This window comes from Botryllus schlosseri, chromosome 13 (assembly GCF_051294905.1).
Source record: "Botryllus schlosseri isolate E-star chromosome 13, Bs_hap1, whole genome shotgun sequence".
Classification (NCBI taxonomy): domain Eukaryota; kingdom Metazoa; phylum Chordata; class Ascidiacea; order Stolidobranchia; family Styelidae; genus Botryllus; species Botryllus schlosseri.
The window spans coordinates 13674743-13818921 of record NC_137248.1 but is presented as its reverse complement, the minus strand read 5'-3'; the positions used below and the strand labels follow the sequence as shown (position 1 = coordinate 13818921).

The window sequence follows — 144179 nt, the reverse complement described above, 5'->3', positions numbered from 1 at the left end:
GTTATGTGGCCTTCTACAACATGGTTGATATGTATAAACATAGCGTTGTCTCGACTTTCTATTGAATTACTGAGTACTACTGAGAAAATTACCGAGGCATATTGATTCTTTGTATTCAATAGTTTCCCATTCAGTAGTATGGTGTCGAACTTTCAAAAGATTTGTCACACATTCAAACATTTGTTATATTTGTGACATATCATATGACCCATTGTGTCTCCTTGACGTAGTAAATCCCGACTGCGTTGTTAGTTTAATTAGATGTTAGAGCAAATAGCTCAATAATAAATCTCTATGGTTAATATTCTGTAAATATTATGAGTAACAATGTACATCGCGATAGAACAAAATGCCAGAACAGCTGTATATGTGTATCTTACACGCACCTTAGCAATAGACATCAGCAATTTATGGAGTAGGCAGAAAAAGTATACAAAGAATGCAAGTATAAATGTTAACGGAATAGATGTTGGTCACAAATTGCGTTACGCTGTCACATTTTTGTTTTGTAACCGCCTTTCATATGTTCCAAGTCTTGATATATTCTTCAATAAAATTAAATCGTACTGACTGCTGTGATTTTAGTGATTTTGTTGTAATGAATGGTCGGCAACTTTTTGTATGCAGCCTGCCAAAATGTCGAAAAATGTGAAATTATTACCAACTGGCGTGCCAGACGTTTTTAATGAGTCATATTTAGCGTTTTAAGCCAGGAATCCCACCAACCGCTAATCTGCAGCTGTCAACGGCATCGGTTACGCCAGTGATTCAAAAATTATTGGTCGCTACCGCACGATAGATGCATCGTTTACACGTACGTGATATTTGCACCACTTATTTTTAGTCGCGCAATCTTCTGTGGCTATTTGGTCGTTTCCAAGCCAACTGTCTTCGGTACCATATATGATCAGTGACAGGCCAATCAATCTTGTTACGATGATATGGGTTAATGATGAAAAATGTGCCGACCCCGGTATCAGTGTGTCCCATTATGGTTGGTCTGACAGTAGATTTGTCTGCTAAGCTCCAAATGTCGCGGTAAAGGTAGTCGTTGCTCCTGATATCGCTTACACGTATCAGATGAGACCAAAAGACTATCTCCTTTTCGTGTGACGAGCACGATTCCAAATCCGCATTTCGACGCAGGGGCTCACCATTTTCCTCTGTGGGTCTCCTTCGATACGTAAGCCTCATGCTGATCGCATGTTGCTCGAAACGTTATATATGGATACGCTTTCATCGACTGGGAGCTGAGGAGCATCGGCGCTTATGGATATACCAACATCAAACGGTCGTCATGAGCACTGTTGAACGTGTTCGTAGATATCATTTGCATATCGCCTCAATATTTGGGCAATCGTTTACCATACCAGCTCGCGTTCAACAGGGATGAAACAGTTCTATAAATCTCTCGTTCAGCTATGTCAGTGTTAGGTCGGTAACCTATGGCTCCTTTGGGCAAAATGTATGCCTCTTTGCCAAATTATTATTTTTGTAAACTGATTTATCAATATTGCAGCAACTTGTTCGTAAATTTCCATCAGGTCCAGAATAACTGTTCTCGTCGATGAATTGTATGGACATGACTATGAGAGGTCAAGACAGTGACGTGTTCGGGGCTCGGTGCCCATCTCAAAATCGTCAAATTTAAGTTGCTTTCGAACCAGCGACCAATACCACTCGCGAGCTCGATGTACCCAACATCGCGCGCCTCCAAATTTCGGATTGCACGATACGTTGATTAATGAAATGATCAAAGAGAATAGCAGACATAGCGACGCCTATATGACAATGCAGTCTTTAAATAACCATCGTATTCCTGATCTACGGCGAGAAATGAGCTGCCGTTGAAGTGACATTCAAAATTACAAATTCTAGTTGCGAACAACGCCATAGCTGTCAATGTCAGTGTTCATGTTCTTGATTAGTAAGTAGCTTTGTCGACTGGCGTTAAAATGTAGGCGTTTTACACAACGTAATATTACCGCCGAATAATGAGAGAATCAATATTTAGATTTTCGGAATCAGTGTGTGAGCCTCACATGTGCCTTACCTCTCCCTTCGCGCTTCATTTTCGAAGAATAAATATGCAAATTGCGCGGTTTTGGGAACAAAAACGTCGGTAGGAAATAGCAATGTGAATTAAAGGTTTCACAATTTTCGATCACTCATCCTGACGACAGGTGATGCACTACCTCACTTGCATACTCTGACGCCACGTCACTGACCTATCACACCTTACAGTGGGTATGTACTGCTGTGGTGACCATGTTTGGATCCACCTACGCATGTGATCAATGGTCACGGGTCCTCAAACTAAAAATGACCATGTCAAGACGAGTCTACGATCTCGTATAACTGTCAAAAGTGGATTCACACTTTTACTGTTACCTACACCTGTTGAAGTTGGTAATTATCTTAAGTTTCGAAAAATATCATATGGCTCTCACTGTAATACAATTGGAGAGATGTAACTTGTAATATGACTATGTAACTCAAGTTTCGCATGCTCAAATAAAGGCAACCAGCATGAGTAGTTTTTACAGAAAAAATGTGACGCGCACTACGAATCCCATGTAATGAGTACGAATTAGTGCTGTGATGACGTCACAAAATTTTCAGTCGTGCCAAAACAATGGATTTGCATGTATGGCTCTTTGATGGTTAAATGGAAAATATAGGGCTAATATGGCTCTAATAAGGTTCCCTAACCCTGAAGCTATGTGATAGTAGAAATTTTATACCGTCAGAGCCAGCTCGTCGTGATGCATCGCCACCACGTCTATGCCAGTCACGTCTGAGAAGCCCAATTCAAATACCATTCAGAGAATAGCTACCAACAGACATCGGACGAGTTAGATCGGGTCCCCGGTTAGATTATTACTAGTACTGCACATCTCATATACAGTGTTCGGTCTGTTGTTTACACGTTGAGTAACACACTATTTCATTTCCAGCCCAAGTCAAATCCGCAAACAAATCCGAAACTGTGTGTTATCTCAATGGCGTCCGATTACGAAGTCTTATAACAAATGTAATACTATGGTTAAATGTGCCACTCTAAAATATTCATCTCTGTCAATAGTACATGGAGGAGAAGATATATGCATATATTACCCCAAGGGTGGCCTCTCTATATAGATAGCAATGTGGAGATTATTCGATTGGCTTTTTTGAATGGCTTAACTCGGAAACTCCATATTGGAGAGAGCAAATGATTCAAGGTATAATTTTCTATTCACTTTTTGAGTCATTGAATCTCAGCCGCAGTGAGAAGGAACTACGTTTTCAATCCTAATCCTTTTTTACTGCGGCTGCCATTTCTATTTTCGATACGGTCAATTCCATCAACAATGACATCCCGGACGAAACAGCTGTACGACATGCTCTTATCTGCACAAGTCATGAGCCAACAAGCATCAATCAATTTTTGAGTAACGACACAGCCTACTGTGCACGCAGTGTCGAAAGTTGGTCGTTGTATTCAAAACCATGTTATATGTTTGGATGGATTTTGGATATAGTTGTACAATGTCGACTACATGGCTTCACACAGGAATTAAAATATATTCCACATTCAGTAGAATGGATGAATGGCATTAAGTTTATGTTTACAACCAACAAAGGTGGGTCCTTTATGAGCCAATTTGACAAAATTTATCAACAAATTTCTCCTTACACCTCTAAACATTATTACTCGTATGTACACATATGTTGTTGACGCTGACCAGTGCCCATATAGCATTAACTTCAAAGTGTTGAATAATGTTACTATTCACCATTTTAGTTATTGCGTCGTGCCTATACCATATATCATATGCTTATGCTCTATCTTTCAGAGTTCGGACCGACCGGAAGAGTCCTTTGAGTTCGAAGTCTTAGCTGACAGCTATCTTTCCATCTGAGTCCATAAAACGTGCAGTGTTACGGTGTAATTCGGTAACTCCTTGAGAGACCACGTCGTCTATGCAATCTTACGATATATAATGCCTGGTGAATTTAACTAACAAAGGTTTGAAACAGTCGTTTACAAGGATCAAGTACAGCCACTTTATGTATGATTAGATTGATTACTCTATTCTTACCAATCTTGTAGACTGTAGACAGTGTAGAGTGTCTCGTAGGGACTCGTAATGATGTCGGTATGGTACATTATATACCTAAACTATGAAAAATCCGTAGCAACGTTTCGTAAGCTAAAGATGCTAGTCAAGTTATATCGCTAAGTGGCCAATGGCTATGCAAGGTGTTCACTGTTCAGAGTTCAGTGTTCACGTTCATCCTGTATGCAATGTACGTTACGGGGGTTGTGCGGTAAAGCCTACTTTTAAACACCACATGAAAGTGACTTTATGCGTGCACTATCAAATGCTCAAACGAACCTGGACGTGATGAGCACATATCCAAGTCTCATATGGGATGCGCGTTATCGGCGACATAGTCGAGCTCATTGGCTTCGATACTGTACGTACATTTTATTGCAGATAACTACCGTGCTCATTTTAGTGCAGTGGTTCCCAACGTGGGCGATTTGTCGGTCTAGGGGGGCAACATACCGAAGGGGGCGAAAGGGGGGCGGAAACGGACGAAGGGGGCGATAGGGAGCGGAAACAACGAAGGGGGCGATAGGGGGCGATGGCGCGTTAAGACGGCTATATTGGAGTCGGGACCGTAACTACCGCACCCCAACCCCCCCTAGTTTATTACGTTTTGACGAGTTCCATACCTTCTGACATAGCAGATATAGAAGGTCACGAGATAGCAACATGTAACGAAGTCAATATAACAACAATTCCACCTAATTTCGTGGCCAAAGCGAACAACGTGATGGGGGTCGGTTTATCACCCAATGGGAGCCCAAGACCAACGTTTTTTTGGGGGGCCTGACGAAGTGTTGTTTCGTTCCTGCCAACGAGTATACGCCAGAAGATGTTTAATTAACATTTAGGGGTGTCCTACCTTTTCCAACACACCACACTCAGCTCTACCGGTAAATCTGATCACGTGAGCAGAAAGAGGATAAAAAAAATGATAGCAATATATATGCAATTCCCGACCATATTGACCGATTCAAACATGAATTATATAAATTTCTGGCACTTCGCGCGTTTAGGCGAAATACGGTGACTCACCAAACAGTAGCCTACCTGAAATAGGGTATAGCTCAGTGGTCGGGAACCTTTTTTGTCCGAAGAGCCATATTGGCCCTGTTTTTTCCATTTTAACTCCCAAAGAGCCATATATGTGGATTGACTGTTACGTCACAATTGAAAATCCGTGACGTCATGGTAGCACTAATTTCAACTAACTACATGGGATCCGTCGGTTGCGCCACATTTTCTCTGTTAAAACCCGTTCTAATCATACTGGTTACCTTATTTAAGCATGCAAAACATGAGTTACTAGAACGTAGATTCGTCGTGATTGTCCTTCTAAATGCGAGAACCCATGATCTCATGCGTAGGTGGAGCCAAACATGGCTACTACTGCAGTAATATGCCTACCAATCTAAAATTTGTGATACATCAGTGACGTCAGGTTAGGGGAGGCAAGTGAGGCAGTACCTCACCTGTCGTCAGGATGAGTGAACGAAAATTTTGAAACCTTCAATTACTTTTGGTATCTTCTATCGATGTTCATGACTGACACGATTTTTTACATTTTTCTCCCGAAATCATACAATTTACATATATATTGTTCGTAAATAAAGCGCGAAACGTGAGGTAGACACAGACGCAGACACAGACCATTGATAACACAATTCATCGTAAATAGCTTATATGATTTATTATAATTGATAATAATCTAGTCTAATTGTCCCCGTGATTCCGAAGATCTAAATACTGATCGAATTCTCAATCCTCAAAGTATTCGGCAGTTACACATAACTTTGCGCCGCACGCCTACGTCTTATTCCCGGTAGTACAGAGCTACTTAGGCCAACCAATCAAAAACATGGATAGCTACTACATTTTTTGTAATTTGAGTATTGTAATTGTAAACGTAACGTCCACGGCATTTCATTTCGCGCCGTAGATCAGTAAGATAATATGTATTTGAAAACTGCGTTGTCATATGGGCGTCGCCATGTCTGCTAATCTCTTTGATCAATCAACGTATTGTGCAATCCAAGATTTTGAGTCGGGTACATCGAATTCGCGAGTGATATTGGTCGCCGGCGCGACAATAACTTAAATTTGACGATTTTGTAAAGAGGGGGTTCCTGCCCCCAAACCTGAAGACGGCGTTGTATTTACCTCTCAAAGCCATGTGTATATTGCCACGAGAATACTTATTCTGGCCGTGATGAGAATTTTCTAGCAAGTTGCTGCAATATTGATCAGTTCAGTACAACAATATATATTTGGAAAAGAAGCATATTTATACTCAAAAGAGCTATATATGGCTCGCAGTGCCTCACCTGTCTACTAGATTTTGAACATTTTTACCACCAAAATCACGTAACTCATTGCCTATTTATTGTCAGAAAATAAAGTTCGAAATAGAGGACAAGGCATTGTGATAGGGCAATTCATCGTAAATATCATTGAATGCATAATGACTGATATTATTCGAATGTAATTGTCTCACTGATACCGATTCGGCTTCTTAATTCTCGCGTGTTCGGCGGTAACATTTGCGCAACACGCCTACATTTTAACAGCGTCCACATTCTACAAAGCTACGTTATCAATCAAAAACGGGGAAAGCTATGGCGTTGTTTGTAATTTGAATTTGTAATTGTGAATGTCACTTCCATCACAGTTTATTTCTCGCCGCCGATCAGAAAGACAATGTATATTTGAAAACTGCATTGTGATACAGGCGCCGCCATGTCTCCTGGTCTCTTTGATCAATGAATGCATCGTGCAATTCAAGATTTCGTACCGGGTACATCGAATTTATTGCGAGTGATATTGGTCGCCGACGCGACAGCAACTTCAATTTGAGGATTTTGAAAACGGGTTCCGAACTCTTAACCTTGAATACGTTACTGTAATAACCTCTCAAATACATTTTATACTGCCACAAGAATAATTATACTGCTCGTGCTGAAGATTTAATAACTCGTTGCTGCAATATTGAAAAATTGGGCACAAAAATAAAAAATTCGCAAAGAGCCATATCGCATGCCCAAAAGAGCCATATATGGCTCGCGAGCCATAGGTTCCCGACCACTGGTATAGCTGATATGTAGCGAAAAAATGCCCACTGGCTGACAGGGGGTCTGAGGTGGTTTATCACCCTATGGGGACAAAGACCAACGTTTTTGGGGGGTGACAAAGTGCTGTTTTCGGTTCCCAATATTTGGGGGGCGATGATCCGTGTGGAGCTTCAAAAGGGGGCGATGAGTCGAAAAAGGTAGGGAACCACTGTTTTATAGTGGTTTTCGATTTGACGATACGGGTTGGCGAGATTTTTTTACCCCATAGCACCCTCATATTGCGTGTGTCGCGATTACGGGTTGCAGGAAGGGATTTCTCCCACTTTGCAGCCCTACTGGTCGTTCAAAGTTGCTTGAAACGAAATTCTAAAACTAAACTGTAGCAGTTTATTGGCACGTTATAACATGGATCGCATCGTAGATACTTGGAGAGGTTCGGCTTTGCTCGGTTTAGACCACTTTTATTTGGTCAGTGTTTACATTTAATGCAAACAATAATACGAAATATTAAATTTTGTGTTCGGTTCAGCACACATACACAATATAGTTGAACATATGTTATTGATTTTGCGCGGCTATGTTCTTGCATTACATTTATATCCCTCTCCTTATATATAGGCCTGCAGCTTAATTGGCTAATACTTCATAGAATGGCACGAGCTGGAGTTACACGCGTTAACACACATCAAAATAGATTGCAGGAGGAGTGGGAATTGCCTCAACAGCTTATTCCACATGAATTGATGATGGCCATCACGCAAGGTGTTTTCTCGTCGTCGAAGGAAACCTTTACTCTAGAAGAGCAATCCCTCAAAGATGCTCTGTTAGATTCTGTGAACACATCAAGTTACGTGAGCAAGTTCAAAATGCTTCTGCATATGGAAGAACATAAAAATAGGCACGATATTGAGCGATACGACATTGAAAATGCAAATCTGCATCGAGGGGAAGATAACTTGCTCTACTTGAAGGTTCCAGGACTGGCTGAAAAGAGACCGTCTTTGTTAAATAGAGATAGAGTCCTCGTTGAACCATTAAACAGTCGCGGAGAGGCGGAAGATACAGCATACGAAGGATACGTGCATCGTGTCGAGCTAGACAGAGTTGGCTTGAGATTCTCAAGGTCCCTGCGCGACGAGCATTTCCCAGAGAAAAAGTATTATGTTCGATTCGTTTTTAACCATTGGCCGTTTCAGATGATGTATCGATCGTCGCAAGCAATAATGTCGCGAATGGATCATTCAGAAATCTTGTTCCCTTCTTCCATCCCAACACGAACGATAGATGACCAGAAGGAAGTGACTTTCCTCAACAGCCTTGTCAAGACTAATAAAGAGCAAAAAACAGCTGTCGAGATGATTGCTTCAGGTGAAACTTCGAAGGTTTTCATCATATTTGGACCGCCGGGAACAGGAAAAACCATAACGATGGTGGAGGCGGTACATCAGCTACTGAAATCAGATAGGAAAGCACATATGCTTGTCTGCGCGACTTCGAACAGTGCGTGCGATCTGCTTACGACCAAACTGTTGAAGTACCCCGACCCGAGTGCGATTTTCCGAATGCATGCCAGGTCTCGTAACTGGAAAGATGTCTCCGACGAAGTCAAAGGCGTCTCGAATTATGAAAACAAAATGGTCTACTATCCCTCTAAAGAAGAACTGAAAAAATACCGCGTCGTAGTCACAACGTTAGTCACGGCGGGGCGTATCGCTTCCGCAAGATTACCAACAGACCATTTCAAATACGTGTTCATCGACGAAGCCGGTCAAGCCTTGGAGCCCGAAACTATGATAGCCGTTGCTGGTGTGATGGCGGAAGATGGCAAACTCGTGATGGCTGGCGATCCAAAGCAATTAGGACCTGTCGTACGATCCTCGATAGCTAGTACAAACGGACTGCAGATGTCATTTTTAGAACGCCTGATGAACACCAGCTCTGTGCACGGTAAAGATGAAGGAAGCTACCATCCAGCTTCAGTTGTGAAATTGCTGAAAAATTATCGCTCTCACGAATCAATAATAAAGATCCCGAACGAGAATTTTTACGATGATGAGCTGCAGGTTTGTGCGGACAAACAGATGAGGAATTCGATGTCTCGCTGGAAGCACCTTCCGAAAGCCGACTTCCCGATGATTTTTCATGGCGTACAAGGAGAAGATCGGCGTGAATCTAACAGCCCTTCGTATTTCAATTCGGAAGAAGTCAAACTCGTGATGGAATATGTGGATAAGATTCTATCCGACAAAAAACGAATTGTTTCACCAGAGCAAATTGGAGTAATCTGCCCGTATCGTAAACAGGTGAAGAAGATTAAAGAGGAATTGAAGAAAATTCCAGAAAATTGGAAGTACAGCGAGATGAAGGTTGGCAGCGTAGAGGAATTTCAAGGTCAAGAGAGGCTCGTGGTTATCATCAGCACCGTGCGAAGTGACACTAAACATTCCCAAGTTGATAGCAAATCGAATTTGGGGTTCCTGATCAATCCGAAGCGATTGAACGTGGCGATAACACGAGCCAAAGCGTTGTTGATCGTAATCGGCAATCCGAGAATACTGTGTCTCGATGAACATTGGAGATCGCTTCTGAAATACTGTATCGACAACGGTGGATATACAGGGCTCAATTTCGACATAAACGATGAAAGGTATAAAGTCACCGATAGTGATAATTCTCTTGAAAAATCCATGCCGGTGGAGGAAAGCGACAGATCGTAAATCAAAAATAGTCATCCGCTGTATGTCATCAAGATTCATATAGAATACAAATATTAGTAATTGATAGTGATTGGACTGAAAAGAACTTCAATAAGAAAAGCATTCTTCACGTGAATCGTTCGCTATATTCTCGTGAAATGATGCGATTGTTACAGTGTTGTCACTCGTTTATCCGGGTCTGCATACGATGCATGTGATAGCTGTTTGTTTGTTTGTTCGTTTGGGGGTATTCATGGTGTTTGTCGACTACTATGGTCATTTACACCAGGCCGATATTCTTCTTATTTTCCGTAACTGCCGACTTATAGCACGGCCCGCCTCTAGGCTTTTGTAAGACACCGCTGACGCGGATGAGATGGCGAGGAGATGTAATAGCTGTATAAAACTGTATATACAATCAGCGGTGGTCAATAACATAGTACTTTGCTTTTTTCGGAATGATCAAGTATAGGTTTCGCTCAATTTCACTACTTGTTCAAATGAACGGGTGAAATAATCCACCTCCCCCTGTATCACTAGTCGTGAATATATTTTCGAAGATTCAACTTACTTATAATGCTATTATACATTCTGTAATAATCAGAGATACACCTTGCAATTCTGATGTATAGGCACATCTGATTAACTGCTGAAAGTATGCGATTCTTGAATAAATCTACCTTCTGATTCTATTTACTTTAGCACTTTTGAGAATTCTCGTTTTCACCCTTCACTGGTGGTGATTTTGACGTGTTTTCGGAATTATTACTTTACTTGTAATCGATAAGAAATTCAAAGCACTACTTCTACTTCTACTGCAGTAGAAATGCGGACTACTTCTACAACCTATGCGTGCGATACTCTTCATTTTGCAATAATAAAGATTCGCTTTACTCAGACTGTTTGCAGCAATGACAGTCAGCCGCAGGCGGGAAAGTGCAGTTAGTTGGACCAATTTTCGAACCTGACACATTCTCGGGTTTTTGAATGCGAGAAGGATCGCAACGATGCCTTTAATTTGACATAATGTTGTGATGAGGAAGAGTAGTACCGTACTAGGTAGATGCCATACACACACGTCATGACATACCAGGAATCGTACACAGTAGTTCACTTGTTAAATAAATTTTACTATTCAGGTACAGCTAATCATGCGGTCCCGCTGGTCTTGTGGCAGATATTAATCGTGGAATCAGGATTTATGAGCTCACTGTCGAACTTATTCGACGGAAATTTATTACATGGATCGTAAATCCCGCGTTTGGAGAGTATTTCGTGGCGTTGTTGTATAATAGGTTGCCCACGCACGTGGGCAGCATGATAACCTCGGATACTGAACTTAATTTTTTAGCCACACATTGTGATTCACGACGAAATTGAAAATTTACCAGTTCTTATTATTTTACTTCTACTAGTCTAGCACCCGCTTATTCGCTGAGCCGGTAAAGTACGTCCACAAATTGGTATCTAGGGTTACCATATTTTTGAGAAACAAATTCCGGACACTCTTTAGCGCCCACTAGCGGATTTTAAAATGAGGGGTAACACATTGACAGTCAATATGACGTCATACTAGCAAATCATTGCCCATCGACTGTATATACCAGGGGTGGCCAACCTTTTCGTCCAAAGGGCCACATGAGATTTACGAACCATTGCGCGGGCCACTTGATGTTAATATCCATTTGTTACTTATATGACTACTTATATGACTACGCGCCAAAATCGATTACAATTGTGTCATGAAAAGTCAGTGTGCAATGCACTCTGGTCCCAACCGCTGCGAAAATTTCTAAAAGTTTATGAACGTATTCGGTCAATAATAACGTCACTTGTATATATTGCAGGTCGAATATACCGCTAGGCTCATTTGGCAAGGACCTGATTAATCGGTTCTTGAGCATATTAATATCGAATATTCCGGGCTGCGGCAAATATGCGTCTAACATTTTGCGCAAAGGTTTTATCGCCAGACTAGAACATGTTGGACGACACGTTCTCTTATAATTTCGAATATAGTCATAACCCATTTTGTAAATTGGGCGTATTTTAAAATTGTAATCTTCAGGGGGGTATCAATACTAAAACAAAGAAATCGAGTGACAATAAATCGCGAGAAGTTCTAAGAAAAATATCAAGTCAAATAAATCAGCCACGAAATATTATATTGTTTGGTCATATACGAAGATCTACGGAAAATGTGGCTGGCCCCTAGCGACGTAAATGCGTCGGAACTGATATTTTAGTCATCAACATCATACATTCCGTGGTCAGACTAATCAAATTTTTAGTTTGCCTTGCCAGTCCACAATAAATTACCTGGCTAATTAATTTTTTGTGTTATAACTAATTTCGAGAATTACGTCGCGGGCCACTCAAAACCTTCTCGCGGGCCACATTTAGCCCGTGGGCCACGGGTTGACTGCCCCTGGTATACACTATACAGGAATGGAGTGGAACATAGGTCATGAATTGGGCCATCTGTAATGTGAGCTCTGGTGATTACTACTTGCTAGTGTCTGCAATAGATTCCTCCATGGGCCGGATGAAATCATCTGGCGGGCCGTGTCTGACCTGTCAGGATTGTGTTTGACAGCCCTGCTATACTGTTAGGTCGGTGCGGCTATCTGTTTATGTGTTTTATTCAGGTCCGAAACAACATTTTTTCTGCCCTCTTCCGTCCAACAAAGAACTGATCTTGGGCCCACCATAGGGCATAGGGTAGTCGATGTAACTTGTTGGGCACTTACTATATGCATTTGACTGTGAAATTTTATGTATTAATTCTGTAAATAATATTGATTCTTCCATACATTCGGCTACTATAAAATGCACCAGCAGGTTGCACAACCGATGATTTCCAACCTTTTATGGTCACTATTCACTTGATCACCAGCACAAAACCTGATAAGCTGATTACTAAAGATATTCAGCTTGCCCAAACTTACTCACGGCCTAGGAAGCTGCTTACGTCCAACATCATCGCGATCCCCAGATAAAGGCAAACGACCCCAAGATTCGGAACCACTTGTCTGTGACTGAACTGAAGCATCCAATTGGCCTTAACCTCCTCTAGGAATATACCGTTAGCTTATATTTGCGATTACAATCAGACTTATTTCAGTAAATGATGGTTATTTATATTTATTTTGATCGCATTTTTAACGAGGGTGGTGCATGGTGACCATACTATATCATTATACGTTGCATTGCCTCGCGCGCGGCGCAAAGAACAATTTTGAATAGCATAAATCTCCTTGAAATTAATATTGTTTATGTTGATTTGCGAAAAGAATTAGAGCCTGCTTCAAGCCTTCAAAATTCCGGACATTTAGGCATATTTTAAAAATTCCTCCGGACATGTCCGGGAAATTCCGGACGTATGGCAACCCTAATCTAGCCCAGCATGGGTCACATTATTAATGCATAAGCGTGGTGAAACCTTCTAGTCGGTATAACTTCTCTACTTTCTATCAAGAGAGTCTAATACAATCAAGTCAAGCCAAGAATAATTTATAGTTGGATTTCTATATGGGTCGCTAACAGCCGAACAGACGTTACGGAGTTGGTGGCGGAGTGATACAAAAATATCTAGTCAATCCTGCCCGTAACAATATCATTATTACAAGGTTTAACCGCACATGCGTAAGTATAAATACTTCGCGGACGATTACAAAATCATGGAAGTCGGTTCTAAGAGTGCGTTTCGTATAGAAAAATCGTGCAGATAATTTAGCGTTACGAAGGCGTGCGAAGATACGGATAATCAACTCATATGCAACAGAATGGAAAATAAATACGCTTTCGCCTATCGGCCACCGAAAATAAATCGGACACTGTTCCAATAATAAGAAGCAATAGCTAGGTAATTCTTTTGTCGCGATGCATTTAGCCTAGCCGAGTGGTTCTCAACCGGGTTTTCGCGGGCCTTGGGGGTCCGCGAAGCATTTTCAGGGGGTCTGCGAAGCCTCGAAAAAGTTGGTAAGCTCATTTTTATTTTATTTTTAATTCGGAAAATCACGAGGCAGTTACGTTTCGTTACTAGTAAAACCCCAGAGGTCATATCAACAGAATGACAGTATGAGATAAAATATCTTAGCCTACTGTGCTGCGTGCAGACTCGTTTTGATTTTTAAATTGCCAATAGCCTACGGATACAAACAGTATCCTGTTTAGAGATGTTTTGTTGGGGATTGTGGAAAAAAAGTTGGATGAGTAAGGTCAATGATGGTGACTTCGAAATGTTTACAAAAATCCATTTTCTCCTGTGGTATAACCATTTTTCCATAATAGCTTCAATATATGCTGCTAAATAAAAATGACCACAGGCTTGACGTTATATGTTCATTAAAAACAATGTTTGGCAATTTTGATGCCATATTAGTTGCGATCATACCCAAATATGTCCTCGGACGCGTTATGTGTTATTATTATATTCACCAACACCTATATTTGTGGAAATGGATTTTCAGCACTCGTTAATATCCTATCGAAGGCGCGGATTTCCAAGACACGACCACGTATTTCACGAAATACAATTTCAGAATTCGCTGTGAAGGTATAGAAGTCAACTCAAATTATATATATTGTCAAGAAAAGTCTTTTTGTTACTATTTATCAATAAGCCGACAGTTATCATTTGCACAAGACAGATGACGACTGCACGATAATTAAGCTAAATTTCAACTAAAACTTTGTGGGGGGTCCAAGGGGGTCCGTGACTGTCCGAAAGGGGTCCGCGAAGATAAAAAGGCTGATAGCCACTGGCCTAGCCTATATTTTAGTACTAGCATAGATTCGTTCCCTGAATCTCAAATTAGTTGCGACTATCAATAATAACTCATCGGGTATACACAGTAAAACTATAGATCTGTTAAGATTAAGTCGTTTAATTATGTGGGACTGTTTGCGTTTGCTGTATCTGTCATAATCGTTCAATGCGGCCTGTGTCGCTCACAGACTTCGACCAGCCTGTCATACGTAGATTGTGTGATGTGTAATCCTGACCACGAACCAGCATAAAGCAGTTCTCCTAAACCTTTTTTGCCGTCGTTCATATTTTTAACGTTTACTCAAACTCGTACACCCCTGACCACATAATACACCGATTCCGTAGTAAGCGGCATTCCGATTACATATATAACATACGGCCGCATTCAAGTGCGGAGTTGTCATGGCCCATCTCGACGATAAATACCCATGGCTACTGTGTTGCTACTGGAATTGGCTACTGTGCCATCACTGATTTCTTGAGATATTCCTCGCGAAAAAAGATTTCTAATTGTAAAAGCAGAACATCCCCGCAGGCTCACCATATATGCATCAAGATCGCGAGTCTAAATGTCAGGATATGGTACCGGGATTAGGTTAGTAGTCGAATTTCATCGATAATATTGGTAGTTTCACATTTTATTCTCAACTTTTTATTCATTCTGAGCCCACGTCATTACATTATGCAGTAGAGCTGATGAGCTGATGGAGGGGGAGGCTTCAAAACATTTCGGTACAAAATTAGTTACATCCTGCGTCAACTTGGGTCTCTTTATCTAAGTTATTATCACCAATTAAATGTGGCGAGTAAAGCTCTTTCTTCGGTGATTGGACATTTCTATTACTTTTCCAAGTTAAAATCATTATACTTGGTTTATTATTTCAGAATTACTACTATTTGTTGTTCACTTCAAGCACATTGATCGGTATAGGAAGCTCATTGTCACAAATTACAATATATCAGGAAAATCCGAAGAAAATGCGAATGAATGGAATATTTTTGTGTTCGATATGTGGAAAAGAATAGATTTGAGAAGCACAATTTCCTGCCGCCGCTCGATTTGTGTTTTACATTTCTCACATTCTTGTGGTTTCAGTACAGACGGGCCTGTTAAAACATAAAGGACAAAATGTCACCTACTTTAAATTAAATAAAAAATATTTAAAACATGTCAAAATTCGGTGATATCTTGAAAAATAGTGTCAATCTGCAGAACCCAATGTAATTTTCGAGCTCAGTGCCCCCATTTACTCTAAAATCATTCTCACCTACCATGATGAATTTTTTTGTTGTCCAGTGTTATTGGTAGAATATTTTAGAATTTAACAAATATTGATATGAGACCAGAGCATCGTAGCAGCACAGCCTAATCCAGTTTTCGGGTATACACCGATTGATCATGTCATCACCGAAGTCAAATTAAATCAGTGTTAGATTTACCTTCGAACATTGAAACAGATCAATAGCAACTTACATACGTTTAGGCTTTACTTTCAAACTGCTAAGCTTTAGGCCAGAGGTCTTAAACTCAAATGTTCTCGCGGGCCAATTTCCTAGTTTTTGAGGACACCGCGGGCCACAGCATCAATAATATAGGGAAATTCAATGTGTAATTTCCAAGTAGGCCTTACTTGACGGGAGCTTGTAGATAGGCATTCCACAAAGATCGTGAAAATGTAGATTACTATTGTACTATTCACGCTTGACACGGAAAAAATCACATTTTCAGATATATGAATAAAATTGTTTTGTGCTTGGCATAATTTGTTAAAGTAATGAGTTATAGACATCATGCGAGAGGATGCATCATGACATTGTCAAACTGTCGGGTTATAATACTGCAGCTATAGTGGACCTTTGACGTGCCACAATTTTATGTATAATATTTTTAAATCCACTCAAGATTGATCTGATGTCAGAGCATTTGAGCTGTGTAGCCTAATCAGGGTTTTGATATGGTCGTGATAAGTATAGGCTATTATTACTGTCGTTGCTAAAGTCAAATTAAATCAGCGTTAGGTTTTGCTTTCGGTTAACATCGGAACATATCAATAACAACTTAAATGTAATCATTATTGAGCCATTGTTCGCATATTGTTCCTCAACTTTAGCGACCGTACCCCTCGTGCTTCCAATAAGATCTCTCATGGACTAGAGCTACCATATTTTGGAAATCTGAAAAGAGGACACTTTTTCAGACTTGCAAAACCGGATGAGAATTCTCAAAGAATGGTAAATTTTTCCCACTTCGTGGTCGGTCGACTAAAAAAAGGTCAACTTTCTCTCTCGGTGCCCAAAATACTGTTTTTTCTTCACGTTGTCGGGTGGTTGACTAAAAAAAAATTAAAAAAAAGGTCAACTATCCGCTCAGTTCCCGAAATACCCGCTGGAGCGTCACTTCGGTGCTGATTTACGGCATCTCAGTCTAATTTTGCTATGAATTTGACCAAAATTCTCTAAAAAGAAGAAAAAATCTTAAAAAGGAGGACAAAAGGGCGTCCTCCGAGGACACTTTCAAAAAAGTCAAAAAAGAGGACAAATCCTCTTAAAAGAGGACGTATGGTAACCCTACCATGGACCCTGTTCATTTTCAACACAATTTCTGATGGTACCTATATTAAAATCAGAAAGCCCATACAAATAAAGTCGCGCGTAGCACGACGACCATTTTTCAGTTGAATAAATCGGCCAAGAAAATATTCCGCAGCACATAGGCCTAATTCTACAATACATCCCGTACTCCCTGACGTGGTGCTTCGTACCCCGGAAGCTACTACGGGCCCTGGTTAACAAAAGAAAACTGGAATAGAAATGTCCAATCGCCGATGAATTCATTGGTGTTACAGCTGTGGAACGTACTACTACTTACTCGCCACCGATAATAACATGGATAACGATAACCAACAACACCCAGCATGTAACCCACTATACGTCACGGGGGTCACATAAGGCCGATGGTTGCCATACTAACCTGATCAGATAGCTATATACCAGTGTTGAGATCAAGTCACTACCTTCGAGTCACGAGTCATCTCGAGTCATTGCACATTTTGACTCTAGTCAAGTCAAGTCAATCGATTTCCAAAGGTGACTCGAGTCAAGTCAAGTCACTCGTTTTTTGGAGGTGACTCGAGTCAAGTCGAGTCAAGTCAAGTCAAGTCACGAGTCAAGTCACGATTCGAGTCAAATTGAATTTTCGAAGCATATGTGATGACCCAACTGTGTGACTGTGTGCTAACTGTGTGAAGGATAGAATAATTGGGCATTTATCTTGAATCAAATGACGATTATAAAGTTAAATATTCATGCAAAAAGGTGTTGCATAGCTCACGCACACGTAGAACTGATAATAAAATACGTGAGTAACTGCATAGCTACATGCTACAGTCTGATTTTATCAGCCAATATAAAGGATCGAATACGAAGCCTCGAGAAGTTGAACAAATTGATATGGTACAATAGGCACTACCCACCTTCACCTCTGTGAGAATATAAAGGCATAAACTATATTCGTTCGATTTAAATCATACAAGAGTGTTGTTAAAGGTGCGCACTGCGCAATGTAAGCACTAAGCTGCCTAAGAAACAGAGATACGATGCGATTAGATAAATCTACTGCTACTACGACAAAGTAGGTGTGATGGTTTCGTAAGCGGTCAATTTATTTGTGATGTAACAATGGATGATCAGTGAAACTTATAATTATTGAAGACTGGTTGCTCTCGCAAGTGACACCGGCGTATCGCTAACAACCAAAACATACATAATATAGGGTGATTTATTCGACACCGTTTTCTTAATGACTTGGAATTGACTCGTGAATTTTGCTCCGAGTCACGAGTCAATCCGCATTTCTGAGGCGTCGAGTCAAGTCAAGTCAAGTCATTTTTGCAAAGTGACTCAAGTCAAGTCAAGTCATACGAAAAAGGTGACTCGAGTCATCCCAACACTGCTATATACTACACGCAACGCAAGCTACGACCTTTTGATACATTACTATTCCCCACGGCAGTTTCATAGATTGTTGCGTCTGTAGGATTACCAAGTCACCGTTCCGAGTCGCAAGTCCTTCTCTGATTTTAACGTTTGACCCGACTCAACTCAAGTCATTTTCATTTAGTCACCCAGTCAATCCGAAATCGAGTCATTTTACGAAAGGACGCTCCAAACCAAATAACAATTTTCAGTCACGAATCATCAACGGGTCTTGTTTTATCATCATGAACTAGAAATGTTACGTAATAGCTGATCTTCTACCGCACGGTAGCTTTTAGTAGGCTTACCATATTTTGGAAATCCCCAAAAAAAGTCACCTTTTCAGAAATTTCAGACTGGCAAAATCGGAGAAGAATTCTCGAAAACCGGTGAATTTTTCCCACTTTGTGATCGGTTGACTAAAAAAAGGTCATCTTTTCGCTCAGAGCTAAAATCACCGTTTTTCACACCGAAATACCCGCCGGAACGTCACTTCTGTGCTAATTTACGGCATATCACTCGCAATTTGCTCTAAATCTGACCTAAATTTTCAAAAAAGAGGACAAAATCTCAAAAAAGAGGACAAAAGATCGTCCTCCTAGGATTATTTCAAAAAAGTTAAAAAAGAGGACAAATCCTCTTAAAAGAAGACGTATGGTAACCCTAGCTTTTAGAAGTGATGTGATAGTGAAGTTTGTTGAGATTTCATTGATTTTTATACTAGTTTTAGGGTGAACATTAAGTTCTTGTATCTAAAAAGAATATGTGGCACTTCAATATATTGTCGAATCCTTGAAATTCCAAAATGCCGTCGCGGGCCGCGTGATGGTGACCTCTGCTTCAGGCTATACTCGTTCTTCCGTTGCCACTCGCGCGAACAGTAGTGCAGTAATCTTGCTTTCTTGCATTGTTCTTTCCACAGATGTAGCTCGGATTATTAGCTATAATCTATTAAATCTTCTGCCGGAACAGTTTGTCTATATTCTCTCGTCAGCATCAGAGTACGAGACTAAGGTACTACTAAAGTACAACAAATTTTATTTATTCCTACCATAATATGTGATGTAACTACTCACTACTGGAATTCTGCATAGGTCAAGATTCCGTTAAAATATAGTTTTTTCATGTAAAAATTTGTCAGTTTTGTCAAGTGAAAGAGTTTTTGGCCAAAATAGTTCGTAAGGACATGCAGGTCCAACCAGAAATGAAGATAAGTATTACAATGCTAGCATTATGCGTGAAAAAGCCTACCGTAATTTACCTAAGGGCACAATTTTGTGACAACTATGTTTTTTTAATGTCAAAAAATGTAAAATCTTCATTTTTAGGTCTAAATTTACCATATTTTAGATAAACAAATCTCCCTTGTAATAACTTTATCGCGTGATACGCAATGACTGCACTTGCTCTTCTTGGCCTCCAAACAGACTGATATAGTATTGCATTCTTTGCTATTTCGTTCTCCTATTACCTTCTAAAAACACAGGCATTCTTCGGTTACCATGTTGAGTAAAAAGGCCTTTTTCGTGAGCACAACATTCTTTAAAATTTCTTGTATCTCGATCCTACATCCAATTGGTAACAATGTGACACTCTGTGACTGACACCAGAGTTCTGCCAGATCAGTCAAGAATATGATATAAGCATGGAGTAATTTTAACAAACTTTATTTCCATTCAGGTCTTATATTATAAATGATATCGGATTAACAGATCTGTTTTCCGAAGACATATAAGGCAATTTTATACATTTTTTACACGGATATACTTTCGTTCATTTGACCAACCAAGAGCGGAGAACGAGCATGATCCGGAAATGGAAATACATTTTTCTATTTTTGCTTCTTAATTATCATGATTTCGTCGAATGTTCCCCTCTTTCTAACGCTACTGTCACGAGTTCAAAGCCAAGACCAACAGGCATGTTCATGCGTGTGCTTTTGTTTTGGAGCGAAATTATATTTTCCAAACATCATGTAGCCCCTTTGTTGCTATAATAATTTTGAATGCTATGGGGGTTATGCATCAGGGTGTCTTGGTGATATTGCCCTTTGCAGTACTACATGCTGTCGACAGCATATGGAGCGTAATCTTGAGCAATCTTAGTAGTGATTCGTCAAGTACTAGCTTTTCATCCGTGTTCTAATACCAGCTTACTATGCTTACTAATTATAACGCTAAATCAATAGCTTGCGCTCGCAACGTTAGTATCATCCTGCCGCTATGATTAGATTAACCTCAATACCTGTTTAGGTAAAATCGAGGTCTTGATGGGGCCTATCCTTTCAGAAAATGAGATTGCAGCATAGGCTATAGAGCTTTTTGTTAGTCATGTTTTATAACTTAAAAAAATTGCTTCATTGCTTGCGCCTAGTCTTCAGTCGTGTGTTCTGAATGTCTATCGCTAAATCCTAACTGCACATGAGCAACGTAACAACCGTAACATAACACAAAATCGTAGTGCGTATTATTGGTGTATGTATTAGCATTTAGTGATAGGGAATCATGTACTATGTGGCATGATTCTTTCAGTGACAGTGGGTTGATAATGTGCTTTAATGGTTTGTGATATTTGAGGCATTCGTGAGGAGTGACGTGATGTAATGTCATACTCTGAGTCTTTTTAGCAGTACTATTATTGCATTATTGACACGAAAGCCGAATGACCTTTTCCAAGTTTGATATGATCTCTATCTGAAATATATTAATTTCCAATACGATTCCCGTGAGAATAGTCAGTTCATTTTGAAATATAACCTCGCCAACAAATGACAAAATATATAGGCTCTTTGGTGAATTGACTTAACAAAATTGACATTTATTAATATACATAGATAGATTGCACTCCATTTATTTACCACCAAATTGTCAGCAGTTAATTATGATAGTAGGATTTTATAATTAGATCAAATATTTTCATTACAGAAAAGAAAGGCTCTTCTCAAATTTACCCAGTTGTTACGGATAGTAGGCTAAGTAGTTTATGAGTCTCCATATCCAACATGTCTAAAGTAGTGGTTCGCATTTTAGGTCAAACATCTTCCAAAGAATGTGAGTACCGCGAGAGCCCGTACAGTTTTGAGATTTGGTTATAATTTTGATGTGCCATTATCAGTCAAACCTCGATGGACCAGAGTGGAGCGTATGCAAAAAACACTTCACGTCGAACCAGCTGGTAATACAGTGATACTTCGGTGTCGTGCGGAAGGGAATCCCACCCCCAATGTTATATGGTACAAAAATAATAAGACTATGCGCCAGAATGATAGGATATCAGGGTTCAAGGTAAGTTGTCACGATAGAATTTGGATTGCCGATACGCTCACATATCCTTTAACTTCAGTTGAAGAACAATGATCAAACCATTATTTTTGAAACTGTGGTGCCCAGCGACGACGGCTTCTACATGTGCGTAGCGAGCAATAGATTGGGATCTATAAATCACACTTACGAATTGGACGTGCAAGGTGGGATTTTGAATTCTTTGCGTCGGAGGTGATACGCATAGCAGAATGCTGGCTTACTCGTTGTTATCTGTGATTCGATTGTTCTAATGTGGTATTATTTTCTATTTTAAACTCTATTTGCCATCCATAAAAGTGTTTGAAAGCTGTGATCGGGTATTTGGATTTCTACTAATACTTCAAGATTAATGTGTAGCCTGTATCTTGCGCAGCTTAATAGTGGGAGATTGATCCCCAGGTTTTTATCGCAAAAGACGGAATCAATGATAACATTGATTCTTGTTGTAGTAGGCATTCATTGCGTAGCACCTATCATTGAACCCACGCCCGGGTGCGTTTATGTCGGAACGAATCAGCGTAGCAACAGACACTATTGTTTTTAGGGATAGAAACGATTAAGGGTGGATTGCACAGATGCCGATTGAAAAGTAATCACCGATTGCCTTAATCGGCGATAATTTAATCAGCGAGCAAGGTCACCTGGTGACTCTGTGGTACAGATACGGATTCGCCTGTGAGTTATCTTATCGCGGATTACTGACGCAAATCGACGCAAATGACGTACGTTAGCAATCAGCTGTTTTCGGTCGGTGGCGATATGAACTGTGTCGTCATAAGGGAGAGATGCGCTCTTCATGGATATGTATGTTTAGTCGATGTCATGTGCGTATAGCAGCTGACTAAACTGTTGCTACTTCACAGTGTAAGGTTATGAACGCCAGAACGCGGCAGAACAAACATTTTGAGGTTATGAAAAGAGGTATTGTAGGGATAGCGTACCAAAATCATCGTCTTATACCGGTATTGCTATGCCAGAAACTCTACTACAAAGTTCGTATATTGCAGGACATTTATCTCATTACTCTGGGATATCTAGAACGAGATAGATACTTTTCAGATAGAACTTTATTTTTCGTTTATTGGTGCATTAGCCGCTTCACCAATGTGAAGATATACAAATTGAGTTCAGACACACACATTTGAATACGATTTTGATTTCTCCATACCAATGACAATTGGCTCTGCAGGAGTGTAGAAGTAAATTTCAGCCATTGCAAGGATCTAACTGTTGTGCAATGTGCTGTACAAACAGTAATTCATTTATGTTATAATTTTGCAATGCAAAGTTATCTGCTGTTACCCAGTTGAGTAATCTTGTTTGTTGACAGCCAAACCTCACTTCAGTTTATCAAGAATTTGGTCAACCATAAAATTCAATACAACCTGTTTTATAGAGAGCTATATTAATATAGTGCAATATCGACTGAGAATAACAATGGATCCATACCTCAATGTTCTTGCTACCCTCCAGATGTTAAAGAGCTAGGAAGATTGGTCAAAGACAGAGCAAATCCATTGGAATATACCCTGGAGGTTACGACACCGATAACGTGACGGCACAACCGAGCACGACTTCAGCGCAGACAGATTGTTCAAAATCACTTCTCTGGAATGTCTTGAGTATTTCATCTCGTGTTTGAACACCAATAACCACACATTCAATTCCTCGTCAATTATTTTTATTCCGAGATCCAGTAGCCTATGCTGTAGTCAGAATTGGACAACTAGAAAATCAGCTTTTCAAAATTAGACTATAATGATAATTATGGCTGCATATTTTTCAAAATTAGAATAGAGTTATAGACAGTAGTTATTTTTCAATTAAATTAGAATAGGGATTACTGAATATGTGAAAATTTGGAAATTGAATCTGCACAACTCGCTTAGTATTGTAGAATTCTACTGTAGAATTTTCAGCAAAACCAGAAATTAAGCTAGAATTATATTACTGGCATTTTGCACTTACTATTCCAATTAACTAGTAGTTGTCCAAGTCTGGTTTTTGTGCTATTTCGATTCGTTGCTGTATTTTCTCAATTTTTCAGTCCTTTTTCCATTTCCTGTTTCTGGTACTTGACATGCATCTGTAATTCAAAACATTTCATTCTGATATCATGCTGCTCCTTTGCCATTTCCAGGACGCTCATTTCTGAACACCACATTTTGATCACCAACATTATAGTTAAAATATAATTTTTTTTATCAACACACCTGGCTCTCTTTTTCGAGACAATTGGGGTTGAGCTTTTTGTGTTCTCTGTTTCATCTTGCATATCTGAATGTAGTAATGAATAAACTGTGGGTTGCATCACCATCATTGTATGCTAACACTTACCGGTCTGGTGTTCCATCCTGAAGTCTGTCGAGGGAACTGAAGGAAGCGTCACATCGCCATCAACAACAAAAAGGGCAGCAATTTCATTTGCTGCAAGAAAACTATGGTTAACAACAGTTGTATTGATTCAATAGAGTTCAAATTCAATAGAGCAATGTTAATGTCAATCAAAACAACCCGCAATGTTCTATTTGAAGTATTCGTGTGGCTACGTTACTACCAACACGATCATAGGTGTATGGGAGCAAAAACTTTTGAGTATGCAGAAAAAATAAATTCGCCCCTATAGACAATGAATCACAAAAGAAGTTATAATGCACTTATACACGTGCCGATGTCGCACTGCGAAAAACTTTTCATATATTCAGGATATACTGAAATACACTGAAAGCAAATATGCTAACATCACTGAAACCAAGTCCAAAATTAATCTAGGCTGTTGTTAGGTTTATTAGCAATTTTTATCAGTTCAATACACCACAAAAATTGCGATAAGATGAAAAGATAGGAACGTGTCGAAACTACTTGGGGTAGTCTTTGAAATCAGATACCCATCTTGGCCTATGCCAGTGGTTCTTAATATTTTTGCACACGCCCCAATTTATGATGCTGAAAGATTTCGCGCCCTCCCTCCCCCCAATGCAGCCAAAATGCTAGCAGTCTCAACGGATAGTTTGATGACATGGAAGGTCATAACTGTTAATGAGAGAATTCTCAAATATGAAATTCCGACTAAGAGCAAAACTAAAAAATTGGAGGTCAATCGCGCGTAGCGCGGAAAAAATCCAGTTGACCCCGCCTCCTCTGATGCTTTCACGCTCTCAGTTTGCGAACAACTGGCCCATGCGAAGTAAAGAGGAGGCATGCACACTGAATGAAAAGTAAAACAGTATAGAAAAAGCAAGCGACAAAAAATGGGCTGGCATGACATGGAAGGCCAAATCGATATTTGACATTACAAGGGTTTCAAAATTCAGAACAGATGACGAAGCATCATCACTGGACGCTATCAAAGGTGCTTCTGGCACTGAAGGACAAGACACTTGCAAAACATTCACTGCCACAGTAGGTATATCAGGTTCAGGAGAGCAAGAGTTTACATCTGCTGCACTGTCAATTTTAATTGGCACCAGCACCGACTGCTGTGAATGTTCAATTCCAATTGGCCGAGCAATCGGTTTAAATGTTAGCTTGCTTTGTTTAAGATGACCACGATATTTTACACCGCAATTCGCTGCGAATAAAGTCAGCATATTGAAAATTTATCACAGAGCTATGGCTCTAGCGGCGAGTGCACGCTTGGTTCACGACACCTTAAAAAACAAACACACAGTGTGCAATGAACCAAAGCCATGTTTAAGATATGGCTTTAAAATATGATTTCATTTTTATTCTATGCAGGAATTATTTCTTGTATACGTCTGTCTGTCTCTGTTTGTCCTATTGATATCCGGATACTCTGAATATGTTAACCTATGACCTCAATGTTTTGTTTCAACCCAGTGACCATGACAACAATTGACAGGGGTTCATCTTCTGCGTCTAGCTTGTCGTTTGGTTGTTGGCGATCGCCAATGATAGTTGATAAACACATAAGAAATTTAGCAAATTACAAATTTAGCTAATCAATGAGTTGAATTACTTTAGATTTTTAAACTTGTTGCTTAGCAGGAAAGTGTGGGTACCGTCATTGTTTCGCGGGAAAATGTAGACTAAGTACAGTAATAACTACCGGTATAGGAATGGACTGGGCAAAATCCGAGTGATTCGATTCCCGATGAGTTTTCGGTTTCAAGCCGAATATAAATCATTAGAATTTCATAACAGTTCAAATATGAATATTTTATGCCATAGAAAAAGAAGAGGCGGAAATTTTTTTCGTTATCCTATGTCAAACGGATGGCAACTTTAAAACGTGGAAGAAGCGGAAAATGTATAGACTTTACGGCCTTTAGAGATGATGGTGAATTTGGTGCAGATAACCCATCGATGACCTAGCGGACTTTGATCCGGTCAAAATATGCCGAAACCAGGATCTAAATAAGTGGAAAATATTTGTAGAGTGGAAAAGCCAACCATGCAAGTTCCAGGCTGATTTGGCGGAAGATTGCCAACGCCCATCGATGATATATCGTACAGCGATACAGTCATAATATGCGGAAACCAGGATCTAAATATGTGGAAACCTTTCTGAAGAGCAGAAAAGCCAACTATTCGTGTTCCAGACTAATCTGGAGGAAGATGCCCAATATCCATCCACGACACAACCGACAGTGATGCGGTCGTAATATGATGAAACCAGCATCTGAATATGTGGAAAGATTTCTAAAGAGCAGAAAAGCCAACCATGCGTGTTCCAGACTAGTCTGGAGGAAGATGCCTTATGTCCATCCATGACACAACCGACAGTGAAGCGGTCGTAATATGCCGAAACCGGCATCTGAATATGTGGAAAGATTTCTAAAGAGCAGAAAAGCAAACCATGCGTGTTCGAGGCTAATCTGGAGAAAGATTGCCTAATGACGATCGATGACATAGACATAGCGGACATACGTCGTACAGTCATAATATGCTTGAACCGGAATCTAAATAAGCCGATAATGGAGAAACTGTTCTGAGATTCTCTATTCGTAAACTTGTCATGGTGTCGCTAACTCCATAAGCATCTCATGTCATCGAGTTGATAACTTATACTGCAATGAATGTAGTCTTCAAAGAAATATACCCATTACTATAAATAACCGGTGCTCCGTGTATATTGTATGCACGCGCATACGCCGCATCATACTCCCATACGCTGGTGAACACGATTCATATGGATTTCAAATTAGTACCTCAACTTACCATCGCTGTTGTGACATGAAGAACCAGCCTCTGTGTTAAGACTGTTCACATCCTCGTCGATGATGAAGGTGCAAACTGAATCTTCGGAATATGCATCTGAATAAACGTTTAATTTGAAAATTTTAGTTAGAAATACCTTAGAAAAGTTACTTTCAAATTATTTTTTCACGGTTTATCTTAACCTCACGAAACATAGGAAGGATGGATGACTAAAATCATGACTTGACTCGAGTTGGAATAGGATGAATGGATTTGACTCGAGTCACTGCTTCAATATGACATACGGCATGAGAAATCCTGACCCGAAGTCAAATCTTCAAGTCAAGTTGCAAGCCTAACAATAATATGGCCAACGATACTGCTCAGGCACCTGCACAGTAGCAAAGCCAGACTGGTGCAAGTGGATGCAAGTTCCTCTGTCCTTGGTTGTAACATATTAAGAAAGTTTATGTCCTAAACGCAATCGTAGTCATACCGATGTTTCAAACATTCAATTTGAGATGGAATAAGGTCTGAAAAGTGATAATAAATATACCAGTGCTATAAAAATCAATTGCAGATTGATCAAGGGGAGGTTCAGATTAGGAATTTGCTGAGCAGTGTTCCCCATGTGTCGTTTTCGTATAGCTGATGACGTGCAGCAGTCTCTGGATATGGTTAGTTTGTTGGGAATTACAAAAAGACAATAAATCCATGTTTCTCATGATCATCAAAATTTGTCTATTCAGTTCAAAACGAGCGTTAAAACGTGAGTATGAAGCACGCTGAGAGTCACGATAAACACAGATGAAAACAATAATCTCCTACTGCGAATTTTAAAGAATTGTCAGTGAAATTACCTATCGAAAACCTTTTCCAAGGAGTTCGTCAACTGGAGGTGGGCCAGTTTTGGCCCGTTTGACGCGTCGTGATGCATATAACTTTCTTGCTTTTCGTTTCAAATTTTTCAATACATTCTGGATTTGGCCAGTTGTACGGCTGCACGCGCAGGACCAGTATTCATAGCTGCATATTTCTTACTGATTACATCTCAGGCCGCATCTTTTTGTCTTCTTTGGTTTCAATATATTCTTCCATCAATTCAATTATTCTAAACTTTTCCTGTCTGTTGCAATTTTTCGTCCTCGTATTTTATTTCCAAAGTATACTATCGAATTCTGTACAGAGTACAGTACAGTCTGTAAAAAAATGTCATACCGGTAATCATAGCATAAGGTACTATCGGCTGTGGTAGGTCCACGCCCATAATATGCGCCAACAGTTGTAGTAGTGTCTGAGTACAATATTTTCAGTTAATACCGCAACTGCACGTCAGAGCATCCAGTTAACACCATCTCAATACCAAATACTAGTGTACCTGTAGCCAGCCCAGACCGCAGTCAACGCGAAGCACACAGCCGATTAACTTTCTAGACACCTCGCTCGGCGGATAACATTTGGCCGATTAAAATTCACCGATTAGTTGCAGATCGGTATCTGTGCCACGGAAGCCAGCCGATTACTGACGTTTAATCGGCGATTAGGAATTAATCGACATCTGTGCAATCGACCCGAAGAGTGTTCCGTCCAATGCTTTTCGATACGATTCCTTTCGTTCATTCTTTATTGTGCGCGCTCAATCAGGAAGATGTATTCAAATTACTTGTATTTACGCATGAATTGAATGTTTGTTTGCGTTTCCTGTATCTGATCGTGCTAATATGTCATGCTTATGTTGAGCTATCCGGTGGTGACAAGCTTAGCTCTGGAATTATCGCGTGGTGTAGCGCCAGGCAGTCTCGGAACGCGGCCTTCAACCTTAGTCGCCAGCTGCGTCAATAGTATTCACGAAACGCGCGGAATGGAATTAGGAACAAATGAAGATTTCAACTCGTATCTCGTAGTTTATGATAAATGCCCGCGCTTGGTTATGACAGATTTCAGCGCCGTGTAATTCGGTGCCACCCATCTATCGAGACCGTAAAGGCAACACCGTATCGCAAAGACATCCCTTGCAGCTCCGTCAATCAGTGTTTCAACTTTCGAATTTACTGGTGATGGACAGTAATCGAATTAAATCTGATTTGTCATTCCGGCCAAGTTAGTTAATAATTTTTTCGAGCTACCACGAGCGCTATACTTTAACTTCTGCGTTTGCTCACTCGCCGAATTACCAGGAATAGCCTAAGGCAGTGGTTCCCAACCTTTTTCGACTCATCGCCCCCTTTTCAAACTTCACACCGATCATCGCCCCCCAAATATTGGGAACACAAAAATTGGTATACAGACTGAAATCACCGGCGAGTTGACTATAAAAAAAGGTCAACTTTTCTGCTCGACCACGAAATTACACCTTTCCAGCTAAATTTTGGTGAGTTGACTAACAAAAAAGGTGATTTATCCGACTTGATTCCAAAAGGACCGTAACAGCACTTCGTCAGCCCCCCCCCCCCAATACGTTGGTCTTGACCCCCTCCATAGGGTGATAAAGCAAACTTCTGCATCCCTCAGACCCAACTCCCCCGATACCTCTTTACCGCTACTTCGCAGCACAAATTGTTGGTGTCTTCAGTCAATCAGCTTAATTCGCGCCAAGCGCGAAAATATTCTATCAATCATGATTGAATCGGTCAATATGATCGGGAATTGCATATATATTGCTGTTAATTTTTTATCCTCTCTCTGCTCATGTATTCAGATTTACCGGTAAAGCTGAGTGAGGTGTCTTGGAAAATGTAGGGCCCGTAAATAATAATTGAACATATTCAGGCGGACCCGTGGGTATAATGACTTCCTTACGAAATGACATTTCGTGGCCTGTCTGCTATGTCAAAAGATATTCAAATCGCCCATACGTACCAAACTAAAAGACGCATACGATTTCAAATTGGTATTTTTGCACTGACAATTAATTTTTCTTTGCGAGATGGCATTTTTCATGGGGTTCTGATTGGACAGGAAAGGCAAATTTGGCGCCAGCCATTTAGGCGCCTATGGACAATTAGATATATATGTATATCGTATATATATTGAAGTCGGTCAGCATAAAGGCAGTCCTTTTCCGCCAGGGTTTTCTCGTTCTGGCACACTTCTCGGAGTCGCATGTTACATGGCCCGAAACTTCATATGTCTTCGTGCGTCATGCTGTGATAATGGCTGACGCCGAGAGTATCCAATAAGCAAGAAACATGCGACCACGAAATGGCGCGCAGCGCGAAATTTTTTCGAAAAAGTTGCCTAGATTTCCAAAATGATACTCTATAATTATTGTTAATTCAGGAAAAAAATGTGGGCCCCCTTCGAGCTCGAGCCCCCCATCTCAATTGGGGGCTTGGGTGTGGCAGTTACGGTCATGGGCGCCAATATAGCCATTTCAACGCACCATCGCCCCCCTATCGCCCCCTTCGTCTGTTTTCCCCCCTATCGCCCCCTTGGCTATTTTCGCCCCCCTGGACCGACAAATCGCCCCCTGGGGGGCGATATCGCCCACGTTGGGAACCACTGGCCTAAGGGAACTTCACGTCAACAGATTCACAACACGATATCCACGAAAACAAATACTGTACTGGATAAAAGCATGGCTATTTTAGGATTTGAACCCGCTCTCAACAGTCTCGTGTCGGGAGATAATAACTGTATACATAGGCGCCGACTTTTTATTTTTGCACGGGGTGGCGACTAGCGCATTGCGAGGGGGTGTCGAAACCCCCTCCTTTTGAAACGCAAAACCCCGACCTTTTGAAATGACCATTCTGGCGCTAATGTTCAGTTGCAATTCAACGAGTCGTGTTATCAGTGTCACGTAGGGCCGCGACCAATTAGCGAGATTCGTTTGTGCACGCATATCGCATCGCACAATGCAGCGCGACGCGATCTCCCGCTGAGACTATTGGGAAATTAGGTCATTGATTGCGGCGCACCCGGCATTCGTCGCTGGACTGAGAACTGAGCAGTAACACGGCACGACAATTCTGGAACACGAAGGACAGACAAGAATTATGATTACAAACACGCGCGGGCAATCAGTAATTATCCTTTACCGCCAACACAATGGGTTTTACTTAGTATTGAGTAGCTCGCATCGCGACAATTGATTGCTGATTATAACTTCGATCTTGACTGCATTGCTGCATTTTCCGATTTACGCCCGCAAAGCATAATTGGATTAATATTTGGGGCACTGGAATAAATTCAAACTAGCAGGCACACACAATAAAACATTGTTTAACTTTGCGTTCCGCGAATATTTATCACAAAATTGGTTCACAAAATATTTTAAACGCGGCTTGCGGCCCTCATCGATGCAATTAATGCACTTTAATTTGTAGGATATGAACGTATATTTGGTCGTCAAATCGCGATAGAAGATGGTGTTTCTCAGAGCACGCGATGGAATCTATAGGTTTCTAACGACGAGGTCGAATTTGTACTTTTAACAGGGATCGCTACGCATCAGTACGCTGTGCGAAATACATAGTATTGATCAATTTTATCGGACTGTACAATCGGCCGGCAAGGTTGCGCTGATAACGAAATTGCAGACATGCCGCAAACCTGCAATAATTACAATTACAGGGTGCGCTAATCATATCCAAAAACCCAGATTCGGCAATGGCAACGAGAACAATTTGTTCAGACGCGGGGCGCGGGCATAAGTCTTAATCAAAAAGATACACCAATACAAACAATATTACTCTCGGAAATAGTTACTGTTTGGCGAAAGTGTTTTTTTTTTGCGGACGACAGCAGGTCTGCATTTGCATGCGGACGTGCTAAATCAAAATACCGACGATAGTGCACATGAGATATCAATTACCCATTTCGCATACAAATGGTTCTAGCTAATTTGCAGTACGCAGCATCGATAATACGAATTAGTGAATTAGCATCTCGAAAGAACGGGATTTCTAGTTATAAATGAGAAACTCCTTGGCTAAGCATCTGGGGTTTATCAGCCCGGGGCCGATACGGCCTACGTAGGTCCCGATCAGCCAGTCGAATTTGATCGTAAAATGGTGCGCTTTGCAGTAAGAGCGATATGGGCGCATGGCGCGACCTTATCAATAGAAATACATATCCCAAAGGTTTGAAATTCAATCCGCGATATATGGTTGCGCTCGACAGAGTCCGTCCAGCAATGAAGTGTATTGGAACATAGAAGGTTCCCGTTCAAACTAATCGAATAAATTCAGAATTTGCGCTACCGAGAATCTCGTGTTGCATCAATATTTGACAACGTAATTCAAAGCTGACCTACAGATGATAGCGAACGAGAAAGCGCGCATCTAATCAGTAAATTATTCATTTTGCGTACAGCACAATGGGGTTCCGAGTCTGACATCGCGACAATTGTTTGCTCATTATAACGACGTTTGAGCTGCATTGTTGCATTTCCCGATAAAAGTTGGCAAAGTCATGTTAGAGAAATGAATATGCGCATTACGCATTTTGCGCAGGAATTACTTTCAATTCGCAGGCATAGGCTACACAAACACACTGTCCTATTTCGCGCTCCAAGCCTCCAATTAAAGAGACTATCACGGAACTAACTCAAGAATTATTTTGTAAACTAATATGGGCGCACAGCCGCACATACACATTAATTAATAGGAGAACGTGAATTCGCTCGTCTGGTCGAGAGAGAAGATGGTGTTTCTCAGCGCAAGCGTGTCCAAATCGACGTAAAAGAGGCTGCTGATTACTAATCACGGATTACAATTGATTGGGGCGTTTTAAGCACTAGTTCGCCGTCGCCGACGAAACTGCGTATTCAATTATTCGCGCGCGTATCCGTTAATGGTAAATAGTTGGCATTTGCGCGCTATCACGGACTCGCTAATTGACAGCGCTGATGATTTCAAATCGCAGACGGTGGGCGTTTAATCTTATTGTATGGGGTGGCTGCCACCCCATAAAGGTGTCATGGGGTGGCTGCTCCACCCCGCCACCCCGTAACTCGGCGCCTATGACTGTATATTAGGGTTGTCCAAAATTTGGAAAATCTTAAAAATACCCCGTGATTGTGTCTCATTCCATAGATTATTGATAAAAAATAACAATGAGCCCAAAAGAAGCTCACGGGAAAGCCGTTAAGATTTCGGCCAAAGCGTTTTAAAGTAGCTGCCCAAAAATGGGCGTGCCACCGACCATAGAACGGCGAGAAGACTAGTAATCAAATAACCACGGCTCCTGATTGGCTAATTGGCTATGCTTCAATGATCACCACAGCAACAACTTGCTGATTATGTGCTCAAGGAGTCTGCTACCGGTGGGGATTCTGAAATCGCGTTGTTGGTAGGTTGGCAGATGATGATTTAAGATTAATTCAGGACATGTTAAGGTACGAAATACATGATGAACAATCAACAGCTGCTTCACATAAACTTCTACAGCATGACTGCTTTGCTGTGAAGGAAACGGCTGTTTTCATCGAGGGAAAGCAAAGACGCTTATGCAAGTAGTGAACGAATTCCCCGTTTCAGAAGGGATCCATCATCAGTGAATACAAATATAAAGCTTGACCATGACACTATACTTTGTGTGAGCTTATTGGACTCAAGTGGTTGGTTGTGCTTGGCAGTTATACTTACAGCAAATTGAATTCACATGTAAGTGTTGTCAAAGTCCTTAATGATGCTGCAGAAAAGAGGTGTAAAGTAAGCACAATGCTGGATATCATGTCCAAACTATGCTGGATACTATGCAGTATAGTCTGTGATTATCTTTACACCTATTTTCTGCGGGATCAATAGGGACTTTGACATACCACATTGGGCATAGCCTGTGCAAGTGTGCGTTATCATTAGGGACTTTAGCAACACTTACAAGTGAATTCAATTTACTGTAAGCATCTGATGAGTGCCAAGCATAACCCGCTGATTCAGCCGATTCCAATATCATTCAAAACGTCACCTATATATTACAGCTTGTGCCAATAAGATCACACAAATTATGGTATCGTGTCATTGATAAGCTTTATATTTGTGTTCACTGATGATGGATCCTTTCCAAACGGGGAATTCGTTTACCGCTTGCATAAGCGCCTTTGCTTTCCCTCGGTGAAAACACGGCATGTAGGCTACAGCCGTTTCCTTCCAATAAAGCAGTCATGCTGTAGAAGTTTTTGTGAAGCAGCTGTTGATTGTTCATCATGTATTTCGTACCTTAACATGTCCTAAATTAATCTTAAATCATCATCTGCCAACCTACCAACAACGCGATTTCAGAATCCCCACCGGTAGCAGACTCCTTGAGCACATAATCAGCAAGTTGTTGCTGTGGTGATCATTGAAGCATAGCCAATTAGCCAATCAGGAGCCGTGGTTATTTGATTACTAGTCTTCTCGCCGTTCTATGGTCAGTGGCACGCCCATTCTTGGGCAGCTACTTTAAAACGCTTTGGCCGAAATCTTAACGGCGTTCCCGTGAGCTTCTTTTGGCTCATTGTTATTTTTTATCAATAATCTATGGAATGAGACACAATCACGGGGTATTTTTAAGATTTTCCAAATTTTGGACAACCCTACTGTATATATATGCGAAGAGATGACTCAAAGTCTGAGCAGGCGGTGAACACGCGTTAACCCCGCCACGGTAGAGTCGGCCACGATATTTTAACCTGAATTTTAACAGCATTACCGGTAAATGGAAGATATGCATTATTCTCAAATACCATCACATCGTCATGATATTCCAGAGACGACGATGATGATAAGGCAGACACGCACTCGTTAAGTAATTTCAAATGCGGCATTAAAGCAAAATGAGCTATCAATTTCGACATCCCGCTGTGGCTGTATATTAAGGATTTTTCAATGTGGTCACAATACCGGTACCATGTTCTGCTGTCCGGGACAGCTGAGCTGTAAGAATTACTTTCAACCTTTCTGTGATGATACATCTTACACTCTACAGAGTTGGCGGTGTGGGGGAATTTCAAGACCAAGAAACGCACATGGTCCTCATCAACACTCTATCGAAACGACACCAAACATCCGCAAGAAATTAAATCTGGGGTTCCTGGGCAATTCGAAGTGATTGAACGTGGCGATACCACGAGCCAAGGCTCTGAATACTAGTCACCGTTCAGGATTACCGGACTACGACCTAACATCGATCCTTCCTTCCGCCACCTCATTTTGTCGCTTGCCTTTTATCTTCTCTGCTTTACTTTTCATTCTGTGTACATGTCCCTCCTATACTTCGCCTTTATAGGTCAAGTGGGTTTCTGATCACAAAGACTAATCCAAGTGGCCGGCGATACCTTTCTATCTTTTCATTGTAGCGCAGTTTTGTGGTATTTGGAAATGATGAAAATATTAATATAACTGATTGATTGATTGATTGATCGTTATCGACAATCAGAAAATACTGTGCCTCGAAGAACATTTGAGATCAATTTTGAAATACTGTATCTAGAAGGGCGGATATATGTAGGGTTCCAGTTCAACATGAACGATGACAGGTATAAGGTCAACGGTAATCATTATTTAAAAAAACTACACTGGTGGGTGAAAGCGACAGATCGAAGATCAAATAAATCCGTTGTATGTCGTTAAGATTCGTATAGAAAGCAAATTTAGTAATTGATGTGACTTGGACTGAAGAGAGCTAAATAAGTAGAAAAGTAAAGTTTACATTACGTGCATCGTTAGCCTTAATCTCGTGAAATGATGCGATTGTTACAGTATTCTTATACATTCGTCCGGGTCGGTACTGCATCTGATAGCTGTTTAAAAGTGTATATACAATCAGAGGTGGTCAGTCAAAGTATAGTACTTAGCTTTTTCGGAGAAATCAAGTATAGGTTTTTCTCAATTACACAACTCGCTCAAGTGGCCGACTCTTCAGAATACTTTGGCTTACTTCATAAACGATTCGTCGATTGAACCACATGAATATTACGATTCAGATATTGAAAAGTAGACAGCATAGTTTCGTTACAGGTTTGCATCACATTTATGTTAGAAATTTCATAAGATCATCGTGAAGTAGCCCCCATATTTCGAAGATTAAGCTTATTTGTAGTGTTATTGTTCGTTTTGCATTAATTGCGCGGTGACGCCTTGCCATTTTGAAGTAGTCACAGTTGATTAACTGGCATAAGTATGTGAACCCTTGGATAAATTCATTTTCTGAGACTATACTTACTTTAGAACTTCAGAACTTTAGTTTTGACCTCTCTTCTGGATTACCAATTTTATTTGCAATTAATCCTTGGCAGTATACTTCTACATCTACTTTAGTAGTATTGCGGGCGACTACAGCCGCCTCTGTGTGCGATACGCTCCATTTTGCGATAATGACCGTCTTCAAATAAATATAATTTGTTTGAATGAGACTGTTTGCAGTTATGACCGACAGCCGGAATGGGGACGAGAAAGTCATTTAGTTAGGGGTCGCCAACACGAGGCCCGCATCTCGATTTGAGATTTCGGAAGAAAGCTAAGAAAACCATTTTGAAATGCTAAAATCAGCTACAGTTTCAACATATTGTTGTTGTTTTAAAGCTATTATTCCGCTTAGAAAACGTCTTAGCGTAGTGGTTGCCAAACTGGCAGGTGCACCTCCTTGTGAGGGCGTGAAAGCATCCGACGGCGTGCGGAGCTGAGCTCAACTTATTTTTGTCGCGCGATTTACCTAAATTTCATGGTTATTGATCGGTTTATAGTCCGGAATTCATGTTATAGAATTCTCTTATCAACAATCACAACCTTCCATGCCAACAATGTATCCGTTGCTAGCATTTTGTGATATGACGATAAGGGAAACGAAAAAGGAAAAAGCCGCGAAATTTTTCAGTATCATGAAGGGGAACTGTCCAAAAAAAGTTTGAGAACCACTGGCTCAGGGCTTCTCCACAAGATCAAGCGGAGGTGGTCTTTCAACTAGTAACGTATCTCCCTAGCACCAATATCGATTCCTTAGTCGCTGAAAGCGTTTCCTTTCCAGGTATCGTGCACACTTCACAGATCAGAGTTAAAAATAAAATGAAATTGATGATGATGATGATTTTTTGTTGTATTTGTATTGCTATAATAAAGGAATACTTCTTTTGTGACCACTATGCCCTTTGCCAATATTAGGTAGCACATCGTTGTACTGACGTAGAGTTTTAGGACGTGGTTGCCTATATCAAATCGACATAGTTTTCTTGCGGCCCGCGGCCGCTACGAAATTTGAAAAGTGGCCCGCGACCCGTTTTGAGTTGGCGACCCCTGAGTTAGACCGATTCCAAACCTGACGCAGTTTCGTGAGTCTGAATGGGAGAAGGAACGCAACGATGTCGTTGATTTGGCGTAATGTTAAGGTGAAGAAGATGGATACCGCACCGAGTAGATTCCAACAAACAATATGTTCTTGTTTGTAATGTCAAACTTATGCCCCTCGAAGGTTTTCGTATGACTCTGCTCAGGAGCCAACGTCAGTACATGCGGTTACTCAAGTTCGAAATGTAGAGAGAATTGTGTCGTTGCGGCGTAATAATGACAAGTACACAAAGTCGAAAACGGCAGATAACAACGCACATGTACGGTACGACAGACACAAATTATGTGATCAAATAGCCGAAAGACAACACAACACTAATGAAATATGACCAGGGCATATAGAAATGTTGTTTCTGGCGATAAATGGTAGGCTTTTGAATCTTCATGATGGTAGATTTGAGGACCTTTAAATGAAAAGGAGAACGACCACGAGCAACTATGGTAAAATCATTGCGATTAAAATGTTTGACGCAATCGGGCTGTTTCGCGAGGTGCTGTCCGATGGCAGAATTACATGCTGTTATTTGTAGGGTTGGGCAAAATCGAGTACCTGAGTGATTCGATTCTGAATCACGTATTACGCTTCGAGTCGAGTCGAGTATTCGAGTATCACTCATTATGACGTCATAACAGTATGTACTATGTCAAAGCTCAAACATGTACCTTTTATGTCACCACAAAGGACACAATGCCCGTTATCCGTCACATTAAAGATACTTTGGTTTCAGGGCTTCCTCAGTGGAAAATAGCATCAAAACTATAATTTTCATTATTAAATTTGCTTTCAATATCGAGGAGCGTATAATTTCAGTACTCGAAAAAATCGTTTTTACTACTCGACTCGAATCATTAAAATAAATGCTCGATTCAGATTCGAGTACTCGAATCATTGTGCCCAGCCCTAGTTATTTGATCGTAGTCGCGCATGGTATCAATATTAAGACTGTGATGATGGAGTGGATATGTCATCATCCTGCTATTCTATAATTTGACATGGTAGATTCCATACACACGTCTCGCAATTGCGAGAAAGATACACAGTAGTACATTTGTTAAATGGATCATTCAATTCAGGTACAGCTAATCATGCGGTCCCGTAGGTCTTGTGGCATACTTTATCGTGAGAGCACGATTTTTGGGCTCACTGTTGAGTTAGTTCGACTTGAATTTAGTACAATGATCTTAAATCGCGCGTTTTGAGAGTATCGTATGTATCATTGCGATATGTCAGGTTGCCCCAAGCCCTCGCACGCGGGCCTCATGCGACCCACTGGTCGCAGTATTCTTGCCATACATTGTGATTCACGACGAAATTGCAAATTTCCAGGATTCCACCAACACCACGGCATTTGATGCAGAAAAGTGCAAACATGCAAATAAATTTTAGGTGGGTCCATTATCACATTGTTGATCATTTATCACATGTGTGGCCTAGCAGCGGCTCGCGGGCGCGAGCATTTCCCATCTTTTTGAGAGGTTCAAACTGATTCCAAAACAATACATTCGATCACATATTACTAATAGTCCGGCGTAATGTTTATTTGAATTGTTTCTTGCGGAAAGGTTTGCATAACAATTGGAAAATTTACGCGAGTGCGGCTACGCAGTGTGACATTTGGGTACCTGAACCCGACACGAGTTCCCATGAACGGTTCATTCGTGACAATGGTAAATATTGGTCGACAAAGAATTTGATATAGTCAAGTAAAGATATAGTGCTGGTCACGATAAACTCCAGGTGGACGACGGTGCATAACAATCCTACACTTTCATTGGGTTTAGCTACGAAATTGTCGCTGAGAAATAATTATAAAGTGGAACGCAGAAACAGGAATATGGAAATTTTAAAACATGATGGGAGGAACAGCTTGCATTCACTGATAATAATGGTAAAACAGCATATGTTATCGATTGATCAGGTCACGAGTAATCATTAGTAACTTGAAACATCATCACGAAGCTAGATACCGATACCTTCCCACGAATTACCAATCCAAGTCAGAGACGTACTTCATATCACCCCAATTTCAATCACCTTTCTCGAGTGGCAACTCGTGACAATATAGGGTGGTGGGGCAATGGGTGTACGCGATTTTAATTGTCTAAATGACGCCACAATAGTGTATTCCGACGTGAAAATGTGACTTCGTGGTGGCCACACACAGCTTGTATGGGGTATAGACATTGGGCATGGTTAACAAGGCTTACATATTTCAAATTATTCGAAAGAAAATATGAAGCATAGTACTTCATACCAGAGTTGGATCAATTGTAATTTGTAATTGAGCTGAATGTAATTAATTACATTTTTTCATGTAATTGTAATTGAAGCATTTCTATTTTGTGTAATTGTAATTGTAATTGTAATTTGATCAAAATTTTGCTCAATTACAATCTCAATTACATTTTCATGGAAACCTGACAATCACAACATAAAATAATAATTTAATCAATCATTTATTCGTCGCACCAGTAAAAATCCGGTACGAACCAGGATGACGACGAGGGGCCTTAAGGCCTTAGCAAACAGTCACCATATGTAATAATTAGCCTATTTACATCGGTGTTCTATGCGTGCTGCGTTATAACTAGATAATTCAGTCACGCTAAACTGTTTCCCATACTTCAGTAGCAACAGAAAACTTCGTGAAGTACAATATAGGCTAAACCAGGGGTTCTCAAACTGGGGGCGTGCCCCCTTGGGCGGCGTAAAAGCATCTGAACGGGGCGCGACGCTCCAGTGAGCCCGATTCACCTCCGTTTTATGGTTATTGCTCGGTGTATAGTCTGAATTTCGTATTGGAGAATTTTCTCATCAACAGTCATAACCTTCCATACCATCAAACCATATGTAAGGATTGCTAATTTTATGGTTTCATTGTGTGCTACGACAATAAGGGGGGCCCGAAATATTCACTGTCATAAAGGGGGCGTGTCTAAAAAAAGTTAGAGAAGCAGTGGGCTAAACTAAATCTCAATATTTCAAAAATGGATGAACTGCAAATAAACTCTTCTGAAACCTGTGCTGAACCATTTCCTACACCACGGTCAAAGTTTTTTTTAAATCTCTGACCAGTACCGGAGGCTTTTGCATCAATAGCAAAAAAAAATCAAGTTTCCAACCAAGGCTTCATCAAACTTGATCACGCATTGGTAGAGATGTTATCCCAATCTTACCTCCAATCTTGGCTAAATTTACTTGGGCCAGAAACTTTTCGCACCCTATTGTTCATCAAATGCAATCTAACAGTTTCCGAGCAAGTGATAATGTAAATGCGAACCAAAATATTGTAATTCTTAGTTATCAGGAGGTTCTTTCCTTTTGCATTTATTTTAATTTTACTCACCTTATCGGCATCATCCTTATCGCTGACGCCTTACCAATTACATTTTATTATCCTGACTCAGCTCTAAGTAGCCTAATCGTTTGATTACATTTCGTTGACTGTCCTGTAGCCTATTCCCTGTTAGTCGCTCAAACCTTTGGTTCTTAACAGTCGCTTGAAACATTTTTCTGTGCTTGTAGTTTTCAGTACTCATGATTAGGAATAGTTCGAATACGTTCAATTTTTTTAATTAAAGGGTATTCTACATATCAGGAATGAAACATGAATAGCTTGAGATTGTTGCTAATTACGTCGCTACGGTTGTCAAAGAACACCTCTTTACTGAATCAATTACCTGTTTAAAAGTAATTGTATTTGTAATTTGATATTTTTAGCATTGAGTAATTGTAATTGTAATGTAATTGAAACGTGCAAGGAAGTAATTGTAATTGTAATTGTAATTGAATTAAAATATTGTAATTGATCCAACTCTGCTTCATACCTGCATATTTTAACGTTTGTATCACTAGGCCTATTGCGCGCGGCGTGATTTTATAGTTGTAAAATGTTCATTGTTCAATGACGAGCTCATTGAAATCCAAAATACCTAGAATGATAGCATTGAGAATCGTGAGTAAATCGAACGCATATAGAGCCTAATTACTGCAGCAAAGTTGATAGAAAGCGATTTTTTAACTATAGGAATTTTAAAAGTTCACTAGTGGTTACTACTTCGGAAAAAAGATGGATTGGAATATAAACAAGTCAACTCCAGCCGAGAAACGTCGACCATCGGGTAATACAGAGACACTGTTTGCAGTAGACCACATGCTTCAGATCACGAAACCCAATTTCGGTCTAACTAGAGACACCGCCTCTGCCACCAGCGGTGTAAAAGTGTATTACAAGGCGTCCTTATTCTCGCTTATACGCCAGCCTTTCATTTTTATCGAAATACGTTTTAAAAAGGTAAGAGTGCGCTTAGATCAATGGACAATTTCCAGGCTTATAAGGCCGAGTCTTAAGTAAAAACACCGAATTTTGCGTGAAAGATGTTGATGAATAGGCTGATCAAGTGATCAGTTGTTGGCCGTCATCGAAAACGAACTAGCTATCGCACTTGACAGGGGGTTGTAAGCAAATGGCTTGAAGGCCACAATTTCACGTTGAAATTGACATTGGAGAATATAAAATGAAGTACATATGCAAACCGAGAATCTTAGTAAACTGTTTCATGAGGTCATCATCTCATCTCCTATCTCAGTATGAAACACAGTTAACGTTAGCACAGACCAACACCGGCTTTTGCGTAGTCAAGCTTATGTGTCAGATCAGCGTACATCTCTACCGTACTCAACCTCGATAACGAGGCTACTGCCCTAATCATTAAGTGTCAGCCTCGGGACTTGGCAAGCCTTCGATCCTAAAATCAAAACATACCGTCCAAAAGCTCATGACCGATCTAGGTATGGAGCATCGTTAAAGTCAAGAGATACCAATACCGGTTTTGCGTAAAATCTGTTAGTGATAAAGGGCGAGTTAGCTCTCACTCGACTCGAACTCGAGGAAACAAAATTATCACCCACATAGTTCAGTGATAAATTTAAAACCTGGTACAGCGTTCGATACCAACATTAGGACTTACTATGCCAAATGTCATGACCAATCTCGGTATGGAACATCGTCAAAATCAATAAAGACCAATACCTGCTTTTGAGTAAAATCTGTTTGCGATACATGACGGATCAGCACACGCTCAACTTTGGAAACGAAATTACTACTTTAGGCTTTAAGTAGCAACCCTGAAACTTGGAGCAGTGTTAAATACCGCCGTCGCGGCATAACATACCATGTTTCAAGAATTATTATCATTTTGCGAATCATTGTCAAAATCGACTTTTACCAGCAAATGTCGACTCAACGCATAGGACGATAACAGAGTTCAGGTCTATACCATTGTAACATTATACTGACAGGGCGACTTGCCAGGCTGCCCGGTTGCTCGGTAATTTGATGAATAAGAGAGAGTAGTTCCCGTTTATTTATTGTGAGCGGCTTTGAGAGAACAGAGAGTGAAGGCTTGTTACGAGCGGTACCGGGGCGAGCCCCGGCTAGGCATTTACAAAGCGAAAACAAACAAGTTAATTCGATTTTCGTAGAGACTTCGCTATATATGGGCATTTACAAGCGAAAGCACAAAAAGAATGCGATTTTCGCCGTGATTTCGGTATATGTTGATTGTTGAGCGTCTACAAATAGTAAATCATTGTTATTGAACAGAGTTATAGGTGTGGTAATGCCCCAGTTGCCCTATAAGAGGAGCCGCCACTGCCTTCCTCCCAGATGTAGACTCCCAGCATCACCACACAACAACGATCATTTTTTGATATCATAAACCTAGTTATGAGTGAATAAAATCGATTTCTTTTTAATTGTAAACGTTGCGGATCTTTTAAAATAATGACTTGCGATATGGCTAAAACATGGAACAGGTCTGGCCACCCTATGGTTTATCATTTTTGTTATGTTCGTGCATTTACGTTCAGTGTTGTTTCACTCCTAATTTCTACAGGACTAGTAGGGGAGATGTGGTACCGATGGATCACTGGGACCGAAAATACTTGAAAAATTCTCCATGATAATTCCATGATTACACTCCGTGAATTTGTCTACAATTACATGCTGACAGAATCTTTCCTCGCATGCAAAAAATTCGACCTGCGTGAGTTATGGGGTCTGTGACGACTGATTTACGTTTTAGGGGGTGTAAAGTAAATTTTGATCGACATTTGCATTTTTCTATATCCTCTTGCAGACTAACAAACCCGCCATAATTTTTGATGTGAAGTATAGGGCTTGTATCAGCGTATATAATGGCACATATTTTTGGAATCAATGCTATCCTCAAGTGGACTATTTTCAAGTCAATTGCAATGTTTATGGGGTGGGGGACCTACGGTACCATAGTCGAATCAAGCAAAATGGATGGACCAACTAATCACTTAGCAACAGAAACTCGCCTACCTATATATAGGCTGTAAATCATAGTTACCTGTGGTGTTTTATCGCTATTACGAGGTATTTGAAAGTCAAAATGTCGATTGGCGGGTAATATGTATGTGACAATAATTTTGTAAGTTTAGGCGTAAATCAAAACATGATTTTATGCCAACATTTGTGTTGATATGATCTATTTTATTCTCGAAGGTCGCGACGAAACAGTTTTCGTTGGCTTCCTGTAGCTTAGCTTATAGTACACAACAATACAAGTTAACAAATTAGAGTTTTTGAACGTATGTCTCATAGGTCCCATGGTCGTGTGCCTTTGGACCCACCGGGTGGGGACCGATGACACGTTCGAGCAACAAATTTTAAACGTTTATAAATATTTTTTGAAAAGGTGGATATTCATGTAAATGTCCGCGATAGGTAGAGCTTGTATCGAAGTGTTGAGATAGCAAAAGATCTGCTATTCTCGGCTGAAGATTTGAGGGCCAGAGATCATTTTGCAATTTTTGATCCATCGGTAGCACATCTCCCCTAATTACCGCCAATCATTATTTCCTCGTGTGTCGTGCTTTGTATTTATACCCTGTGTTAACTGCACTCTGGATCGTGTCGCTGCCGTTATATTATACTGCTGATAACATACTGATTTCTTATTGCAACCTCGTCGCATTGAGTTATTGTTCAAACAAGATCAAGAACATAACAATTGGTGTCAGAAGTCGGATTCAAAGTTATTTCTGCGACGAATATATATCATGGAATCGGGTATTTTGAAAATTCTTGAGAAGCAGCAAGAGATGATGGTGCAACAACAGGCGAAGCAGCAAGAGATTATGGCGCAACAACAAGCAAAGCAGCAAGAGATGATGGTGCAACAACAAGCAAAGCATGACGAAGCAATGGCAAAAGTAATGACAGAGATGGTGCAATTGACGCAGAGGTTGAATCCCGGTGAATCAACATCTGAAGCTACTGCTCCCAAGTTTGATTCGTTCATCAAATCAAAAGAGAAATGGGACCAATATCTGCAACGATTCAACCATCACCTAGCAATTTACGGCATTTCCAGCATGGAGAAGAAAAGAGCGTGTCTACTCTCATGGGTCGGACCTGAAACGTACTCGCTCCTACATAATTTGTTTGGGGCTGCTGATGTCAGTGCGCAAACTTTCGACGCGTTGACTGTGAAGTTGTCTACAGACTTCAAGGACTCAATTCATGTGCAAGCAGCCAGTTACGAATTTTACAACTGTAAAATGCAACCGGGGCAATCGTACGCCGATTGGATCGCAACTCTTCGCGGAATCTTCAAGGATTGCAACTTCACATGCTCAAGAGAAGGCTGTGATCAGAGCTACATTGATGAGCTTATGCGCGATCTCATCATTAAAGAAACGCCGCACGCGGATTTGAGACGGCATTGTCTAACACAAACCAATCCATCCCTCGACGACGTTCTCAAAGTAGCTGCAACATACGTGAGAACGCTGAAAACTGATAGGGTTATCCAGGGCGAGAGTAGCAGTAAAGACACTTCTGTCGTCAACAAAATGACGGGAAGTTATCAGAAGGGGAGAAAACCTTCCAAATCCATCCAAGGCAACTTCCCGGAAAGACTGAAATCCTGCAGCCGCTGTTTCATCGATCAGCAGAGAAAAGACTGTCAATATCGACATGCAGTATGTCAGAAATGTGGCCGTAAAGGTCATATCAAACCTGTGTGCATTTCTACCAAACCTAGTATCACACAACAGGTCACATCCGTCAATTTCTGCTCAGTGCCGCTTCTATCCTTCGACATCGATCAACTATATCGACGCGTAGGAAACCAGCTCTGGATCAACTCCAGCATCAACGGCATTCCGTTGCCGACACAGTGGGACACTGGTGCACCCTCCGCCATGGTGGGATTGACCGGGTACAAAACTTTGGGCTCTCCGAAACTCTCTGCATACCATTGCTCTTTCGTAGCGTATGGCGACAAGCCACTGAAAGTGAAAGGTATTTGCACTGTAAGCGTGCAGGTGGGTTCTGAAGTTCGAGTTGGCTTAAAATTAGTTGTTCTCGACGAACACCGTGGGCAAAACATTTTTAATCTCGATTGGAGCGATGCTTTCTCCATGACCGCCAAGGGAACGTCTGCTTTGGATGCAATTTCCTCGCAGATGGTCAAATCGCAATCATGTAATACTATTGACATTTCTGATTCGAACGACAAATTGGTATCTTTTCAGTCCAAATTTCCCTCCGTTTTCTCTAATGTATTAGGACGATGCACCAAGACAAAGGTGAAAATTCACTTGAAGCCTAATGCCAAGCCCGTATTCAACAAGCCACGTCCTTTGCCTTTCGCTAGGCAAATCGCTGTTCAAACCGAATTGAATAGGTTAGTCAATCAAGGTATTCTCGAACCAATCAATTACAGTGATTGGGCAGCACCAATTGTTGCCGTCACTAAGTCTAATGGATCAGTACGCATTTGTGGTGACTTCAAAGCATTGAATCAACAAATTCAGATAGATCAACATCCCCTGCCCTCCTTGGATGAAATTCTTCACAAGTTACAGGGTGGTTGTATTTTCACGAAAATTGATCTTGCCGATGCTTATTTTCAGCTAGAATTAGATGATGATGCGAAGAATTTGTGTGTCATCAACACGCAATTCGGTCTATTCCGTTATCGACGCATGTGTTTCGGAGTCGCGTCTAGTCCCGCAAATTTTCAACGTTGTATTGATGCCATGATCGCCGGCTTACCCGGTGTTGCTAGTTTTATCGATGACATGATCGTTACTGGCATTGATGAACGCGATCATTTTCGCAACTTATCGCTACTCTTTGAGCGCCTCACCGAATACGGTTTCACCGTCAACTCCGCTAAATGTGAATTTTTCAAAAGTAGTATCGAGTACCTTGGTCATATAATCGACAAGGATGGCAAACGCCCGTCTAACAAATCCGTTGAAGCAATCAAACAGTTGCCTAAACCTCAGGATGTTCGCCAGCTACAGGCATTCTTTAGCAAAGTAAATTATTACCGCGCGTTTATTCCTAATTTCACGAATAAAGCCGCTGCCTTGTACTGTCTTCTTCAAAAAGACGCGGAATTCATTTGGAATGCGGACTGTGATGCAGCTTTTCGCATTCTCAAAAACGACTTAATCGACGCTACGCAGTTAGCTCATTATGATGTAAACAAGCAGCTCATTTTGTCTACTGATGCTTCTCAATTCGGAATCGGCGCTGTCCTCTCAATCGAGCACAATGGCGAAGAGAGACCAATCGCGCACGCATCGAAAACACTTTCCGATTCGCAAAAATCCTACTTTCAAATCGAGAAGGAAGCTCTGTCAATCATTTACGGAGTCACTAAATTTCGTCAATTCTTGTATGGTAGAAAATTTACGCTCGTAACGGACCACAAACCGCTTTTAGCTATTTTCTCGCCAGACAAGAAAATTCCCGTGATTACAGCGCAACGCTTACAGCGATGGGCACTAACGCTCATGACTTACCAATGCGATATTCGCTATGAACCGACCAATCAGCATGGAAACGCCGACGGTTTATTTCGCCTCCAAAGGGTCCAGACCTTGAGTTTGACGAACTGGAAATTTGTGAAAACGCGGAGATCGTTCACGCTATTAATGTGGCATTCGATGGCTTACCGTTAACTCGCAATGAAATTCGCGACGCGACGCTGAAGGACAAAACCATGAAACTAGTAGAATTATTTGTCACTCATGGTAATTGGAATCCAAAGGTGCACATTGATGATTTTTCTTGGTTTTCGACTCGCAAACATTCGCTTTCTCTGCACGAAGACATAGTCATGCTCAATATTGATGGTTTTCAGCGCGTAGTAATTCCGCAGTCACTTCGCTCGCGAGTCTTATCATTGTTGCACGAAGGACATTGGGGTATCGCGAAAATGAAGCAGATGGCTCGACGTTACATCGCATGGCTCTTCCATTAATCGCGACATTGAAAATCTCGTGAAGAGTTGCGACGCTTGCCGTAAGGTAATGAAAGCGCCTGATCGTCGGTATCGCGAATGGCCTAAAACTTCTGAAAGCTTTGAACGAATTCACTTGGATTTCGCAGGTCCAATAAACAATAAAATGTTTCTTGTCATCGTCGATGCGCATTCGAAATATCCTTTCGTTAAAGTAATGAATGTCGGTTCTACCACAACCTTGTGTGTGGTCAACGCTTTGAGGGAAGTCTTTTCTATCGAAGGCTTGCCCATAACAATTGTCGTGGATGGCGGGCCGCAATTCACATCGAATGAATTCGATACGTTTTGTTCTAATTTGGCAATCAGCCATATCGTATCACCGTCTTTTCACCCTGCCTCGAACGGGGAAACGGAGCGTTTCGTCCAGACTTTAAAAGCTGGATTAATGAAAAATTGCGAGGGGGGAAAAGATCTCAACTTCGCGCTCCAAACACTTCCCGCTACGTACCGATGTGCACCGCACCCGGGCATAGACTTGAAAACGCCTGCCGAGATTTTACATGGTCGACAGCCGCGCAATTTGTTAAGTTTGTGCTCGCCCTTCGATAAATCGAAACCCGTTACGCCTAGACAATCAGTCACTCATTTCGAGATTGGTTCCTCGGTTTATGCTCGCAGTTACCGAAGCGGACCAAAGTGGGTTGCTGGCGTGGTGACGGAAATACTGGGGCGTGTTGTGTACATTATAAAAACGGATCATGGGTATTGGAGGAGGCACAAAAACCAACTCCAACCACGCTTGATTTCAGCTGGCCATAATACTACAGCCACACAGGAAGTTGCTCAGCCTCCGCAGTCGCAAGCTGAGCAACCATTGCTTAGGAACAGGGCACAAGATCCTGCAGCTAGTCCTGCCCGTACGTCGGGTAGACTGTATCCTCTTAGGAATAGGAAACCCACCGATTTCTATAGAGCGACGTAAATGTGGGCAACCCTCTAACTTACAGGGGAGGACTGTTTATGTTCGTGCATTTACGTTCAGTGTTGTTTCACTCCTAATTTCTACAGGACTAGTAATCACCGCCAATCATTATTTCCTCGTGTGTCGTGCTTTGTATTTATACCCTGTGTTCTGTTGTCTCGTGGTCTTTCATTTAACTGCACTCTGGATCGTGTCGCTGCTGTAATATTATACTGCTGATAATATACTGATTTCTTATTGCAACCGCGTCGCATTGAGTTATTGTTCAAACAAGATCAAGAACATAACAATTTTCAGTTGTCATTAGAGATAAATACATTTGAAGCGCTGCACTCCTTGGTAGAACCACACCTCAGCTGCATAAATTCCAGTATTTATGACATTCACCTGACTAGGTAAAATCGCGGCACCCAAAGTATAGGATAGGGTAACCGATGGTTTTTTTGCTTAAAATGCAGACAGATGCAAGGGATGAGTAACTGAAAAAAGTAGCTCGAATATGATTTTAAGGTATAAAACGCGGGAAACGGACTGCAAACCACGACTCTTCGAAAGTCCGTCAATTCCGTGTAACTCTAGCAATGGTGTCTGCGGCATCTTTGATTACGGTATCTCCGTTACGTGTTAACAGTCGGAAATGACTCCAAGTTTCACATCCATTTATCCATTCTGTGATTCCCCGCGTTGCTGATGGCTTGAAATCTTTCTCAATAGAATCGCAAAATCGCGGTTGAATTGCTTACTTAGCCCATAATAGTGTTTTATTGACTTCTCCCACGCGCTTCTGCTGAGCACGCAAAAGGTAGGCTAATCTATGTAGCGTCGCTATATACTCGTCGACAATTTGCCGAATAGGGTAGATGTAGTGGGCGTCGAATTGTAATTATGAGAACACTTTTGGTCTGAGCAATAGCTATACTTTTGTGTATATATCGCTGTTTGTAAAGTGGTATACGAGTGTGTCATCGAAGAACGGATACGATGGCTGGTAATAAATTACCTGTAGCGGTGAGTAAAGCAGTGTTGCGGGTACTATTTATGCATGCTACAAATCCTCACTTTATACTGCTGAGTTTTATATTTGCTTGGCTGCGCTCGGAATTCTCAGTTTTGAGGCTGTATATTTCGAGGCCGATTGATCTACAGCAGGGTTTTCTTAACTGTAGTTATAAGGGGAGTTAAACATTTTCGCGCTTCGTGGGTATATGCAGTCCGATATCGTATTTTATTGATAAAGCTCGTAAATTAAGATCAGATTTAGTATTTCTGAGCACATGTATTCGGCTTGAAATTTTTCTTCGCGCTTCGCGTGATAGACACTATCAGTAATCTTTTATTTGTTGAGTGCCTCTCTTGATATATTAAAATAAAAAATAGACCTAAATAAAAATACGCATGATGTACAGAATTGAATATAACTGTATTCGTGTATCCTTCCAGCGGTTGCGGAAATACTGGGCATCGACTTTTCGGTCCTAAAAAGACACACCAATGCAGATATGTTTCAGCCAACATCAAGTGCGATCTCAGAAAGATCTCCGGCGTTAGAACCTTGACCTAAGATGGGGCGGAATGGTTCTGTCCTTGCAATCGGAATACATCATATTAGTGCAGTGGTTATCAACCGGGCGTCCTCTAAACCTCCAAATTTGCAAAATGGTTGATAAATTGGAGAAATTAGAGAAATCACGAGACAGCTTTGCTTCATAACTGCAAAAACTTGATAACTTACATAAAAAGAACGGCTGTCTTAGATGAAATATTATACCGTGCAAACTCATTTTAACATCAAAATTGCCAATAGCCCATACTGATACAAACGTATTGCTGTTTAGAGACGTATTGTTGAGGTTTTGGAAAACATTAGTTTGCAAAAATCCATTTTCCCCTGTGATACGCATGAACCGCTATTCCAGAATAGCTGCATAGATAAAAATGACTGCTGGACATTATCTGTGCACTAAAAATCTGTATACCAAGTTTGATGTGATATATGTTGCGAACATACTCAAAGGTGTCGTTGGGGAGCGTTTCGCGTTTTTATTACATTCGCCACAACCTATCTTTGTGGAAATGGATTTTCGGCTCTCGTTCATAACAAGGGCTGGGTACAATGATTCGAGTGCTCGAATCTGAATCGAGTATTAATTTTGATGATTCGAGTCGAGTAGTAAAAGACCATTTTTTTCGAGTACTGAAATTATACGCTTCTCACCACTGAAAGTTAATTTAGCAACGAGAATAAAAGTTTCGACACTATTTTTCAATGTGAAAGCCTTGAAACCTTGATTGGCGGTATCGTAGCATACGAAGCATATGGTACGAAGCTACGAAGCTACAGTGTACAGCACATTTCCGAAATCTTGATTATCTCACAACATTATAACCAAGTGGAATGATATCGGTATGGTCGAAAAATACCAAAGTATCTTTTACGAGATGGATAACTGGCATTATATTCTTTGCGGTGGCATAAACGGTATATATTTGAACTTCGTCGTATTACATTCTATTATGACGTCATAATAAGTGATACTTGATTACTCGACTCGAAGCATATCAAGTGATTCGGAATCGAATCATTCAGGTACTCGATTTTGCCAGCCCTATTCATAACAAATCGACGGCGCGGATTTCCAAGACACGACCGCGTATTTCAAAAATATTTAGCTACAGAATTCGCTTTGAAATAATAAAAGTCTTCCGAAGTTCAACATAAATAGTGAGATATGATGTTATTTTCAAGACTGGGCATTTTGTTACTGTTTAGCACTAGCCTGCAATTGATATTCGCACAAGACAGATAAATATTGCACGATAATAGAGCTAAATTTGAACTAAAACTTTGACGGTCCGCGGGAGTCCGTGACGGTCCAAAAGGGGTCCGCGAAGACAAAAAGGTTGTGAGCCACTGTATTAGTTCATCCCAATACTAATGCGTTTGCTTTACACATGTTGGTATCTTATGCTACTGGATAGGTCACTTGATTTGTTTTATTCGTTGTTCAGAAATTTTGTGATAGTCCATATATGTAGCCTGCACCTACGTAACCTCGCTGCAATACCCTGACCATTACAAGATTTTGAATAACGACCGTACGACGATGGTGATAAAAATTAAGCTCGCCGAGCAATCGCAATGTCGCGACGACGGCAGAAGCAGGCCTTGCGAAATTTGTGGAAAGGAATTTACTAACGATGCCGCGATGAAAAGACACATGAAAATTCATGTGAATGTTCCCAAACATACATGTGAAATATGCGGGAAAGAGTTTCGTCGGAGACAGTCTTTAACTACCCATCTGTTAATTTATTCTGGTGTGAAGAAATTTGTTTGCGAGATTTGCGGCAAAGTATTTGCTTACAGTCGTGTCATGAAAGATCACATGCTAATCCATGCAGGCCTCAAAGAATATCGATGTGGTGTATGCGGAAAAAGTTTTCTCCGTAATTGCACACTTAAAAGACATTACGAAGCTCATCTACGAAGGTATTCTGGTGTAAAGAACTTTGCATGCCAGATTTGCGACAAAGTTTTTATGCACAGCTCGGCGGCAAAAGAACACTTGAAAACGCATTTTATTTTCAACGAATACGTATGCGATGTATGCGGTAAAGAGTATCGTTTTCAATCGCAACTTGCAAGACATGCAGCAATTCACGGCGCCTCGAAACTATATCCATGTACGATGTGCCAGAGAGAATACTCCCACAAACAAAGTTTAAACGCGCACCTGCGTATTCATACAGGCGTTGAAAGTACATTCGTGTGCGAAATTTTTGGAAAATCGTTCACTAAAAACTATTTGAGACATCACATGGAAATCCATAATCCCCTGAGAAAATATGAATGCGAAGTATGCGGAAAGAAGTTTCGTCAAAACTCCGGAGTGAAATCGCACATGGAAATTCACTTAGACTTCAGACAATATCGGCGTGACATTTGTAATAAGGCATGTAGTACCAAAACGAATTTAAAATGTCATTGTCTTGTTCATTCGGGTGTGAGGAAATTAGCGTGTGAGATATGCGGCAAAGCATTTCTTCGTCTTCAAAATGTCAAACGACACATGAAAATTCATACGGACGTCAAAGTATACGATTGCGATATTTGCGGGATGAGCTTCCGCGACAATTCCGTACTGAAAAACCATTCGTCACTGCACAGCGACGTCAAACAACATCCATGCTCGATATGCGGGATGGACTTCCGTCTCAAAATCTTGTTGAAATCGCACATGCGAACGCATTTTGGTATAAAAGATTTTGTTTGCGAGATTTGTGGAAGAGCATTTACGGCCAGTGGTAATTTGATAAGACACTTGAAAATTCACCTGGATAGACAGTAAGCATAAATGATCACATACAAAATCATACCGACGAGAAAAAAATCGTATCCGACATTTCTTTGAAATGATTTGCTCTCAATTTTAACATGAAATCACACGTGAAAATTCCTAGTGACGTAAAGGAATAGAAATGTGAACCGAGCTAAGAAAGATTTGAAAAACATATCATGTATATCAAACTGCCGCGAAACATTACCGATGACATGTATGCGAGTGAAGGTTCCATTCGACATTACCTTTGAAATGTTCGTTGCAAGATCTGCGGAGAAGCATTCGGCCAAAGTGAAGTGAGGTGAAGACAATATGCCTCCTACATTCTTCGCACAACCTTGCGCAAGGGAGACCAATCAAAGCCCGATTTTTTTGCGGAAAGAGAGATTACGTGAAATACGGGAACATCATTGTATGTGAACCGAACTTTTAAGAGTTTGTTGGGTCGTGGTAAAAGTCATGGATAGAATTTTCCCGTTTTCATCGCTCGTTTTCATGGTTCATTGTATGTTATTAAACTTGGGGCTGAATCGAGATGACGTAACAATATACGAATTCTATCATCATAGCAAATCTTCTATAATAGTGTTTTCCTTATATCAGGGATTTTCAGCCTGGACGTCGGGTGGCGAAGGTACTGACTTTTTTAGTAATCAAGAATCTAGAATCTAAATAGACCCCAAGTAAGTCGGTGGGAGTCGCTAACCTTTTTTTCGTATAGTAATCAACTTCTCAAATAGGCCATGGGTATTGTGCAGACAGTAGACGAAGGACCTGACCTTTCCTAGTCATTAGGTGTTGGATCGCGGATCATTTTCAAATCGGAAATTCGGTTTCGACTATAAAAAAGGATGAGTCTATTGTTCTAGATCAGTGGTTCTCAACCTTTTTGTCTTCGCGGACCCCCTTTGAACCGTAACACGCGGACCCCCTAGTTTTGGTTCAAATTTCACTCAATTATCGTATTATCAAATATTTACTGTATGTCAGTGATAAACAGCAACAAAATGCTTCGTCTTGGAAATAACATCATACTATTTATGTAGAAATTGGAAAGACTTTTATAATTTCAAATCGAATTTTGCAGCTGCATATCCTGAAATACGCGGTGTTGTCTAGAAAATTGGCGCTGTCCATTCGATATGTTTACCGAAAATCCATTTCCACAAAGATAGGTGGTGGTGAATGTAATCTATACGCGTAACGCCTCCAACGATATCTTTGGGTATTATCGCAACATATACGTAGCACTAAAATTGAGAAACAGATTTTTATTGAACATATAACGTTCAGCGTGGTTATTTCTATCTAGTAGCTCATCTTGAAGTCATTATAGAAAAGCGGTTATGAGGTATAAGTTTCTGCAAACAATTTTTTTCCAACACCCAAACAAAACATATCTCAACAGCAATATGTTTGTATCTGTACTACAGATTCTGTAGGCATTGGCAGTTTGGAAATTGAATTGAGTTTTCACAGTGGAATATTTCATCGCAGGCGGCCAGTCTGTTTATGTCAGTCCTGGAGTTTTACCGGTTATAAAGCGAAACTTCCTCGTGAGTTCTCTAATAAAAAATACAAATTAGGTTATCACCTCTTTTTGCAAATTTGAAGGTTTCACGGACCCCCTGAATATGCTTCGCGGACCCCCGGTTGAGAACCACTGTTCTAGATCATGACTAATATACATGTATGTTCGAGCCCTTTGTGAACCTAAGGTAGAATAAGGAAGTAGCTTATTTGTTCATTTCAGGCAGGGGTGTGCAGCTGTGCATTCGGTGAATCGCGGATAAATCCCAATTTTGAATTATGTGCAGCTCGCGAAATGGACGATGAAATTAGCCTACAATCTGGCACAAGGGCCTTAACCGCCGCATCCAGAACCACCTAATTGGGGGGAGGGCGGGCTTGAAAGGGATCGAAACTTATTTCGCAAATCAGCATTTTGTGAGATATTTTCTACAACTTCAATTTACTGTAGGGGAGATGTGGTACCGATGGATCACTGGGACCGAAAATACTTGGAAAATTCTCCATGATAATTCCATGATTACACCCCGTGAATTTGGGTACATATGCATGCTTGCAGAATCTTTCCTCACATACAAGAAGATTCGAGGTGCGCGAGTTATGGAGTCTCTGACAAAAGTTTTCTGTTTTGGGTGGTGTAAAATAAATTTCAGTCGACGCAGAAATTTTTCTTCTTTCTGTAGCTTAAATTATATTACACAGCAATAAAAGTTGTAACATATGAGTTTTTGAGAGTATGTCTCATAGGTCCCCGGGTCTTGTGCCTTTGCACACATCCGTTGAGGACCGATGATACGTTCGAGCAGCAGATTTCGAACGTCCCTATGTATTTGTTTTGAAGAGACGGATATTCACGTGTATATGCACGATAGCAGGAGCTTGTAGCAAAGTGTTGATCCAGAAAAAGATCTGCTGTTATCGGCTGAACATTTTTGGGCCAGAGATCATTTCCAATTTTTGATCCATCGGTATTACATCTCCCCTACTTAGATATCCACTTTTTGATATGAGTATCCTCAGCGCATCATTTATATTAATAAAAAAAAGAATCGACATTTTATCGCCGGCCATTACCGCTCCACGACATCAAGACTTCTGAAGTTTCGGACAACATGCGAATTCGAGAAGTGCGTACCAAATAAAACTTCGGATAAAATTACCGCCGCATGTTTACCGAAAACGCCAATATATATATATTGCCGATTGTCCATTGTCCACAGGCGCGGAATAGTTTTCGTACGATTTTCGCTTGTAACAAATTTAGCGCGGTCTCTCGAAAGGTTCCACCAATAGTCTGCAATATTATGTTCGTCTCATCAACCCTGATATCGATTTTTTTGTTTCGATGTCTTGGTGGAAACTTTCCCACAATTCCAATTACCTTTCTCCCAGATGCACACTCACAGCAATACCACACAACAATAACACTGGACAACAAAAATAATAATTATGGTATACCAGGTGAGAACGATAGTAGCGTAAATAGAGGGCGCTGAGCTCGAAAATGGCATCATTTTCTACAGATAGGCTCTATTTTCTCAAGATATCGCCGAATTTGGATGTTATTATTTTTTATTTTATGATTTTATTCAAATTAGGTTACATTTTATCCTAACAGCCTTTATTGAATGTTTTAGTAGGTCCGTATGTACTGAAACCACGAAAATGTGAGAAACGTAAAACACAATTAGATCGGCGGAACGAAACTGTGCTGCATAAATATATTGTTTTCCCCATATCGAACTAAAAAATATCCCATTTATTCGTATTTTCATCGGATTCTCCTAAGATATTGTATTTTGAAACTATAACCTTCCTATACCCAGGGTATGGTATGGTATGGTATGGTATGGAAGTATGGTATGATATTGAAGTTTCCCAAGTATGGTATGGAATTGTTTTTCCATACTTCCATACTTTTTCCATGCTTTGACAGTTTTGCCAGAATCAGGCAATGATCCTTTACTTTCGATGTGTCAAATTGATTGCATACCTCAGAAAATTGCTCACTGTCTATGTTCATATCTCAAATGCGATTCAAGACTCACCCACCCCGGTCGACATCTAATTGAAGACAAAGTTCTGCAGCGCGCATATTAATAAGAGTAATATTAATGATAATTATTCAAATCATAAAAACGATTGATATTCGACACAACTTGCATTTCGCTAATCGTAACTTACAATCCGTAGGCTACCAACGGAGTTTTAAAATCATAGACTCTAGTATAGGTACCAGTTACATGAATATTTATAGCATGTGTTGAACATGGAAATAATTTTCCGCTCTTTAGTCAGATGGTCATCACGTAATATCTATTTGACATAACCATCATTGTAATTCAAAAATATGTAGCTTGCGACGTTACGACATGCCGGCCTCTAACACGCATTGCAACGTCATGAAATCTGTTATCTATGTTAAAAGAATGGAAAGTGGACACCCTGCTGTTGGCTGCGATATATTCTATTGCAGTGGTCTCCAACCGGTGGGGAATTTAGGGGTTTCTGGTAGGAATAGACACACCTGAATAAAATTTCGAATAAGAGCTCATATGTACATAAATATGTATATTCACGGGGGATCGCGCACTCGCTAATTGATAGCAGTGCCAGACTCGTTGCTGATGAAATTACATATTTATTTATTTTTTAGTTCTGCCATACGCATAAGTTCGTCAAGACCAGGAAGTTTATCTGACCTATGCATTATTCGGCATCATTGGTGCATCAGCGATGTTTAAATGGATATTTTCATCCAAAATAATTAGAATGTAAACGCCGGAACTTTCCACACATAAAAAATAGAATATCGCTTTAGAGGTTAGGCCAGGGTTGTAACCAAGTCACAAGACTCCAATTCACAAGTCATACTCACTTTTATAGTTTTTACTCGAGGCAAGTCGGGTCATTTTCAATTCACCAACGAGTCAAGTCCGAGTCCAAGTCAACGACCAGAGGGTCAAGTCCGAGTCATGTTGTTATGACTCTTGTCCGAGTCCAAGTCATTGTGCTGACTGCTCAGTTTCCAGTTAAAGTCTTGTTAAACCCATTTATAATACTCTGTTTGGTGATATCGAATGGTTCGCATTTATAATATACTAATATTCCTAACTTTTAGCAGTTTCTGGTCGCATTTTCAAGTACCAGTACCAATAGACGGAATCCCAATAATTTGGTTACTTTACTATTCTTCGAAATTACAATGAAATGTCGGTCTTGGCCATCTGAGTCGCGAGTCATATGACTCGGTTCGAGTCATGTGCAATGACTCGAGTCCAAGTCGAGTCAATACACAGATTGACTCAAGTCAAGTCGAGTCATCAGAAAATCGTAAATCGATCTGGAATCGGGTAGAGTCGAGTCATGAATCGAGTAATTACAACCCTTGGTTGGGCAAGTTGCGAAAGTATGGAAAAAGTATCAAATATGGAATGGAAGAATGTTGCTATGGTATGGAAAATTGTGAAGTATGGTATGGAACGATTGGGTCGGGTATGGAGTATGAAAATTTCCCATTCCCTTCCATACTATACCATGCTCTGCCTATACCGATAAATGTGCTTGAAGTGAGCAGCAAATAGCAGCAATTCGGTAATAACAAACCAAGTATATGCCTGAACAACTTGTAAACACAGACGAAATTAACAAGCAAGCAATAATTTTGTTTACCAATGAGTATTCAAATCTTCTCGTAGAAATAAATCAACATAGGGATGTCTATTCGTGAAGTTATTATATGCAACTTCTGTTATTAACTCAAATTAACTTGAAGTCATCTGTAGGATAGTCCTCTTGTACCATTTTGATGGGGACAGATTGGCAATAGGCAGCTGGCAATAATAGGTCATAATGAGAGCATCCCAACTATCTTCATAATACTCTTCCATTTATTTGGTATATAGGAGAAACCAACAACCTCGTTCCTCACTCATATTTCCGTTTTTTTTTTGGAAGCGATGATACTGAACTTTTATGCTCATGCTCATCCTTGCTCCAAGAACGTTCGTGAACATCACTTCCACGTTAACCCCATAATTCCTTGTCGTCGCAACAAAAGTCAATACCTTCGCTGTTTAGCCGATCTTGAGTAAAAGGCGATGCTTCACCCTTTATTCGTGATAATGTTGAGGAATCGATGTTAATGAATTTTCTACAGCATATACTATAACCATCTTCATCTTCCACTAGATCCTATATCGTAGCATCATTCGAAATCAGATCTGGCAGGTAAAGCTGCAACTGGAATTTCGTGGGATTGGCTAATTGGCTGTAAAGCAGAGTCAATGTTGAGAAAGTGCTTTGACTTCTTGTTTTTGTGTCAGCCTTACATCTCACGCATGTAAAACATCAATCATTCTGGTGGCTCTTTTGCTCGCACAAAACTACGGTGATTACAAATTGTATCATTTCGACTTTACCTGAGTCCACAAGTGCGAAGTTTCAGCCTAATGCTGGCGGACCGTTTGCGGTGCCCGGCGTTTATCTTGATCTTCCAACGTTATAATAAAGCAAGTAAGTACACTTGGTGATATTTCACATATTGAATCGCTTCATTTTCAACGTGTTGTTGTATCATACGTAGCAACACAAATTTAGGTCATTACGACAATTTCGTCTAGCGATATCACTCATTTCTAACATACTTAAAATACCCATGAATTGAAATTTCTGAAAATGATAGCAAGGGACAGTATCTAATATTTGAAAGCGTCGGAAAGCGTGTTAAAATTCAGCTCACTAATCATCGGCAGACATGGGGTGATTACTTCGTGAATGTAATCGATTGCGATTACGATTACTTCTGAATGACGCGATTAGGATTACGATTACAGCAAAATCAGGAAGTACTCGATTATGATTACGATTACATTGGAAAAGTAATCACGATTACTCACGATTACATTTATTTTGCATCATAGAAGTTATATTGAAAGACAATATATGGATTGCGCTGAAAAGGTCTAATGAGATGAGAAACTCCCTTTAAAATAGATGACTCATTTGCTTGTTACGTCATAATATACCCATTGCCCATTTTTATAGAGGACGATTTATCGCACCCAATGATTTGCATTCCTGTCAGGTCCGTGACTGCCGAACCCCAAATTTCCCAATAGGTCGGGGAGCGAGCTCGAAGAGGACTCAAAATTATTTTGTGAACCAACATATCGAGTATTTTCGAGAATGTTCATTAACTTGAATACTCTCTCCAGATATGCCTGATTTTGAAATGCATGCGTCTCCCCCTCAACAACAAAAAAAATACATATTTTATAGTAGGGTTGCAAATAAAACAAGTGGTTGTTTAAAAACTCTTTTTTTCTTTAAAAATGAAAAAACTAAAATGTTTTTTCTTACCTTTATTTTTAAGTTGTAAAATTATGCCATAATTGTGTAAATACTTTCTAAAAAACATGTTGTATGAGCCTTCGGCTAATTACCACCCGATTTAGCCGACGTAAATCGATACGGGATTGTTGAAACACCTCAAAATAGTAGGTTCAACAGTTATAGTACAGATATTTGGCCAAAGGAGCTATATTTACCCTATATTTTCAATTGTCAATGCCAATCCACATTCTTGACGTCATGGTTTGAAAACGAAACAAAAAACAAAAAACATTATAAAACATGTTTTAAACAAGGGCCTTGTTTTAAACATGTTTGCTTAAATAGGCATTTAGCTTCCGGTAAATATCGTGTCACGACACATCAAAACACATATGCAGTTTCGACCAACACGCGACTTCCTGAAGTGAGATACGAAAGAAAGACCTCGGCCGAAACTTAGGGTATGTTTCCTTTGTCAACAGCCACATTGCTGGGCGTGACTAATAGCCTGGTCCTTACAATCTGAGCCCACAATGCGAATGCCATCCGGGTACCCACAGAGCATTAAAGACATGAGAATTTGTGTGTGTGTCTCACGAATGTTTTTCTTTTAGTCTGCTACGTTTGGGATACAACAAAATCTTTTGATTATATAACAGACCAGAGGTCATGAATTAACAACATACACTAAAAGTAGTTATAACAGGATACCAGACGGTATAATTATGAATTACGTGCCCCCAGCTCTACAGGTAAATCTGACCATCGGGGGTAGAGAGGGGACTAAAAATTAATAACAATATCATGCAATTACCAATATCATTGGCGAAATTCAGTCTTCAACTTGAAAATGTCACCCTATGGGAGCCAAAGACTAACGTTTGGACTGAGGGATGAAATGCTGTTTAGGTTCTGATTCTAGCTACAACCCATCCCAACATGATATATAAGCCCTTGGCTATGGCGGCAGATCCCAATGTTGAGTAAAAAAATGTGAAATAACGATTTGCGTCCTTTTCAATAAGAGTCATATGAGAATATGATGAAGAGAACATCAAATACTACCTTCAGCCTAATAAAGCTAAAGCAGTGGTTCTCAACCTTTTTGTCTTCGCGGACCCCTTTTGTACCGTGATAGACCTCCGAGGACCCCCTCAAGTTTTAGTTCGAATTTAGCTCCATTATCGTGCAACCGTCATCTGTCTTGTTCAAATATCAACTCAAGGCTAGTGATAAACAGCAACAAAATGACCGTTCTGGAAAATAATATCTTACTATATGTAGAAATATGGATAGAATTTTATACTTTCGACAGGACTTCTGAAGCTGGATTTCTTATTTCTTGAAATATGTGGCCGTGTCTTGAAAATTCACGCCTTCGATTTGATATGATCGAGCGCCGAAAATAAATCCATTTCCACAAAGGTAGCTGGCGGGTAATGTAATATTAACGCCTGACGCTTCCGACGACACCTTTGATCACGATCACGACATATATAGCACCAAAATTGAGAAAAAGATTTTTGAATGAAGTTATCACTTCCAGACTAGTCATTTCTATATAGCAGTTCATCTTCAAGATATTCTGGAATAGTGGCTATGTATGTCACAGGAGAAAATGGATTCCGTGATGAGGTTTTATTCCTTGTTTTGAAACATACTAGAAGAAAAAACTATTAAAAAAAACTCAAGAAAACATCTTTAAACAGCAATACGTTTGTATCAGTAGGCTATTGGCCATTTGGCAAACAAAATGAGTTTCTACCAGGGGTGTCAAACATACGGCCCGCCAGACGATTATATGCGGCCCGCGAAGTCATTCCGAGTTGATTGAAAAATGCTTGTATTATCCAGCACATTTGTCACAAATGTTGATTTGTTTTGAAGAAATTACTTGCGTTAAATATTCCCTCATGACAACAAACGTCGAGTATGTTAGTAGGCCACATTATAATCACCGACTACGTTTTTTTGGTTTCACACATGTTACCACTATAGGAACAAATCAGTGACATTGACACCCAATTTCGAAAAGGCGAAAAAGTGCACACTGAGTTGAGTTTTATGGAAAAATGTGCCAAAAAGTATTATTCACAGAAGCGAAAACGACAATGCTGGCCCGTTATATGAACTTGAGATGGATAATATATTATTACCACAAAAAATATAATTCAAATATCAGTGCATGGTCTCGCTGTCATTTCTTTTCTGACATAAAAGGTCCCCGGAATCTAGAGAAACCTGAATCGTGATATAATAAGAATACAACAAATTCCAAAGTCTGCATTACATTTTAATCTCATATTCTCATATATTCCTCACAGCGCATACAAACGGCTGACGCCAGACTACGACTTAAGCAAAGGGAGCTTAGAAATAAGTGAACTTGTATCGTCGTTACCGCCATTGTTTTAGCAGCGGTTCATAAGGGTATTCAACCAGCCAATCATCATCGTCAATTCCATTGTTCGCGAATCAAGGTGTTTTACGTGATACAACTGTAATATACTATTATCTATATATGCTTGGCAATAAAGTATGCAAGTTAAAAGCAAAGCGTGCGGCCCGTGAGCATTTGGAAGGTTTGAATCCGGCCCGCGACGTAATTTGAGTTTGACACCCCTGGCTTACACAGTACACTGTAAACGAAAATGATGTGTTTTCGCAATTCACACCCTAGCGTAGGGTGTGTTTTGGGTCATCACACCTATTGGGTACTAAATTTGTCATTTACACCTAAGCTATTGGTGGAAATGAGCCGAACACACCCCTACACACATATACCATAAGATATACACCCCAAGCATTGGCATTTGGGGTGAATTGTTAAAGATTACACCTTTTGTCAGACAAATATGAAGTTGGGGATTCAATCCGCGCTAGCCGCTTCCACAAAACTTGACTGTTGAAGTTTTAAGTCTGTGTCGGTCAGAAGCCTGGTTAAGCAGGAAGGGGTGCGGCAAGTCTGCATTCTTGTTAAAAATTCAGTCGAATCACTGTACTGATCATTGTATGGGCACTTGAGAACTTCTCTGCTGTGTCTAGCTGTAGGTCGTGTAGGACATATTCTCTTTGGGGTTGAATTATCCACCGAAAATGCGTGTTTTCGCCCACTTTATTGTTGTCCATGTCTTTAAGGCTTCTTGGGTAGGCTTCGGCAATGTTCCATTGCTCAGTTTTTATGGATTTAACCTGGTTCGATCAAGTAAATTCGCCTACACATATAGTTTCAGCTTCAGTGACAAATAAGCATTGGTTGTATAAGTTCGTGTGCTACATTGACATGAATGAATGATAGCTAAGTCCGCAATATCATATTGTAATTCACATTTATCGTGCACTGCGGTACTCGTACTTTGGCTGAAATTTCACCCCGTCTACTATAGTGTGACCGATGTATCTCAAGTGTGTGGCAAAAATACGACACATTTGAATTCTTGCCACGCCCATATTGCGTACTGCTCATATAAGTTTGTGGCTGAAATTTAACTCCTTCTAGTATTCCCAGCTCTATATACCCTTGACCTGCATTATATCGTGGTTATACACTAATGCTGTGCGGAATAGGCCCGATATATTTTGTACATATAGGCTACGTACAATGTACAATTGTGCATTTGACGTGACATGAAAGAAATTATAAACCAGTATCGTGACAACTTCATAATGTGTCGTATTTTTGCCACACACTTGAGATACATCGGTCACACTATAGTAGACAGGGTGAAATTTCAGCCAAAGTACGAGCAGTACGCAATATGGGCGTAGCAAGAATTCAAATTAGAATGGAACACCAGGTTACGTCACGGAACAATCATTGAATTGGGCGAAAGAGGGACTAAATTGGGCAAAGTTTCCTGGTTATTTTCATATCTATATTGATGTGTTATTCACTATTTGGTAGCTTTATGAATTGCACACTAAGCCTAACCGACAATTCGCATACAGCTTTCGGATCGTATCAATGGTTCGATCTATGAAGATAAATCTAGTACTTTTTGAAGCTTATTATGATGCAATCTGCAGCTTCACAGCTATCAAATCCATATTTCCGATAAATCAATTATGGTATACATACAAATATTCCGGAGATCCTTAACTTCAATATAGTTATTACATCAGTGAGTCAATTGTCACATCATAATGGAATATACAAACCGTCGTCACCAGAACAGCTGATGCTATGTTTGACTACAGCTATGTAAAATGTTTCGGTATATGGCTGGCTATCGACTGACCGTATTAGTCGTCGCGAATCTGTGAAGAAAGCCTCTTTCGAGATTGAAAATGTCTGGATGGTTAGTTACATTTCGTATCTGTACTATTGTAGTAAAGAACATTTGTTCCGTTGCGTTTCCAGTACAGATCCGATTGCTGTTATTCAGTGTCGCAGCTGTACTGAACAGAATTATATGTAGCAAGTTGGAATTTTAAACGTACCGGTAGTGACGATACATTGAATTCACATAAATTGTTGTATCACCAGTACCGATACTAATCTCCAAGACACAGTAGCTCAATGTCTCTAATGGAGATACTGTTGACAGGTCCAGCATTAGCTATGATTATAAACTACGGTAATTTGGGTTTGAGCGACATCGTTTGTAAGTGCATTGAAAAAAAATCGACTCGATTGTCGTTATATTGATTACCAAAGCACATCATGACCTGTTTAAGTGTAAAGGGTAGCCTACCACTGACTATGCAGAGCTATGTTCATAGGCCTATCACCCTGTCATCATCACTGAGCTATATACACATTATATATTATGTTATGTTATGGTAGGAAGGTAAACATATTATCTATTCTACTTCAGACTTGCATGGGCAAAGATCGCAAATTTGGGGCGAGGACGAATGAAATTATCGATTTCTCCTCATGAGAAAACAAGTGTAACATACAAACAGCAAAGGGCTGAAGCATAGGGTAGAGTGGGGTAAAACGCCCCTGTGAGGTAAGACGCCCACCATCGCTATTACCAAACAAAGTGATTGTTGAATGAGTCATAATAGCCTAAAGTATGCCTAATGGTCAGACGGAGCTGTCACCTTAATTTCTGAAGTTGAAAGGGGACTTGGTGAGTTTTATGATAATCTATTAGTTTTTGACTTGTTTCTTACAAAAATAACCGTAATATAACTGGGTGAAACGTAACTATTGAGGTCGCCGAATGAATATTTCTTATTTTATTTAGGATCCTACTATGTTCGATGTGATTTTAGTGTTATTTCATCGTCAGATACACAAAATAACCACCTTGGTAGTGTTTCGAAAAAAATGGCGCCTCGTTGCTAAAACGCCCACCCTATACGCGGGGTAAAACGCCGCTAGTGGGCGTTTTACCCCTTGAAGTGATTCGCATTTGTATCATTACCCAGGAGATCAAAATCATGTTATTTGATAAGGAATTTCCGATAATATCCAATACAGTACAGGTAAGGTGTTTTTTAAATGGTTATGGTCTGTAAATGAATCACTCTTTATTTAAATGGCATGCAAAGACGCGAGATGAGTGTGAAATCTCAAACAGGAACTCTGACGAGTTTGATCGAGAATCAACTAAATGTGTTCACTGATCAGTCTAATCAAAACCTACAATTATTATTTACCTGCAGAACAAAAACATGGTTATATTTTAAAGAAAACGAATGGCGGACGGGCTAATGAGAAATTCACTCATTGGATCAATTGGCCACTGCACTGCAAACGGCTGGACCGATGAAGGAGGTTTCTTAGTTTGGCTAAAACATTTCGTTTCAATTGCAAAACCCACAATTGATGAAAAACATTTAATCATCTTGGATGGTCACCATAGCCATAAAAAAAAACCTTGCTGCAATCGACTATGCCCGTTCTCACGGAATCGAACTTTTGACGTTACCACCTCACTGCACTCACAAAATGCAACCATACTCGATAAAACGTTTTTTAAATCTTTAAAATCTAGTTATAATCCATCGGTGGACAATTGGATGGTAATAAATCCAGGAAAGAGGGTCCAATTTTTCGATATGGCCGAGGTTTCTGCTGTTGCTTACAACAGATGTGCTACGGTAGAGAAATCCATCAATGGCTTCAGGGCCTGTGGACTTTGGCCATTCAATAAAGATATATTCTCGGACGAAGACTTCATCGCGTCCGAAATGACCGATGAGCCAGACCCACATGCCGGAAATGCTGACAACTGCCAAGACAATTCCTCCACTACCGACCCAAGTATAGTTGAAGTGGGAGGAACCACCAGCAACACGGATTGTGAGGTCGTTAAATCTACTCCCATGGCTTCAACTTCAAAAAATTCAGAGGCCAGGGAAGCTATAGACGAGTTATGTTCGCCGGTTAAATCAGCTACAAAACGAAAAAGGTTCAGGAAAGCAGAAAACTCAGAAGTGCTTACGTCATCACCTTATAAAAACGCTCCGCAAAAAAAATCACCGAAGCCGGTTACAAAGAGATCGAAAAAGGAGAAGGTGCCTAAGGATAAATGTCCACCCAAAAACAAAAGAGATGAAGAAGAATGGCCTTGCTTGATTTGCATTGAGCCGTTCCGTAACAGTAGGCCCGGGGAAAAATGGATTCAGTGTCTGATTTGCCATTTATGGACACATCAAGAATGTACGCTTGAAGATCGTCATTTCATTTGTCAAATTGCGATTCTGAGGACGACGACCTTTCTGACCGACTTCAGCACAATATTTGCCTTGGCACGTCTGATTTTAGATTTTCGTTCATTAGCTTGTTTTTTGTTCATTACATGTTTGGGTTGCAACATTTGTACAGGATCCAATTTATAGTGGGCTAGTAAGCATGTATAATTGTATACGAATGAAAAAGAAATCCTTAACAGAGTATCAGTTGGTAAATTGTAAGACCTAGTAGGGTAAAACGCCTTCGTGTGCGTTTTGCCCCACCCATGGGGCAAAACGGCATTTTGACGAACATGGATGAATCATGATTTTACTGCTGATAAACGATACATAAGCTTCCCATACATTCATATTGGATAAGATACGACATCTCGCGTTGATACTATGAAATTTAGACCAACTCGAATAACACGGAGGATTTTATGGCGTTTCTCCCTTACGATAGGCGTTTTGCCCCACTCTACCCTATGAAGCAATGGTATCTGAGGTGAGCAATATACATTTGCTGAAAGCTTTTGATCCCCGTCAATTGGGGCCAGTAAATGTTAATGATATTATGGGTCTTCAATGTTTTGACCAATATGAAGAGGCAAACATAGCCTTGCCAAAGTTTATCAAACTATCCTTTCGATCAATATAAACAAATCATAATATATGCACTTCTTGACTCATGATATGACATACACACGATCTGTGCATATGCACAAATCTGCTTTTTGTTCGATTCAAGGACTGATTGCTATTAGTAGCATACTCTTACTCTGTGAATGTGAAATCAAATATGTTGTTGGCGAGTAATATCCTACTATGCGTAGGATAGTTACAAAATTGTACTTTAACTCGCTTATTTACAAGCATAAAGCAAGTCAAGGCTACAACATCAGTACACATTTCGGATGTCGTGGGCCTTTCGAATCCAATCCAAATTGTCAACTAAACGTTTACCGTATGCCTCATGGTTATTTTTTCAATTTTAGGATGCTGCTATACAAGCTAATATCATGGAATTTCAACCAAGTCGACGTCACATTTAATGGTAGAAGCGTATGCTGCGAAACAGTAAAGGATCGTTATCAAACAGCTTATATTCCAAGGTAATCATTATCATTCAGCTAATTTGCAAATTTCCATGTATAGGCTAAGGCAGTGGTTCCCAACGTGGGCGATATCGCCTCCCAGGGGGCGATTTGGCGGTCTAGGGGAGCGAAAATGACGAAGGGGGCGACAGGGGGGCGAAAACGGACAAAGGGGGCGACGGGGAGCGAAAATAATAAGGGGCGATATGGGGGCGATGACGCGTCAAAACGGCTGACCTTTTTTTTTAGTCAACCCACGGAAATTTAGTTACAAAAGTGTGTCAAATTAGACATCGAGCCGAAAATTTGACCTTTTTTTAGTCAACCCGCCGGTGATTACAGTTTGTATGCCCAATTTTCGGTACACAAAATTTTGGGGGCGATGATCGGTGTTGACCTTGAAAAGGGGGCGATGGCTCGAAAAAGGTTGGGAACCACTGGGCTAAGGCAAGTCAAGGTTTTCTAATCAGACCTGTATCTGCGGTCGCTTTGAATCCATTCTGAAAGTCAATATTGCCCAACTAGGAAACGTTTCGAGTTTTGCATTAATATCAAGTAGTCAAATTTAAATCAAGTCCATGCATCTCTTTCTCTGATTTTCTTCTAATTTTAGGATGCTGCTTAAAGACTGCATGCTGCAAGAGCAAGATTATATCATAGGAACTAACCGAGTTTAGAAGTTTACTGCGAAAACTGAAAGACTCGTCATCAAGCCAGCAGGTATGACAACTTTGGTAATGACTAGGGCAATTTTTTTTGACCTAAAACATGGAAGATTTTGACCTAAAAAATCCAAATTTTGACCTTTTTTGACTTAAAAAAACTGAAATTTGACCAAATTTCGATCCCACGTATGCAAATTAGGTGTTTTCGCATATAATGTTAAAATTGTACTACTTATCTTCATTTCTGGTTGAAACTGTCTGTCCTTACAAAGTAGATTGGCCTGAAAAAACGTTTTTGGCTCAAAAACTGACAGATTTTTACATGAAAAACTAGTATTTTAACGAAATCAGGCCCTATGAAGAATTCCAGTAGTTACATTACGTATTATGGTGGAAATAATTAAAATCTGTTGTAGTACAACGAAAGATCCTTTCCTACATTCTCGGGTAGAAAGTGTCTGTCCTAACTAAGTAGCTTGCCAAAAACGGAGAAAGAACGTTCAACAGCAGCATTTGTTGGCTGACAACACTCAAGTTGTGTGCACACTGCTGGTGACAAACTGTGTTGCTTCATTCTGACAATGTTGTCTATATCACAATTTTCAAGCTTGCGCTTCTTGATATAAGAACCATGCAATGTCCAAGCATTCTTGCTTCAGCTAGGATATTGTGGTACGTTGACCATAAAACCATGTCCATATTTGTTTCATTTGACCCTTTATGATTCACAATGAGCAGACGATGGTCCATTTACAACGGTAGGCCTATAAAGTAGGCTACAAGCTGTAAAATATCAAATGATAAGTTCACCGACAGCGCAAAATCTACGATACAAACGAAATGCAGAGGTCAAAAAATGTTTGACTTTGTTAACAATTTTGACAAATTTTGTAAACAATTTTGACAAATTTTGACCTAACGCTACAATTTTGACCTAATTTTGACTTTTTTGACATGTCAAAAAAAAATGCCCTAGTAATGACACCTGATGTCAACTTTCGTAGTCGCATCTATGAGGTAAACCAAAGCAGAGATGGTCAAAGGTACCAGCGTTGCTACTCAAGTCGATGTAGAAATACCAACTTCAAGTTATACTCGATTACAAGTAGATGCAACAGTTCCCAATACAAGTCAAAACTACGCCAAGTGGAAGTAGAATACGAAATGTTGGAAAAATAGTCAAGTATGGTACGCAGATTTTCAGAGGATTCTACCTTGAAAATTGCGATATGAATCTTCGCGACTAATATAAAATTACTAATGGCATATGACACTACTAACAGAAAGAATCTTCAAAAATACATTCAGTTATTTCTGATATAGGCGGTGTTGCTAGTATTCTAGTCTAATTATCCTAATTGAAGCTATTCTAATTTGTGAAATGTTTCTATGCTCTAATTCCAATTCTAATCGAATGTATGAAATCTTTCTATGGTCTAATTTAAAGTCTAATCTAATGTCGGGTTTTCCTGGAAATGCTACAGGAGAACTGTATAGTGCGAAACAAGCCAAGCTTGCTGTTGGTGTTAAAAATGAATCTTTATTCTCAAATTCTTCTGGCTACTTGGTAAAATTGTTAGATTATGGAATTGAAGCCTAAACACCAAATTTGGTTCAATTCCAACCAGTAGCCGCATTGCTACAGGAGAAGAAATTTATTTATTTATTATTTAAAAATTAGTAAAAAATTCAAAATTTTCTGTTCACCCATGAAATTGTAAGGTTGTCTATAGAAACGATGCCCACCAAATTTGCCTCAAATCAAACCAGCCGAAGCGGAGTTATTGATTTCCAAAAATTTGGATTTGAATAAAATAGTATTTACGGTGGGCACAACAGTCATAAATGATTAAGGAATCGTTCACCGTAAATACTATTTTATTCAAATCCAAAATTTCGTGACGGCAATAACCCCGCTGCCACTGGTTGGAATTGAGCCAAATCGGTTGAGCATTGTTGCTATAGACCACCTAACAATTTAATGGGGTGAACCATGGCCTACTAAAAACACGGCCTTACAGTCTGCCTATTGACCTGAAAATTAAGAGGCCAGCTCTGAAACAGTGTAAATCTCACGGTTATACCTACGCAGATGGTAAGTAGCGCGCAAGTCAAAACCACAAGTGGATTCTGACCGGGATTTATTGTGTTAAGATGATGGAATATCGTTTTAACACGGAAACAATCATTTTAGTCCCAAAAGAGCTGCTAGTCAGGTGGATAACCCACTGATATCACTGCAAAAACTCGTGCGGATGAATACAGATGTAGTTGTTGTTGTTGAAGAAGTCAAGACATTTGCAGTTGTGCGGGTTGCGCCGTGTGTTGCTGTTCGTCGCATTGCACTTGTTTCTTTCGCTGTCTAGAGTATATTCAAATTCACGAGCTAAGGGTCAGTATTATCATTTGATAGGTTAGTTGGCAATCAGGTTACGGTTCCTCGACAGTGCCAGCGGTTCAAGTTGACGCGACGAACGTCGTGTTCGAACGGCTCCATTGTATAGTATCATAATCTGCTTTCTCGCAAACATAGTCTTGGATACGGTAGTCTATTTGACGAATTGTATAACTGGTAGCTTTGGTTCTAAGACATTTATGATGACGAAGGCATGTTCATTGTAACTGTTTCTATAGAATTTCATTAATTGTTGCAAGGCTTGGATATGGTGTTGTGTCTGAATACTATTTTAAAGTGATATATAGGCTGATTTGTTAATATTCATTTTCTAGTGTAGTTAATAGGCGATGGTTCTTAAGTGCTGCGTGGTTGGGTGTACTTTTGGATATACTACTGTGAAATCTGCCAAAGTTTCAAGCAGGGGATCAGCATGTTATGTACTATGAGCTATGTTTGGAAGGCTTTCCAAAAATCAAGAATGCCATGAAAATTGACGTCAATTGAGGGTGCAGATGCAACATAATGGGATACCTGTGCCTTTACCAACATGGTTCCGCACAAGCAAGAATACTCTGCTCAAAAGGAAATGCGAGCTACTAAACTTCCCAAGCTATTTGGATAGTCTAACTGATCCGGATCCCGAAGTAGATATTTTAGAGGAGCTGCGTAATCTAAGATACCACAAGGCTGGAAATACTCTGGCATCATCTAGCACTATGATCCGGTACTGCTTGCTTTTACGTTCTATTTCTTGCCAAGCGTACAAGACACTTTTGGAAATGTTCCCTATGCCATCTTTGAGCTGTTTGCGAACAAGACTAAAGGGACTGTTGATTTTTCAAAGGCCATGGAAATTTCTGAGGATGTCATTGTGATGGTGGATGAAATGTATCTGCAAAAATTGTGCAATATCATGGTGGCAAATGTTATGGTGCTGATGAAGACGGAAATATTTGCCAAGGCGTTATAGTGATAATGATCAATGGACTTGAAAAATCGCTTCCTTTAGTCCTACAAATTTAACCAGAAACACAAGTTTAAGGTGCCTCGTTAACGCAAAAGCTGTCTGATCTCGGATCTAGGATTTAATGCGAGAGGTATTGCTTCTGACAACCACAGCACCAACGTTCGTGCTTTCAATATACTGTCATCACAGTTAGGATCAAACTCCGAGTTGTTCATCAGTCATCCAAGTTGCAAGACAAAAATCTATCTATTTTATGACAACGTTCATTTGGTGCAGAACCTTCGCAACAATCTACTGAATGCTAGGAGATTTTCCTTTCCATCATTATATATCAAAGGTGGCGATATATCCATTATTAGCCCTGCTGGTTATATTGCATTGCAATTGGAGTGTAATTTGCGAATGGCTCCAAAGCTAACAAAAAAGCCACAACAAGCAGAACGTCAACCTGGCACTGGCTATCTTTGATGAAAAAACCATAGCAGCTTGCTCCAAATACCTTCCAGATAAGGCGGATACCTATTGCTTCCTCAAAGTCATACATACACTGTAAACGAAAATGGTGTGTTTTCGCAATTCACACCCTAGCGTAGGGTGTGTTTTGGGTCATCACACCTATTGGGTACTAAATTTGTCATTTACACCTAAGCTATTGGTGGAAATGAGCCGAACACACCCCTACACACATATACCATAAGATATACACCCCAAGCATTGGCATTTGGGGTGAATTGTTAAAGATTACACCTTTTGTCAGACAAATATGAAGTTTGGGATTCAATCCGCGCTAGCCGCTTCCACAAAACTTGACTGTTGAAGTTTTAAGTCTGTGTCGGTCAGAAGCCTGGTTAAGCAGGCAGGGGTGCGGCAAGTCTGCATTCTTGTTAAAAATCCAGTCGAATCACTGTACTGATCATTGTATGGGCACTTAAGAACTTCTCTGCTGTGTCTAACTGTAGGTCGTGTAGGACATATTCTGTTTGGGGTTGAATTATCCACCGAAAATACGTGTTTTCGCCCTCTATATTGTTGTCCGTGTCTTTATGGCTTCTTGGGTAGGCTTAGGCAATGTTCCATTGTTCAGTTTTTATGGATTTAACCCGGTTCGATCAAGTAAATTCGCCTACGCATATAGTTTCAGCTTCAGTGACAAATAAGCATTCGTTGTATAAGTTCGTGTGCTACATTGACATGAATGAATAATAGCTAAGTCCGCAATATCATATTGTAATTCACATTTATCGTGCACTGCGGTACTCGTACTTTGGCTGAAATTTCACCCTGTCTACTATAGTGTGACCGATGTATCTCAAGTGTGTGGCAAAAATACGACACATTATGAAGTTGTCACGATACTGGTTTATAATTTCTTTCATGTCACGTCAAATGCACAATTGTACAATGTACATTGTACGGAGCCTATATGTACAAAATATATCGGGCCTATTCCGCACAGCATTAGTGTATAACCACAATATAATGCAGGTTAAGGGTATTTAGAGCTGGGAATACTAGAAGGAGTTAAATTTCAGCCACAAACTTATATATGAGCAGTACGCAATATGGGCGTAGCAAGAATTCAAATTAGAATGGAACACCAGGTTACGTCACGGAACAATCATTGAATTGGGCGAAAGAGGGACTAAATTGGGCAAAGTTTCCTGGTTATTTTCATATCTATATTGATGTGTTATTCACTATTTGGTAGCTTTATGAATTGCACACTAAGCCTAACCGACAATTCGCATACAGCTTTCGGATCGTATCAGTGGTTCGATCTATGAAGATAAATATAGTACTGCAAGACTTTTTGAAGCTTATTATGATGCAATATGCAGCTTCACAGCTATCAAATCCATATTTCCGATAAATCAGTTATAGTATACATACAAATATTCCGGAGATCCTTCAATATAGTTATTACATCAGTGAGTCAATTGTGACATCATAATGGAATATACAAACTGTCGTCACCAGAACAGCTGCTGCTATGTTTGGCTATCGACTGACCGTATTAGTCGTCGTGAATCTGTGAAGAAAGCCTCTTTCGAGATTGAAAATATCTGGATGGTGAGTTACATTTCGTATCTGTACTATTGTAGTAAAGAACATTTGTTCCGTTGCGTTTCCAGTACTGATCCGATTCCTGTTACTCAGTGTCGCAGCTGTACTGAACAGAATTATATGTAGCAAGTTGGAATTTTAAACGTACCGGTAGTGACGATACATTGAATTCACATAAATTGTTGTATCACCAGTACCGATACCAATCTCCAAGACACAGTAGCTCAATGTCTCTAATGGAGATACTGTTGACAGGTCCAGCATTAGCTATGATTATAAACTACGGTAATTTGGGTTTGAGCAACATCGTTTGTAAGTGCATTGAAAAAAAATCGACTCGATTGTCGTTATATTGATTACCAAAGCACATCACGACCTGTTCAAGTGTTAAGGGTAGCCTACCACTGACTATGCAGAGCTATGTTTATAGGCCTATCACCCTGTCATTATCACTGAGCTATATACACATTATATATTATGTTATGTTATGGTAGGAAGGTAAACATATTATCTATTCTACTTCAGACTTGCATGGGGCTCTTGAAGAATGAAATTATCGATTTCTCCTCATGAGAAAACAAGTGTAACATACAAACAGCTAAGGGCTGAAGCATATGAAGCAATGGTATCTGAGGTGAGCAATGGACATTTGATAAAAGCTTTCGATCCCAGTAAATTGGGGCCAGTAAATGTTAATGATATTATGACATGGGTGAAAATATGACGATGCTATATTGCTATCACTATGAATATGAGAGACTTGACTAGGAACAGGCTTACCTCATTGAACATATTTTGCAGTGGCCAACTCAGACTATCTGTTAAGAGTATGTGACCCATCAACCAGACTACTTCTTTTGAAACTACTTCTCTGAGTTCTGCTCATATATTTATTTTAATTTGAAGCAGCTTGACATGGATTTGACATAGCCACTTCTATATGCTTGTCATTGAGTAGAAATTGACATCTATTGCTTGAGTAGCAATGCGCACTACTGCGGTCAACTCGGTGTGCAACAATGCACGGATTAGCTGGGTCTTCAATGTTTTGACCAATATGAAGAAGCAAACATAGCCTTGCCAAAGTTTATCAAACTATCCTTTCGATCAATATAAACAAATCATAATATATGCACTTCTTGACTCATGATATGACATACACACGATCTGTGCATATGCACAAATCTGCTTTTTGTTAGATTCAAGGACTGATTGCTATTAGTAGCAGACTCTTACTCTGTGAATGTGAAATCAAATATGTTGTTGGTGAGTAATATACTATGCGTAGGATAGTTACAAAATTGTACTTTAACTCGCTTATTTACAAGCATAAAGCAAGTCAAGGCTACAACATCAGTACACATTTCGGATGTCGTGGGCCTTTCGAATCCAATCCAAATTGTCAACTAAACGTTTACCGTATGCCTCATGGTTATTTTTTCAATTTTAGGATGCTGCTATACAAGCTAATATCATGGAATTTCAACCAAATCGACGTCACATTTAACGGTAGAAGCGTATGCTGCGAAACAGTAAAGGATCGTTATCAAACAGCTTATATTCCAAGGTAATCATTATCATTCAGCTACTTTGCAAATTTCCATGTATAGGCTAAGGCAGTGGTTCCCAACGTGGGCGATATCGCCCCCCAGGGGGCGATTTGGCGGTCTAGGGGAGCGAAAATGATGAAGGGGGCGACAGGGGGGCGAAAATGGACAAAGGGGGCGACGGGGGGCGAAAATAGGAAGGGGCGATAGGGGGGCGATGACGCGTCAAAACGGCTGACCTTTTTTTTTTTAGTCAACCCACGGAAATTTAGTTACAAAAGTGTGTCAAATTAGACATCGAGCCGAAAATTTGACCTTTTTTTTAGTCAATCCGCCGGTGATTACAGTTTGTATGCCCAATTTTCGGTACACAAAATTTTGGGGGCGATGATCTGTGTTGACCTTGAAAAGGGGGCGATGGGTCGAAAAAGGTTGGGAACCACTGGGCTAAGGCAAGTCAAGGTTTTCTAATCAGACCTGTATCTGCGGTCGCTTTGAATCCATTCTGAAAGTCAATATTGCCCAACTAGAAAACGTTTCGTGTTTTGGATTAATACCAAGTAGTCAAATTTAAATCAAGTCCATGCATCTCTTTCTCTGATTATTTTTTAAATTTTAGGATGCTGCTTAAAGACTGTATGCTCCAAGAGCAAGATTATATCACTGGAACTAACCGAGTTTAGGAGTATGCTGCGACAACTGAAAGACTCGTTATCAAGCCAGCAGGTATGACAACTTTGTTAACGACACCTGATGTCAACTTTCGTAGTCGCATATATGAAGTAAACCAAAGCAGAGATGGTCAAAGTTACTAGCGTTGCTACTCTATGTAGAAATACCCCGTCAATTTATACTCGATTACAAGTAGATGCAACAGTTCCCAATACAAGTCAAAACTACGTCAAGCGGAAGTAGAATACGAAATGTCGGAAAAATAGTCAAGTATGGTAAGTAGTTTTTCGGAAGTTTGTACTTTGAAAATTGCAATATGAATCTTCGCGACTAATATAAAATTACTAATGGCATATGACACTACTAACAGGAACAATCATCAAAAATATATTCAGTTATTCCTGGTACAGGTGGTGTTGCTAGACTTGGACAACTAGATATTCTAGTTGTCTAATTATACTAATTGAAGCTATTCTAATTTGTGAAATGTTTCTATGCTCTAATTCTAATTCTAATCGAATTTATGAAATCTTTCTATGGTCTACGGTAATTTTAATTCTAATCTAATGTCTGGGTTTCCTGAAAAGGCTACAGGAGAACTGTAGAATGCGAAACGAGCCAAGCTTGCGGTGCAGTAGGGGTGTTCAAAAATGACTTTTTATTCTCAAATTCTACTCGCTACTTGATAAAATTGTTAGGTTACCTTATTGAAGCTTGCACACTAAATTTGGTTTGATTCCAACCAGCAGCCGCATTGCTACTGGAGAAGAAAGTTTTTTTAATTTATTATATTAAAATGAGTCAAAATTTTCTGTTCACCCATGAAATTGTTGTCTATAAACGATGCCCACCAAATTTGCCACAATTCAAACCAGCCGGAGCGGAGTTACTGATGTCGAAAAATTTGGATTTGAATAAAATAGTATTTACGGTGGGCACAACTGTAATAACTGATTAAAGAATCGGTCAACGTAAAAATACTATTATATTAAAATCCAATATTTTTCAACGGCAATAACTCCGCTTCCACTAGTTGGAATTGAGCCAAATCGGTTGAGCAATGTTTCTATAGAAAACCTAACAATTTAATGGGGTGAACAGAAAATTTCAAATCTTCTTTTATTCATTTTCATATAATAAATAAAAAACTTTCTTCTCCTGTAGCAATGCGGCTACTGGTTGGAATCGAACCAAATTTGGTGTGCAGGCTTAAATTAGGTAACCTTACAATTTTATCAAGTAGCCAGTACGATTTGAGAAAAAAATCCATTTTTGAAGACCCCCAGCGCACATATCAGATGAGTTTAGAATCCAATCCAAATTGTCAACTAAACGTGTATACCTCATGGTTATTATTTCAATTTTAGGATGCTACTATACAAGATCATGTCAGGGCATTTCAACCAAGTCGACGTCGCATTGAACCATAAAACCGTATGCTGCGAAACAGTGATGGATCGTTATCAAACAGCACACATTGCTAGGTAATCATTAGCATCCAGCTAATTTGCTAATTTCCATGTATAAGGCAAGTCAAGGTTTTCTAATCAGACCTGTATCTGCGGTCGCTTTGAATCCATTCTGAAAGTCAATATTGCCCAACTAGAAAACGTTTCGTGTTTTGCATTAATACCAAGTAGTCAAATTTAAATCAAGTCCACGCATCTCTTTCTCTGATTTTCTTCTAATTTTAGGATGCTGCTTAAAGACTGCATGCTGCAAGAGCAAGATTATATCATAGGAACTAACCGAGTTTAGAAGTTTGCTGCGAAAACTGAAAGACTCGTTATCAAGCCAGCAGGTATGACAACTTTGGTAATGACTAGGGCAATTTTTTTTGACCTAAAACATGGAAGATTTTGACCTAAAAAATCTAAATTTTGACCTTTCTTGACTTAAAAAAACTGAAATTTGACCAAATTTTGACCTCACGTATGCAAATTAGGTGTTTTCGCATATAATGTTAAAATTGTACTACTTATCTTCATTTCTGGTTGGAACTGTCTGTCCTTACAAAGTAGATTGGCCTGAAAAAACGTTTTTGGCTCAAAAACTGACAGATTTTTACATGAAAAACTAGTTTTAACGAAATCTGGCCCTATGAAGAATTCCAGTAGTTACATTTCGTATTCTGGTGGAAATAATTATAATTTGTTGTAGTACAATGAAAGATCCTTTCCTACATTCTCGGGTAGAAAGTGTCTGTCCTTACTACATAGCTTGCCAAGAACGGAGAAAGAACGTTCAACAGCAGCATTTGTTGGCTGACAACACTCAAGTTGTGTGCACACTGCTGGTGACAAACCGTGTTGCTTCATTCTGACAATGTTGTCTATATCACAATTTGTAAGCTTGCGCTTCTTGATATAAGAACCATGCAATGTCCAAGCATTCTTGCTTCAGCTAGGATATTGTGGTACTTTGACCCTAAAACTATGTCCATATTTGTTTCATTTGACCCTTTATGATTCACAATGAGCAGACGATGGTCCGTTTACAACGGTTAGCCTATAAAGTAGGCTACAAGCTGTAAAATATCAAATGATAAGTTCACCGACAGCGCAAAATCTACGATACAAACGAAATGCAGAGGTCAAAAAATGTTTGACTTTGTAAACAATTTTGACAAATTTTGTAAACAATTTTGACAAATTTTGACCTAACGCTACAATTTTGACCTAATTTTGACTTTTTTTGACATGTCAAAAAAAATTGCCCTAGTAATGACACCTGATGTCAACTTTCCTAGTCGCATCTATGAGGTAAACCAAAGCAGAGATGGTCAAAGTTACCAGCGTTGCTGCTCAAGTCGATGTAGAAATACCAACTTCAATTTATACTCGATTACAAGTAGATGCAACAGTTCCCAATACAAGTCAAAACTACGCCAAGTGGAAGTAGAATACGAAATGTTGGAAAAATAGTTAAGTATGGTACGCAGATTTTCAGAGGATTCTACCTTGAAAATTGCGATATGAATCTTCGCGACTAATATAAAATTACTAATGGCATATGACACTGCTAACAGCAAGAATCTTCAAAAATATATTCAGTTATTTCTGATATCGGCGGTGTTGCTAGTATTCTAGTTGTCTAATTATCCTAATTGAAGCTATTCTAATTTGTGAAATGTTTCTATGCTCTAATTCCAATTCTAATCGAATGTATGAAATCTGTCTATGGTCTAATTTTAAACCTAATCTAATGTCTGGTTTTCCTGGAAATGCTACAGGAGAACTGTATAGTGCGAAACAAGCCAAGCTTGCTGTACAGTAGGGGTGTTAAAAATGAATCCTTATTCTCAAATTCTTCTGGCTACTTGGTAAAATTGTTGGATTACGGAATTGAAGCTTAAACACCAAATTTGGTTCAATTCCAACCAGTAGCCGCATTGCTACAGGAGAAGAAAGGTATTTTATTTATTATTTGAAAATTTGTAAAAAAATTCTAAATTTTCTGTTCACCCATGAAATTGTAAGGTTGTCTATAGAAACGATGCCCACCAAATTTGCCTCAAATCAAACCAGCCGAAGCGGAGTTATTGATTTCGAAAAATTTGGATTTGAATAAAATAGTATTTACGGTGGGCACAACAGTCATAAATGATTAAAGAATCGTTCACCGTAAATACTATTTTATTCAAATCCAAAATTTTGTGACGGCAATAACTCCGCTTCCACTGGTTGGAATCGAGCCAAATCGGTTGAGCATTGTTGCTATAGACAACCTAACAATTTCATGGGGTGAACAGAAAATTTTAAATCTTTTTTCGTTCATTTTCATATAATAAATAAAAAACTTTCTTCCCTGTAGCAATGCGGCTACTGGTTGGAATTGAACCAAATTTGGTGTTTAGGCTTCAATCAGGTAACCTAACAATTTTATCAAGTAGCCAGTAGATTTGAAAGAAAAAGTCATTATTGAAGACCCCTACTGTACAGTAGACATTTGCTATTCTCATGCTCATAAGATGAACTATGATTTGATGATAACGGAGTTTGATTCAACTTCTGGCGATTTCAGTAATTCTAATTCTAATCTAATTTGAAAAAAACTGTTGGGTAGAATTATAATTTTAATCTAATTTCCAACTGTGTAGCTCAAATTTTAATTCTACTCTAATTCGAAAAAAAACTTGTAGTTGTAATATAATTCCAATCCAATTTGGAAAAAGGGAACGTTTTCTAGTTGTCCAAGTCTGCCTGTTACATGCGGTTTGCATGAAAACTATCCATCAATTTCCATCTTGTCGATGCCTAATTGCCCACACATACAGTGATCGTGTGTGAAAAATCTGAACATGTTTCCTATAGCGGTAAGTTCACCCTATCGGACCACAGGCTGTGCTGCAATTCCTTAGCAAGTGTAACATCTGATTTTTTGTAAGTACTTTGTGAAAATATATATACTTTGTAATGGCTTCTATTTTTGTGGTCTTTCATTAAGTTATGCATGTTAGCATATGTGCCTGTTATTTGGGTTGTGAATATGCATTTTGATTTCAGGATGATGCTACAAGTTCTTGCTGAAGATAGTGACTCAGCCTTCGCCGTACAAGAGTGTTTTTCGGAAACCTGGAGGAGGCGACTTCCCAATACTACATGGGCAATGTTCTTCCAGCAGTATTTTCAGTGAATTTTTTTCTCCGTCGCTGGGATCTCTGTTTTTGTTATTTCACGAAATATGTTTCCATTTTATGTTATTATGGTTCAATTGATATCGAATATATGCAATCAAGAAAGTTTATTTGCAATAGCGTGCCATTTGGAAGAAGATGCAGGATTTCAAGTGGGGTGTATATATTGAAATTCCGCCCCAATCAATTCTAATGGCTAGGGTGAGATATCCGATATACACCGCAAGGAATGGGGTGGATTCTGGTCATTCACACCGGCAGGGTTACGTAAGTTCTGTTTTCGTGTACCACCTTTTGGGGTGTGTATAACCACTCTTTTCGCTAAGAGTGTATGTGGTGGAGTGTTGGAAACAGCGAGCAGAGGTACTTCCCTAATAGTCTTGGTAATGCTGTCATTCAACTGACTGTACCGAGTGTAGCTTATCCCTCACGACTGATGAAACCGAAGAGGAATATGATGAATATTTCAGTTTGGTGGATAGGCCTAGGGGACGGTTGACTGTACCCGCCGTTCAAGGTGGCCCATTTTGTGTTTGATTCTTTCGCAGTCCTAGATTCGGCTAATCAGCTCATATCTAACCGTGGCACTGTTCCTCTGCTCCGTGCAGCATTAGCCTATGTGTGTTGAAAGTTGTGTTAGGTAAATCCCGAATTGGTTGTAATGCACATAGTGAAAATAGTACAAATGTCGCGTTCAAAAAAATTGTATAGTGAAAATAGTACAAATGTTGCGTTCAAAAAAATTGTGAACATTTTTTACAATAGTCAGCAAAAATTTGCGAATTCCTCACTAAGGGAATTTCGCCAATTTAAAGAGAGGCAAAGGCAAAAGAAATGATTGTCCTGTAAGGCTGTGATATTTGTTCCTAAGGCTATAATTCAAGAGTTTCTCCACCCATTTTTCATTGATTATACAAATTTCGTTCCTAATTTTTTCGTTATATATTGCTGCAATATACTATTTTTTACATGCATTGTGCACTGGCGTGTTAGTAGAGTACCAAAGACAGGTAGCACTATGACAATATCGCATTTTCTGACCAATTGAGTGCACAGCTGGTAAGGGTTGGAAAGTTGACTTTAGGCCTCTTAATTTTCAGGTCAATAGGCAGACTGTAAGGCCGTGTTTTTAGTAGGCCATGGGTGAACAGAAAATTTTAAATCTTTTTTCGTTCATTTTCATATAATAAATAGAAAACTTTCTTCTCCTGTAGCAATGCGGCTACTGGTTGGAATCAAACCAAATTTGGTGTGCAGGCTTCAATTAGGTAACCTAACAATTTTATCAAGTAGCTAGTAGATTTGAAAGAAAAAGTCATTTTTGAACACCCCTACTGTACAGTAGAAGTTTGCTATTCTCATGCTCATAAGATGAACTATGATTTGATGATAACGGAGTTTGATTCAACTTTTGGCGATTTCAGTAATTCTAATTCTAATCTAATTTGAAAAAAACTGTTGGCTAGAAGTATAATTTTAATCTAATTTCCAACTGTGTAGCTCAAATTTTAATTCTACTCTAATTCGAAAAAAAACTTGTAGTTGTAATATAATTCCAATCCAATTTGGAAAAAGGGAACGTTTTCTAGTTGTCCAAGTCTGCCTGTTACATGATGCGGTTTGCATGAAAACTATCCATCAATTTCCATCTTGTCGATGCCTAATTGCCCACACATACAGTGGTCGTGTGTGAACATGTTTCCTATAGCGGTAAGTTCACCCTATCGGACCACAGTCTGTGCTGGAATTCCTTAGCAAGTGTAACAGCTGATTTTTTGTAAGTACTTTGTGAAAATATATATACTTTGTAATGGCTTCTATTTTTGTGGTCTTTCATTAAGTTATGCATGTTAGCATATGTGCCTGTTATTTGGGTTGTGAATATGCATTTTGATTTCCGGATGATGCCACAAGTTCTTGCTGAAGATAGTGACTCAGCCTTCGCCGTACAAAAGTGTTTTTCGGAAACCTATAGGAGGCGACTTCCCAATACTACATGGGCAATGTTCTTCGAGCAGTATTTTCAGTGAATTTTTTTCTCCGTCGCTGGGATCTCTGTTTTTGTTATTTCACGAAATATGATTCCATTTTATGTTATTATGGTTCAATTGATATCGAATATATGCAATCAAGAAAGTTTATTTGCAATAGCGTGCCATTTGGAAGAAGATGCAGGATTTCAAGTGGGTGTATATATTGAAATTCCGCCCCAATCAATTCTCATGGCTAGGGTGAGATATCCAATATACACCGCAAGGAATGGGGTGGATTCTGGTCATTCACACCGGCAGGGTTACGTAGGTTCTGTTTTCGTGTACCACCTTTTGGGGTGTGTACAACCACTCTTTTCGCTAAGAGTGTAGGACATTTCATCTCATACTGCCATTCTGTTGATGTGCTTACTGAAGCAATAACAGTTTGAAGCGAAACTGCTTCGTGATTTCCCTAATTGAAAAAAGTTACAAATTGGTTATCTATCAATCATTTTTTAAATTTAAAGGTCTCGCGGACCCCCTGAAAATGCTTCACGGACCCCAAGGGGTCCGCGGACCCCCGGTTGAGAACCACTGAGCTAAAGTACTGCAAGCTGCCGTTACGAGAAACAGCAAAAATGGCTCGGTTGTGATATATAGCAGCAGCTGTCGATTTTTAATGCTTCGTTGTGGAAACCGTAACGTTTTATTTGACGAGTACAAAATTTCAAATCTTTGTCCGGTGTACGTACGTACCACATAGGCTTATTGCTCGCCAGGCAGCAACGGTCAAACTGCGTTTAACTAAGCATAACCAAACATCAATACACAAGTTACTATTTTGAACTAGGCAGAGTGGTGATTAATTATCCTGCTGCGAGGTACTGGCGTGTGAAACGTGTTGATAACCTGATATACAGCACGGCGGGTGTTCTTGCAATCACCCTAATGTACGTACATCGAATATCTAGGCCAGTGATTCCCAAGTGCGGCCCTGAGGGCCGCATGCGGCCCCCAGATAGCCTTCTTGCGGCCCCCAACAGTAGAAATCGATTTATGACAAAAATAAAATCTATATTTATAAAATACTCTTGCTTGGCTTGACCTATGTGGTTTTTAATTATAGAATTGCAGGAAAGTTGTGAACTGTGAGTATCGACTGCTAACGTTATGCCACTGCTGTGTCAATGTAATGTGCGCTAACTTTCCAGTTGAACAAGCAATAGTTATAGATATAAAGTATTGATAACTTTCAAAACCGGAGGAAAATCTCTCCCTCGTGGTCGCTTGACTAAAAAAGAAAGAGGCTCAACTCCCGGAAAATACAGTTTTTCTTTCACATTAACAGGTGGTTGACTGAAAAAAAAACTTGCAGGTCCAGCTCCGAAATAACCGCCGTAGCGTTCCTACAGTGCTTACTTAATGTATATCAGTCAAATTTGGCCCTATGTAGCCCAAATCCTCAGAAAAGAAGACATTTGGGCGTCCTCCGAGGACACTTTAAAAAAAAATAAAAAAATAGGACAGATCATCTCAAAAGAGGCCGTATGGTAACCCTATGATAACTAGATGTGCAACACGTGACTCACGGTTGAATACGCCGAGATGCACACTGCTTAGTTGGCTAAAAGCAGCATAATTGGTAGTCCTATATTCATGACCTTAACTGCTGCACCCCAAACCCCCCAATTGATGGGGCCGAGCTCGAAGGGGCCCAAAATTATTTCGTGAATTGGCATAAATTATAGAGTGTGTTTTGAAAATTTATGCAACTTCTTGAAAAAATTTTCGCGCTGGGCGCGATTTCAATTCGCCGCATATCTTGATTATTGGGTACTCTTCCCCAAGAAAAAATACGCAAGATTTATAGAAATGGGCATATCAGCGTTGGCCATGACCGCACCACAACGCACCAAGACATTTAAAGTTTTAGGCCATGTAACATATGTGACTCCAATAAGTGTGAACGATCGGCAGCGAGAAGGCCATGGCCGTAAAGGAAAGCTTTTATGCTGACCAAAAACTTCGTGGTATATACAAAATACATATAGGTTTATTTGTCCATATAGGCACCTAAATGACTGGCGGCGAATGTTCTTGTCTTGGCAATCTGAACCTGACAAGATAAATACCATCCCGCTGAAAAGAAAATTATATGCCAGCGAATAAATACCAATTGATCTGAAATCGTGTGATCTTCCAGTTTAGTAGGTTTGGGCAATTCTACATTTTTTGATATAGCAGACGGGATGTCAGGAAATAACATCATGTGAAGAAGTCATACCTAGGGGTCTGCCCGCCCGAAGATGTTTAATTTTACGGGGTCTGCAGTTTCAAAGACACCTCTCACTCAGCTCTACCGGTAAATCGGATTACGCGGGCAAAGAGGACAACCACACAATTCCCGATCTTATTCACCGATTTTATCATGAATTATCGAGTTATTCGGGCGTCGCGCTGTCTCAATAAACAGCACAACTTTAATTTCGTGGCAAAAGCGAACAACGTCATGCGGGGTCAGTTTATCACCCTATGGGAGCCCGGGGTCCTGACGAAGTGCCGTTACGTTCCTGCCAACGGGTATTCCCCCGGATATGTTTAATTCCTATTGAGGGGGCCTATACCTTTACAAACACACCTCACTCAACTCTACCGGTAAATCAGATTACGTGAACAGAGACAAGATGAAAATTGATAGCAATACATGCAATTCCCGATCATATTTACCGATTCAGTCATGAAACCAAAGTAATTTTTCGCGCTTCGCCAGTTTAGACGAGAAGAGCTGATTCACTCAACAGACACCCAATGCAGCAGACAAGTAACGGTAAACGGTGTACAGTTTTGAAATCTCGCCAGGGAAATAAAACTACTCCGAAATAGCCATTAAGACTGTTTGGGTCCGTTTCATAGCCGTAGTATTCGTGCGGCCCCGACCGAACTCTGAAATTCTAAATTTGGCCCTCACACCGAAAAAGTTTGGGAACCACTGATCTAGGCTCTTTACTGTGGATACTTCTTACGCAATCACTATCGAAGCTAATAAGCCACTTCTGACGTAATAATCACCAATGGCATTTGAAAATCAGACGTTTGTGCTATCACCAACCTTGTTCACGAATGTTCACTTGTTCAGTTTACGTTATAGTCCTTGCGCAAATGAAAAGTAATCGTCCTTTCATAAAGAAATCGATTAGATATGGGAAGTAGTCGATTACGATTACGATTACTGCGGGATTTTTTCGAATGTAATCGATTGCGATTACGATTACTTGAAAATGCTGTAATCGTCGTAATCGATTACGATTACTAATCGCGATTACCCCATGTCTAATCATCGATGATGAGATAAGTGTCATTTGACTCTTTCTGATGAATCTAACTATTGCATTTTAATTGTATATACTACTATACACATGGTAGTACTAGATGGGAGATGATAAAAACCAATCTAAGCCCATGTTCCCCTCCTCAAGAGCGAGTTACTCTTTATTACCCACAAACATACTATTTTTCGTGGCATATATAGGTAGAGGCAATATTCCGAAAAATAGAGCCAATTCGGCTAAAGCAATGCTATTTTCGAACTCAGCGCCCCTGGTCTACCTCTATATCGGTCTCACATATCATGATTTCCGAAATAAAATATTTTTTGTTGCTCTGTGTAATCATTATTTGATACGATACGCTTCAGTATCGGTGAATAAAATCGATCTTTTTTATGTTTTAGATGTTGGAGATCTTTTAAAACTATGTTTTGCAATATGGCTGAATCATGAAACAGGTCTGGGCAGTCGGCACCGTTATGCTTTATCATTTCAGTTGTCATTCGAGATAAATACATTGAACGCGCTGCGTTCTGTGGTAGCACCCCACACCAGCGACATAAATTCCAGTGTTTATGACATTTACCCGACTAGGTAAAATGGCAGCACTCAAAATATATGGTAAACCCGCATTTTCAACCGATATTTTTCGGCTTAAAATGCAGACAGATGCAAGGGATGAGTAACAGAAAAAGTAGCTGGGATATGATTTTGAGGTGTAAAACACGGGAAGCGGACGGCAAAGCACGACTCTTTGAAAGTCCGTCAATACCGAGTAACTCTAGCATTGAGGTATGCGATATCTTTGATCACGGTATCTCCGTTGCATGACAACAATCGGATATGACTCCAAGTTTCGCATCTATTCATCCATTTGCGCTTCCCCGCATTTCTGATAGCTTGAAATCTTTCTTAATAGAATCGCAAAATCACAGCAAAAATGCTAACTAAGTCTCTAATAATGTTTTATTGACTGCTCCCACGCGCCTTCATTGTTATAATTAACCACAATCGGCTGAGCACGCAAAAGGTAATCTATGCCGTGCCGTTATATACTCGTTGGCGCATTTGCCGAATAGGGCTGATGCAGTGTGGCGTCGAATAGTAATTATGAGAACAGTTGTGGTTTGAGCGATAGCTATACTTTTGTGAAGATGTTTATATTTGTAAAGGGGTATGCGAATGTGTCATCACATCTCATAATGAATACGACGACTGGTAATAAATTACCTGTAATGGTAAATAGGGCAGGTTTGCAGATGCTATTTATGTAGGCTACACTTCCTTCACTTTCTATTGCTGAGCTTTTTATATTTGCTTGCTTGCGCTGCGAATTCCCGGTTTTGAGGCTGCATGTTTCGAGGCCGATTGATCTATAGCGGGGTACTTAACTGAAGTTATAAGGGGCGTGAAACATTTTCGCGCTTCGTGATTTTTCCCTCCGGGTATTAATGTTGGGTATATGTTGTTCGAAATCGAATTCTGTTGACTAGTCTCGCCCTCACTGTTACCAATTTATAATGAGATGATGCGCCTTTGCAATTTACCGGAACTCTACGTGGCGCAGCGTTACCGCCGCGTAATTCTTATCTGGTTCACCTGATCAACATATTGAATCCAATGCTGAATCTCGGAGCGAAGCTTGAAATCTCAAAATGTCCTATCCTGATCTTATAACAAGCTGTTGAATATACTCCAATGTTCTGCGGGTTGACTTGTGGCCCACAAAGGCTCTTTATATTTGTAAAAAGCATCATCGAGATTCTCAGAGAATCTTCTGAGTTCATGAAGAATTTCGCAACGCAGGATGCAAATTGCATTCGTAGTTTTATCGGGATTTACCTACTCTGCATCAGCGGAGCTAAAAAATTCAGAGGCGTTCAAAGGAGTCAGGAACGCTACTCAATCAGAGGTATAATTTCTTATTTTTTAAATATACTCAAGTAAGTAAGTAGTTTCGAGGAGCAATCGCAAATACACTCTCGGTTACAGTCAAAGTCTGAACGCTTAAATATGCGAAAGGTACAGAGAGCTGCTACATCCCAGGAGATACATGCTTTCAACAGCGTGAAGATTCGACCTTGTCATATAATTGTATTACAAATGATAGCTCTGCTAAAGAACAGGGGTCCTTGAAGTTGTCTGGTGTTGGTGTTGTTTAATATAACAAATTATGGGTTTCCAATACTACAGCGTTTGCTTTTCATATGTTGGTATCTTTTACTATTGGATAGGTTATTTGATATGTTTTCTTCTTTGTTTAGAATTTTGTGATAGGCGCGATAGTCCATATATATAGCCTGCACCTACGTAACCTCGCTGCTATAACCTGACCATCACAATATTTTGAATAACAACCGTAAGACGATGGTGAGAAAACGTAAAGTCGCCGAGAAATCGCAATGTGGCCACGACGGCACAAACAGGTCTTGTGATATTTGCGGACAGGAATGTACTAGCGATGCCAAGATGAAGAGGCACATGAAAATTCATGTGGCTGCTCCTGAACATACATGTGAAATATGTGGGAAAGAATTTAGTCGGAGACAGTATTTGGATCTTCATCTGTTAATTCATTCTGGTGGGAAGAAATTTGTTTGCGAAATTTGCGGCAAGGCATTTGTTTACAATCGCGTCATGAAAGATCACATGCTAAACCATGCGGGCCTCAAAGAATATCGATGTGAAGTGTGCGGGAAAGAGTTTCGTCGGACGTCCGATTTAAAATCGCACATGAAATTTCACTTCGACATCAGACAATATTGGTGCGATATTTGCAATAAGGCATTTCGTACCCAGGCAAATTTAGAACGTCATTGTCTTGTTCATTCTGGTGTGAGAAAATTCGAGTGCGAGATATGCGGTAAAGCATTTCTTTATCTTCAACATATCACAAGACACATGGAAATTCATACCGACGTCAAAAAATATGGTTGCGAGATCTGCGGAAAACGCTTCCGTGCTAAAACCCTGTTGGAATCGCACATGCGAATGCATTTAGATATAAAAGATTTTGTTTGCGAGATTTGTGGGAAGCGATTCACTCTTAATTTTAACATGAATGCACACATGAAAAGGCATACTGACATCAGGGAATAGAAATGTAAACGTGGCTTAAGAAAGAGTTGAAAAATCATGCGATATATCACACTGAGGCGAAACAAGAACGATGGCATAACGAGGGCCGTGTTATTTTTGGCATTTCGGAAACTGAATGCCAAAACAGCCAAAATAAAATAGGGCTTTTTGCAAATATAGATTTTTATGAAGGATTTCGATAAAAATGTCCACAAGCATTGGCAGGGGTTTGTTTAAAGCGACAAAACAAGTGTGTAAACCAGAATTCCTAAATTACGGTCCGTGAATCATTCGGCAAGGGGTACACGAAAGGTCAATAAAAAGGTTAAAAAATCCAGTGATCAAATCTAGATTTACGGCCAATCTGTGGATTGATCAATCCAGCGATTAGGAAATATATGGTGATATCCAGCGATTAGGAAGTATAGATGACATTAGGTGATTAGGATGTAGATGGTCCCTGCAAGCCACAGTAGTAATCGGCATATTTTGGAATCTGTGACAGCGGGCGCTAATTTTGAAATTTAGCACGATTCTTAGATATTTTCTTTTGTCAATGCTCATGTATTGTGTTACATCATGTAGCCGCAACGCGCGACCCCGGCTGCATTTAGCTCAATGCGCATTATACCAAATTCCATTTCCATTTAACTTGTAATTGAAAGCTGTCTGCATGTTCGTTGTTTAATAACTCGTAGATTTTGTCACGTTTTCCTAGAGGGACATAGTTTCATCCGTGAACAGACATTGTGCAAAAGGCCTTCAGATATAAACGTACATACATTCAATCCTCTCCTAGTTTTTCGTTGCCGGGTGGATAATTTGTCATATTATAATATTGATTATTAAGATCACTTATATAATTTTTAACAATTGGTTGGCTAGTGAAGGCTGCGATCCAAACGCGCCAGAAACCGTGTTGAATTGTTATCACAACTTTTGTAACCTGTGTGAATGCCAGTAATTTTGTACGCACAGTGAATAGATATTACAGAAGCACTCGATCTTAAATCGGGAGCATTCGGTCTCCAACATCGTTTTCAACTCGTATCGAAATTTTGCTATTTGATGTTATAGTGTGGATAGTGCATATATTGTGACTTCCGTTTCGTAAGAAAGACCAGTCGGTTCGGTTCATTAGCAACACAAAAATTGCGATACAATGAAAAGAAAGGAATGTCTCTTCAAATCTCCTGAAATTTTGTACACGCAGAGATGAGCTTATTCCAAACAGGATGAACTTTATTTTATGAAAATTGGACTTTGGGATCGAACACACCCCAGACATGTTGCCCGCACACACCCCAGACTCGATGTCCGAACAAGCCCTACTAGTAGGCCTATACTGCATATCCATGTACAAATGAAGTGTGCTCTTAAACTGCAATTTCATCACTTCACAGTTTCAAAACCAAAATCAAACAACTATGAACGAATTCTCCCTGAAGCAAACATTCATTTAAGATCGTTTTTTCCAAAATAATTTAATATGTTTTTGAGCAATACGCTGTCTAAATCCTGTAACGCCTGACTGATTTTAGATCCCCCCCCCCCCAATTTGACCTTTGACCCTAACCTCCAGGTTATCAAATTTCACTTTGAAATATAGACGATCATACAAGCTGCAGATAAATCCAAGTGCCGTATCTCAACTGTCGTCCAACATCTAGCTACACCTTCTTGAATATTTCAATAATAAAACCTGAGATGTGCAGACCCGAATGAGCAAAAAATTGTCAATTTTCAAAGTGACGTAACTTTCGACCCCAAAGCCCAATTTTCATAAAATAAAGATCATCCTGTTTGGAATAAGCTCATCTCAGCGTGTACCAAATTTCAGGAGATTTGAAGAGGTAGTGATGTGAACATCGTTTGTCTGTGTATGGAATGGCCCGCGAGCGACAAGTGCGAGTTGACTCGCTGAACCACGCAGTTTGCGCGATCATTCCTTTGCGATTCGCTCATTTCGTGCACGACCGTCACTGCGGCACCCCTCACAATTGTTGCGTGGCCAAGCTGAAGGGGGCCCAAAACTATTTTGTTTATCAACATACATTGTGTAGTTTATTTTTGAAACTTTAGCAAACACTTTCAACTTTTTTTTGCGCTTTGCGCGATTTAGTGTCATTAAATATCTTGCTTCTCGAGCGCCATTCTCCAAGCCATACGCATGCTTTTTGTAAATAGGCATTTCGTCGTCAGCCATTACCGCGCCACGTCGCACCAACCAACGCATGACAAATGTCATACCACAGAGAAAAATTATTTGCCGGTGAACAAATACCAATTCGGAATCGTGTGCGTCTTTTAGTTTAGTACACTTTGACGATTTCAATATATATCGACTATTAAAATAAACGAAACGATTCTTCTCTGGATACTGTCGAACTGAAAAATATTATTCAAGTTGGCGTGGTCGGTTAAACCAACGGCCTTCGGCGTGAAAGACTGCTAGCGTAAACGACTCTCTCACGTTTATCTGGGCAAGGCACTGTATACCTCTACTCAGCGGACTCACTGCCGTGAAATCACATGGATGGCATCGTGAACATAATTAATTACGATCAAAACCCTAAACATGTCACTCTCTAGCACGAAGTACTTTCAAAAAACGGTGGCATACTTTACATTTTGGGTTGATCTCAATTTTTGAAAGTCCACCAGTCCGGCAAATATTTATTGAAGTTTTACCGATCCGCGAGGTGAAAAAGGTTGAGAACCACTGGCCTAGAGCACATGAACGACGCAACCGCAACGCAAATTATATTGACCGAGACTCTCGTGGAAACATATTGGTCGCTCCGTAAATATTTCGGTGACGCACAAAGAAAATCCTGGACTCTCCTCAAAAACCACACTAAAAATTCTCCGTCTATGTCTCCCTCTCGCTTTCTTATTGGAAGAACATAATACTGCTATTTGAAAAACTGTAAAGAAAAACGAAAATGTAAGTCACAAACATGGTTAAGTAGAAATGGTAGCAGTGGAAAATTAGATTTACTCTGGGAAGTAATAGTGTAAGTAGAGGAGAGCTATTGGTTCTTCGCTACTGACCACCTTTCGAAAAATCACATTATCTCGGTTCAGTCCGTTTCTGGGGTTAACTCGTAGTGGTGATGGAGTCATTATTATAAGCTTTTTCAATAATCTTATGCAACTGAAATAGTGTTATATTTTAACCCATTCCGGCCTGTGATCGCGATATCGTGCCAACAGACTGCAGCTGCATAACCATGTAATCATATCAGATGAGACAGGCGATGTCAACGCCAATTTAGTCCTAATTTGCAACAGTGGTGGAGAACAAGAAAAAATTGTGATCGGCCGATAGCGGTATTGTCGACATTCGGATAGTACACCGGGCGTTGGCTAAGTGTGAGCATGAATCACGCTGAGCACTGTCATAGTTACGAAGCAACTGAAACGTGACACACGAAACTTCATCGCGCGAAGACCGACGGTCGTAAATAAACAAGGGTTAGTATATATCTGTGAATAAACAACTCAGCCACTGCTAGCCGTATCCTGGGCATCTAGAACTCGCCATGGATCGAAACAACATGGGACCAAACGACCTTATGTTTTCGTAACCTGCTCCACACACATTTCACTAAATCCAAATGAATGACTTTGAATGCATAATTTCGGAAAGCAGATTATTTTCGTGTTAGTTAGTTTGAACACATCACGTATTAGTGGATACTCATGCTATTGGATAGATTGATTAACATGATTTATTCATTGTTCAAATCTTCCTTTCGCTAATGTCATAGTCTATAGAGCATATGCTTGCGAAATGTCGCTGGTACCCTGACCATCAACAGATTCTGAAAAAGTCTTAAAAGCTATGGCGAGAAAACGTAAATTCACCGAGAAATCGTTATGACGCAAAGATGGAAAAAACCGTTCTTGCGAAATTTGCGGAAAAGAATTTACTCGCGTTGATGCGATGCAAAATCACATGAAAATCCATGTCGGTGTTCCCGAATTTCGTTGGAGAATGTATTTAAACCGTCAACTGTTAATTCATTCTGGTGTGAAGACTTTTGTTTGCGAAATTTGGGGCAAAGCATTTTCTTTGAATCATGCCTTGCAAATACACATGCTAATCCATACAGGCATTAAAGAATATCGATGTGGTGTATGCGGGAAGGATTTTCTCCGTAACTACCATCTTCAAAGACATTCGAAAATTCACAGCGATGTCAAAATGAAGTTTAATGACAAATATGGTTTGAAGTGGCACCCAAAAACGAATGCTGGTGTAAAGAACTTCGAATGCCAGATTTGCGACACAGCTTTCAGGCGCAGTTCGGTGGTGAAACGACACATGAAAATTTATTTTAATGTCAAAGAATATGTATGCGGAAAAGAGTATCGTTTTAAATATGAATTTGCGATTCATACAGTAATTCACAGCGGCTTGAAACCACATTCATGTACGATATGCCAGAGAGAATTCTATTACAAAGCCGATCTAAGATTGCACCTACGACTTCATGCAGGCGTTAAAAATACATTTGTATGTGAAATTTGTGGGAAAGTGTTCAAGACGACTACGCTCATGAGATTGCACATGGAAACCCATCTTGCCCTGAAAAATTACAGATTTGAAGTTTGCGGGAAGGAGTTTCGTAGAAAGTCCGACTCAAAAGCTCATGTGAAAATCCACTTCGATGTCAAGCAACATCGGTGCGATATTTGTAATCAGAGTTGGATCAATTGTAATTTGTAATTGTAATTGAATGTAATTAATTACATTTTTCAATGTAATTGTAATTTAATTGTAATTGAAGCATTTTTATTTTGTGTAATTGTAATTGTAATTGTAATTTGACAAAAATTTTGCTCAATTACAATTTCAATTACATTAAATTGCTATTGAGACCTGACAAGCACAACATAAAATAATTGACTTATAATGCATTCTCTTTAAATGTCGACAAGGAATTTGGTGGATCCATTCGCGGAAGCCCTTGACTGCGCCCTTGCGGGCGGAGTTTTTTATTTTTACCGCTATGCTGGCCTCGGCTGCCATTGTATACAATTTTTAGAATACTAACCAACGGATGGATTCGCAACACGTGACTCACGATTGAATACGCCGAGAAGCGAACTGCTGAGCCGGCTAAAAGCAGCAGAATTGATAGTCCCATAGCTGGCGATCCGAGCGTCGAAATTTGATATGTATGGTCCTAATCGAAAGCTAGTGTCGCACTGATTCCGCAATAAAAGTATATTTCCAGGCAATGGTACCATCCCAAAATAGTCGTGAAAGTCTGGGAATCGGCATTGTTCTGAACAATCGCTGGGCGTAATTGGTAATTGTTGTGGTCATGCTGCTGCAGCGCTCTCACTTTTCAGAACAGTCGGCCTTAAACGGCTATTTTGGAGCAGTTACATTGCCCTGACGAGATTTTATTTTGTATTTTCGGAATTAGTACATCAATAGCTTACGATAAAAACCAGATGCATCAAATTTGGACGCATGGATCGCCAGCTCTAGGACTACAAAGTTTGCTGCTTGTAGCCGGCTCTGCAGTTCGTTTGTCGGTACATTCATCCGTGACTCACATCTTGCACATCTATCCGTGGGTTGGCAATCCACAATACGATTTCAGATCACGATGCTGCATCGTTACTTCGTCTGGCTGACTAACCAGACCACTGGATATTATATAACGTCTTATCTGACAAAGCACGGTTTTCTTTTTACTCCTCATCCTAATTCCTACGTCCCTCGATAAAAATAATATTATTTCTTAATTATATAATATACATGCAAATCCAACACGTGCATATATTATAAATCTTTTTAACGACATACTGCACCCTATCCTTGATCCTAACCCATAGGAAATTAGGTAAATAAAATTTACATTTCCAATTACGTGAGCCATAATTACCGAGCATACAAAACACGCTTATATTACGTCACAATGACATCTTACATAGCATACTATGTACGCACATAAACGCATTTATTACTACACAATCTGAACTAGACTTGAATTGTTGTTAAATACGACGCTACGGTTGTTAAGGAGCACGGTTGAATTTATGATTATTCAATTACATGTTCAACAGCAGCAATTGTAATTGTAATTGTAATGTAATTGAAGCATGCAAGGAGTAATTGTAATTGTAATTGTAATTTGATATTTTTAGCTTGGAGTAATTGTAATTGTAATGTTATTGAAACATGCATGAAAGTAATTGTAATTGTAATTGTAATTGAACTGAAATAATGTAATTGATCCAACTCTGTTTGTAATATGGCATACCGTTCCAAAACGACTTTGAGATCTCATCTTCTCGTTCATTTTGCCGTGAGGAAATTTGCGTGCGAGATATGCGGCAAAATATTTCGTAGCAACAAATGTGTGAGACGACATACTAAAATTCATACGGACGTCAAAGAATATGGATGCGATATCTGCGAGATGAGCTTCCGCGCCAGGACCGTACTGGAAAACCATAGCACAGTGACATCAAACAGCACGCATTGCACAGTGACGTCAAACAGCATCTGTGTTTTATATGCGGGAAACAATTCCATCATAAAGCCCTGTTGAAATCACACATGCGAAGCAATCCGAAGTGATTGAACGTGGCGATAACACGGGCCAAGGCGTTGTTGATCGTAATCGGCAATCAGAAAATACTGTCTCGATGAGCATGTGAGATCGATTTTGTATCGATAAGGGCTGATATGCAGGGTTCAAGTTCGACATAAACGATGACCGACATAAAGTCGACGATAAGGATAATTGGAAAATCCACGCTGGTGGGTGAAGGCAACATATCAAAGATGAAATAAATCCGTTATATGTCTTTAAGATTTTTACAGAAAGCATATTTTAGTATTTGATGTTACTTGGGCTGAAGAGAACTATATGATTAGTAAAATATTCTTCACATGAATCGTTCGCCATAATCCCGCAAAATGACGCGATCGTCACAGCGTTTTCATTCATTTATCGGGGTCTGCATACGATGCATATGATAGCTGTTTGAAGGTATGTATGATCTTAAGTGGTCAGTAACGTAGTAGAAGTAACCTACTTCAATTCTGTTGGAGTAATCAAGAATAGGTTTCGCTCCATTGCACTATTTGCTCAAGTGGTGATGTTATCATACTACTTCGGCTTCCTTCTTTAGCGGTTTTTGGGCTACAATTACTTGCATTTTACGATTCGAATCTTACAAAGTAGAAAGTATAGTTGCCTCATAGGTTTGCATTACATTCATGAGAGAAATTTCATAAGATTAGCGTGAAGTAGCCCCCATGTATCACGGAAACTGAATGTCTTTTCGGAGATTCAATTTATTTGCAGGGTTATTGTTCATTTTGCATTGATCGCGCGGATATTTTCGAAGTAGGCACAGCTGATCAACTGCCAAAAGTATATATTCGAATCCTTGGATACTTCTATTCGCTGAAACTGCTTACTTCAGCACTTTTCTTCCTTCACTTGTAGTAGTTCTGACGTGACTTGGGAATTACTGATTTTACTTGTAATTAATCCATGGCGCTACTATTACTTCTACTTGATTAGCAATGCGAGAGATTTCAACCGCCTCTGTGTGCGACACGATCCATTTTGCGATGATAACCGACTTCGAATAAATATATTTGTTTGACTAAAACTGTTTGCATTTATGACCGACTGTCGGAATGGGGACGAGAAAGTTTGACCAATTCCGAACTTGACACAGTTTTCTGAAACTGAATGGGAGAAGGAACGCAACGATGCCGTTAATTTGTCGTTGTGTTAAGAGGAGGGAGAGGGTTACCGCACCGAGTACTTTCCAACAAACAACATGTTTATTTTGTCAAATTTATTCCACTCGAAGTGTTTCGTCTGACTCTCATCAGGAGCGAACGTCAGTACATGCGGTTTATCAAGTTCGAAATATAGAAAGAATTGTGTCGTTGCGGCGTAATAATGACAAGTATACAAAGTCGAAAACGGCAGATAACAACGCACGAGTACGGTACAGCAGACACAAATTCTATTATCAAATAGCCGAAAGACAACACAACGCTAATGAAATACTTCCAGGGTATAGAAAAGTTATTTCTGGCGGTAAATGACCCACTTTTGCATCTTCATAGTCCCTTCGAGGTCCTTTAAATGAAAAGGAGAACGTCCCTAAGCAACTATATGGAAACTGAGTACTATTATAATGTTTAGCGCAATCGGGGTGTTGCATAGTCCGATGACAGAATTACATGCTGTTATTTTGTCGTAGCCGCGCGTGGTTTCAATATTGAGGCAGTGATGGTGGAGTAGATATGTCATCATCCTGGATATGTCATTGATATGTCCAGACGCCGAATAATCCTGACCTTTCAAACTGAGCCCACCAGTATACTGGGCAACAAGTCGGCAGCTACGGGATAAAAATGAGGAACATCGGTCTGGTATAAATGACCATAGTATAGTCGACAAACATCACGAATACCACAAATAGGAAAAAGGAGACGGAGAGGATCCGAAATATACGCGAGTTACAAAATGATTGACCTAGTTCTATATTAACATTGAAAATGTTTCGCGCTTAGCGCGGCAAGGACGTAACTGAACACCGTTTTCATGGCATAAATAGTATCGATTTTGATGCGTATAGTAAAGATATGTCGTGCTTTCGTCGCTCCCTAATCACGATGGCTCCAATCATGCTAATAAAAAAGTCAGCAACATTCAGGTGACCGCGCAATGGTTGGTAAATTTCATGTAGCTCTTTGGCTGAAAAGGTTTGCCCCCCCCCTGATCTAGTCGATTCTACGAGTAGCAATATCCTTACCCCACAGATTAAGGGCACGTGCATAAGTGTAAGTATTGCACGACCGAATAAGAATCATCGTAACAAATTGTGTACACAATCCAGCGTTACAAAGCCGTATGAAGCTAAGGAGAAGCTTCACTTACACAACGGAATGACAAATAAATATAACTGCCGCTTACTTATTCACCTGTCATCTACATAGATTGAATCGGACACTCTCCCAATGATGAGACGAAATAGCCAGAGGATCCTTCTAGCGTGATGTTTTGTAGCCTTTCGTCTGTATTTTCAGTACTAACATAGATTTGGGCCTTGAATCTCAAATAAACTGCGACTATCAATAATAACTCATCGGGTATATGCAGAAAAACTATACAGAACTATTTGGACAGCAAACCGTTCTCGTTCAATTGTTTTGGACTGTTGGCCTTTGCGGACGCTGCACTGCAGCTAATCTTTCAACGTGGTATATGTGTCGCTCGCAGAGTCGGACCACCCTATATGTTGGCTGAGCAAGGTGTATTCCTCTCCACGTACCAGCATAAAGTAACAATGCACCCTTTGTGATCACAGAATATTTCAGCTGTAGTTTTATCGTCAATTCTACAAAGCATGTTATGCAGAGAATGTAAACATGCAATGACATTTTCGGGGAGCATATCATCACATCGTTGATCGTTTGTAACATGCGTGGCCAAACTGCGACTCGCGAACCGTATGCGCGTGCCTTTCCTATCTTGCAAAGAGGTTTAAACCGATTCCAAAACAATACATTTTAACTCATATTACGAATAGTCCGGCGCAATGTTCATTTGTATTGCTTCTGAATAACGGTTTGCATAACAATTGTAAAATTTACGCGAGTGCGGCTATGCAGGGTGACAATTTAGTAATTGAACTCTACACGAGTTCACATGAACGCTTCATGCATGCCAATTCAATGGTAAATATTGGTCAACAAAGAGCTTCATAATTAGCCACGATAACGCAGGCCAAGTTCAACTCTTGGCGGACGACGGTGCATACCACCCATTGGGGCTAATACCAGGAATAACTGCAGAGTTTCGCTACGAAAATGTCGCTGAGAAATAATTGCAAAGTTGAAAGCATGAACAGGAATATCTAACTTTTAAAATAGGATGGGAGGAACAGCTTGCATTCACTGATAATAATGGCAAAGCTGTTGTAAATATTATCGATCGGTCAGATCGCGCTCAATCGCTAGTAACTTTGAAACGTCATTATGAAGCTAAATATACAGAATATGATTTTAAGGTATAAAACATGGAAACCGACTGCCAACCACGACTCTTTGAAATTCCGTCAATTCCGAGTAACTCTAGCAAGGGTGTCTGCGGCATCTTTGATTACGGTATCTCCGTTACGTGATAACAGTCGGAAATGACTCCAAGTTTCACCTCCATTTATCCATTTTGTGATTCCCCGCGTTGTTGATGGCTTGAAATCATTCTCAATAGAATCGTACCATCGCGGCTAAAATGCTTACTGAGCCGATGTCTGAGCCCAAATGTTTTATTGACTTCTCTCACGCGCATCTGCTGAGCACGCAAAAGGTAGGCTAATCTATGCCGCGCCGCTATACACTGGTCGACCCATTTGCCGAATAGGGTGGATGTAGCGTGGCGTCGAATTGTAATTATGAGAACAGTTTTGGTTTGAGCGATTGCCATACGTTATTGAATATATTGCATTTGTAAAGTGGTATGCGAGTGTGTCATCGAAGAACGGATACGATGGCTGGTAATAAATTACCCGTAGCGGTAAATGAAGCATTGTTGCGGGTGCTATTTATGTATGCTACAATTCATTCACTTTATACTGCTGAGTTTTAAATTTGCTTGCTTGTGTCCGGAATTCCCAGTTTTGAGGCTGCATATTTAGAGGCCGGGTGAGCTATAGCAGGGTTTTCCTGACTGTAGTTACAAGGGGCGTTAAACATTTTCGCGCTTCGTGGGTATATGCAGCCCAATATCGAATTTTATTGATAAAGCTCGTAAATTAATATCAGGTTTAGTACTTTTGAGCACATGAATTCGGCTTGAGATTTGTTTTCGCGCTTCGCGTGATATACACTGTCAGTAATCTTTTTTTTGTTGAGTGCCCCTCTTGATAAATTAAAATCAAAAACAGACCTAAATAAAAATACGCATGATGTACAGAATTGAATATAACAGTATTCGTGTATCCTTCCAGCCGTTGCGGAAATATTGGGCATCGGCTTTTCGGTGCCAAAAAGACACACCAATGCAGATATGTTTCAGCCAACATCAAGTGCGATCCCAGAAAGATCGGGCGGAATGATCCTGTCCTTGCAATCGGAATACATCATATTAGTGCAGTGGTTCTCAACCGGGGGTCCTCGAAACCTCAAAATTTAGCAAAATGGTTGATAAATTGGAGAAATTAGAGAAATTACGAGACAGCTTTGCTTCATGACTGCAAAAACTTAAGAACTTACGTAAACAGAATGGCCTTCTTAGATGAAATATTATACTGTGCAAACTCATTTTAATATCCAAATTGCCGATAGCCTATACTGTTACAAACGTATTGCTGTTTAAAGATGTTTTGTTGTGGTTTTATGAAACATTTGTTCGCAAAAATTTATTTTCCCCTGTGATACGCATAACCGCTATTCCAGAATAGCTGCATAGATATAAATGAATGCTGGACATTATCTGTTCGCTAAAAATCGGCATCTCAATTTTGATGTGATATATGTTGCGAACATACCCAAAAGTATCGTTGGGGAGCGTTGCGCGTTATTATTACATTCGCCACAACCTATCTTTGTGGAAATGGATTTTTTCATAACAAGGGCTGGGCACAATGATTCGAGTGCTCGAATCTGAATCGAGTAATAATTTTAATGATTCGAGTCGAGTAGTAAAATACGATTTTTTTTCGAGTATTGAAATTATACGCTTCTCATCACTGAAAGGTAATTTATCAACGAGAATACAAGTTTCGACACTATTTTTCACTGTGGAAGCCTTGAAACCTTGATTGGCGGTATCGTAGCATACGAAGCATATGGTACGAAGCTACGAAGGTACAGTGTACGTAGCATATTTCCGAAATCTTGATTATCTCACAACATTGTAACCAAGTGGAATGATATCGGTATGGTCGGAAAATGGATAACTGGTATTATATTCTTAGTGGTGGCATGAACGGTATATATTTGGCCTTTGTCGTATTACATTATGTTATAACGTCATAAGGAGTGATAATCGATTACTCGACTCGACTCGAAGCATATTAAGTTATTCAGAATTGAATCACTCAGGTACTCGATTTTGCCCAGCCCTATTCATGACAAATCGACGGCGCGGATTTCCAAGACACGACCGCGTATTTCAAAAATATTTAGCCACAGAATTCGCATTGAAATAATAAAAGTCTTCCGAAGTTCTACATAAATAGTAGGATATGAAGTTATATTCAAGAGTGGGCATTTTGTTGCTGTTTAGCACTAGCCTACAGTTGATATTCGCACAAGACAGACGAATATTGCACGATAATAGAGCTAAATTTGAACTAAAACTTTGACGGTCCGCCGGGGTCCGTGACGGTCTAAAAGGGGTCCGCGAAGACAAAAAGGTTGTGAGCCACTGTATTAGTTGATCCCAATACTAATGCGTTTGCTTTACATATGTTGGTATCTTATGCTACTGAATAGGTCACTTGATTTGTTTTATCCGTTGTTCAGAATTTTTTGATAGTCCATATATGTAGCCTGCACCTACGTAACCTCGCTGCAATACCCTGACCATTACAAGATTTTGAATAGCGACCGCACGACGATGGTGATAAAAAGTAAATTCGCCGAGCAATCGCAATGTCGCGACGACGGCACAAGCAGGCCTTGCGAAATTTGTGGAAAGGAATTTACTAACGATGCCGCGATGAAAAGACACATGAAAATTCATGTGAATGTTCCCAAACATACATGTGAAATATGCGGGAAAGAGTTTCGTCGGAGACAGTCTTTAACTGCCCATCTGTTAATTCATTCTGGTGTGAAGAAATTTGTTTGCGAAATTTGCGGCAAAGTATTTGCTTACAATCGCGTCATGAAAGATCACATGCTAATCCATACAGGCCTCAAAGAATATCGATGTGATGTATGCGGAAAAAAATTTCTCCATAAAAATCAACTTGAAAGACATTACGAACTTCATCTACGAAGGCATTCAGGTGTGAAGAACTTTGCATGCCAGATTTGCGACAAAGTTTTCATGCGCAGCTCGGCGACGAAAGAACACATGAAAACGCATTTTAATGTCAACGAATATGTATGCGATGTATGCGGAAAAGAGTATAGATTTCAAGCTGAACTTGCACGACATGCAGCAATTCACGGCGCCTTGAAACTATATCCATGCACAATGTGCCAGAGAGAATACTCCCACAAACACAGTTTAAACGCGCACCTGCGTATTCATACAGGAGTTAAAAATACATTCGTGTGCGAAATTTGTGGAAAATCGTTCACTACCATAGTGTATTTGAGACATCACATGGAAATCCATATTGCCCTGAAGAAATATGAATGTGAAGTATGCGGGAAGAAGTTTCGTCAAAAGTCCGGAGTAAAAGCGCACATGGAAATTCATTTCGACTTCAGACAATATCGGTGTGATATTTGTAATAAGGCATGTAGTACCAAATCGAATTTAAAATGTCATCGTCTTGTTCATTCGGGTGTGAGGAAATTAGCGTGTGAGATATGCGGCAAAGCATTTCTTCGTCTTCAAAATGTCAAACGACACATGAAAATTCATACGGACGTCAAAGTATACGGTTGCGATATTTGCGGGATGAGCTTCCGCGACAGTTCCGTACTGAAAAACCATTCGTCACTGCACAACGACGTCAAACAACATCCATGCACGATATGCGGGAAGAAGTTCCGTGTCAAAATATTGTTACAAACGCACATGCGAAGGCATGTAGGTATAAAAGATTTTGTTTGCGAGATTTGTGGAAGAGCATTTATCATCAGTGGTAATGTGATAAGACACATGAAAATGCACCTGGGTAGACAGTAAGCATAAATGTCTACATACAAAATCAAACCGACGAAAAAAAATCGTATGCGTCATTTCTGTGAAATGATTTACGCTCCAATTTTAACATGAAAGCACACATGAAAATTCCTAGTGACGTTAAGGAATCGAAATGTGAACCGAGCTAAGAAAGATTTGAAAAACATATGATGTATATCAAACTGCTGCGAAACATTAACGATGACATGTATGCGAGTGAAGGTTCCATTCGACATTACCTTTGGAATGTTCGTTGCAAGATCTGCGGAGAAGCATTCGGCCAAAGTGAAGTGAAGTGAAGACAATATGACTCCTACATTCTTTGCACACCCTTGCGCAAGGGAGACTAATCTAAGCCCAATTTTATTGCGGAAAGAGCGATTAGGCCTACATGAAATACGGGAGCATCGATTGTATGTGAACCGAACTTTTTAGAGTTTGTTGGGTCGTGGTTAAAGTCATGGATGATGTTTGCCCGTTTTTATCGCTCGTTTTCGTGGTTCCTCGTATGTTATTAAACTTGGGGCTGAATCGAGATAACAATATGCGAATTTTATCATCATAGCAAATTTCTATAGTAGTGTATTTCCTATATCAGGGCTTTTCAGCCTGGGCGTCGGGTGGCGAAGGTACTGACTAGATAGACCCCGAGTAAGTCTGTGGGAGTTGCTAACCTTTTTTTCGTATCGTAATGAACTTAATAATAAGCCGTGGGTATTGTGCGGGCGAAGGAGCTGACCTTTTCTAGTCATTAGGTGGCGGGTCGCGGAGCATTTTCAAATCGAAAATTCGGTCTCGACTATAAAAAGGTTGAGAATATTGTTCTAGATCAGGGGTGGGCAAACTTTTGAGCTCGCGGGCCGCATTCAACATCTGAATCCATTCGAGGGCCGCACTATATAAAATGGGATTATAAACCAAAACGCAATATTGGTATTTTATTATATAGTGAAGACATGGAGATAATATATGTGCTTATTTAAAACAAACCAAACATTGCTTTGATGATATCGTACACACGTCAGAAAGAGTGGCGAGATTTCATAGGCTGGTCGACCTCAATAACCAATTTGTCAAAACTATAGAGATGAAAGTTGGTTGTCCCGATTCTTAGAACAGGATTGAAATTTAAATCTGTGAGCATCGATCTGTTCATAGATTTACTAATTTCACTTTTGGTTCAGTTCCAGCACATCACTGAAATAATTAAAACTGGAGTGGCCAATCTGAAATCAATCCCACTCGTGATCCAAATTATGTCAATCTCGTTTAGGATTTTAGTGATGTCTAGCAGTTGAAAACTTTCAAACTGTGTGAGCCTTGAGATCGGGCTGTCGCGCCAGAAATTTAACATAAAAAATAACATGGGAAGTATTTACCTTAGAACAGTGGTTCTCAAACTTTTTAAGACACGACCCCCTCCCCCCCCCTTATGATGGTGAAGGATTTCGCGCCCCTTATGGTCATATCACAAAACGAAATCAGGTTGCTAGCAAACCTAACGGATAGTTTGATGGCTACGACTATGGATGAGAGATTTTTGAACGTGAAATTCAAACTAAATACAGAAAACCAAATATGAAATTGTTTGTAAATCGCGCGGAGCGCGAAAAGGATTTTTCAGTTGAGCTCAGCTTCGCGCCTCACTTCTGATGCTTTCTCGTACCCCAGTTTGAGAACCTCTGTCTTAGAATTATCATGGTGAAATATACTAAGAAATAGTTTTATCAAGTCCCTGCATTATTTCGATTTTTAGTACTCATTTTATCAATATTTAAAAAAAAGTTTCTATAGACTCTCGCGGGCCACACATAATGGTGTTTCGGGCCGCATGCGGCCCGCGGGTCGTAGTTTGCCCACCCCTGTTCTAGATCAATGGTTCTCAACCTTTTGTCCCTTTGGACCGTAACAGACCACGCGGATCCCCCGAGTTTTGGTTCAAATTTCACTCAATTATCGTGCAACCGTCATCTGTCTTGTGCAAATATTAACTGTACGACAGTGATAAACAGCAACAAAATGGTTCTTCTTGAAAATAACATCATACTATTTACGTAGAAATTGGGAAGACTTTAATAATTTCAAAGCGAATTTTGCAGCTGCATTTCCTGAAATACGCGGTGTTGTCTTGAAAATCGGCGCTGTCGATTCGATATGTTTACCGAAAATCCATTTCCACAAAGATAGGTGGTGGCGAATGTAATAATTACGCGTAACGCGTCCAACGATATCTTTGGATATTGTCGCAACATATGTAGCACTAAAATTGAGAAACATATTTTTATTGAACATATAACGTCCAGCGTGGTTATCTCTATCTAGTAGCTCATCTTGAAGTTTTCATGGAAAAGCGGTTATGCGTTATAAGTTTCTGCAAACAATTTTTTCCAACAGCCCAATAAAACATCCCTCAACATCAATATGTTTGTATCGGTAGGCATTGGCAGTTTGGAAATTGAATTGAGTTTTCACAGTGGAATATTTCATCTCAGACGGCCATTCTGTTTATGTGAGTCCTGGAGTTTTAGCAGTTATAAAGCGAAACTGCCTCGTGAGTTCTTTAATAAATAAATTACAAACTCGGTTAGCACCCTTTTTGCAAATTTGAATGTTTCACGGAACCCCTGAATATGCTTCGCGGACCCCCAGTTGAGAACCACTGTTCTAGAACATGAGCAATATACATGTACGTTCGAGCTCTTTGTAGACCTACGGAGACATGTGAAGGTAGAATAGCGAAGTAGCCTATTTGTTCATTTCAGACAGGGGTGTGCATTCGGTGGATAGCGGATAAATCCCAATTTCAAATTATGTGCAGCTCGATGATAAAATTAGCCTATAATCTGGTACAAGGACCGTTACTGCCGCATCCCGTACCACCTAATTGGAGGAGGGCGGGCTCGAAGGGGAACAAAACTTATTTCGCAAATCAGCATAAACTATGGGGTGTTTTGTGGGATATTTCCTACAACTTCAATTTACTGCAGGGGAGATGTGGTACCGATGGATCACTGGGATCGAAAATACTTGGAAAATTCTCCATGATAATTTCAAGATTACACTCCGTGAATGTGTGTACATATGCATGCTGGCGGAATCTTTCCTCACATACGATAAAATTCGAGGAGCGCGAGTTATGGAGTCTCTGACAAAAGTTTTCTTGTTTTGGGTGGTGTAAAATAAATTTCGATCGACGCAGAAATTTTTCATCTTTCTGAAGCTAAAATTATATTACACAGCAATAAAAGTTGTAACATTTGAGTTTTTAGGAGTATGTCTCATAGGTCCCCGGGTCGTGTGCCTTTGCACACATCTGGTGAGGACCGATGATACGTTCGAGCAGCAGATTTTGAACGTCCATATATATTTGTTTTGAAGAGACGGATATTCATGTTTATATGCGCGATAGCTGGAGCTTGTAGCAAAGTGTTGATCCAAAAAAAGGTCTGCTGTTATCGGCTGAACATTTATGGCCAGAGATCATTTTCAATTTTTGATCCATCGGTACCACATCTCCCCTACTTAGATATCCACTTTTTGATACTAGTATCCTCAGCGCATCATTTATAATAAAAAAAGAATCAACCTTTTATCGCCGGCCATTACCGCTCCACGACATCAAGACTTCTGAAGTTTCGGACAACATGCGAATTCGAGAAGTGCGTACCAATTAAAACATCGGGATAAAATTACCGCCGCATGTTGACCGAAACCGCATATATATATTGCCGATTGTCCATTGTTCACAGGCGCGGAATAGGTTCTCGTACGATTTTTGCTTGCAACAAATTTAGCGCAGTATCTCAAAAGGTTCCACCAATAGTCTGCATTTGTTATATTCTTGATCTTGTTTGAACAATAACTCACTACGACGAGGTTGCAATATGAAATCAGTATATTGTACAGCAGAATAAATTTAGGGCAGCGACACGATCCAGAGTGCAGTTAAACGAAAGACCACGAGACAACAGAACACAGGGTATAAATACGAAGCACGACACACGAGGAAATGATGATTGGCGGTAATTACTAATCCTAGACAAATAAGAGATAAACGATACCAACGTAAAATTCACGAACATAACAGCAATATTATGTTCGTCTCATCAACCCTGATATCTTTTTTTTTTGTTTTGATGTCTTGGTGGAAACTCTCCCACAATTCCAATTTCCTTTCTTTCAGATGCAGACTCACAGCATCACCACACAACAATAACACTGGACAACAAAAATATTAATTATGGTAGATGAGAACGATTTTAGCGTAAATAGAGGGCGCTGAGCTCGAAAATGGCATCAGTTTCTACAGATTGGCTCTATTTTTCACGATATCGCCGAATTTGGATGTTTTTTTTTTTTATTTTATGATTTTATTCAAATTAGGTTACATTTTATCCTAACAGCCTATATTAAATGTTTTAGTAGGTCCGTCTGTACTGAAACCCCGAGAATGTGAGAAACGTAAAACACAGTTAGATTGGCGGAACGAAACTGTGCTGCATAAATCTATTGTTTTCCACATATCGAACACAAAAATATCCCATTTATTCGTATTTTCATCAGATTCTCCTAATATATTGTATTTTGTAACTAAAAGCTTCTTATACCCAGAGTATGGTATGGTATGCTATGGTATGGAAGTATGGTATGGTATGGTATGGTATGGTATGGTATGGTATGGTATGGAAGTATGGTATGGTATGGAAGTTTCCCAAGTATGGTATGGAATTGTTTTTCCATACTTCCATACTTTTTCCTTGCTTTGACAGTTTTACCAGAATCATGGCAATAATCCTACTTCCGATTTGTCAAATTGATTGCATACCTCAGAAAATTGCTCACTGTCTATGTTCATTGTTCATATCTCAAATTGCGATTCAAGACTCACCCACCCCGGTCGACATCTATTTGAAGACAAAGTGGCGCAGCGCGCATATGAATGAGAGTAATATTAGTGATCATTATTCAAATCATAAAAACGATTGATATTCGACACAACTTGCATTTCGCTAATCGTAACTTACAATCCGTAGGCTACCAACGGAGTTTCAAAATCATAGACTCTAAGTATAGGTGCCAGTTACATGAATATTTATATCATGCGTTGAACATGGAAATAATTTTCCGCTCTTTGGTCAGATGATCATCACGCAATATCTATTTGACATAACCATCATTGTAATTCAAAAATATGTAGCTTGCGACGTTACGATATGCCGGCCTCCAACACGCATTGCAACTTCATGAAATCCGGTTATCTATGATGAAAGAATGGACAGTGGACACCCTGCTGTTGGCTGCGATATATTCTAATGCAGTGGTTTCCAACAGGTGGGGAATTTAGGGGTTTCTGGTTAGGAATAGACACACCTGAATAAAATTTCGAATAAGAGCTCATATGTACATGAATATGTATATTCATGGGTGATCGCGCACTCGCTAATTGATAGCATTGCCAGACTCGTTGCTGATGAAATTACATATATATTTATTTTCGAGTTCTGCCATACGCATAAGTTCGTTAAGACCAGGAACTTTATCTGACTCATGTATTATTCGGTATCACTGTATCATTGGTGCACCAGAGCTGTTTTAATGGATATTTTCACCGCCGGAACTTTCCACACATAAAAAATAGAATATCGCTTTAGAGGTTGGGCCAGGGTTGAAACCAAGTCACAAGGCTCCGAGTCACAAGTCAATCTCACTTTTACAGTTTTGACTCGAGTCAAGTCGGGTCATTTTCAATTCACCACCGAGTCAAGTACGAGTCCAAGTTAACGATCAGAGGGTCAAGTCCGAGTTATGGTATTATGACTTTAGTCCGAGTCCAAGTCATTGTGTTGACTGCTCAGTTTCCAGTTAAAGTCTTGTTAAACCCACTTATAATACCCTGTTTGGTGATATCGAATGGTTCGCATTTATAATATACTAATATTCCTAGCTTTTAGCAGTTTCTGGTCGCTTTTTCAAGTACCAGTAACAATAGACGGAATCCCATTATTTTGGTGACTTTTCTATTCTTCGAAATTACAATGAAATGTCGGTCTTGGCCATATGAGTTGCGAGTCATAAGACTCGGTTCGAGTCATGCGCAATGACTCGAATCCAAGTCGAGTCAATACACAGATTGACTCAAGCCAAGTTTAGTCATCAGAAAATCGTGAATCGAGTCGGACTCGAGTCGAGTCATGACTCCAGTCATTACAACCCTGGGTTGGGCAGGTTGCGAAAGTATGGAAAAAATATCAAATATGGAGTAGAAGAATGTTTTTATGGTATGGAACATTGTGAAGTATGGTATGGAACGATTGGGGCGGGTATGGAGTATGGAAATTTCCCATTCCATTCCATACAATACCATGCCTGCCTATACCATGCCTATACCCTGGTATCCTCAGCTAGCCTGCTAGGCGCTCAGCATCCACGGATAGCATGTAGGAGAAAAAAGCGGGGCTGCTGACTAGATGACCTTGCGGTCGTATCGCACCTCCGTCGTCAAAAGCATCTCGACGGTGCAGGTGAAAACGACTACCCCCCTTCTCTCTCTCTATACCGATAAATGTGCTTGAAGTGAACAGCAAATAGCAGTAATTCGGTAATAACAAACCAAGTATATGCCTGAACAATTTGTAAACACGGACGAAATAACAAACAAGCAATAATTTTGTTTACCAATGAGTATTCAAATCTTCTCGTAGAAATAAATCAATATAGGGATGTGCAGTAGTGAAGTTATTATATGCAACTGCTGTTATTAACTCAAATTAGTTTGAAGTCATCTGTAGGAGAGCCCTCATGTACCATTTTCATGGGGACAGATTCGCAACAGGCAGCAGGCAGTAGTCAGTCATAATGTTAGCAGCCCAACTATCTTCATATTTCTCTTCCATTTATTTGATGTATTGGAGAAACCTTCCCCCTCGTTCTTCACTCCTATTTCCCGTTTTTTTGGGAAGCGCTGATACTGAACTTTTATGGTCATGCTTATCCTTGCTCCAAGAACGTTCGTGAACATCGCTTCCATGTTAACACCATAATTTCTTTATTTGTCGTCTCAATGCAAGTCTTCGATATCCCAGTTGATTGTGCTTGAACCTATACGACCAAATACGAAGCCGAAGTAGCCATCCACAAACTGAAATCGCATAAGGCCGTCGGCTATGACCAAATCCCATCATGGTTTTTAAAAATGATAAGCTTGCATATCGGTCAATATATGGCCCACTTTTTCAACTTCATGATAGAAAATGGAGTCTACCCAAGCTATCTAAAAAAAGCCAGAGTATTCACTGTACACAAAGCTGGGGACAGAACTAATGTCACCAACTACCGTCCGATGCGTTCTCCCATGCATCGGGGTTGTATTCGAAAAGTTGCTCCTCTCTCGCCTATCCTCATTCCTCGCCAAAATGTTTGTCATTTCCCCTCAACAATTTGGCTTCCGAAACAAACATCAAACCGCTCATGCCCTCCTAACAGTGGCCGAACAGTATTATGATATCTCATAGAAGCGAAATGTGGGATGTAGCATTTTTCTCGATCTAAAAAAAGCGTTTGACTGCGCAGATCATAAAATTCTCATCTCGAAATTGGCGCGTTACTGACTTCGGGGCCCACAACTTGAGCTCATGAAAAGTTACCTCACTGGACGCCAACAAATGGTTGCGATTTCAAACACCTTGTCCTCTCCTCACCTGCGGTGACCTATGGTGTACCACAAGGCTCAGTACTTGGACCAATCCTCTTTACCTTATATGTCAACGACATTTTTGAAACCTCCTCATTGAACACCACACCGTTCGCTGATGATACTCACCTCCTTTCTTCCGCATCTTCGACGGCAGAGCTGGATGCCGTGACCTGTGACCAAATGCCTAAAGTCCATGAGTGGAGGGCACAGAACAACCTTTGCATAAACGCTTCCAAATCCCAATTGCTGACAGTAAATTCAAAAAAGAACCTAACCGTTAACATCGCTGGTCAACCCGTTTCCAACACCGATAATGCCAAATATCTCGGGGTTTTACTGGACTCGAACCTGTCTTGGAAGAGTCATATTCAGTCCCTGGACACTAAATTATCACCGAAGTGCCGTCTGTTCTACAGCCTTATGCGCTTCATGCCAGCATGGGTTCTTCTGATACTCTTTAAATCCTTGATCCAATCGAAGTTACATTATGGCATCTTCTGTTGGGGGGCTGCCAGTAAAACTGCACTCAAGCCACTGCAAAAACTGCAGCATAAAGTACTCTGAATCATAGCTAGGGCCCGAAAGGGGCCTGGCTGCCCATCCAACAAGTCGCTGCTGAAGAGATTCGGCGTCCTAAACATAGAAGATATGCGGAAGCTAGAAATCGCTACGTTGATGTATCAGTTTCACTGCGGTCGTTGCCCCGAATATTTCAATGACTTCTTTACCTCGGAATCAAAAGCGCACAAGTACAACACACGCGTCCACGTCGTCCAAATATCACATGATCGACCTAAAAGATCATCGCTCTATAAAATATGCCGGACGTGACGTGTGGAACAGTATCCCGCCGGCCATCCGACAGTCGACGAGCATGTCCACATTCAAGTCGAAATACAAGCAATTACTTCTAAATAAATACAGTACATCCTCAAGATTACCGGACCACGACTGACCTATGGATCTCGCTTCCCATGACATGCCGCCCTATTCTTGTCGCTTTCTTTTTTTATACTGTCTTCTTTACTTTCATTCAGTGTGCATGCCTCCTCTTTACATCGCCTAGGCCAAGGTGGGTGTCTGATTCCATTGACAACTCCAAGTCGCTTCGACATCTTCCTGTCTTTTCATTGTATCGCATTTTTTTGTGGTGCATTGAACTGATAAAATTGCTAATAAACCAATGATGATGATGATGATGAGCTGATCTTGAGTAAAAGGCGATGGCTCACTCTTTATTCGTGATAATGTTGAGGAGTCTATGTTAAGGAATTTTCTACAGCATATACTAAGACCATCTTCATCTTCCACTACATCCTATATCGTAGCATCATTCGCAATCAGATCTGGCAGGGACGTAAAGCTGCAACTGGAATTTCTGGGGATTGGGTAATTGGCTGTAAAGCAGAGTCAATGTTGAGAAAGTGCTTTGACTTCTTGTTTTGTGCCAACCTTACATCTCACGCATGTAAAATATCAATTATTCTGGTCGCTCTTCAGCTCGCACAAAACTACGGTGATTACAAATTGTATCATTTCGACTTTACCTGAGTCCACCAGTGCGAAGTTTCAGCCTAATGCTGGCGGACCATTTGCGGTGGGCGGCGTTTATCTTGATCTCCCAACGTCATATTAAAGCACGTAAGTATACTCTGTGATATCTCACATATCGAATCGCTTCATTTTCAACGTGTTCTTTTATCATATGTAGCAACACAAATTTAGGTCATTACGACAATTTTGTCGAGCTACATCACTCGTACAATTGGTGAACTTATCGTTTACATTTTAGAGCTTGTAGCCTACTTTATAGGCCTACCGTTGCAGACGACGCATTGTCTGCTCATTGTGAATCATAAACAGTAAAATGAAACAAATAGCTGGTTGACATGGTGTTATGATCAACGTACCACAATATCCTAACTGAAGCAAGACTGAGTGGGCAATGCATGGTTTTTACATCTTTATGAAAAGTTGAGATGTACACCATTGTCAGAATGAAGCATCACGGTGTGTCACAGCAGCGTACGCACGCACTACTTCAGTGTTGTCAACCAACAGCTGCTACAGTTGAACGTTCTTTCTCCATTCTTCTTGTTATTGTTTGTATATTCATGGGGTTTGTCGACTACAATGGTCATTTACACCAGGCCGATATTCCTTATTTTCGATTCGGTATCCGCCGAGTATCTGCCAATTTGTAGCACGGCCCACTTCTAGGCTTTTTGTAAGACACCGCTTACGCTGATAAGATGGCGAGGATACACCTAGATCAGGGGCGGGCAACTTCTCCAGCCGGCGGGCCGGGTATAGGAAAATTAAGTACTTGGCGGGCCGGATTGCTGAATCGATACATTTTTCGCTTATTTATCCACATATACAAGGAATAAATCGTACCTAATGAATGTATTTTAACCTGAGGTGGTCAAAGTAGTCAAGAAAGCTACTCAAGTAGAAGTAGAAGTAGCGGTGAAAAAATCTACTCAAGTACGAGTAGAAGTACTTCTTTCATAAGCAACCTAAAACTACTTGAAGTAGAAAATTTACTAACTTTACATCTACTCAAGTAAGTAAGTAGTTTTGAAAATGATCGTAATTCGTTCGCATGGACTGTCAAAAGCATCAAACGGCGCTATGCGGAAGGTGTACATAGCTTGATTCATATTGATGCATCCCAGGAGGTGTCATTTTAGACAGAATAAGCAGTCGTCCACATCATGGGATGTAAATGATAGTATTGATATTAAAATGCGATACTAATCGTTTGTTTACTCGAACACCCGGTTTTAGAGAATTTCATGGCATGGCGCCCTCCCCCATATTACAAGGCCCCTAGTTCAGTCAAAGAGCAATACGGAGAAGTTGTGTTGGATACGGCTTTAACACTTTCCGTGATTAGTATACGTTGATTAAAAATACGGCAGATCGTAAAAATTCATATAGTGTATAGATTTATTTTCGGAAAATATAAGGCATTAGAACACTTGCTTTTATACTTCAACATGAATGTTCTCCGGACAGAAGAACTGAAACTATAGTTATAACTCAACGTATAATACTCGTAATTGAAAGAAAAATACAATTACTACTTCTAAAAAGCGGAACATATATTTCATGTCTTTTGTACAGAAAGTTTCAATGGTGGTCTGCTAAAACAGGTCTAACGTTTATAAAAAAGTCAAAGTCCACTTTTCCAGATTAGGACACCTCACGGGCTGCTGGTATAATTGCTAGATTGTGAAACGGTAGTTTCAAACGTTATGGGGGCCATACTTACTGTGATGAAATATTTGATATAGGCGACAATGCGGTGTGAACGGAACCACGCAACCCGGAATCTAAATTATATTCAGCGATACTTTCGTTAAAACGGATTTGTCACTCCATATTTACTGTGCGCGAAGCGCAACGAAAATTCTGGATATGTCGTGACTTTTATGAAAATTAAATGGTGGTACTACGTGAAAACAGCCCCGAAATTCCTTATGCTATCTTTCTTATTGGGTGCTTAAACTACTTCTACTTGACAAACTGAAAATAGCGAAAAGTAAGTAAGTAGTTCACGAAATATTACGAAGTAGAAGTAAAAGTAGTGAAAAAAAGATTTACTTGAGTAAGTACCAGAAGTAGAGGGAAACTACTTGAGTACTTCGAAAAAGTAGAAGTACTTCGTTACTGACCACCTCTGATTTTAACGACAACAATGTCACTTCAAAGCCATTTCTCGCCGATAATGGCGAAGACGATGTGAAGTTGAGAATAACATTGTCATACAGGCGCCGAAATGTCTGCTTCTCTCTGATCAATCAGCACACGGTGCAATCCCTAATTAAGATTTCAAGGCGTTCGATAAGCCCGGTATTGGCCGGTAACCCTAATTTACCAAGATAACAATTCATTAGGGTTGAGTCGGTGACGAGATAGCGTCGTTGTTCAACTGTGGGGCCTAATTTATCTCGATATTGAATTCATGCGGCCCGCGTCCTCTACGAAATTTGAGTTGCCGACGCCTGACATAACCGGTGCCTTACAAAAGCCTGGGAGTGTACCGTGCTACAATTCGGCGGTTACGGAATCTAAAATAAGAAATATCAGCCTGGTGTAAATGACCTTGACCATTGTAGTCGACAAAAATCATGATTACCACAGACGACATTAAGGTTGAGTGCATCGTAAATGCCGATAATGCAAGTCTTCTCGCTTCGACGAACTTACGCGTAAGCTCCACTTGCTGCGCAATGCGCATACACGTATATAATAACATACAGTAACTAAAATTTGACGTAGTAAGCAAGGAGTGGGGAATCTCGGCAGACTGGGGCCGCGGGCCACATTATCATGTAAGACGGAAAACTGTCCGCGGGCCGGACAAAATCCCTTCGCGGGCCGGATCCGGCCCGCGGGCCGTATGTTGCCCACCCCTGACCTAGATAAACCTTTAACACTTGGGTAGGAAATATATATGATGTAAGGGCTGTTAAGGACAATTAAATTAGATTCAGTAAAAGGAAACGCACTAATCCAAAATAATAGCTTCAGAAATTAGGCAGCTTTTCGCAAGGACAGAGCCGAAATGGCGACTAGAACTGAAAATATTATCAAGCCTATGTCAGAACCCCATTGCCGCTACTATTCCGGCAAGGTTATTACAATTCTAAACAGGAAGGCAATTCCCATGCGGAGTCGTTAGGTATTTCAAGAATTGTAATGTTTCCAAGTGCTCGTGGAGCAGCGAGGCAATACGCTGGCTATTGTGTCGTGCAAATGTGTCCAATTTGTGCTACTGTGTATTCGTGAGCATATAGGCTGAGCGGAGAAACGCCAGATTATGAATAAGACCAGTAGGCTAACTGAAAAGATTAGCAGCGACTTTTGTCACTGAGCTTCCCAATTTCCACATAATCCATTAGTAAGAAGATCAGCCGTTGCGTAGGCAACAGATATATAATCACCCTAAATACCTCTCAATAAAATTAAAATAAAATTCTTATATACAATAGAAAAGTACACACATCATTTTTTGCGAAATTGATGTGTCGAAAATTGAGTGAGTCCAAGGGTTCACGCTTTCGTGTCATGAGATCGATTGCGTCAACGCTAAATTACCAGAACGCGTTCGAACTATATTCGCCGTATTCATGTTATTATACCATCGTGTTGCGCTAACGAAAAATGTCGCCACCATTTTGTATTTCTAATATGCGCGTGGGTTAGTGAACGAATATGCCGTGTAGATTTAGCCGTTGTGTTGATATCCGTTTGTGGTTATCTGGACTTGTCGTATGAATGTTAACTATACCATCAGGTTGCTTTTGAACCCAAAATGGCGCCACCATTTTTCATGTATGCGAAATTTTGCAGTGAGCTGAAGTATAATATATATAGGCTATGTATGAATATATGTCATGTATGGTGCCCACATAAATTATACACTCAATTGTAGTATCCAATTCTTGCAAATGAAGACGGCATGTATGCGTCTGCTAGTTTCGGCTAATTTGTGACTCTATGCTAATATAAAACCACCCCTCTCCAAACAAAGCCCCAAACAGCATCCAGTATCAGACGATATGCAGAAAACCGGACATTGACGGGGAATTGCGTAATGGTTTATCGTCATAGAGCATTGCAGTGTGATGTTCGGATGTCACCCTGAAAGCTCTTACCAATATATATTGATTGGATCGGCTGCTTGCCCCAGTTGCAAGGTATACAGAAATAAAGCAGTGCGACAAAATGGGATCGACTGCTTGCCGAAGTTGCAAAGTATACAGAAATGGAGAAGCTTGATGAAATGTGTTGGAATCGCTCCATGAAGCCGGCGAACTAAAGAGCCATTTGGAATCTCGCTACGACAAACCCTTAACAAACCCCGTGTTCTACTGGAATGCCAGATCCCAGAATTGACACAAAAGTACTTGATGGTCATAAGAAGAAACGTACTCAAACAAGGGGTCGGTGCCTGAACGGATTGCAGTTGCATATCTACATCTGGGAGACTGTGGAACTATTATAAATGAGGTCTGCAAATTGGTCAACTTGAACTATGAGTGTTATTTTTTGTGGCATCTATTTAGATATATATTCCTTATGTATTATGAACGTGGCAGGAAAGGCCCTCACATCAATTGTGAAAACAAACCTTGGAGATTTATTTCGATTATAGATCGTACATGATAATAAATAGGTTAATTTTTATCGACTCGTAATTTCAGTAACCTGTCCTGCACGCCATTTTATATCAGGATGTGCAATGTGCATAGAAATGCCCTATTTGTTATCTGCTTGTCTGCTAATTGGAGTATTTGGTTGTATTAAGCTAATTAATTGATTAATTAATTAATTAATTATGCCACTGGACCGGGAAAGGTCGCTGCTTATTTCGATCAAGCTGCAACCAATGCTTCAATCAACGTCGTCAAGCCCTGGATGTGCAAGTGGAGGAGTGTGGAAAAAGCGAAGTGAAAGTTCAACGCTGTGAAATAATATCGAACCAAAGTGTAGAAAACTTGCATGACAAAAGCCATGAAGCTACACTATAAACAAATGGAGGCACCACGGACTTCCGGTGTTGAACGACACTTCCGTTGTAACATACACGAACATTTGCTACACTCCCACTGGCCATTTCAGTGGGTTTGTCCGACCAATGTACCCTACGACCACTATCGTCGAAACCGCTCTCTTCGTCTTATTAATCACGTCTGCAATATCGTTACTGATTACATTAACTTCAATGTACCTGCAACTGGTTTCGACGACAACTCCAATCACGACGGCCGGCCATTTCATATGACGGGGGAGAGTCTGGTGACGGACCCACCACACAAACGCGAGGATCGCGAGAATTGGCACGGAACAATGAAAATACCTCACTCGAAACGTCGCTGTCAAGACTTGCGCGATGAAAGTTACTCCATTCGGCAACCACGAGAGTAGAAAGCCGGGTAAGAAATATGATTTTCTCGGTTACTGTGGCATTACCACATAACTGTTTTCTATTCTTATGTACATATATGTCTAGATATATCTTGTTACCACGCATGATCCGCTACGAAATGTGTTCAACGTGGCCAGGATTGCTACACAAGTAGAAGTAGAATAATATATATCAAAAAATATATTGCAAAAATACTTCAAGTACAAAATGAATTGAGTGGAAAGTATTTTGGTGAATAGTTTTAAGATGGTAATTCCGTATACTTTTAACAGGATGTTGCTTTCAAAATTGCAAAATGATTTGACTTGACTTAACTTGACCATTTGAAAATGTGGATTGACTCGTGACTACAAGGTAACTTTTCGAGTCAACTTCAAGTCATCAAGTAATCGGTGTCGCTTAAGTCGCTGCACTTTTAGCTATACATGTTCTTTACACGCTGATATAAGCTGTGTGGACAACCAGTCATTCCACGACTGAGCAGCATGATTCTGCTGAGACTTCGTCGATATGCCACTAATATAATTGACCGCAAAAAGGTGACAAGAGCGTACGATGACTTGGACTAGTATAAAGCAACATAGCCAATTTCGATTACCCAATAGTCACACTTTTTATACATATATATTACGCGTTGAAAGTCGATGTAGTTTTGAATCGTATCTTATGGCGCGTATAGGTGAATTATATTGTGCATCATATCAATTTTCCTAACTTTCCGAGGTTTCATATTCTATCATCTATTTGGTTGAGGTTTACCGACATATAGTTTAGCAGCTCCACGTATATGTGGGCGATATAGCGCACTATTGAAGATATAATAAACTCAATCATTGTTACTCGATTCAGAATTAATAGATACCTTTTACTGCAATCATCTTGCAGAATGCAATAACTTGCATCAAGCCCTTTACTTCGAATCTGATATAACTTTGTGAATCGAATTGTTTTGGCGTGACTCGAATCGCCTTTAAAAGTCAAATGGCTTCACTTTACTAGCGTCAAAAGGCGCTATGACTCAACATGACTTGAAAGTAGTGACTTTATCCCAACACTGTTATACACAGGGCAGTATTTTTCTACCGTCAATAGTGACTATTTCATCAAATTTATGTGACACGCAGCTTCACCCATAAAAGTAAAACAAACCAATTCCAAAACTTCTGTTTACCAGACATGAGGTAATTGTGACTTGTAATCGCAGTTGATTGTGACAATTGCAGCCTGTTGAATTGATCGTAATTGCAATCGATTCTTTGATATATCTTACAGGTTTTTCTAAGAACGATTAATTGTCGATTGTAGAACGATATATATGACATAAACTGAGTAAGGAATATTACAGTACAATATTAGGTTATTCATGGCAGAAGCGTCAGATTACGTATCGTAACGAATTATCCGTTGTAGTAGAAATGATTGAAAGGGCCGACGCCATGCCGTATGTCAGTTATTAAAATACACCGGACAACACTGCTTCGCAGGAAGAAAATATTAAATGAAGCTATCGGCGCAATGATTCGGGTGCTGGAATCGCTTGATCGCACTGTCAAAACTTACTGAGGATTATTGAAAAGTCCCCGTAGCTTTCACATATAAATTGTCCGACTCGAGCTGTATATTAGTTTTAGAGTTCTGTACAACACCATACGTTTAACCAAAGTAGTATAGAACTTTTGGGTTTGAAACGGCATGGTGCAAAAACCATATGCAGTTATACGCACCATTTCCAATTATACATACATACATACATACTATGTGGTCTCTCTATTACGACACCATGCTCGAAGTCAATTTAAAAGTTGGTGTAGTATTTCTCTAATTAATGGATAAGCGTTCAACTTTTTGCATTCGGGAATTGAGATACAAATTATAATATATTTATTGAACTGGCAAGAGGCTTGTCGCAGCTGGCCGTTGAGAACCTCTGGCATTGGGGATATGTGTTTGAACTTTCGCATCGTTCATGGTGATGTATAACGTCATAGTGAGCGGGGCTCGAATACTCGACTTGACACCTGAGTGAGTCAGTGTCCGAACATATTTATTGTTTCGTGTTTGGCATGCATTTTGGATCGTCGACTTGCCACATTTCAAGATCAATTGTAAATATGTCTTTTGTTACTTGCTTCTATTATTGTTGATGCGGTGGTTCAGCACGGATTCTACTTGAAAAATTTCAAAAACCAAAACTAATAAATTTATTCATATATTTGACTGGTGATAATAGTATTTACGGTGAGCAGGGATATGGATTGGGACCATGAAATTTTTATGTAATGCATATTTCACGGTGGAATAACTGGGAAATTTAAAATCAAGCTTTTTATCAACCATACTCCTTAAAAGCACATTTCACAATAATTTTTTTTTGTGTAGGCCGTATCCCACAGACATTTTCAAGCCCGTCCCCCCCATTTTTTTTTTCATCCGTAACTTTTTTTTCATTGAGTTTAGGGCGAAACAGTTGGTTTTATTGAATTCCTTGGCCCCAGAATTGGTTAATTGGACATTTTAATTGGTTCTCTACCATCATTTAAGCGAAAAATATCGATTTCAAAGATTTTTGAAAGTAGCGCCACCTAGTGACGAGAGGATTTTAAATCGCAATATCTTTTGAACCGCTGAACATTTTTCAATTTTTTTTTTTTTTAATAAACTTGGAATTCAAAAAAGAACAACATATATAAATATTGGACAATTCTGAGAGTATGCATTACAAATCTCAAAAAATTTGCTAAATTATAATGGAATTAGCCTTAATTAAACACGGTGCGAACATTGCTAATTGGCGAGGAGTAGGTACACCGAGAGATTGGAAATGTTGTAGCCTACTCATCAAATAAAGCACGACGAATTCCATATAGAAGCTTTAAAAAAACGATGGTTGTTTCTTACTGGTATATATCATACCCAAACGCTTCTCTTCCGTTGGCCGTAACCTCTGGCGATATCTAATATTAAGTCTATTGTTGACAATAGGCATACATGTTCATCATTCATGTTCAACTACGAGGAGCTTCATTCCTTATGGCAGAATTTAACGTTCAATTTATCCTATTCTTACTTGGCCTATATACATGAAACTAGCACCATGATGCGATTCTTCGACTTATACATTTTAATCTGCCGCTTTAGCTTATACACATGTTAGCGTGGGTCGTAGATATAATGAAAATTGTTGGGGTGGAAATCGTCCGCTGTAAAGTGTGGCAATTGATGCATTGTGACGTCGCCAGCAATAATAAAAATAACAAAAATCATTGTAATCGTAATTACTGCTGCGTGATTTTGCTGTAAGCGCAGTAGTGTGATTCTGCCTGCAGTGATCGGAATTAAATTGAATTGAAGTAGCCTAATCAAGCCATGTCTGCTGTCTACTTTACTGAAACCAAAATGCCGAAAGTTGGTTTTCGCGCTGAAAATTGTTGGGTAGAAGTGGAAGCTGTCTAAAAGGAAAATGTCATATCAAATTGTACGGGTCGACAAGACCTAATTAAGTGCCCCGAGAAAAATAAATGCTTTGATACTTACGTCTACTGCCAGCCATAATCAAATTTCATGGACTGCAATTTGTAATAATTTTGTAACGTTCTATTACGGAATTTGCACATGAGAACAGTGCTTAAAACATACTTGCTCTACTGGGCTGAACAACTACCCCTTAAAATGCGACAGCATAGAATAGAGGGTTTATCCCACGTGAAGTCCCTGTGATCAATCGTTCTCTATGAGTCGCCAGTTCCCTTTGCAACCGACATGGGAGTTCACAAGGGACAGGTGACGAAGTTGTTAATGACCCAGCTATACAGATAATAATGAATTGACGTTTGCCGCGTTTCTTGACGGTGAAACAACCGAAGCTAGAAGTAGTACTAGCTACACTACAACTGGTTACGGGTCGGTGGATGCTGCAATTTTATTTAGCGTCGAGTGCGGAAGCCCCACTGACGCCACCGGGACCAAGGAAGTCCCGTCTTCTCGGAATAATTTAGCGCCCAAGGTATAGGATGTTCGGTGACGCTATAGTCTCAATCGGGGGAAGTTTGTCACCCCCGAACCCCTTCATGCTTAGCGAGGAAATTCCGTTAGCATTAATCAGGACACGGGTGTATGGAAGGATCCTGACAAAAAAAAACGGCCGACGCATTCGCCACGAGAGATATGTGGGAATCGTTTCCGACGACGGCCCTATGGTCGCAGCAGTCGTGCCGCTTACCGAGAAAGTCACTTTGAATGCAGCTGTCGCATCTACACTGAAACTAAATAGTGTGGATGGCGAGGAGTCTGGAGGCAATATGCAAGCCTCTCCAGAACAAGGGCCCCCGACGACAAAGGTAGTCGCCGGCGTGATGATAGATGCGGGCACGCACCTACTTCAGAGGCAGAAACAGTCGAGCGTGGAAGCCCCATTGACTAAAGGTAACCTCGCCCTCTCTCCATCGACGTCAGAGTTATACGTCAAGGCCCAACCAGGCCAACTCGCGGTCCGATAACTACGTATGAACTGTATGTTGGGACCAACGTAGAGTCGAACAGTGCTCTGTGACGATTGAAGGACTCACAAGTACGTGATAATCTGCAATTTCAGTTCTTGTAGGCCTACCTATGAACGGGAATGTAAATATAATGGGAATTACTGTAATATACGACCTAGCTCAAGAATTATGAGTAGAATATTACAAAGTATATGTATGTGGCCACGTTTATCATCTGTACCAATAATGTTAAGTGGAAAGTGTATTATTGCTCACAAATCTCAAACTGTGAAGTCAGACGTACTCATGCTCTTCACTGGGTTAGCCTATAGTGATGGAATCATGACCTTGTATTTAAGAATCGCCATCTATATACAATAGATAGACACATAGTGGTCAGTATGATGACACGTTCACAGTTGATTTGTCCGTGATTCATTTTAAAATACGCCGTTTGCGCTAAAAAATGACCTACCGGTACTTTTGAGTTACGTTAAAGTGGAACGCAAACTGGATTTGCCTGTTTCTCTGTGTTTTCTTTTGGGTGTGAATCCTAATGACAGCATTGTGTTGAAAGAAATCTGCACAATGGCAGTAAACGAATAAAACTGAAACATCATAAATAGGAATATGCTGACTCGCTATATCTGCGAGATCTCAATGACGTAGGATAGAACTGCACTTAGGCAATTATGAAGAGCATCTAATAAAAGTAAAGCAGTAATAAATTGAAATAGAAAAATCCAGCGTGACATTCTCTGAAATATTCCAATGGCGTAGGATGGAACTGCCCTCAGGCTGTAGTGATTTAAGATATCATGAATTTCAGGAATTCAAATGGGGTACGCTATCATGTCAAATCTCTTAAAAGCCTATAATTTATGCTAATCTAATACTTCCTGATGTTATCATCTATAAATATTTACGGGAAATTATTAATAATCGTCATGAAATCAGTACATGTTTCACATGTACCGTTAAAGTTGGGCGTTTGGTTCATGAGTTCCGACATTTCAAATTTGTTGGTATTGCGCTTTTCGACTAAAACGTCCAGAAATGATAATTCGTGTTTCTGTTTTATTTTTCAATTAACACAATTCTCGATGAAATTGAGGGACTTTCAATTAAAAGAAATCTCGATGAAATTGAGGGACTTTCATCAATTTTGCAAATTGCAATTTTTTATCTAACCTGTTCTATTGCAAACAAGTTCGATGACATCATGTAAATCAGACATTAAGGGCCCTTACAACATGAAAACTTCATTTAGGCCTACCACGAGATTCTCCTTGACGTTTCCCCAAGAGAATATTCCTCCCAATTAATTGGTAAGAACTGAGAGAGAGAGAGAGAGTCTTTATTTTCATCGAACCAAAATACATAACAAACGGCAGTGATGGTGGTACAGAAAATATGCGTGCACAGTATTCGGTATTAGATAGGAATGATCGATAAGACCGTGAAGGTCATCTAGTCTGATCACACCAGCATCAAACAGGTACACTTGACTCTGAACAGTCTGGCTATAAAGAAATGTTTAGTTAAAGGAAAATAGAAAAAAAATGAAACAATGGTGGCAAATGATCAATGAAGCAATGTCTGGGCGAGGTAGGGCAACAGTGTTAGTGTAACGACAAGAGGTGATCAAGTAGGGCTTTTTTGAATCTATTATAGGGCAATTCACGGATATGTGGTGGTAATGCATTCCAGATGATAGGTCCCGAGCAGACATGGGGTAATCGTGATTAGTAATCGTAATCGATTACGACGATTAGCCTACAGCATTTCCAAGTAATCGTAATCGCAATCGATTACATTCGAAAAAATTCCTAAGTAATCGTAATCGTAATCGACTACTTCACATATCTAATCGATTTCTTTGTGAAAGAACGATTACTTTTCATTTGTGCAATGCCCATGACATAAACTGAACTATGAACAATGAACATTCATGAGCAATGAGCAACGAAGAGTGTGATTTAAAACAGGATTTGGATAGCAGAAATGTCGGGTTTTCAAACGCCTCTATACTCATTATTGCATCACAAGTATTAGCTTGGTTATTGATTGCGTAACGAATTATCCGCACGTAGTAAATAGATATTCGATGTAAATAATGTAGTACTGTGATTGTAAGAACATCCGCTGTGGATTATGTCACTGCACTGATCATTACACTGCACAGTGCACAGTGCACACGCCACTACCTCGCAGCAGGATAATAATCACCACACGGCCTAGTTTCGAATAGTAACGTATATATACAAATTGTACATTGTATAATGTATAGATGTTTTGTTATGCTTAGGTAAACGCAATCTGACCGTAGCTGATTGGCGAGCGGTAGGCCTATTTGCGTATACAATGGACAACGATTTGAAATTTTGTACCCGTCAAATTAAACATGACAATTTCTACATCGAAGCATTAAAAAACAGGCTGCTGATAAAAAAATCATAACCGAGCCGTTATTTTCCGTTACTCGTATAACGGCAGATCGAAATATATGTATTAAGTGGATTGCAGTCAGAAGTTGATGTTTACCTTATCATATTCTCATACGGCCCTACTTAAAACGGATGATGAACAATTGTTCTTTCGCAATTTTATACTCATCATTCGGATATGCCACTAGCCATCCGCTTACACACCATGTCGACAGTTAATTCAAAAAATAACCTAACCGTTAATATCGCTGGTCAGCCCGTTTCCAACACAGATAATGCCAAATATCTCGGAGTTTTACTGGACTCGAACATGTCCTGGAAGAGTCATATTCAGTCCCTAGAAACTAAATTATCACCGAAGTGCGGCCTGTTCTACAGCCTTGGGCGCTTCATGCCACCATGGGTTCTGATACTCTTTAAATCCTTAATCCAATCGAAGTTACATTATGGCATCCTCTGTTGGGGGGCTGCCAGTAAAACTGCACTCAAGCCACTGCAGAAACTACAGCATAAAGTGCTCAGAATCATAGCTAGGGCCCCAAATAGGCCTGGCTGCCCATCCAATAAGTAGGGCTGGGCACAATGATTCGAGTACTCGAATCTGAATCGAGTATTAATTTTGATGATTCGAGTCGAGTAGTAAAACAGGATTTTTTCGAGTACTGAAATTATACGCTCCTCGCAACTGAAAGTTAATTTATTAACGTGGATTTTAGTTTTGATACTATTTTTCACTGAGGAAGCCTTGTTTGTTTGTTTAGCGGTGTCGCATCATACGAGATTTGGTACAAAGCTACGAACGTTACTGGAAATAACACATTTCCGAAGTCATGATCATCCCACAACATTGTCAAGAAGTGCAATGAAATCGGTATGGTCGAAAAAATACCGAAGTATCTTTATTGTGAGGGGTAAGACTCATTTTATCCTTTCTGGTGGCATAAAAGGTACATATTTGAACTTCGATATAGTGCATTCTGTTGTGACGTCATAATGAGGGATACTCGAATACTCGACTCGAAGCATAATGCGTGATTCAGAATCGAATCACTCAGGTGCTCGATTTTGCCCAGCCCTACCAATAAGTCGCTGTTGAAGAGATTCGGCGTCCTAAACATAGAAGATATGCGGAAACTAGAAATCGCAAAGTTTATGTATCAGTTTCACTGCGGTCGTTGCCCCGAATATTTCAATGACTTCTTTACCTCCGAATCAAAAGCGCACAAGTACAACACACGCGCGTCCACGTCGTCCAAATATCATATGATCGACCGAAAAGATCATCGCTCCATCAAATATGCCGGACCTGATGTGTGGAACAGTATCCCGCCGGCCATCCGACAGTCGACGAGCATGTCCACATTCAAGTCGGAATACAAGCAATTGCTACTAAATAAATACAGTCCATCCTCAAGATTACCGGACCACGACTGACCTATCGATCTCGCTTCCCATGACATGCCGCCCTATTTCTTGTCGCATTCTTCTTCTATACTATCTTCTTTACTTTCATTCAGTGTGCATGCCTCCTCTGTACATCTCCTAGGCCAAGGTGGGTGTCAGATTCCATAGACTACTCCTTGTCGCTTCGACATCTTCCTGTCTTTTCATTGTATCGCATTTTTGTGGTGTATTGAACTGATAAAATTGCTAATAAACCAATGATGATGATGATGATGATGTTAGCGTGGATTTCAGCTAGAATCAGTACCGAAACAGCACTTCGCCACCGCCATTCTCACAAATCGTGATCTTGTGCTCCACATAAGGCGATCAATAAAGCTTGTGGCGGGCGAAGTCCCCCAGAACCCCCTTAAAGGCCGGGCTTTTCACAAGAACTGGAAAACACGATTTGATGCGATGGATCCGCTGTGAATTTGCTGTCAAGTCGCGCCAGGCGCGAAGATTTAGGCACATAATTTACGACTATAACTTTATTTTATGTTGTTAACTCGTGACCTCCTGTCTGCTCTATAGTCAGCAGATATTGGAGTCACCCAAACGTAGCGGAAGAAAAGAAAACTAAACGAAAAACTTTTGTGAGACGCACCAAAAATTGTCATTTATGCACGTGGTTCATCATTTTCCTCAGGGAGTGCCCCCGGTGGCATTCGTATTGTGGGGCTGAGATTGAGAAGACTATTCTTCGCGACCATCCAGCGCGGCTATGGACAATGGACAAATACACAATGCCTATTTCTGTGTGAATCATGCCATGGTATATTATGTCATACACAGGAAATGACGTCATTATATCTCATTTAAAAATAAAGACCTTCTCTCATGAGGCCTTTTCATCGCATTGTTGTCTTCCAAAGATAACTTCTCAGAAGCAAAATGAATGTAATCGTGAGTAATCGTGATTACTTTTCCAAAGTAATCGTAATCGTAATCGACTACTCGCGGATTTTGCTGTAATCGTAATCGTAATCGTAATCGCGTGATTCATAAGTAATCGTAATCGCAATCGATTACATTCATGAAGTAATCACCCCATGTCTGGTCCCGAGTAGTCGATAGATCTCTTAGTTAGGTCGCTATTGGGTGGGGGTAGGTAGATGTTTCCTTTAGACGAGGATCTCGTGTAATGGGAATGGACATGTTTAGCAGGTATGAAAAAGTCATCAAACACAGGAGGCAGACTATTGGGAAAATATTTGTGAACAACTTTTGATACTTCGAGGCGATATAGTTCATCAACTCGCAAAATTCGATGCTTACGGTAGTAAGGCGATAAATTGGTACGTAAAGGTACAGATGAGATCAGCCGTATCGCACGGTTTTGCATGGTTCGATTCCATATTGCAGATGAGAGTGGAAAAGAGAGAAGTAGATGGTTCGTAGCACTGATCTGGAAACCAAAGATTGGAGACGGGTCATTATTCCCACACACCGAGCTAGTTTTGATATTGTGCATTCAATATGCTGCTTCCAATACAATTTGGAATCACTGGTGCCGCCGAGATATTTTGCTGAGTCACATATTGAGATTTGTTTATGATTGATGTTCACAGCAGAGATGAGCATGGATTAGGATTAGGTTTTGAAAAAACAGGATTTGTGAAATTTTGTCGGATTTGGATTAGACATTTTTTTCAGAACGGATTAGGATTTGGATTTACATATTTTCTGGGAGATTGAAATGTCGTGTGGCGAATGGCGACAAACTTTATTCAGATCAGTTATTAATGTACTTATAGTTACTAAGTAATCTTGAATCAAGTGAATAGTTGGTTGTGAAAGAAAATTTTCGAATCCCTCCATTGCATAAATTAGTATTTTTTCTGAATTTCCAGTTAGAATCGGATTAGGATTGGACATGGACTTGAATATGAAAAAGTCATGGATTAGGATTTGGATTTGAAGGTTCGGATTTGGATTGGATTAGGACATATAAATTTCAAATCCGCTCATCTCTGGTTCACAGTGAAATTATGACTGGCATTATTTAAAACGAGCATCTCGGTCTTATCTGCATTCAAACTTAGTTTGTTTGCTTGGAGCCATCTCGACACTTTTGGGAGTTCCATATTCACAGATGCATGCAAACCATCGACAGTGTTGGAGGTTATGAAGAGGTGAGCATCGTCAGCAAATAGCGTTGTGCGGAATAAAGATGCATTAACAATGTCGTTAATATAAATGAGGAAAAAACTGCATTCAACTAAAACAAAAAACCAGCAATTTGGTCAGTATTCTGACGCTTGAAATTGTCAGAATGTTCTGTAATTTTAGTCAGTTTGTATTTCGACACGAGGAAACATCGGTATGAAATTGTCTTCCTCAGTTTTTGTCAATCCACAGTTCGAAATATTCAGCTTTGAAATCTTTAATCTGGTAAGAAAACCAGCTACTGTATCGAGATCTTGTCCGAGTTCAGGGTTGTCCCTAATGTTCAGACTGGAGATCTGAAATAGCTGTTGCATTAAAAGAACTGGACACCTTTCATGTGTCTAATTTGAGAACGCTCACCTCACCCTCAAAGGTAGATTGTAGCATTTCTTTCAACGTGTCTCCATTTAGATTGCATCCGGCCAATCCTAAATCCGTCGTCTTGATATTATCCGTCTTCTTGATATTCTTAGGTGGCTCAAGTTCATGATTCATTGGTCTTAGAATATTATCGTTGTAGCTCAGGTCCAGAGAGTCTACCTTAAAAATCATTTCATTTTATATATTTGCTACAATGGTTTGCAGATCTTTTTCAAAATATACAAACTAAGGTCAACTAGAGTTGCTAGCGATCGTCACGTGATTCAACGCTCTAAATCCCATCTAGTGTGGGCTACTGTTGTTGCGCTTATGTAGGGGGAGCTGCATCTCGACACTTGTATGGAAATATATATCCTCGAGATATATCTAGCGAGTAGCTGCTCAGTCAGGTTATTTAAATTTGTTGGATCGATGATACGTAAGCAGTGCCTGAAAACGATACAAAATAAGCTCTTGGTACGGTAGCCTATCATTGTGATGGGTGGACCTGCTCCTTTGAGACCAGTTAGGCCAGTGATTTTCAATCTTTCTGTCTTCGTGAACCGTTTTAGGACTGTCACGGACCCCCCGCGGACCGTCGACGTTATAATTCAAAGGTATCTCAATTTTCGTGCAATCGTCATCTGTCTTGTACAAATAATAACTGCGGGCTAGTGATAAACAGCAACATAATGACTTTTCTTGGCGATAACATAACACTATTCTTGTAGAAGTTTAGTTGACTTCTATTATTTCAAAGCGAATTCTGCAACTGCATTTTTTGAAATAGCTGGTCGTGTCTTAAAAATCCGCGTCGTGGATTTAATATGAACGAGTGCCGAAAACTCATTTCCACAAAGATAGGTGGTGGCGAAGGTAGTTATAACGACACGCTTCCAAGACACAATTGGGTATAGGATCGCAACAAGTATGGCACCAAAATTCACGGACAAAGTTTTGTAATGAACATATAACGTCAAGACTGGCTGATACTATTTAACTGGTCATTTCTATAGAGCAGCACATCTTGAAGTTAATATGGTAAAATGGCTATGTACATCACACGAGAAAATGAATTTTTGTAAACATTTCGAAGTTACTGCGATTGACCTTATTAATCCAATTCTTTATTCATTCTACAATACCTTACAAAACATCTCGAAGCAGCAAAATGTGGTATCAGTAGTCTGTTGGCAATTTACCAATTAAAATGTGTCTACACCAATTTGTTTGTTTTGTGGTATTCATGGTGTTTGTCGACTACGATGGTCATTTACACCGGGCCGATATTCTTCATTTTTCCGTACCTGCCGACTTATACCACGGCCAACTTCTCGGCTTTTTGCAAGACACCGCTTACGCGGATGAGGTGGCGGTCTACACCAGTGGTTCCCAACGTGGGCGGTCTAGGGGGCGAAAATACCGAAGAGGGCGATAGGGGGACTTAAATGGAACAAGGGGTGATGGCGCGTTAAAAGGGCTATATTGGAGTCAGGACCGCAACTGCTCACCCAAACCCGCAATTGGGGGCCGAACCTGAATGGAGCCTAAAATTATTTCGTGAAATAGCATGAATTATAGAGTAATTTTTTAGAAATTCATGCAACTTTCTCAAAAATTTCATATTGTCAGAAATCTTGATTTTGGGGTACCCTTTCCCCAATAAAATACGCATGATTTATGGAAATGGAGACTTCGGCGTCGTCTATTACTGCGCCACGACGCACCAAGACATAAGAAGAAGCGTGCCAGGTCGATCAGCAGCAAGAAGACCTAGGACGAAATGGAATGCTCTTGTGCTGACCGAAAACTCCGATATATAAACACATTACACATATGTTTAATTGTCCATAGACTCCTTAATGACCGGCGTCGAATGTCCTGTCCTGGCGAACTGAACCCTACAGTGGAAATACCATCTCCGTTTGGAAAAATTATTTTCCAGTAAAGAAGTATCCATTTGAAACCATGTGCATCTTTTAGTTTGGTACGTTTTGGGGATTTCCATATCTCTTGATATAGCAGATATGGGTGGTCACGAGATAGCATCATGTAACGATGTCAATATAACAACGGGTCCGCCTGATGATGTTGAATTATGAAGGGGTCCAAACACCACACTCAGCTGTACTTGAAAAGATAGTAATTACTAATTATTATCCGTCTAAACTTGACCATTTACCATAATAGCGACCAGGTCTACATGTATCGTGGAATATAGAATTGCAACGGCTATCAGTGTGCAGTGAAAATGCTCTCTATACCCGCTGTTATGGCCACGTGAGTACGTGTTTGTGTGCGTGTGTATGTGTGTGTATGTGGAGTGGGGGCGTGTCTCAATAGGCATGAACCTCACCGCACGTCACTGGCGTCGATGCGATGGAAGATTTGCTATCAGCCTACGTCACATTGTAAATTCACGAGGATAAAACATGACTCGTAGATAATTGCTGACTAGCAATTGTACCTTGAACTTGGAGGCGACCATCGGTAGAATTACTCGAACTCGGCTTGACTCGAAAAAAGTGAAAATGTCAGGAGTTTACTCGGGTCAAACGTTAAAATCAGAGGATTTGTAACCCCGAACGCGGTGATTTCGCAACAGAGTGCCCTGCGTGCCCAGCTGAATAGTAAGATCAGAAGATCGTAGCTTGCTATTTCACTCTATATTGTAGTCGTTATGGCAACCTTTCGTATTCTGTGGCCCCTTGATATATAGTTAGTTACATGTTGGGTCATTTATCCATGTTATTGAAGGCATTTAAGACGGCAAGTAACGTCGTGGTACGTCCGTCTTTTTAACACCAACGGCTTGGTCGGCGATTGGACATTTCTCTGACTATGACACATTATTTATTTATTTATGTTGTTAGTTATCGTGGAGAAAATCAGAAGGTATTATTCGAACGCTGTTTTAATTGGACTGGGACAGGGTCGGGATGACTCGAGTCATAACTTGACTCGAGTCAGAATTGGGTCACCTTTTTTGTATGACTTGACTTGACTCGAGTCACTCTGCTAAAATAGTCTGACTTGACTTGACTCGGCGCATCTGAAATATGGATTGACTCGTGACTCGGAGCAAAATTCCCGAGTCAATTTCAAGTCACCAAGCAATCGCTGTCGATAAAAATCAAAGTATCTTGCATATGGTCGGATTGTTTTCGAAATGCTGGTGTAACCCGTGAGAGCGACCAATCATTCAATGATCGTGCGTTGTACTGAGCCTCCATTGTTCTCTCACAAATAAATTGACCGCAAACGAGGCGATCGAAGCTTGAGGCCTACGCTGTCGTAAACTAGTACAGTTAACTAATTTAACAGCAAACTGTCTATTTCTGTTCTCTGTTCATACCTTAACCGAACCTTTTATTTAACTGAAATTGAATTTGAATGCAGTTTATATAGTCCTCAACCACTTCCGCCTCCGCACTTGTAGGCATATACCTCGGTTTCAGACTTCAGCGATAACACTATTTACCCCTGGCAATGTTCCCACTCATTTTTCTCGAGTCTAAGCAGCCTCGAATTGTATCATATCAATTTGTAAATGGGTAATGTATTGCATCTTATAAATCATTTTCTCTGTTCTCTATTTTGGCTGGTAACTATAAACTGAGGCTATGTAATTACTTACGTAGATTTGCATGTCTACGTATATGTAAGCGATATAGCGCCTTCTTGCGTATATTTAACTCTATATTCGTTCATCGGATCAGAATCAATGACCATTCAATCTGTATTTCAGACAGCTAGCAAAATGCAATGACGTAAGCATGTCTCATACTATGGAAAGGCAACTTGACTTGAACTGTGACTTGACTCGTGACTTGACTTGACTTGACTTGATTCGAATTGACTCGAGTTACCTCTAAAAATCGAGTGACTTGACTTTATTCGAGTCACTTTCGTAAATCGATTGACTTGATTCGACTAGAGTCAAAATGTACAATGACTCGAAATGACTCGCGACTCGAAGGTAGTGACTTGATCCCAACACTGGACTATGATGATAACATGATCAATATCCTATTAATCAGGGGTGAGCCTAAACCAAAAACCTGCATTTAACCACACTGCTCAAATGCTGGGATATCACATCAATCTTTGTTAAATTATACATATACCTATCGTTTTGGCATGCCAAATGTCCGCTATAGCTGCAAAATTCTAAGGCAACAGCTTTTATGATAAATTGATAACATGACGAATTTGTCCTCTATAGCGTGAAGTCTATATCTCGTCATTTTGAAAAATTGTGCTTACTCTCTCTACCAAATACAACAACAATTTTCTTCGCATTTGTAAAATGTGATTTCTCTTGTCATGCGTTATTGCATTTTGACGATGTGTGTGAAATGTCTTGTGCAAGTCCCGTCGAATAAAATATATTCGGAAATAAATTCAATACTCCGTTTGATGCTGTGGCCTGCGGCGTAACCAAAAACTAGGAAATTGCCCCGCGACCACATGCAAGTTTGACACCACTGACTAGTTCGCATCAAAAGTTACGAATTGCTGCAATGTTATATTTCATTTTCACGTGCGTGTGAAATGCCAGTCTGCAATGTCGGCTTACTTTCAATAGGAAAATTTCATCCCATCGAATAAGGCTTACTTGGAATAACCCCGCGACGCCATAAAAGACTGGGAAACTGATCCATGAGCTTATTTGAGTTCGAGAACTCTGTCTTAAACCATGATCATTGGGCTCTTGCGCGTTATCCCATTGTGAATAATTAGTTCGTTGAAGCGTGATTTGTTGCTACTCGAAATATTTTCAAATCCATCACACGTACCAGAGCAAAGTAAACGTAACATTATTTGCCCGAGACTCACGCCGTTGCCTAAAATCCCGATGACCGCAGCGTGCACTGTGCGCACTCCTAGATGAAAAAATCTCAGCTACATCAAGTGATAATAGGAATCATATTCAACAATTTTGACTTTAGGGCTGGTCTTAGTTATTGACAGTGTTGGGATCAAGTCACTACCTTCGAGTCACGAGTCATTTCGAGTCATTGCATATTTCGAATCGAGTCAAGTCAAGTCAATTGATTTACAAAAAGGACTCGAGTCAAGTCACTTGAATTTTGGAGGTGACTCGAGTCAAGTCAATAAGTCAAGTCAAGTCACGAGTCAAGTCACAATTCAAGTCAAGTTGCCTTTTCGGAGTATGGGGCATGATAACGTCATTGCATTTTGCTAGTCGTCTGAAATACAGATTGAGTTGTCATTAATTTTGAACCAATGAACGAATATAGCAGTGCTTTTCAACCTGTGCGACGGTTCGCACTAGTGCGAATGAAAAAAAATTGCAGTGCGAATGACGAAGGTGGTGCGAACAGTGCGAATGAAAATCCGGATCAAGTGCGAATGAAGATCGTGAATAATTGTTAATTTATCTAACGTGAAATGATTCAAATAAACCTAATAGAAAATTCAAAGGCAGTGTAACTTTTGTAGTGGCGACTGGGGACGCAATTGTAAAAACTTGTTTAACTTAACTTAACTTACTTAAGTTACGATGCACCACTAATCCTAGCTCTTACAGGCCGTGGTGAATTAATATTTTCGCACTATAATTATTATGTAACCAAAAGCCTGGTTTGGAAGCTAGTGTAGTGGGAGACATACAGTATATCAGTTTGTTTGACCCTGCGACAGGCTGAAAAAATGATCATCATTACAGACTCATATTTAAAAGTTACTGTAACCTAAATTTTTACCCCTTCAAGGGTTATTAAAGTACGGGCCGCAAAGGGTATAATTTTGGGTTGACACGATGCCAGAGCTATCTGTTAATATGTATGTAATATTTGTTAAATTTAGGGCAAAAAATCCTGCAATAGTTTTTACATATTCAATGTCACTGTGTTGGGTAGTGTAGCCAATAACCTAGACACGCAGAAAATATGGCTTTATCATGATAATTCATGATAAGATTTGTCAGACTGTTTGTTTTTTGGAAAACATGGCCGAAGGCCGTTGGGATGAACTAGTGTAGGAGTGTGCAACGGGCGAGTTAAGGCCTATGAGATTCAATCATTTCAAGGCCAACCCTTTCGGCGTCGGGCACGTGAAGACGTTAAGTTTTGGCCAACAAACCGCTGATAAGATGCGGTGCTAAAAATAGAAGCGGCGACAAAACCTTGGTCTAAAAATGGCTGATGCTGGATGGCCAAACCTTTCGATATGGGTATGATCCGTAGACAATAGTACAACTGCGACACACATATGAATCTAATGCGCCCTAATTTGAAATCGCGTGTGTCAGACATGTTTTGTAGAGCTGCGTTGGGTAGAATTGTGGAGTGCGCGTTCTGTATGTCATACATCTCCGTAAAATCGTAGCATACAACTGTAATATTAAAAATGATTTCCTTGTCATGGGTGAGGCTCTGGTCATAAGATGCCGCAAAATTGAGATTTTGGTAGTAGTCTAAAAGCTGCTTTACCGTTATTAAACTGTTTTGAATTCTCAAGTTAGATTGAGCAAAAGAGTAGAACACACAGTATAGTAAACTTATTTGCTCTTCTCAAAAACTCGCGAGACAAAAGTTGGAGCAACGTATCATAAGGTAGCGAGCTCCAAGGTGCCTACTCTCCTTCATCGGTTTGCACCGTATGTTCCAAGACACGAGACAAAAGCTTCAAGACCAACATGTGAGTTTTTCACCCTTTCTACGAACTGGAGCCTCCGGGACCTATTGTGTCAGCTCTCAAAAACGATTTCTGCCGGCAAGCATTTTTCACTCGCGAAAAATACGCTGTATTTTGGATAGGAGTGCAGAACAGCTTTTAAGACCTGGCGACCCAAGCACTAGTAGACGTTGTCGTACAAAAACCAACAACTCGTTTGGCCGAGAATGGTTTTAGTGAAATAGTTGAAATGAAAACGAGCGACAAAAAGTTATCTTTTTAATGAGACACTTGATAGCTTAAAATAGTAGCCAATTTGTTTTACATCTGAACAAAATGTTGTTAAGCATCTTCATCTTTTTTTTGTATAATAATTTTCGATTAGTTTGTGCGAATGAAATTAATTTTACAAAAAAAGTGCGAATGGAGCTCAAAAAGGTTGAAAAGCACTGGAATATAGGTTTAAATATACACACAAGAAGGCGCTGTATCGCTCACACATACGTAGAACTGCTAAACCTCAGTTGATAGTTACCAGCCAATATAGAGAATAGATACGAATTGATGAGATGCAATACATTACGCATTTACATATCGATATGATACAATTCGAGACTGCGCCAATGATTGAGGACAAATAAACTACATTCGAGTTCAGTTTCAATAAAACAAAAGGTTTGGTAATGGAAAAATCGGAGAGCAGAAATACTATACTAGTTTAGGATAACGTAAGCTGTAAGCTTCGATGACTTCGTTTGCGGTCAATTCATTTGTGAGAGAACAATAGAGTGTCAGTACAACGCACGATCATTAAATGATTGGTCGCTCTCACGGGTTACAGCAGCGTTTCGCGAACAATCCGAGCATATGCAAGATACAGGGATTTTGATCGACATCGATAACTAGATGACTTGAAATTGACTCGTGAATTTTGCTCCGAGTCAAATTATCCACATCTCTGATAGGCCGAGTCAAGTCAAGTCAAGTCATTTTAGCAAAGTGACTCGAGTCAAGTCAAGTCATGCGAAAAAGGTGACTCGAGTCATCCCAACACTGGATTTTGAGTGATGTTTCGTGATTCCAGAAAAATTGTCTCACGGACCCATAAATACTGCATGCGCCAATTTGAGACCCCTGGGATAGACTTTTTAATCGAAGCGCATCAAGCATCATGTATATTGTAAAACACAGTGACATGCAGCACTTACTTGTTTTCCACCCAATCCTCTTTGAAAACTGAAAATATCATCCCGTGTCATGTTGCAATCTGCCAAGCGAATAGACATAATTGATGACTCCCTAACCACTCTCCCAAGTAATTGATATCCAACACTCGATATGTTTCTGTTGTAGCTTAGATCCAAGGAGTCCAGCTGGATTGATATCAGGTCAAAAATATATAGTGCAGTAATGACTACAACAAGCACCAAAACTGATACCTTTTTCCAATAATGGTCTTCTTCTACCCTGCTAAGTAGTTTATCATTCAGATAGCAATTTTGAAGGTGTAATTGATGTACTTTTGAGGACGTAACGATCTTACATATAGCCTCCATTTCAGCAGCCTCCACTGTGTTGTTGGCGTAGACCAGTGTCTTAATCTGTAAATATAGAACACGTGAACAGTGATCAGTTATGATTTTCATATGCATGATTGTCATGGTGATGTGTCCTAGCGGAAAGGTCATGATTTTGGAGTAAAAACCACAGTGAAATTGAATTCGAGATCTATCAGGACAGTCACTCTCAAGGTCGTCTTTTGTAGAATATAGCTCGTTGCATTTCAATTTTCAATTCATTACTGCACAATGTCTTACTTGGCATGGCATACTATAAAAATGTCCACGCGTTCTTTATGTTCAAGAATCACTGGGCTGTATGGTAGGCCATATAGGCCATGAGTAGTTCACTACTCTAAAAGTAAAATTAATCGTTACGTCGTATGAATGAAATGCTGGTTTAACAAATATAGAACAATAACAGTAGCTTAACACTGCAGAACCTATTGTTGTAGCAGCGGCAGATGCGAACATACAAATACCTCATCGACACGTAATTCAAATAGTACGTGTTGGCGGCCGTCGACATGCAAATTGAGTTTACGAATTGACGATAGAATTTTCGAGACATTTTATTTAATATTGAAATTTTCTTCGTGCTGTTCGTGATCAGTAGAGTAAGATGATGCGCCCCGTTTAGAAATACTATTTTGCAATAGTGTGCACCTCACAAAAGGAATTTGTTACCTGGTACATTTGAGCGATATGGAATATCTTTCCATTATAACGACGATCCTGATGGGAGGTCAAGAAATACCAGCATGAACCGAAGTGACTATAAATCAATTGGCCCAGACGAAGATCCATCATCATTAACAACTTGCGCTAAATTTTCGAAAACACCGGTGCGAAGAGAGGATTTCGGTCATTAAGTGGCCTTTACATGGCCGAGATCGTCCATTTGAGCCTGGACAATGTATTTATTCTCCGATGTGCTGTGAATAATGCTATACCTAAGGTTGCATTTAAAATAAAAATCACTTTAAAACCAAAATGTTTAAAACCAGGCCCTTGTTTGAAACGTTTAATGTAAATACCTGAAGTCACGAATATTGAACTGTGACGTCATAGTCGATTGATATTGACAATTGAAAATATAGGCTAAATATTAGAGATGGTGTGAACGCTGGGTTCACGTTCCCGTTCTGTATGTGCGCCTGAGTTGGATCCATTGTAATTTGTAATTGAGCTGAATGTAATTATTACATTTTGTCTTGTAATTGATATTGTAATTGTAATTGAAGCATTTCTATTTTTTGTAATGTAATTATAATTGTAATTTGATAACAACTTATTCAATGGAGAGTAGTAGGGTTTGAATCGTTTTAGCGCACACCAATTAAATTACGCCACGTCGCCCTAATTGACACGCCTATATGACGGCCTTTGTCACGCCTATTTGATGCCCATTGCCACATCATCAGCCGCGAATGTTTTGTGAATTTCAATACCGATTTTCTATGTGTATTTAGCAATATGTATTGATATTAACTTGCTTCCGAGAAATAGATAACATTCATTATACGTTAGATCAGGGGTGGGCAAACTACGGCCCGCGGGCCGCATGCGGCCCTCCACACCGTTCTGTGCGGCCCGCGAGAGTCTGAAGAAATTTATTAAAAATATTGAAAAAATCGAATTAATGTAGGGACTTTATTAAACTTTTTCTTAGTATATTTCACCATGATAATCCTAAGGCAGTGGTTCTCAAAACTGGGGGCTCACCCACCTTGGGGGCGTCAAAGCATCTGAAGGGGGCCGCGAAGCTGAGCTCAACTGAAAAAATTTTTGCGCTCTGCGCGATTTACGTGGCGTTCATCATTTTTGCTCTGTATTTAGTCTGAATTTCACATTGAAAAATCTCTCATCCACAGTCGTAACCTTCAATGCCATCAAACTATCCCGTTAGGTTTGCTAGCATCCTGGTTGAGTTTTGTGACATGACGATAAGGGGAACGCGAAAGCTTTTACCATCCTAAAAAGGGGGGGGGGCGTGTCTTGAAAAGTTTGAGAACCACTGTTCTAATGTAAATATACTTCCTATATTATTTTTTATGTTTAATTTCTGGCGCGATAGCCCGATATCAAGGTCCACGCAGTTTGAAAGGTTTCAACTGCTAAAAATCACAGAAATCCAAACGAGATTGACAATTCGGATCACGAGTATGATTTCAGATTGGCCACCCCAGTTTAAATTATTTCAGTGATGTGCTTATAAAAAACAATTCGCGCGTGTCTTAGGTAGATTTGCTCTCTGTATGCGTAGAATTGGGGTATTAATATTTTATCTACACACAGTAGAAGCGTGTTTGAAGCTAACATGGTTATGATGCTGACAATTTCCACATATACTCTATTATGTGTATTTTGGACTAGATATTATGAGCAATACACTCATCAACGTTAACTATGCGCGGTTTTACGGAGACATTAATTAATTACTCGAATGCGACTTGATAATATTATTCCGTAGTAACGTAGTCAAACGCATAACAGAATTTACGCAAAATTGTTATTGGCAAATTCGACAGCACATGCGAGAAATAAATAACATTCATTATACTTCACATGATACTTTTCTCAGATTGTTTGGATATACATTATAACAATACCCCACTAAACTATAGGCGGTTATATCACTCTATTGACCGGAGATAACTCATCCTTCCATAGTTTTAAAACATGATCTTATGTGTACCAGTTACAGTTTCTGCAGTCTCTACGTTTTACGACTTATTTTCATTAGACGCAGACGAGCGATTCTCAAGTTCGGAGCTATGGAAACAAGTCAGTCGCATGTGCGCGTTCCGACTTCCGAAGTCGTAACAGCTTAGTAGCATATGGGTGGGCGATTATTTTCCTCCGCGGGCCAAATGAGAAAAATAAATACGTTGTCGGGCCGAGTGCAAAAATTGAGCTATATTCTTCAGCGCATTCAATTTTAATTCTACATTACATTGGTATTAAATGCTGGTCAGTGAATGTATTGATATTATGTAATGAGAAAGGGACAGAAAATAAAAAATATTTATTAGCTGTCATAAGTCGAAACACTGTTAAACATGATATGTTTTAGCTCTCCTTAAACCCTATCCACGTTTTTCTATTAAGACTCTAGAACAGTGGTTCTCAAACTTTTTTAGGCACGCCTCCCCTATGATAGTAAATAATTTTGCGCCCTATTATCATGCTATCACAAAATATAAAGAAGTGCAACCAAAATGCTAGCAATCCCAACGGATAGTTTGATGGCATGGAAGGTTATGGCTGTTTATGGTAGAATTGTGAAATATAAATGTCGGACAATACACAGAGCAACAAATATAAGCTATAGGGGCATATCTCGCGGAGCGGGAAAAATATTGTCAATAAACTGCGGCCTCGCGCCATCTTTCTGATGTTTTCACGTCGAGAACCACTGCCCTGAAATGTATAGGCAATAGGACAAAACTTATTTTCTTGGTAGCTGCCTTCTGGACAGCGTGCAGGTTAAATAGTATTTATGTTGAGCGAAGCTTGCATTTTTCTGAACTTCGCCATCCCTTGATCGAGTGTTTCGTGCTTTTGTCATAAGACGGGCTTTAATAAAATCCCTAATCTTGGTGACATGATCGACAAAAACTGAAAGGATGGGTTTACCCTTGAATCCAGTATGCGAATATTTAGTGCTCTAAATCCTAAACCTAAACCTTGTTTGAATTTCAGTTTTTTATTCTTTTTTATGAATGCCCGTTAATATTTTATGGGTGATAGATATGATGAATCATAGAGTAATCGCGAACACTGATTGACTTGCTTTACGAATTAGGGATTTCGAAACACATCACGTCACAAATTGAAACACATATACCGTATAATGCGTAGCCTGACAATGGCAACAATAAAGGATTGAACTAAACTATATGATAATAGTGATTTCTTGTTACTTTAAGTGCTACTCAAACGTTGCTACATAGCCTTTATTATGAATCTGGATTACGCATACCAGGTACGTAGGCAGCGTAATCGTGGCATATTATTGAACACGCTTCGAATTAAACGAATTTCCTGTTCATTTGATACGGCCCATGGATTCCAACTGGAGATTCAGAAAAAATACTAATTTATGCAATGGAGGGATTCGAAAATTTTCGTTCACAACCAACGATTCACTTGATTTAAGATAACTTAGTAACCATAAGTACATTAATAACTGATCTGAATAAAGCTTGTCGCCATTCGCCACACTACATTTCAATCTCCCAGAAAATCGGTAAATCCAATCCAAAACCTAATCCGTTCTGAAAAAAATGTCTAATCCAAATCCAATCCAAACCCGCCAAAATTTCACAAATCCTGTTTTTCCAAAACCTAATCCTAACCCATGCTCATCTCTGCTAGCTACTCGTCAGGTCGGCATATAGAATAGATATCACAGCAAAAGACCATACCTCATATCCTTCACAGCTTTTGCAGAGACGTTCTATATCCTGTGATTTCAAGCAGCATTCACTCAAGTCCAAGTGTTTGGCACCCCAGGTTCTTAACAAAATGCCTAATGACCCGGCGTCCTCTGAATTAAGTCCAGTATTGGCACTCACATCAACATGAGCAACGGTTACTGTCTGTAAAGTACAGAAGTACGCGATATTGAGCGATGCTCAAAAATCTATTAGAAAATTGTCGCAGGCGCACCTTATTTAATGGCTCATTGAACTGTCGGCGTAGCTGGTGCAGCAATCCGGGTTGCAAACAGGATCTTAGTTTCAATATTCTCGTTTTTTTTCTTTCAATAAGCTCATTTTTAATAAGTTCATGGCAGTCGTGATTTAATGGAAGAAATGAGAAATCCAAATCTTCATTGGATGACATGAATTTTGAAAGTCCGATGATTTCTTGACGCTGTTTTTCATTCTCTTGATCATCTGAATAAAAAACACCATATGCTATATAGCAGGTTTGGCAAACTTTTCAGCTTTTGACTACGGCTCTTTAATGATTATACAGCACATGCATTTCGCCATTTTGCTCTAAGAAGGTTCAACCAGATTTTAAATTGATGCATGTTATACCGGTATCAAGAATATGAGTATTGTTTACGTGTTGTTTCTTTCTATATGGTTTACGGAAGACTTGCAAAATTTAGAGGTAAGTGGCACAATAGGATTAGAACTTTTCAATCGAACTCTCGCACTGAGTTCACATAAACGTTTTACCAGCAGCAAAGGCACATGGTCAATAATCAATGATAAATCACTCTTTTCAACATTGAAATTGATCATTGATCTCGCCAGCGCAGGTCACAGTCATTTCCGAGCTGGCAATGTGGATGCGCTCTTCTGTTTGTATTGTAAAGGGTAGAAATAACTGTAGAGTTGAGGCGATAATTGTCGTCGGGCGATGATTGCAATGATTGCGGGCCGGGTTTAGTTGACCGTTCATTCGGTGTTGCTGTTATTTGAGGTCGCTCAAATGCGTTCAGGCTGACTTGAACTAATCAATGAGAGAATAATTTAACGTCTCAATTGTATATGTTTGACAATTTCCCTGTTGTCGATTCAACCTTTAATTTCATTTATTCTTCTGGAAATGACATTCGCAACATACCACCCACTCCGCGCCGATAATGGGTATCGCTTGAACCTTGACCTCCATCTGCCATTATATCGCTTTGTGTTGTCCTTTGAATGTCCAGCAAGATGTAACCTTACAAACAGTATTCGTATGATATTATAATATGTCACTGCTAGGAAAAATAAATAAAATTCAAACCTGGTGTCAAATTTCAGCACTGACTTTCCAGATGTTTAAGGCTGCATCAACAGGCTGACGTATTTTTAATCGCTTCCCAGAGATTCACGCCGTTGATATTCAAGTATTTCCGCTACGTTCAATTACACCGCCATAGTTTTCACCATACGTAGATATTTGGCATAGGATAAAGAGAAATTTCATTCCAAATATTAATTTCAATTATTCGACTTTTTTCAAGAACTGAAATTATATGAGCTCCTATTATCAACGAGATTGTTTCTATACTTTCTGGCAGTCGCGTAAGCCTGTAAAACTCTTTCGGTCACATCACAGCATCAGAAACATGTAGCACATACCTTACGCACGTAAGTGAAAACTGTTACGTGCTGTGTCAAGGGTCTGAAGCACGCAACCCTCGAGAAAATTTTGCGTAACCAGCATCTTAATTTTTGATTTTCAAGTATTTGACAAAATTCAAGAGTGACAGGTCTTTATACAGATCCATACATTGAATCGCTAACACATCCCATCCTTTTACGATTACAAATTTAGAGAGCAGATGGACATGAAGTCGTCAGATCAAGGATCACATGGTATACACTCGTCCTCTACGTTTATGAAATTAGCGCAAATGCAGCAACATGCCACGGAGTCCTCCGCTATAAGTTTGATCCACCCATGTTTACTCAGATCGCTATAAATCAGTTTCCTTCCTGTTTTAAGCTGGTAGCGTCTAGCCGACATACGAACCGGTGTACATTATGACGTTCCGTTCAATCGCTAACCGGCAACCACCTGTTGCATAGCTTGCCATTGCTTGGATTGAGTAACTTCCTGTTTGACTGTAGTTTTTGCTACGCCTTATCTTCTTTGTGTTGTGCTTTCACGGCTACATTTATGTGCTGCGCTTGTAGTGTCTTTCTTGCTGCTTCTGAAACAGTTTCTATATAGCCTACATCAGGGTTCACCAGCATTTGTCCCGCGACGTGATTTGAGAATTCCGGAAAACGTTTCGTTTGAGAATAATGTTGTTATCGTTCAAAATAAGCTACTGTTTTGTGCCCAGCAGCATTGCTATCCCTCAGCAACTTACATACAGCTTCGAGGTGGCAACAGGTGGAGGCATAATTAGCTGATATGAATGGGCATATTGCCTCTACACTCAACGGCCCATACACTACCAAGACCGAGACGCTTGGAAAACGAATTGACTCTTTCACAGTAGTGAGGCCATCCGTTTTATACCCCGTCCAATCAGATGTCGCAATGTTATCGAAATTGCCGCGCCCATATGACGCATCGACATTTGAATTTCGTCTTGAAAGTGACCTTTGCTGGATTTGAAATAAGGGTGCATGGCAGTGATGAGCGGAGTCTGCTTTTCGAGACTCCGAGTCCCTCCGACAACTTTGGTCTCTGAGGCGAAGTCCCTCCGACTCCGGGGATCTCAATCCCAGACTCCGAGATAACCCGAAGAATCTTGTCCAGTCTACGAAACATCGATATCGGTCGAGGTAGTTATTCAAAACCATTGTCGAAGAATCCCAATCGATGTTTTCGATAGCCTGTCTGATATTCAGACCAGTTTTTTTAGTATCCGTGAATTGCCGAGCAGTCGCAACATTACTTTCTGAGAGTCAAGTTCTCTCCAACAAAATGGACAGTCAAGCTAATAGAACTGCGACCCTTTAGATCGGTCTACATATCTGTGGTGATGCCAGCCAGCCAGCCCATAAGACTTACAGCAACTCTTAGTTCCTCATCCAACTTACGTTTCACCGTAAATCTGGATGGCAAAACGTCTTCTGCACAACACCACGGCAAACCGGCACTTCTTCGGTATTCTCCACCCGGCGATCAGTGTTCCCCATGATCACCTTCTCCTTTGATTTCTCGCTTACTTTTTTGTTGGAAGAAAGAAAGGAACTTTCTTCAACTGCAATAAATTCTTCTTACACGCTTCGATATGTCTTCGAAGATGCGA

The 144179-nt window shown here is 40.0% G+C and overlaps 4 protein-coding genes, 3 long non-coding RNA genes and 1 pseudogene across 14 annotated transcripts; 5 read left to right on the top strand and 3 right to left on the bottom strand.

Annotated features, from left to right (window-relative positions):
- The first annotated feature begins 7203 nt into the window (after window positions 1-7203).
- On the top strand, window positions 7204-10233 carry LOC145454262 (putative helicase mov-10-B.1 pseudogene; annotated as a pseudogene).
- An 11375-nt stretch (window positions 10234-21608) lies between these two features.
- On the top strand, window positions 21609-36407 carry LOC145454257 (fibroblast growth factor receptor-like). Its single transcript, XM_080332257.1, has 4 exons — window positions 21609-21657; window positions 21722-21891; window positions 21950-22073; window positions 34984-36407. The coding sequence occupies exons 1-4, from the start codon at window positions 21609-21611 to the stop codon at window positions 35145-35147; spliced, it is 507 nt and encodes a 168-aa protein (XP_080188383.1). The 3' UTR covers window positions 35148-36407.
- LOC145454333 (uncharacterized) lies at window positions 24082-28139 on the bottom strand. The gene is made up of 4 exons (XR_013920099.1): window positions 27930-28139; window positions 27091-27186; window positions 24247-24336; window positions 24082-24186 (listed from the first exon to the last, which is right to left on the bottom strand). It is a non-coding gene; the product is annotated as an uncharacterized LOC145454333 (long non-coding RNA).
- Window positions 36408-64038: 27631 nt separating the features above from the next.
- LOC145453646 (uncharacterized) lies at window positions 64039-70187 on the top strand. 2 transcript variants are annotated; one of them, XR_013919859.1, is made up of 5 exons: window positions 64039-64114; window positions 64634-64741; window positions 66933-66951; window positions 67442-67558; window positions 68154-70187. It is a non-coding gene; the product is annotated as an uncharacterized LOC145453646 (long non-coding RNA). The 2 variants fall into 2 exon arrangements; XR_013919857.1 differs by lacking the exon at window positions 64039-64114 and having other exon boundaries at window positions 64143-64741.
- A 3259-nt stretch (window positions 70188-73446) lies between these two features.
- On the top strand, window positions 73447-80594 carry LOC145453645 (uncharacterized). 5 transcript variants are annotated; one of them, XR_013919854.1, is made up of 7 exons: window positions 73528-73640; window positions 74160-74268; window positions 75085-75201; window positions 75801-75907; window positions 77221-77337; window positions 77548-77654; window positions 80359-80594. XR_013919854.1 is itself a non-coding variant. In XM_080331617.1 (6 exons), the coding sequence occupies exons 2-5, from the start codon at window positions 74249-74251 to the stop codon at window positions 77609-77611; spliced, it is 318 nt and encodes a 105-aa protein (XP_080187743.1). In that variant the 5' UTR covers window positions 73447-73640; window positions 74160-74248; the 3' UTR covers window positions 77612-77654; window positions 80359-80594. The 5 variants fall into 5 exon arrangements, 2 of the variants coding, with proteins under 2 accessions (XP_080187743.1, XP_080187744.1); XM_080331617.1 differs by lacking the exon at window positions 75801-75907 and having other exon boundaries at window positions 73447-73640; XR_013919856.1 differs by lacking the exons at window positions 75801-75907; window positions 77221-77337 and having other exon boundaries at window positions 73525-73640.
- Window positions 80595-99244: 18650 nt separating this feature from the next.
- LOC145454440 (uncharacterized) lies at window positions 99245-103525 on the top strand. Its single transcript, XM_080332428.1, has one exon. It carries the CDS (start codon window positions 101487-101489, stop codon window positions 102732-102734), a length of 1248 nt encoding a protein of 415 aa, XP_080188554.1. The 5' UTR covers window positions 99245-101486; the 3' UTR covers window positions 102735-103525.
- A 22960-nt stretch (window positions 103526-126485) lies between these two features.
- Window positions 126486-127719, bottom strand: LOC145454515 (uncharacterized). The gene is made up of 2 exons (XR_013920149.1): window positions 127484-127719; window positions 126486-126965 (listed from the first exon to the last, which is right to left on the bottom strand). It is a non-coding gene; the product is annotated as an uncharacterized LOC145454515 (long non-coding RNA).
- Window positions 127720-127973: 254 nt separating this feature from the next.
- LOC145453222 (leucine-rich repeat-containing protein 31-like) lies at window positions 127974-143545 on the bottom strand. 3 transcript variants are annotated; one of them, XM_080331203.1, is made up of 9 exons: window positions 142214-143545; window positions 142049-142147; window positions 141137-141366; window positions 140893-141066; window positions 137150-137287; window positions 136343-136504; window positions 136112-136276; window positions 128262-128441; window positions 127974-128197 (listed from the first exon to the last, which is right to left on the bottom strand). In XM_080331203.1, the coding sequence occupies exons 2-9, from the start codon at window positions 142101-142103 to the stop codon at window positions 128021-128023; spliced, it is 1281 nt and encodes a 426-aa protein (XP_080187329.1). In that variant the 5' UTR covers window positions 142104-142147; window positions 142214-143545; the 3' UTR covers window positions 127974-128020. The 3 variants fall into 3 exon arrangements, with proteins under 3 accessions (XP_080187329.1, XP_080187330.1, XP_080187331.1); XM_080331205.1 differs by having other exon boundaries at window positions 128011-128197; window positions 128267-128441; XM_080331204.1 differs by lacking the exon at window positions 137150-137287.
- Window positions 143546-144179: the final 634 nt, after the last annotated feature.

Coding starts and splice junctions, on each gene's coding strand:
- LOC145453645 (XM_080331617.1), top strand. CDS start 74,249: ATGAAGCAATGGTATCTGAG. Junction 74,269..75,084: donor ATGAAGCAATGGTATCTGAG/GTGAGCAATGGA, acceptor TTTCAATTTTAG/GATGCTGCTATACAAGCTAA. Junction 77,338..77,547: donor CAAACAGCACACATTGCTAG/GTAATCATTAGC, acceptor TTCTAATTTTAG/GATGCTGCTTAAAGACTGCA.
- LOC145454440 (XM_080332428.1), top strand. CDS start 101,487: ATGGTGATAAAAAGTAAATTCGCCGAGCAATCGCAATGTCGCGACGAC.
- LOC145454257 (XM_080332257.1), top strand. CDS start 21,609: ATGTCTAAAGTAGTGGTTCGCATTTTAGGTCAAACATCTTCCAAAGAA. Junction 21,658..21,721: donor TCAAACATCTTCCAAAGAAT/GTGAGTACCGCG, acceptor TGCCATTATCAG/TCAAACCTCGATGGACCAGA. Junction 21,892..21,949: donor ATAGGATATCAGGGTTCAAG/GTAAGTTGTCAC, acceptor CTTTAACTTCAG/TTGAAGAACAATGATCAAAC.
- LOC145453222 (XM_080331203.1), bottom strand. CDS start 142,103: ATGGCAGATGGAGGTCAAGGTTCAAGCGATACCCATTATCGGCGCGGA. Junction 141,067..141,136: donor TCAATGAGCCATTAAATAAG/GTGCGCCTGCGA, acceptor TGTACTTTACAG/ACAGTAACCGTTGCTCATGT. Junction 128,442..136,111: donor GAGGATTGGGTGGAAAACAA/GTAAGTGCTGCA, acceptor ATGATTTTTAAG/GTAGACTCTCTGGACCTGAG.